The following is a 144,179-nucleotide window of genomic DNA, read 5'->3' as shown; positions in this document are numbered from 1 at the left end:
AAACTTACATAGTCCAGGTCTGGTCCAAAATTAATAGGCTTATGTTTGTCTCTAACCTTAAACGTAAGTCAGCTCAGTCATCATGTGGCTCTAATCATTCCATTGTCATGTCTGACTCTAGATCAAAGTTAGTTCGAGAACAAGTCTTGATCAGATGTGCGACATAATCTGGTACTACTTGTACTATTCGTATGTGTTAAAGAAGTATCTAGAATATTAGGATTACTGTATTATTGATTTGAAAATAATATGCAAATAGACTTACCAGTAACAAGGCCTTCTTTGAAGTACTTTGAAGTGAAGATCATGTATAGTTCATTATGAAACCATTATTTTGTTTCAAGCAGCATTGCTTCCTTTAGCACATGTTCAGCATGGAGATACAGGGTGTAATGGTTGCAAGGCATACCAGTTGGAATTGGGAGGATAATTCATTGTAGTTATGTATGTCTTGTGAGAATCCAGTTTTCTTAACGTGTGGTCTTCATGGAATGCAGTTGGGGGGGGGGGGGGGTAATGTGGAGGTTCTTGGGAAGGGGAATAACTCATGATAGATGCAGTGTCATATCATTATAGATGTCATGATTTGGTCAGTAGATGAAGGTCAGTGAGTAGAGGCAATGGCTTAGTCACTTTACTGACAGATATGTGTATGTTCAACAGGGTATCTCAACAAATAGATTTGTTTTGAGATGATAGGCTACATCAATTAGCTTTAATCAAAGTGCAGCTTATTTACATAAAAAAAATTGTTGTCAGAGTGTGTATATATATTAATTGCTTGTTATCGAAGTAGAAATCGCAAAAAGCCAAATTCTTGTACACTTTTTTATGAATCACCCTGTATAAATAATGTATGAATTGCTCTGCCATCTAAAATAACATTAATAATTATCAAAATATGTATCGAATATATCATATCTGGTGAAAAAAATCAGAAAAGTGTTCTTAATGCAGCAATAAAACATGACAAAGTATACAATTTCACATATCTTTAGAGCAGAAAACGTCATTTTGGCGGCCATTTTGTTTTTGCTTATATCTCAAATTGCTCAAGGCTGACAGAGCTCCAGTTTTTTGCTTGTTCATAGTGGATACCTAGACAATCAGAATCCATTAAAAAAAAAACTTATTTCATCAAAACAAGGTTAGGCCCCAAATCTGGGTTTGGCTGCCGGACTACGAGGGAGCATAGTTACTGAGAGAGAATAATTCGACTTTAGAGTGTTGACACTTAGTAATTTAAAACATCATTCGCATTATCATTCTGCAAAATTTATGATGTCAAAAGCCTTCGTCGGGCAAAGGAAACATGAAAAACGAACCCCACCTCTGTTTATAAAAGAATTTGGCCTTGTGAGGGGGAAGAAAGGATATTGCTCCCCCTCCATTGCAGGAAACATTTGCCCCCTTGCTTCCGTTGCATATTGTAGACAGTTATTTTTAAATACTGACATTTCATTAATTTCACTAATTTCAATAGTTTAAACATATTTGTGACTTACACCCAGTAAATAAGATCGATTGATCGATCTGTCTTTGAAAAACAAGTCAGAACAAATCTTGGAACCAGCGGGACTTGAACCTGCCATCTACTGCTTGCCGGGCAGCGACTCTACCACCAGGCCATCACTGGTCCACGGCACAGTCACGATGAACTAGAAACAAATACCCAAAGCTCTCCTAATTTCATTCTGACTTATTAATATTCATTAGTCCGCCATAGGACAATACCTTTTATAAATGTAATGCTTCCTGGGAGAAATTTCAATAGTTTAAACATAGATCGATTGATCGATCTGTAATTGAAAAACAAGTGAGAAAAAATCTTGGAACCAGCGGGATTTGAACCTGCCATCTACTGCTTGCCGGGTAGCGACTCTACCACCAGGCCATCACTGTTCCATGGCACAGTCACGATGAACTAGATACAAATACCCAAAGCTCTCCTGATTCATTCTGACTTATTAATATTCAGTAGTCCGCCATAGGATAATACCTTTTATAAATGTAATGCTTCCTTGGAGAAATTTCAATTGTTTAAACATATATATTTGTGGCTTACACCCAGTAAATAAGATCGATTGATCGATCTGTAATTGAAAAACAAGTCAGAACAAATCTTGGAACCAGCGGGATTTGAACCTGCCATCTACTGCTTGATGGCCTGGTGGTAGAGTCGCTGCCCGGCAAGCAGTAGATGGCAGGTTCAAATTCCGCTGGTTCCAAGATTTTTTCTGACTTGTTTTTTAATTACAGATCGATCAATCGATCTTATTTACTGGGTGTCAGCCACAAATATGTTTAAACATGAAAGCTCATTGAACATCATGGTAATAGACAATAAATCTTACACGTTGTAATTAAATGGACCTCTATTCTCTAGGGCGGGGCTGCGCCCATCCTTAGTTACTGGCCTGTCAGAAAAGAAAATACAAGATGCGGAAATAAGGCCTAAAAAAAAAGATGTTGTATTGCCTTTTCGGACCGACCCCAAAATCATGAAATCTACGGTCTGCTCTTCAAAAAAAAAATTGTTTTTACTATAGAAAAAGAAACATCAGCCCAAAGAGGGAGTAACAAAAAAAAAAAGAAAAAAAATTTCCGACCGACCAACCTATGTTATGGCACCTAAAGGGCAATACAACATCTTTTTGTATAGGCCTAATCATACTCATCCCCTCCTTCTCTAAAAGGAAGGAATGCAAACCACGTGTAGAACCCAAATCGACTCTTGTCAAATCGCTGAAATAATGTAGCTGCTCTCTCTTACATCCGATTGGTCTCGTCTTCCTGCCCGCTTCTTAGATGCGAAATGAACTGATGAAGAATCAGGTTCCCTCTTGTCCGAGCCGATGAAGTAGAATCCATTGATCATTGCCAAATCATATGGACCTAATGCTGATCGATCGCATACGTTTTTTGGACTCTGGTGAACAGAGACAAATTTCTCGGCTCGCCGAAGTGGAGTAGGACACTCCATTCCGCGCAATTTTCACCGGAAACTGCGTCTTCCGCACTAGATTATTTTTGAGCGAGATGGAAATAAGGGGGGGGGGGGGGAAGGGGCTTTTTGTTTATCATGTTGAATACCAGAGCCAAACATCCGCTCTATGACGTTATATAGGTCACAATGCAAGGTGTTTGTTTGGGAATCTAGTCAATTTTTGGACATCACTTGGAAAATGAGCGTTTAGTTTAAAAATATCTATTCCAAAATAGCCGGTCGCAGCTTGGAATCTGGGCGAAAATATCTTAAGCATCTTGTAAGGAGATATAAGTTGGACTATAGAGGTTCAATAAATTGTATAAGTTGACCCATGTTGAATTCCGGGTCACATTGGTGACGATCACGTCCTTTGCCCTTTGCACACGACGCGTCAATTCCTGACGCATGGCTGCGTCAGCGCCTGGGGCAGTCCGAGACGTATGTGTGACATTGCGCAGAGAGGGAATGCCAAATAAACACTGCAAACCTGGCATTAATTAATACACTGCTCAATCGAGCACGATTTCCAACGTAGGCTTTATAAGCGTAATTAATGGCGCAGTCAAATTAACTTCATTCAATGAGATAATGCGCAGGACGGGCCTAGACGCGGCAACATACTACATTTCTTGATGCAGGGGTGTGATTGCCGAGCGCAAGGTTTTTGAATTGTCCGAAAATTGGCGTCGAGAGAACAAATCATAGGCTGAACACAAACTAACAAGGGTAAATACATCTTAAGTTCGACTCCTCATGTGCAACCTTCATTGTTCGTTTTTGTCTTCTTATATGGCATATGTTATTTACACCGCATTATTCCATCAGGCCAATTGCAATACTTATTTGGCGTTATGGAATAGTTCCTCGCGTACAACGTGCATTATGCAAACAACACCACACATAGAGTGTTAAAATGTATTCAAACGTTTGTTGATAAACCTGATACAGGATCGGATCAAGACTTATCGTCTATTTTTAAAAGTTTAGAAAGATGTGTAAACTAGGAATGCTATATAAAAAGTAATGCCTTCGATAGGAGCTGATTTGACGTGAATGGTTACAAATGTAGGGCGTGTCATACCCCCCTCCCCTCTCCAATAAGAAGCGGCATCTCTGCCAGCCCTTCCATTCCAGGTTTTCACTTTGCTCAAATCAGTGTAACGTTATCGGCACATCTTGCAAAGGCCAAGTCGATTAGAAATGGAATGCTTTAATCAAGATGAAGCAGAACGGCTTGAACAAGTGTCATTGCAAAAGTCGAGAACCGATTACAATCTGCGGGCTTTGCAAAATGATGTTTGCGCTGCTTATATTGAAAAATATAATTAGTTCCCAAATCTTACGGGAGAAGCACTTTAATCAAATGTAAGTCTCTGGTTACACGCGCTCTTAAGAAAAAATCCCAAACACTTAGCCATCCACTTCGGTATCCGAAGCAATTTTGCGAGAAAATTGAGGATTATTTACGCACGAGATTGAGTTGGAGACAAGATAAAAGAAGGCAAAATGAACTTTTAACGGAGCTGAAAATAGAGATTGGGAAGGTTTGGTGCTCAGCCGCCGGTTATGTAAAGGAGAGCATTAACAAAGAGACATCGACATTTGAGATAGCAGAAGAAAAGGCTGCAATATAGTTTGGCCTCAAGACTTCCATTTCTATTTCGTTAGCGATAATCCCGTTGCCTAATCGGAGGGAAGGGTGCATACAAAGTTTATTAGTAAAGAGCTTTGAATTAAATACCTTTTCGATTATTCATGAACAGTTCACTTGAAGGTGGCATTTGGCAATGGGCCTACATTGCTTTTCATAATTGCTTGTTGAACTACCGCGATATAGAAGAACGCTCTCTCATCTCCATTCACCATTAGCAACAGAATCAAAAGTCCGACTACTCAACCACATAAAACAATATGCCCATGTTTTATGATTACATAAGCTATATGATAATATTTCTACAAGCAGTGACGAATTGAAGAGATTTTTGTTAATTTTGCTCGATTCCTTATGAGAATCCAGTCGTCTTTGTCTTTTATATTCAGAGTGAAGTGACTTTGGGGTATTGAGAATGAATTCACTTTGCGGTTATCATTTAATAGTAGAGTGGGCGTAAAGACAGGGTATAGCTAAAGGACAATGTCGCCAGTAGATAACCTCAAGTAAAGATCCACTTGCAAATTCTCACCACATGGTTTGACAACTTGAATTAATCTACATGAATCTTTTAGGCTACATAATGTCCTAAGCACAAACAGCGGACCGCATAACTTTTATAGTTGTAAAGGCTGTTATGTTGGAGACTCAGGAGGTTTTTATTAAAAAAGATTAACATTAAGTATGGCGGTTTCAGATTTCTTTCTAATTCATGTTTCCATAATTATGTTGCAATAAGCTATATTTCTCGTATTTATACTGATTTATTTTACAAATTCAATATAGCATGTTATGCTTTGTTATATATTACATTATGTGTTATTAAGTTTGTAAACTTTTGTAATTCGGCTAAACGCCGCGATGAAAGTTTTATTTGAAATAAATCATTTTGAATTGAATTGAATTGAATTGAAACTGCTTTTTCGCTTTATGCTTTAACGCACATATTTCATATTTGGATTGAAAACAAAACAAAAAATTATTGGGGGGGGGGGGGGGTAGGGGTAATACTTATTGACCTGGGCCCCGGCTTATAACGTATTTGGATTTTTTTTAAATATTTTTTTATTGGGGGGGGGGGGAGGAGAGGGGCAATAGTTATTTACCTGGGCCCCGGCTTATAATTATTTGAATAACAGGACTGAAAATTAGCGATATATTTTGATTAAGGCCCTGACCTGCAAAGGGTTTATCAATTAGTGGGCACGTAACTAGACTTCAGGCAGGCTAAGCGCTTTGTACTTCAATGACCATGCACCCAATCGGAAATATCTGTTAGATTTTTCCCTCCAGGAAAGTACTGCGGGGGCTGTCTAGTGATAATGGAAACCACTTAGATCAGGAAAACGATCATTGAGACTTTTAATCCTAAATCTATTTGATTGCCTAGCTTCAGAGTAGAGGCGTTTAGCTCAGAAACACTTATAGTAAGTGGTATGTGACACTTACTTTAAGCTTGGCGAAAACATTTGAATTCCTGAAAATATATTTGGGTATATATTGTGCAGTAGCGAACCATAGTCAATTCTGGGCCCCGTCTTATAAGGAGTTGATATCAATCGCAATTAATTTGCAATTGATATCAATCTCAACTATGTACATAAGAGATTGGAGACTGCAAAATTGCGATTGATTGGAGGATTGATTTGGATCATTCGTAACTCTTTATGAGATGGGGCCCAGGTATAAACGGATAATTGTTAGAAGCTGGCCACACTGCAGTCCATCTAAAGAGAGCCCAAAATGGGAAATTAAGTTGGTTCGCTGCTGGTCAGATGATGTTAAGTGTCACCCAATCTATTAAATAAACAAAAGTAACCATCATTTCTAGGACAATCCATACAAAATATTGATTCTGTATACGTGCGGGTGAATTCGTCCAGGTTAATGACCACACTACACATCAACTGTAGGATATTCCTCTGCCCAACATTGTAACAAAGGTATTTGTGAAAATAAATTTATTTTAAAGAGGTACAGGTTACTTCATAAACAATATTAATTGCGCAATCCGTTATCGAAGTGTAGCATCGAATTTTTAAAATACAATGTTACCTTCACGCAAAAAAAGAAACAACGTTCTACCTAAATCAAAATCTTAAAAGGTCTATTTTCAAACTGTATATCGATGAAATAGATATAGCAAAATCGATATGTAGAACGTGCAATAGATTTGTAAACAACCTATATATATAAATAGGCTATATTCGTTTGAAGACGTGCATATATAGCAAGTATTATTACCAAACACGATCGCTTCTATTTTCAAAAATGAACTCAAGGGCAACTTCAATATCCTATTGTACATCCCATAAATTTCCTCAGGTTGATTTTTCAAAAGTAGTTGCGATTGTTTTATCAAGAGCTGCAATCTTTTCCTGCCCTATGGCTATGAACAGTATATAAATTAATCATTTAATGGGTTATACAAATAGAATGCCCTTCAGGGAATGCCATCTAACTACCGAAATTGTTTTATATGATTGACTAAATGTAGAATCAAAGTGGCCTCTGCGTACAATTGCATTCGTAGAAGAAACAGGAATCTATATAAACAACAAAATAATGGGAAAATAAAATACGAGAAAGAGCAAGGCGTACAGCAATTTGCCCCTAAATTGTACCTCTTCCCTTTTTTCATTTCTGATAAAAGTTGACCAGAAAAACGATCTGCAATCGATTATCCGTGGGTCGTCACTGCACGTTTTCGATTTTCTCATCTCCTCATTGATTTCCGTGAAGAGCAGCTATTGGCGAGGTTGTCCCGCAGTTGTATCTCTCCGTCCCTCTCCCCACCGCTTTATATTTTCTCTCTCTTCCTATTTCTCATTCTTTCTCTCTCATAACCTCTCTTTTTCCAACTTCTCTCCCTACGATATTTCTCTGTTTCCTCTTCCATTCTCTCTCCCTCTCCCCCTCTTCTCCCCCTCTCCTCTCCTATCCGTCTTCTCTCTGTGTCATTTCGTTCTCTTTTCATCTACCCCATCTCGCTCCCTTTCCACTTTATCTTTATATCTGTTCTCTTTTTCAAACAGAATATCTCTCTTTTCTTTAAGAAAACAGTTCGAAATAATCCAAACCATTATGATACAATAAATTGTTTAGCAATCTCTTTGCCTTTTTCATAACCTCTTCCCATCTTTCTCATTTCCCAATGTTTCTCCATCTCTCTCTCCTCCTTTCCCTCTACCACCATCTTCCTCTTTAATTGATTTCTCTTTCTTATATTTCCCTATCCCATTCTCTCACTCCCGTCGCTATATATTTCCCCCTCTCTATCTCTCTTTGTCTTTTTCACTCTTGTCCTATGACCATTGAGGGAGGAACCGGAGGTGATAGAGTCAAAGTGTTTTTCTGCGTCTGTAATTGAGTCAAAAGCGATATTTGGAACTGCTACGGAGGATGTATAGCTCAGTGGATTGAGGGGTGGTTACAACCCATGAGGTCGACAGCCTAATAGACCGAACATGTCGGTCTCGAGAGCCTTCTGATAACTAGACGATGCCGTATGAGACTCATAGTAGTGATTGTCCTACATGTACATGTACATGTGTAGTTGTCCTAAAAAATTAGCTTTTAGGAGGAAGTTTCCCCCGGGTTATTGTCCCATTAAGCTGTCCTAGAGGACCTTCTTTTCATAATATTAATGCTGTAGACAGGGTGCAATAATTAATAATGGTATCATTTGTATTGAGCTTCTCCTCACGATTCTATGTGGGAGTGTGTGCGTGCGTGCGTGTGTGTGTGTGTTGGGGGGGGGGGGGGGTTTGTGGGTGGGTGAGTATGTGTGCGATAGATGATTACAACTTGATATCTACGGAAGACGAAACTTTATCTCGCTAACGGCCCAATTGAGAAAAACAAGAATAAAGGCATATTGCTTTTGGCTCCAAAGGGACTTATCGATTGTGATCTTGCTCACAGGAAGTAAGGAAGTCCTGGGTGTGCAAAAAATAAATTGTAACAATTCTGCAAAGTTAGTCAGAAGACAAAGAACTATGTTATCATCAACAAGTTCGTTCACCCTGAAGCTGCTACATTAATTCTTGTCTGGTTTAGACTCAAGTAAAAATAATATGATTATACTATATATATAGAAATTCTTTTTGAAACTTACAGGGGGTGGAGTCTGATGGTCAGTCGCTATCGAAAGTTTGATTTCTCCTAGATTGTGGCCGCTGGTTTGATGTTGTGTGTTTATGGAGATTATGTGGAAACTCAACATGGTGTTAGTCTCAAAGACCGACTAATTTATGTGTAACGTTTAATACAAATTCGTAGTATATTTATTTTATTAATTTTCTTCTGCAATATACAAATCAAATTACATTTCAGTGATATACAAAATTGTGTAACAAATCTGATTGTAGTTTGTGTGTCCAGATGCTGAATTAAAATAAAGCTGTTACTTATGCCCGTGAATAACGAAAAATATGCATCAAATAGCACTCACCATCATGAATATTTATATCTTGTAATTTCTTACTAACAAAATCATAAAATATTCATGAAATGTGGCGTGTTTGCTTCAATCTTCATATTACCGTTTGCAATCAAGCGTCCAGATAACCAAACAAGCTGAAACACATTCTCCATTTTGTTACTGAAAAGAAAACACATATTTCCATTTCTTAGTTCTTGATTACAGACTAGATATCATCGGGGTGTGTAAAAACAAGCCCAAAAATATATCTTGGTCAAAGGTAGGATAAATATGCGAAGATATATTTTCTTGAGAGAAAAAGAGAGGCTACTCTCGAGGTAAACTACAGGGTTTCAAATATGTGTTATTCAGGGCAAATGCATTATCCTTATTGGATTTCTAGAATTTAACTGAGTTTTTCTTTCTAACCGTTTTGTTTTGTTTCTGTCTAAGCCAACCTGATTTTAAGATTTAGACTCCATCTAGTATTGTCTGTATTTAATATATATAATATTAACAAACACGGGAAATTACAACAAAACAACATCAACAACAACAAACAAAATGCATTACGTTTTAAAGTTGAAAGGACTACAACTTCGGACGAAATGCTTGGAATTAAACCTTGAATGGATAAAGACAAGTATTGACCACACAAAGAAGGAACTGATCCACAAATGTAGAAAAGAGTTTGAAGCACCTGCATTTCTAGAAAGTGGCTTAAATTGTATTAGTTTGAGTAAGCCAGGTCAGGTCCGGGATCTCCGGTAAAAGCTAATTGGAGACTTTTACATGCAAACTGCAACTGTTATGTTTAAGCAAGAATCTTAAGATGATCTTTACTGTTATCCTTTTTTTTCAAGATATCAAATCAAGACACTTGTAGTTCCAAGGTCATGTAATTCTTTTGGTCTCATCAAGTGAAATATTAATCAATAGAATAATATAAATGACACAAATACTACTACTACTTCTACTACTACTACTACTACTACTACTACTACTGCCACTACTACTTATCTTTATTACAAATACTACCACTGCTAATGATAATAATAACAATAAGAATAATCATCATCGTAATTCGCCGCACACACACACACACATAAAATATTAGGTTCGTTATTATATGCTTATATTTAGCACATTTTCACATAAAATATTATTGTTTGTACATTTGTATTATATCTTATACGCTTAAATGTTCTTTGTTATTCAGTTTAATATTGTATTTGGAAAAAGGCAAACAAAAACAATGAATTAAATCATCATCATCATCATCATCATAACGACGAAAGAAGTGCGTATCGGAAGAAAAAAAAATCGCAAAATGTGACCAATATGCAGCTGTATGCCTGTTGTTTGTGCAAATTATGCGAGATTGTAGTCCGGTAGCTTTTGGTAATGACAGATTTTGGGGTTCTTGTCAGATATTTTTACCAATCTCGTCGGGAATCCTGGAGGAACTTTCAGAATAGTTGACAAAAGTATATTTTGATACAAATAGAACGCTAATACTCCCCTATATTTTCATTACGAGACCGAGTGCTTTTCAGTGTATCTCGGTCAGTTTTCGGAATGTTCTCATCCAGTATTGCAAAGGATTTTTATACTTAGGGTTGTCTCGTGTATAGTGACAGATACAATAATAGGAAAAACAGAACTAGCTTTTAGAAGCTATCCAATTTTAGCTCCTCTCTACATTGAGTGTAGATCAATATATGTGTTACCGAAAGACTAGGGACTTCGCTATCCAAATATTTTGCCACTTTTACTGACATCAAACCAAATAAGATATTTGCACGACAGTGTTGTCGCTAAACCACTACGCTGTTGTTCTTTGTGTATTTGCACATTTCTTTTCCTTGCACGATTTTCTATTCTCTCTGCCTTTTCTTTTCTGCATGCATTCCCGCTTTTTTGGAGAGAGGCGACATTTCTTATATTCCCTGTCTATTATTTGTCTGACCCACTCTTTGAATAAGATGTTTGTGATTTAGATATTTCTGTATTAAATAAAGTCGGACTGATATTCAAATCCCATGTGTTTATAGTAATAGTATAAACACCTAGGGGGTAAATTTGTTAGCCATAAACAAATATTGTCAAAGATGTTTAATGTTTGAGGTGCGAAAGAATTCGACTGACTGCAACAAACCAATAATAACAAAATAAGAAGTTGCTGTAGGTTATAGACCTGTTAAGTAAAATAATAAAATCCGGGGCCGAAATCACCTGTTACTGATTAATCTGCCTCAAGCTATATTACTTTGGATAACCCAGATCGATTAGGGATAAAGGGTTTTTATTTTTTACTTTTGTTATCTTGGCATCGGAATGTTTTTGTGAATGCATGATCTGTAAGTGTATCTGCTACTATAGAAGATTATTGCATTAGATTGCTCCTCACTACAAGGCCACATATTCACAAAGGTGATTTAAACGTAAATCGTGGTGTAAACCACCGACTTACTTTTGGCTGCCGCAAATTAGAATCAATGAAATAACCAAAAACTATGCTAACAAGTAAAAAACATCTTTATTGTTTGTAGAGAAAGATGAAAATGAAGTCATTTCCTCTGTTTTACCCGCAATCTTGACTGTCGTTTTTCTTTCTTCATTTTCCATCTTCTGTACCCATGGTACATTATGCGACGATATTTAGATTTTATTTATAAATTATAGATAAGAGATTTGTTTCTGATTCCTCAAGAGAAGGAAAACATAAACAAAATTTCAGGTAGGAAAATAAAAAGGACAGTGAAGCTTGAGGTTGTTGTTGCTTTTTAGTAAACGCTAGTTGTTGTCGTCATGGGAATTTAAAAAGGTTTCCCAATGAAATGTCCTTCCAGCGTGGAAAGATACACCTCTAACGCCCTTTAGAAAAACAAAGGATCATAATAAGAATTCCATGTTATTGATTCAATCGCAAGAACTTTCCAAAACTCAACCCAAGGGCAATATCAAAAACAAATATTTGTTAATCCTTTATAAGAAATTCTGATTTTATAATTTGTCATTGTCATGTTTTTACATTTTAAAAGACATACCACAAGGCTGTTGAAAGTGCCTTAGGTCGATTTTGTTTTGTGTATTTCCGATTGTGTTTATTTATACAGTGTGTCTTGTAGTGAAAATTGGTACACTGGGCAAAGATGTTGTCGTGGTCACCTAACGGAAATCCAATCGTCTATTGTGTGGCGGTGTTTACCAGTTAACCGAGAAAAACTTGGACAAGCTTGTAGGTTATATTTACATTTCGAATTCAATGCAATTAACAGGATCGATAACTTTTCCAATCGATTGACCTCTTCATCTTCGTTCTATTTCCTTTGCTTTACAGGCTCGTTTTGCTACAAACTGTGTCATGAAAATACAATATACAATAGAGTCCTTTTCTTTGATTTGAGAAAAGTATACTTCTGCTGTTCTGCATCAGAGTATCAATTTATGATGTTGGGTACGGAAAATAACAAAATGAGGTAGATTTCAATCGTTATGAAAGTGTGACCCATTTACCTACCGTTTGAATATTCATCGCTACATACACTATTAACAATGAGGGAATGAATAAAATATTAACATTAAACATCACTCATTATTTCACTTTTCTTGATTCCTAAAATTTAACTTTACTCCAGAAAGAGACGACTGAATATTAAATGAATAAAGAGCAGACAACAAGTAAAAGTCAGCGCTGATTTGTCGATGTTATGTCTGTTATTCTCATCCATTTGTATATAATAAAGCACGTATTGGTAAAAGTGGGGAAACACTAAGTAGGGCATATTGACTTTTATCTATAATGTGGGCGTTGGATATACGATACATTGAGAAAGAGAAAAGGAAAGGGAAAGCTAATGAGAACCAATGATCAAGTAGAATAACAATGATGAAAGCAGGAGGGAGAAAAAAAGGGTCGATAACGATTTAGTGAGAGAGAGAGAGAGAGAGAGAGAGAGAAAGAGAGAGAGAGAGAGAGACAGAGAGACAGAGAGAGGGAGACAAGGTGATGAGGGAGATAGAGGGATTGAAAGACAGAGATAGATAACAAGTGCCTGAATGAGTGATACTGGAAACCAAAAAAGAAAAAGGGAGGAAAATGTAAACGAAGAGAGTGGTTTAAAGATATTGAGAGGTAGAGAGAGACAGGGATAGAAAGAGAAGTAACGAGCTAGTTGGAGCATAGCCCACAACTCTTCGAAGTTACTTCCACCTCCAACATGTGTTATTTCAATAAACTTATGAATTTCACATCAAAATGGCGCTATGATTATGAAAGAGAGGACATTAAAAGCATGCATGACCATATGAAATTATATCGCAATATACCCTGAAATTTTTTTTGGGTCAAACCACGGCAGCCGCAAAGTATTTTACAGGCCACCTCATGAGTTTAAATCAGGAATGCGTTAATAATAAATTAATATGATACTGACGCCCAGTATATGGGGCTAAATCGGACTCGTCTAAGTAAGTAGGAGACACTTGAACATCATTAGATTTTTGAGGGGATATATGTGTATTATATAAGTCACAGTCATGGCCTGGCAGCCGGGGTCGGTAGGGGAGTTGCAGCACCCCCTGATTTATTCCAAGAGTACCGAGGTGTGCGTGCATGTGCGTGTACACGAACAGGTGTGTGTGTGTTTGTGTGTGTGGGAAGGGCTGGTCAGGGTGCTATCAATGGATTTGTATTGAAATGTACCCTCCAAAGTATGAGTCCCCGCGTCAGAAAATGTTGGAGGTACCGTCAGAGAATTATGGAATCGAAAAGTAAACAGTTTCCTTTCAGCATCCATAGTTTAAAAGTCGCTCCGAGGTGCTTGGTAACATACTCCGTGAAACGGGGAGGGATGGCATACATTTCACGCTTTAAAACTGCGAGAGTACACCTAATACAAACGGATCATGGATTTTGGACCAAGTAATCTTTTTCTGAATTAAACAAATTAATCTTATTATATACAAATTGTAACATTAATTGTTTTACTTGTAGAAATGAATATCGAGGAATCATATGCAATAAAATGTGTGCTGTTTCAGATGCATTCAGATGAGGAGGAAAAAAAAAGAGGACGACTGTTTCATCCCATGTGTTACTCGCAGAGCTGAATGGTGAATGAGGGCTTAATGAATTTAATGAGCCACATCAAATTGCGTTGAGTTCGATGGCATTTATCTGATTATGAATGATTGCTTTATTATACTAATGTTCCAAATTGAATTGGGAAGCGTTCGTTGACTTCAGTTATAACATATCTTGCTTCGGAAGCACGTAGGAAGTTCATTATCGGATGTGATATTCATGAATATTGAAAAAACCTATAAGATAAAAATCCAAATCACAAACGAGCGAGTGTTTCGTATTCAGCAGTAATGACATTGAATGCGAATCAATTACTTATTGTATTTTGCATATATAAAGGAATGATACCATGTCATTGAATGAATCATTGTAATGCTTCAAATCCATAGAATGTACTTTAAAAAAGATCTAATCTTTGATCACTGACCTTACAACCCAACCTGAAATGTGTTGAAAATATTTGTGAACTACAACAACCTTATAAACAGAGTCACATTAAGCTCGAGTTGCCAAATAAAGCCTTGTAAACTCGTACCAGTAGTATAGCTGTGGATTCACTTATTGGCGTTGTATGTTCAGAGTAGGTTGCATGCATGAATGATTCTATCTTCTGTAGTTCATTCACTAGTCCTTTGAATTGGTATTCCGTTAATACATGAGAGACATTTGCGTTTGGGAGAGATTTTACATTCTTGGTCTTGTCTTTAGTTTTCCTTTTGTTTTGTTAAACAAAATCCGGCTCATCAAAAGGTAAAGAAATGCTCATCTAAAATTCCATAACCCATTTGGTGGGTACCTCGGGAATGCAAACAATTAGTTCGGAAATTGCATTTTTCTTACACCTTTGTAAGCCTCTCATTATCTTTTTAATTTTGATGAAACCTGACATGAAAACATACGTCAATGATATTCTTTGAGTATGTTTGTGTGTCTTTATTCCCGGTATGTTCCTTCCACATAAGGTAATGCGCTTGTCTTCACGATATAATTATAATTATTAATGTGATTATGGATGAGGCTTGGCCCGAGGGGCTATGATGTTTAGTGATGACGATCATGATGCCCCATGGAGATGGTCGGATGCGATTCTTGGAGGATGCGATCCTAGTGGGGTCTAAACCAATTTTATATTCCTCCAAATCGTCTCCAAGCTGCCTTTTCCATTACCCCTAATAGGATATTCGAAGGGTGTCAACAAGGAGATTAATAATCCGGTGTCACTTATTTACGATATAATTAGGCTCGGCCAAAAAAGTACACCGGTTGAAGCAGTAACCGCTCTCTGGAAATTGGAAGGTCCGTTGTGTTAGTGCTGTCAGCTCTGGCGGCAGGGTTAGGATTGCTATTAATTTTCAGATTAGGTTTAGTTTTAGGGTAAGGGTTAGGTACAGAGCTGAATTTAGGAATCCGATTCGTGTAAGGAGTTAACCGCGTAGCAATTGACGCCCTATAATGTTTTTGGAAAACCCCTTATCAAACAATATCCAACTGATTGTCAATTTCTAAATAAATGTTTAAAACATGTTTAACACTGGAATCTTATGCTCACTATACAAATGTAACCTAATGACGCCCTAGAATGCTTTTGGAAAACCCCTTATCAAACAATACTCAACTGAGTGTTATTTTTTAAATAAACGTTTTAAACATGGAATCTTATGTTTCAATGTATATATATATTTCGCTCAATAAACACATGCGATTTGATGACTTTACAAAAATACATAGAATAATCGCCCTAAAAAATCCAATGCGTCTATGGTTGATTTAGCGTAACTCGAGACATCACGCTTTGACTTGGGGCATTTATGCAATCGCCCTTTTTAAAGTAATTGCAAATCTTATGCATTGTCCGTATGTGCCTGCTCCCTCCCACTCCATCTTAAAATGTGACATTCGCCAAAGTAGGCAATAATTCCTCTAACTCCAGAAGGCTGTGTTGCGTTCACGCAACAGCTTTTACGACCCATGTCATCTCCTTACCTTATCATATTTGAAACACTTGCAACACAATGTGATTTTATTTCCAAGACAAGAATTATGCAGGAAATATGAGCCTTTTCTGTCCATGTAATCTGCTTACCGATTGCAGCTTTATATTCTTTTGTCATGTTTATAAATGGATATCAAATTTTCACAAAACCTTGTTGACTATCTAAGGCCCCGTCTGATAAGGAGTTACGATTTATCTGAATGAATCACAAATCCTCTAATCAATCGAAAGTCTGCATTCCTTTATCTCTTTTGTCATTGTTACGATTGATATCAATCGCCACAAAAATTGCGATGAAATGCATCTTTTTTTTATTTTTTATATAAGATGGGGCCCAGGAATCAATTTTTCATTATTGTGGCTAGTTTCGGGTGCATCAAGATCTTGAGCAAAGAAAAGCAGCGAATTACAAAAAAAAAAAAAAAAAAAAAAAAAAAAAATAGATTAAGAACTGAATTGATATTCCTACTCTGTCTGCTCGAAAATAAGATTGTCTCTGTAGAGAATATGGTCACAAAAATAGCAGGATTTTTAAAAAATTATGTTCACATGAACACGTACCTTGTAAATATTTTTTGTTGTCAAAGCCATTCATTGTATCATGGTCTCAAACGACACAGGAAATTTGAAGTATTGATATTGTGCCAGGCGTTTTGTAAATCGCGTAATTATTGCTTTGTGCAACGCATTGGTTTGGTAAAATTACCCATTTAAGGTCTTGATGAGCTCCATGAAATTCTTTAAACACCGGTAAAAAAAATAATTTTGCACTTGGACCAGTTAACTAATCTTATGCGTTTGGCATCTATCCCGTGATAAATTAAATGGGGCACATGGAGACTGATTGTCTGGCATATATAGACTTATATTCCGACAAAAACACATACATTATTCAGTCTCATCCACTCGCGGACCACATTAAATGTGACGACAACTATTTCTTTATACGACCGGGCTTATTGGAGTCGATGAAGAACTACGATGAATATAGTAAAAACTTCACATACATCAGACAACATACCCACACTGTCAATAAATACTAGCACAAACGTATATAAAAGATCGTCAAAGATAATTGCATCGATATCCAGGATATTTGACGAGGAAAAATCCAATTACAAACCCAATTGATTACTTTCCTTCCTGAAATAAAACTGGAATAGCTTATAAATATTTGATAGCGTTCGCTTTGTATAAAGCGTATATGTTGCATTTTTTAAACGGCGACATTGCCCTGTTTTCGGGTTGTATGATGGTTATTCCTCGAAAGGAAATTGTAATTGGATTTTTAAATGCGATTAATATTGAGAGCCAGAAGGGCGTTTACCAGCATACCCTTATAAGGTGTTAACATCCTTCTTACTGTACACGGACGTCAAATGGCCATTCTCCAACTAGAAGTAATGACGTAACAATATACATTAAAACTGAATAAAACAGGGTTTATCACTTGGATAAACACAAGTTTATAGTTTCACAAAGTTCATGTATCAATAATCTGTGTTGAAATACCACCTCCCGACTAGATTGAAATATAAATAATAATGTGACTATTTCAAACCCAAGTAAACTATGGCATTGTGCCAGGCCTGGATTGAGGCATTATTTATTTAATATTTAGAGATTGTTTCAGCCTCACTTCAATTTCATCTAATTCTTGAGGATGAGTTTGTAATTAGAAATGATTTATGATGCAAAAGTCAATTTTAAGTTTAGACGAGAAAGAGTGTACCGTATAATAGAGAGGAAAAAAAGAGAAACAAAGATACACAACCAAGCGAGAGGTATGAGATATAAGAGAGTAAGAGAGTGAGGAAGGTAGGGAGTGAGAAAAGGAGAGGGAGAGAGAGAGAGAGAGAGAGAGAGAGCGAGGGAGAGAGAGAGAGAGAGAATTATAATAAGGCATAGACAGTGACAAAGAGGAAGGAGGATTATTATTTAATAGATTTTGATGAGTCTCGTTATGATATACAAGGCTTCACGTGCATTTATGGGTGCAGTAACCTCTTCATATGCCTTTATATTTGCACCGATCCTGAATTATTCTTTATTTAGGGCCAAATTTACATGATTATTTTAAAAGGGGGATAAAAATACAAACTTAGTTTTAATTTTTTATTTCATTAAAAAACAAACGATGATTAATCGGATCATGATAATAATATTGGTTTAATGAAAGGCAATCACATGCGCTTAAAATGCAATTAAATATAATTAAACGATATAGGAAGGGAGACGAATATGCTTTATTATATTGCGGGGATTAAGATATTTTATATCAAATAAAATCAAATGATTCATTTCTGATACAAGGAGAAGTTTATGAAAATTAGTTCACTGATCTGATGAAGAATACATTTCTTACCTCTTTTACGTGTTTAACTTTCAGAGTTTGGCATGAATCATCGTAAATGGGCCTTTATAGACCATATAAATTACCTGCAAACTTTACCAATCAGGATTGACATCTTAAGCAACTGATATCATGATCCTCATTTGGTAAAATAATGACCATTACGATTGAACGTAACTTTTTACATTTTGATTGGTTAATACTGAATCGTTATGATTAATGATGTAATACTAATTGATTGCATCTCTTTAGGCAAAGATCGACAACCTGTCAAGAATTTCTTTGCAATCCTTAAAGGAATCGTTTAACAATGTTAAATCTGAGATACACGGCCCTACTTGTTATCAGTGTCTGACATAAGGGTGTAATATTGAAGTCCTAAACAAAAATTGCGCTTCAAAATGATCAAAAAGTGCCTCAAAAAAGTAAAAATCTTTTTCAAAATTTGTAAATATAAATATAAATATCTTGATAATCAGACAGGCGATAGGCTTGTAAAAATCATGGGGTCCCTGACTGACCTAAATGTTTATAATTATCATTGTAGCATGAGCTAAATCCAGAATTTTGTTTCAGAATCTGAGACAAAGATACCGGATCTCTTTAATGCAATTATCTAATATCTCTCCGATGTGACTGCATAATCTCTACAACAAGCAGAGAACGACATTAATGAGATTGGAACATTATGCATACTCCACGAAAGAGATTGCCTGACGCCATTAGCAAGATTAAATAAAAGAAACATCTTTGGCATGTTTGGAAAGGAATGGAAACGAAAACAAAAAGCCATTTTGTCATGACAACTGCTAAATAAGAAGCGAAAGGAAAAATGCAAAGAAAATGTCAAAATACTACGGTTTGATTTTTGGAAGAAGACTCTTAACTAATTCTTATCTAAATATAATTTCTAACAGTGAGTGAATTCATCAAGAAACGCAATTAATTGGATAAGATTGGGTTTCACGGACCTTTGTGACGATCGTAAAAAGAATGTCAAAACTTTGAACTAAGAAAGTCTTTTTTTTCATTATTTTCCCCTATTGTTCGTCAAGTTTCTCCGTGGAAACTAGAGATTTTTGACGTTAAGCCCGACCTACTTCTGTTTTTGTCTTTCTCGGACGAAATTAGATACAGCCCTAATCATGTTAATGATTTCAAATTGCTTCAATAATGAAGCAATTTGAATTTAAGCCTCAGTCACTGAAAATGATTTACGGGAGTATTTGAGAAGACTTTTAAAGACATAAACAGAGAGGGATTTTCCCGGTTTAATATGATTTATGCCCCCGTTGCTACAACTTAGTGATGAATGAATCAGAACCCCACAGTGCCCCTATAAACTAGATTATGATAATCCACTCACTATAAATCAATACTCGGCATTTAAATTTTGATGCGAACTGAACAAAGATTCAGTTCAGTTTCAGTATCCGTTTCAGTTTCAGTTATGATAGTTAAGAGGTTTTGTGGTTTTCGTCACCGAACTGTAAATCACATGTTTCCAAAGTTTGAATTCAAGCCACCGCATCAACGTCCCCTGACAAGACATTAATCTAACTTTTGCCTTGCCACTCTCCACCTAGGAAAGAAATGGATACATCAACTTGGGAACAAGGACGAGCTCGATTACGTTGAATGATTACAGTTTGTTATCTTCTGTGACGCAATAAAAGCTTACCGTGAAATATGATCTCATAATTAATGTTGTCACATTTTCAAGCAGAGGTATTGGGGTGCTTTTTTGATGAGTTTAATCATAATAATTATATGTTCATTTATATAGCGCTCAAACATTAAGATGCAGCTACTGGTATAATCCCTTTTCCCGATTTATGATCGCCAGGTTTGACCTACCCTGATTTGGGTGTGGTAGTAGCGGTGGTTCAACTTGTCATTTCAACTCAAGATTGAATTTTGGTATTATCCCAGCTGGGCCTCTTTTACCTCCGGGATAACTGAGTTGAAATTAAACAAGCAATCGGAAAACGAGCTCTAGTGTAAGGGTAGTTCTTTCTTTTGCTATGACAGGCAACTCGTCTTGTAAAATCCATACTGAGATTAGACTGGAAATAATTTGTATAGGAAATGAACAGTAGAATAACCAAACAGTGGGTCATTCATTGCAGACGTTTTCCGCTCCGCTTCTATGGAATACACGTCCAGAATAAAAGGGGAAAAAAGAGAAAGACATTCAAATGTCAACTCTAAGAACTCTGTAATTGCTTATAGAAGCTTGAGCATCAGCCCAATTTAACTGATCAATCCTGTTACTAGATAAGACACTGAGTCATATTAGGGCATTACTATAAAGAAAGGTCATCATATTAACCATCCCTCTCCCTAGCACTTGAAATGTCTAGTGCAAAGAAAGTTCAGTGGAGACACGAAGAATTTGTGACCAACCTACTTCTAAGTATTTCTCATTTGTTTATATACCTGTGAAGGCACGTTGTCGTATCATGCATAATTATGTACCCTCTTTAAATTGTTTAACAAAGTCAGATATAACTAGAAGTAGTGAATATACTCGGGCCCAAATTATTGTTTATATCTTCCTCTCCTCTTCCTCCTCGTTTTCTTCTTCTTCTTCTTCTACTTCTTCTTCTTCTTCTTCTTCTTCTTCTTCTTCTTCTTCTTCTTCTACTTCTTCTTCTTCATCGTCTTCTTCTTCCTCGTATTCCTCTTCTCCTTCTTCTTCCTTTTCTTCTTCTTCTTCTTCTTCTTCTTCTTCTTCTTATTCTTCTTCTTCTTCTTATTATTATTATTATCCTCCTTCTTCTTCTTCTTTTTCTTCTTCTTCTTCTTCTTCCTCTCCCCCTTCGTCTTCTTCAAATTCATATGTGCAGAGCTCAACAGCGCATGTAATATTCAGTTAATACTTTATGAACTTTTTAATAAAAATGATAATTCAAATACCAATAGTCGCAAAATCATTACTATGTACTACACACATGTATGAACGAGATATCCTTCAAACAGCGTCACGGTGCTCAACATGTATCTATATATCTAAGCATACACTTCTTTCTCGAGATGTTATTGTATGCGCAAGGAGTCTCATGTGTTCAGGCTATTCAATTATTAATTGGATGGCATTTCATGCATATATCTTTGGTTGTTTTTCTCGGGTTTCTTGACGACAAGGCAAAGCAATGAAGTGATTCCCAGTAAGTCAATTTTAAGTAAGCTACACGGATGTACTGAATAAGAAAATATTGGTGGACTTAAAAAGAAGAAAAACATAAATAGTACGTAAAACTAAAGATCTAAAAGTGTACCAATCACTCGACGATTGCAATTTGTGAATAATAAAAAATAAAAAAATGCCACTCAAAAACAAAGAAGAAAACAAATTATTGCCGAGTACTCTATTGCTAAGCCGAGTATAGAGAAAACATATGCAGTGGCAGTAATCCATAAACAGTGGAATTTTCTGTTGGACGAAGGGAATACATCCATTATTCAAAATGACTCACTCTCTATAGCTTACTAAAATTAGAGTGGATAGCCGTTTCATGTTACCTGTATATGCAAATCCATCTGTCAATAAAGTTTCACACAGACGCGTACGCGGGGGGGGGGGGGGGGTAAACCCCCCTTGAGTTTTTGTTATGTGTATGTTTTTCTAAACCCCCCTTTTGAGTACCGTTGTTTTTTGTTTTTTTGTTTTTGTTTTGTTTTTTAATAAACAAAAAAAACGGAACGAAATGTCGATCGGTCAAATTTCCAAATTTCGGGACCCCCCCAAAAAAATATATGTCCTCTTACGCCCCCCTCCCGCTTTTTCAGCGGCTGGCTGAGTCGTTGCGAAATTTTTGGCCCGATTTCAAAATGTTAACCCCCCCCCCCTCCCTTTGAAAAAGTCCTGCGTACGCCACTGGTTTCACATACATGTTATATCTGAATTAGATGTAAACGTAATTTGTACCGTAGCCGTCTCATCCAAACATGTACTATGTTATATGTGAAACCTTGTTTATCGTTACATACAGGCGTGCCAATTTCCAAATTGAAATGATTGCTAGCCGTTACCTCGATGAAATACTCTCAGGGACGGAAATTGAAAACATATGAAATCGACAGTAGATGTAAAAGTAGTATAGTTTCCTTTTGAACATGGTGAATGGGTTACTGTACGCTAGAAGTTAAAGCGCATGTGATATGTAATGATACTAATTCGATAATTTGTCCTTTTACATACCGCAGCAACTTTACCAGGGCCCTGCATTAAAAACAGTTGCGACTAATCGCAACTTATTTGCGATTGATATTCATCGCAACTATGTATATAAGAGATAGGAGACTGCAAACTTGCGATTGATGGGAGGACTTGCGATTGATTCGGATCAATCGCAACACGTTATAAGACGGGCCTAGCTTTATGGATATAACCTACTGCGGTGTATACAAAATATATTCTTACCCCGGCTGTAGCTGGAATTTTTTCCTACCGTGTACTCATTTATGATCCATGTCTTGTCATAGGACATTAGTGTCACAGGGGTAATCGAACCGCAAACCCTGTGACTCACAAGCAGGAGACGTATCCACTGGACCAGGAAATCTCGATTCAAACTATTTTTAGCTTTAGTAGAATAGAATAGAATTTATTAACTCTTACGAGCCCCTTCTGGGAAAGAGAGAGAGAGTACAACGCATTACATGTCATGATAATGATACATAATAAAGAATACACACATAGCATAATAATACAAAGAATGCACAATACAATGTATAACGATGAATAGGAATGATCTAAACCTAGTTTCAATGTTTCCAATATCTATTGGATGCTTTTTGTCAATTTTAATTTCATTCAGTTAATGCTATCTAACTAAGATATGAATGTAGGGGTTTTAAAGGGCATCCTTTCATTCTCAGAGCGAAAAAAAAAAACGGACTTAAACATATGAAATGTGTCCCTTTAATGGTTATATCTGTATTAAATATTGCTTATGCTAAGATATTTCGATGTTCTGCTCATGACCTCCCGTAAATGTAAGTGCAAATATTTGAAACACTTTACTCATCGCTATTCAAGTAATACGTGAAGGTGAGTTTTTAAGTCCTTAAAATCTTTAGTCCTAAAGGAGAAATAAATGCTTCTCGTAGAGTGTCATTGTATTAAATGATGCATGAACCCAATGTTTTGTTGATCCGCTCACGATCTCAGATGAATTTTAGTACAAACATCGGAAAGCAAAATGATTTCCCTATAGAGTTACTGTGAATATGTTACGGAATTTCGAAGAGATACATACGCACAAAGCTATCTACACACCCCTATCAAACCAAGGAGTTACAAAGCGAGCTGGCTTAGAACTTCGTGTTTAAAAGTGAAAAAGTCTATAAACTAGACAATAGATTGTACCATCCAAACTCTTTTTGCTCTGCGATAATTTCCTAAACTAAATGAATTCATAACTTCAACCCTGGACTCAACATTATACGTTATCCTAACCGTAATCGTAACCCTAGCCTAAGACCAAACGCAACCATAATCCCAAACCCTCTAATTTGGACAAAATAATCACAGAGCACTACTAGAGCACTACAGTTGAATAACTTGCACATGAATAATTCGACACCACTGCTGTATTTGGAAATAAAATAATTTGAAAACACTTTTACGGATTATATTCCTTCTGCAAATAACATGGAGAGTTGCAAAAGTATTTTCCTCCATAAAGGAGCACACACCTAGCCATTTTCACACTAATTACTAAGATGAAATTACGTTCATTCAGACGTGTACCCCCACCAATAAAATTACCTGAATGGCTTTTGCCAATTGAGTAATTCCGGAGGCGTCTTTTCTTGCCGTTGCCCCGCTGTTACATTTTACGCTGTGTGACAGCGTATCAAACTCTTGAAAGGTTTGAAGTCTCAGAGGAAATATAGTGCGTTGTTTATAGCCGTCCGTTGGGGGTTCACACATAGCTCCGACACCTGCACCTTGCTGCAACGTCTGCGAGGCCGGTCACACCGGACCAATAATACGGGAGTATAGTCAGTAGTCACATTGTACTTATAAATGCGGGACCGGTCACATGGCACCAGTCTCTCTTTTAGGGAACCAGTCACATAGCATTAATCACTGTTTTACAGGACCGGTCACATAGCACCAATTTATGTCAAGGATAACTATAAATCAGTCTATGCAAAACAATACATTATTAAGCTGTTCTTGTAAAACTGATTTTACATTAAATAAAGATTTTTCCTTCCATTTTTGTATTTGCTGTAGACGAAAGACGGTGTTCAGTGCTAATTATTTGATTAAAACTATCTACTACCCTGTGAAACCAGAAGAGAGATAATTTCCATCTGAGTTTCATTTTCTCCACAATGTCCGTTCTGACATGATGATACTGGTACCGTACATGATGATACTGGTACCGTAGTTTACACAGGATTTAAGAATTTGACAGACGAAACATCTTTTGACCAAATACTACAGAAACATTAATGGTACCACGTATTGTCCTATTACGATGATAATGTCAATATTAACAGAGCGCACATCTCTAGAGAAACAGGTGTTTCAAATAAAATTTAAATTTAAAATATCCAATGGAAAACAACATAAATATAAGAAAACAATGAATTTTCTATGAGTTATCTTTCCTCCTCTACCCTTCCCCACCCCATCACCATACCGCACTCACCCGCCTCTCTGCCCCCACCACAATATGTCATAACAATTTTAGAAGGGGTCGACACCCCTATTACTACTTTCTAGCGACAGTGCATTTAGGTAAGAGCCCTTTATATAAACAGTACAATGATATATAAACCAGGCTAAGTTATACATTTTCGTACGTATTTGCTCATTAAAGTTGGCATGTTTGTGCTTTTGATGATACATAAAGGGGTAACTAAGTGGTGATTTGTATGAAGATCATGCAACATTTCAATATACTGTACCTATTAGGGGCTCTTTCAAGGGGGAGCAAAGTTTATTCGTCATTTTGAGTGACCTCACATCGATGTCAGTACCATTAACCGTGTCAATGTTTCTATCAAAATGTCGTTCACCTAGCCAAAGGAAGGAAATAATCGGTATTCCTTGTGGTCCTATAAACTATAATATCGAGAGCCTCCAGAATAATAATCAGGATTTGGGAAGCATTTGATAACATGTTGTGCATCTTAATAACATTACGAGTTAGCGAAAGTATAATGTTTGCGTCGTTAACAATTTTGGGAGCATAGGCAATATGCCCTACTGTAGAACAGGCCCCGTCTTATAAAGAGTGAAGAAGATGAAGAAGAAGGAGAAGAAGAAGAAGATGATGAAGAAGAAGAAGAAGAAGAAGAAGAAGAAGAAGAAGAAGAAGAAGAAGAAGAAGAAGAAGAAGAAGAGAAGAAGAAGAAGAAGAAGAAGAAGAAGAAGAAGAAGAAGAAGAAGAGGAGGAAAAAGAAGAAGAAGAAGAGGAAGAAGAAGAAGAAGAAGAGGAAGAAGAAGAAGAAGTGGAAGAAGGTGGAGAAGAAGAAGAAGAAGAAGAAGAAGAAGAAGAAGAAACAGCCGCAGAAAACAGGTGCCATCAAAAAGTCCAAGACAGTTAGTTATTTCCATTCATTTGTATTCTATTTCTTATATCATATTAAAATCATGATATCTTCCTTCATGGTAAAAAACAGAAAGAGAAAATTCACACATTTTCTTGACCTGAATTTAACCTTTCTTTTCAAGTTTGATGGGCCTCTTTTGTAAATAATTTGTCCGTTGTCAACAACCTTTAACACGCTCCAGCGAGTTAGCAAGCATCGGAGCGAAATTCCTATACTTAAACATGTAAATCTCCATGGTTTTCCCACTTCATGGTTATTCTCTCTATCTCTTTTTAAAAATATTATTTTGGTCTCTCTTTCCTCAATCACCTCTTATTCCTATCCACTTTTTCTCAGTACATCTATCTTTTCTGTATAACTTCAATAGACCTTTCTTAAAATGTTAATGCTGTATTCATATTTATTTGCTTTTCAGGAGATGTTTTTTTTTCCTTTCCCGTCCTCCCCTCCTCCTCTCTCTCTGTTCTCTTTCCCTCTTTCTCCTTATCCCTCTCTTCTCTCTATCTCTCTCTTTTCCTGTTTGTACATTACTCTGAACTATCTTTCTCCATCGTCCCTCTTTCAAGTCTGTCTACTGCTATATCCAGATCATTTATTTCTAAGGGAAGGGTTTAAGAAGAAAATGTCAGATGCATTTATTTCAGAAAGGCCCTCGGCTATTTCTGTTACATTTGTAATTGGCTGTCTCATTTCTAGGGATAAGAATCCAGAAAAAATACACATGTGGTATATCTGGAGGGCAAATATATAATTACCTACATTCGTATCATTGCATTATCTCTAAATATATACAGCATTACAGATGAATATACAATGAAATGGGGATCCCATTTAACACTACAAATTATTTGAAATCGTTTCCTTTCGTCGGTGAAAAGTCAAGATTCTTGACTCAATATAATTGAGAAGATTCTAGGCGAGCCTAGAATATCCTTGGTAAAATACAGCCTGAGGAAATATCCAGCCCAATAAATTTAAGACAGAAGGAAACTTGATCGCTCTTCATCCATTCAAAAACGTTCTTTACCATTATTTTATGTGATATGTGTGAAGACAACATTGTGCACTATAAAAAGGTTGTCGTATTGAATGAGGTGGCGTTTAACTGTATACAAATGACTGATGAAAAGCAGGAAGAAAAAATGAATCCAAAAATGATATGCGGAGGGAGATTATATTTTGGAGTGGTAATATTGGTAAGAAATTCCTCTGAAATTTTTGGTATGATATCATGACACCTTTGGATTTATGATTATTTGTATCGCAGATAAATCAATATCTTATTTCTCCTGCCCATATTTTATGCTAATAATGTTTTCATAAATAAGTATATTTAATTTCATTTCATTTGTTTATTGTGTCCATATAGGATAATTGTTTATATGCCCATGAACAATCTTGCTTCAACATATGAACATAGGAACAACATATAATTGACATTCATAGGGCCCTGTTTTAGTATACATTTGATATAATATACATGGTCATGATGAATATACAAACATATACATTTAAATACTCTTTCTTCTTCTTCTTCTTCTCTCTTTCTTCTTACATACCCTCCATTTTTTAAAAATTCTTATATGCTCTAATCTGAAGTAGGTATTTTGTGTTAATAATTATTTCTTGATATGGTATAACTCAATTTCTTTCTTTCTACGAACGGACGGATTGCCAACCCCTTCCTGTTTTTACAGGTTTGACGACACATGTTCTCGCAATAAATGATCCGCCATCAAACGCTATACAAATCAAAGATTTTTTTAAACTAACTAACCTACATGTTATATATTCTAACCCCTATCCCTATTTCTGTGATGAAATATCCTTATAGCAAAGGACAATTAAACACACAATTCGGTCTCTTATATGCAGATTTTTTGTTTTTAAATTAAAACATTGATTTTATGCTTTGTTTCATCCATTACAGATGAGTGTCTCGGCATCGTCACAAGATAATATCATTCGTCAGATAATGACAGCAAAACTGGAAGCAAAAAACAGCTGTACGTGGAAAATGGCAAGAGACCCGCCAACCGAAGGTAAGCTATAAAAAGATTTAAAAACAAAAGGGAATTAGGGGCAGAGAGAGAGAAAAGGGGAAGGTGGGGGGGGGGGGGTGGAGAGAGAGAGAGAGAGAGAGAGAGAGAGAGAGGGGGAGAGAGGGGCGGAGCGATTGCACAGGAAAATATTGCGTTGAACTATTGGTGTATTATTCATTAAAATTCACGTGTTTGCCCGCCTGGTGCGTCATAGACTGTGCCCGTCACTGACGCAGCCTTACGCCAATCAAATATTGTCTTCTAATGCTCTATTTGCGCTGCTGAAGACGCAATCGAAATGACGCCTCGTGTGCACCAGGCATCAGTCAGGTCACCCTAGACACAACACGAATACATTTCATTTGTTCAGGTTGTGAGTCGATGGCGCGCCAGAGATAGATGGGGAGGGGGGGGGGGGGGGAGAGAGAGAGAGAGTCAGGTCACTCTAGACACAACACGAATACATCCCTTTTGTTCAGGTTGTGAGTCGATGGTGCGCCAGAGATAGAGGGGGAGAGGGGGAGAGAGACAGAGAGAGAGAGAGAGACATATATATATAGAGAGAGAGAGAGCATCCAGACTCTCGATTCCAATGACCCTGCGTCAAAACCAGGCGATGGGGCTGATACATCGAACGTGTCGAATTCTGTCTGCCCTCGCAGACAATCATTGCATTCGACCCAATTTAATTTCGTTTCCAGACTCAGAATCTTACCCATCATCCCTCTCAATTGTCAAAGCAATTCAAACACTGTCGGAAAGACTTTGAAGACACCATCTCAAGAACACCTCCACTACACTATTGAACTGCCTATAAATACCACTATTGAATAATGTATAAGTCATTGTAATCATCCTGGTATTGTTCAGACCTTTCGAAAGCTTAAGCACAAGGCTACAGAAATTGCCAGTGGTTGATTTTGTAACGTCTTTGCGATCAGGATTTCCAGCTAAAGGTTTAGTAGTTTCATGGCACCACGACTATTATTATCGATTGGAATCCATTTGTAATTAGTAGAATAATACGAAACAAGGGCATTACCAAGGGAATGATATATTCTATTCGCCCAGGGAAGAGGAAATTGTCTTGCCCAGGGAGAAGGGGGTCTATTGCCTTGCCCATCAGCTGGTAATGGCTTTATCCTCATCCGATTCGTGTCCTGTTACAACTAATTTACAAAACCTTTGAAATGTCTTTTTCAAATTGGGTTCATGCCAACCATTATTGAGCAACGAGATCTTAGGCCAGGTAAAAACCGCTCTTAGTTTCTCTTTTGTGGACGAGAAACTACAATTCACTTTAAATACCTGGTTCTATCTAGCAAAAGGATAACTCCTGCTTGCTATATAAAACAGCTCGCCGTTTATTGACTTGATTCTTGCTTAAAATGTTCACTGTAAGTAAGTTTATATAAGGAAGTAATATTGATCCGCTTATCACATAATATCCCCATTAAAGGAGACGCGATGACTCTTATATTGGAATTTAATCAAATTTTCTTTCCTTTCTCTCATCCTTATTACTGCTTTGTTCAGGTAATCTTAAACCACCCACCTCAACAAAACATTCCGACAAGCAAAATAATGTCGATATTAAACAAGAAATCATTTCAGTCTTATCCCTGTCCCCCAAGTATTCGCAGATAATAATCGACAAGCAACCAGACTAAGAAAATGAAACAAAACGTCTTTTCAGCCCCAACTTTCCCTTTGTACAAACGGCATCAACAAAATAATCATGAAAAAAAATTACAATTATTTACAGACATGCAGGTAAATAAGTAGAACAAAATTTTACTCGAGAAAAAGAGCAAGAAAACTGTATTTAAAAGGGTAAATGTAAATATTTTGTGTTTTTGTTCCTTGTGTGCCTGGGCGAATCCCTTCAGATTGATATTGTTGATGAAAATATCTTTCTTCCATCTAAAAATCTCTACGCACTTTCTCTCTATTACTTCTAACCGTCTCTTCTAAATTCTGCCTTTGTCTGTTCTGATTGAGTTTCAAATTCCCAGGATTCAGGATCAACATAACTGTTCTACTATTGAAGAAGTAGGGTAAACGTTTAAATCATATTTTCGAAATTGATATATTTGTGTCCCCTTTTCTTAAAGCTATCGTATCGTGTTATCGAAAGTGCTGTAAACCGCAGCGTTTTGTTGTCAAATGATCAGCCACCTGAGCCTGATCGAGTGGGCAAACGGGTTTGTCTGTATACATAACTACACAGGTTTGACCTGTTTTTCCGTTACTTAAAATGTCAGGGCAATGTGTGACGAATCCATGCCACGTCCCCAGACGCAGCGGGCCCATGACATAGGGTTCATACTTTACCCTCCGAGTGCCAATCTTTTCCAAAACTCTGGTGCTTTCGAACCACAGTACCAGTTGCACACGCGGTGTCATTTTAATTGCGTTATTATTTACGCTAATCAAGTTTATGGTGAACATTTATTGTAAACTTGAAATTCAGAATTTCATGCAAGTCAGCTATTTTGTATTTACTTCTTTTGGAAATTGACGCCCTCACGTGGCGCGTCAAATACAGCGCCAATCGCTGACGCATTCATTCATCAGGCGCTGACGCATTCCTACGTCAGTGAAATTACACTTCGCGCTTGAAGGCATCAAGGCTCAGCAGGAAACACAACGAGTATTGTCGACGTTTAGAATTCCCGTGAATCAGTATTGGTTATTTCAAGTAGAACAGGTAAAAATTAACGTTCCGAGTTGTTTCTCGAATATTTAAGGATGTTTGCCAAGCTCGTTTAGTGTCACACAAAGCACCCAGCTCCTGAACGCTGGAACGTGTGAAGGGGCATTCGTCTTTTCTGAGCAAGACATCTGTTTGTACTTTATGTTCCTTTTCGCCTAATCAACTGTTTTAGGTTTGCAATTAAGATTTTAACCCACTGAAGATAAATTCTGTTTCTCAAATCACACGAGCTTTCCATTCGGTTTACTACGCCGCAATAAAGGGTGGAAACGCAGAGCTTACGTATTAGGAGGAAAATCGTCACAAACAGAATGACTCGGAGAACACTAATTTCTCGGAACGCTACTAATAACTATGATAATATTATACGCTTTGAAACTGAGTTTAAGCGGCAATTATACAACGTCGCGAAGCAAATTGTAAAGCGCTTTCCAACTGCAAAGAAGAGACGCTATGCCAAATGCTCTTTGAATAGGACTGGATTGAATTGAATCAAATTTGAACTAAAGGTTGCCAAGGGCTTTTAGTTTTCTGTTGCCAAACTCCTACCCTCTTTCCCTTTTCCTTCTAATTCTCGATGACCATACAGTCTGACTAGGTACAGTATAGATTTGACCTTCCATATAATAAATAACCCGCTGGCAATACTAGACTGCGAGATATTCCACTTGATCTCGATTCCGCTCTTGTAATTATTGGAGCATTTTACTCGGCTGTTTGGTGAACATCATTACCGGTTGACTGATGATAATTAAGACGACAGGGATGTCGCTATAGGGAAGATGGGGGATGTGGGGCTGTGACCCCCGCCCATAAAGCGAATCTGAAAATACAGAGCTTTGTCGGTAAATCGTATTTATTTCATTTATTTTTTCTCCAGGCACTGTGGTATTTGGTAAATGTTTCTAATACTTGAGGTCCCGGGTTTGATTTTCAATCGGCGCTTTGACTGTTCACCCATATGCCCCCTCGACCCGGATGTAGATTGGTAACTCACAATGCTAGGGTTATGATAATTGCTTGGCTTGCAAGTGGAACAGCATTATTCCTTTCGCGAAAATCTTCGATTCAGAACCATAATATATTTTCTAGGAGCATAAACAGAAATGGCATCCATATTTTTTCATGGCCTAATTGCGTTTGATGTTTTGAACTTTAAATAGGAAAATAAACTGTAAAATCCCCAATTTGGCAATAAGCTGATAGATTCATAATTACAGTTTACCGATCAAAATTGGCGAATTTCCATCTTTCGACTACATCTCGCCTATGTATATTTCGTTCAGATACATGACATCATATTGCAACAATATAAGCCTAGCAATAAAAGACAAATACCATGTTTGTCAATTTGAAGAACGATAGGCGATAAATTCAGCACAGAAATAAATTCTTTCCATAATGGGTTGATATTAATGTAGCTACTTTGGGTCAAGAATTCTAAAGATTGTTTAGGGACAAATTTGGCCCGACACTCGTCACCCTTTCATTCAAGATGGTCTGGAGACGCCCATGTAGACATTGAAGAGCGGCAATTTTGATTTTGATTGTCGACAAAATTGGCCTGACACTCGGCACCCCACCCCTCTATTCAAGATGGTCCTGGAGACGCCCATGTAGACATTGAAGAGTGGTAATTCGACATCATCGAGTACAGGGTAATCAATGAGAGACGCATTATATCTTTTGGGTCAAGGATTCTAATTCGCCCCGAACGCTCTCTGATTATTAGAGTTGGCAACGTTATGTCTGCATTTTAAGAGTATTCTTTTACACGTTTGTTTGACAAAGATCAATGGTGATAATGAAAACCAGTGTATTACAAGCTCATGAAAGGGAATAACACAATCAGCGTTCAATAAGTGTTTGGTTAATCTGTTGAAATTCCAGATCTGATTATTAGAGTTGGCAACGCAAGCGCGTAGCCAGGATTTCATTTTAGGGGGGGGGGGGGCGGAATTGAGCACGCAAAGCGTGCGAATCACTTAAAGAGCGCGCGTAGCGCGCTGCCTAGGGGGTGGGTGCAGGGAGGCCTCCCGCGCGAAGCGCTGAAGCTTTGAAAGAACACGATTTGTTGTACCTTTCTCGACTCATTATCCCTGTCTGAATTCAGTCCGCCCCTCCTGTGCATAGCACGGAAGCCTTGACGTATTATTAGACAAAGAAGACGATTCGTTGTATCTTTCCCGACCCTTAATCCTTATCTGCATGTATTTAGTCCGCCCCTCCTGCGCATAGCACGGAAGCCTTGACGTATTATTTGACAAAGAAGACGATTCGTTGTACCTTTCTCGACCCTTAATCCTTATCTGTATTCAGTCCCCCCCCCCCCCCCGCGCGAAGCGTGGAAGTTTTGACATCATCAATTTGTTAGAGAAAGAAGACGATTCGATGTACCGTTATCGACTCTTAATCCTTATCTGAATTCAGTTTCCTCCCCTCCCGTGTAAAGCGCGGAAACTTTGGAGTTTCATTAAATTATTAGAGAAAGAAGAAGACTCGAAGTACCGTTCTCGACTCTTAATCCTTTTCTGAATTCAGCCCCCACCCCCTCCTCCTGCGCGAAGCGCGGAAGCTTTGACGTATTATTAGACAAAGAAGACGATTCGTTGTACATTTCCCGACCCTTAATCCTTATCTGTATTCAGTCCCCCTCTTTCGGAGCGCGGAAGCTTTGACGTTTCATTAAATTCTTAGAGAAAGAAGACGATTCGTTGTTCCGTTCTCGACTCTTAATCCTTAATTTGAACTCAATTTCCCCCTTTCTTCCTACGTCCTCTTCCTTTTTTCGTTCTCTTTTTCTCTCCCTGGCTACGCGCCTGCAGGCAACGTTATGTCTGCATTAAGAATATTCTTTTACACGTTTGTTTGACAAAGATCAATGTGGTTAATTAAAACACATGCACTGCATGTACATGAAAGGGACTAACGCATTCAGCGTTCAATAAGTGTTTGGTTGATCTGTTGAAACAAGAACGGAAATAAGAGAATAATGATGCGTAGGCTTAGATCAAAGCTTTTCGGACAGTATTGGAATAGTCTATATTTAAACAGCTTGAGTTATAGGAAAGTCAAACTATATGTTTTCAACTCTATTCTCGTCATAATGTGGAAGAATAACATAAATACAAAATTCATGTAAAATTAATGGCTATTCAAATGCTCTCACACGTGAAATATGACAAAAAATACCTGCATTGTATGGACCAATCTGTCATGACCCATATACGCATTTTCCTGTTTAGTGCATGACCTTCAACAAATACTCGACTTCATATCATGTTAATGATTCAAAAAAATAAAAGCAATATGCATCAATTCTTACGTGCTTCATGATATTCAGTTTAGTTTATTTATACCATCGTTTGGCAGTCTCGGCTGAATTGCATAACAATTTACAATTTATATATTTCTTTAACAGTTGTTTCAAATAATACCAGTTAAAGTACAATATAATTAACAAAGACAATGAATCTTATAAATCAATACTTAGTTAAATTAATCGTTTTCTATCGCTTCCAGGCAGTTTCGTTCACAATTCCTTCGAAAGTCAAAAACTCCTCTTTCTATTTGTATAAGCTACGCACCATTATCCTGTCACTTGTATAGTACGCAATTAAGCCATGCTGTGTGACTGAAGACGAAGTGAATAATCAGACAGGCGGAATGAAATAAATGAATGTGTCTTTCCATGTCAAAGAAAGACTGAAGTTCGGTGAACATTACATGAAGAAAGAGGCATCGTACAAAAAACCCAACCTTTCTAGGATCAGATGGCGAAGTGTGAAGTCCAATGAACACCAAATGACCAAAGAGACATCATGAAGAAAAAAACAAAACATAGACGTTTTCAAGATCAGACTGCGACAAGTGGGCCAGGTGTGATTAAGTGCCAATGCCAATCTTAAGTAAAGTAGTCGAATCAATTCGAAGGGAATGTAGACTCAACAAGATCTCCTTTCAAATAAACCCTATTTAAACGGATAGAATTGCCCATTTAAAAATCTTACTCTGCTGTTTATTGTGCATTCAGGTACATTATTTTAAAGTAAGTACCGCTGATTAATTTGAAACATTCGCGAGCGATCACAAACGATGCATTCGACAAGCTTTACTCACATTCCGAATGTAGGTCGCGTGATGGCCTAATCGTGTGTGACGAATCGACTGGGAATCAGTCTAGAATTGCTGATGGTGTTGAGAGCCCGGTAGGAAGTGGCGTATACAGAATGTTGATGTTGAGGGTCGTAAGCAAACTTAGGGATCGCATCATTTTGATTGCGCTATTGCTTGCCCTAGTCAAGTCTGTGCCGAAAGCCCGTTGCACACATGACGCCATTCTGAAAGCGCAGGGCTGCGTCAGTAACTTGCGGTCTCTACGCGTGATGTGAGCGTAACATCGAACAAAATGTAGTTGCATAATGAACCGTGCAAGCAATTTGTTTAATAACATGTGCATTGGCTAATTGCAATCAACATAGCGCAAAGGAAGCCTATATGAAGGCGCCAGCATTTCAACGGAATGTTTGCACCGTTCATATTGCATCACTTTTTGTTTTGCACGGCGTCATACTTTCACATGAAGCGTCATATATCACACGAGCCGTCTGACGCAGACCTACGTCAGAGCGATGACGCCTTGTGTTGTGCAACGGGCATTACGCTAGCTTTATGGTAGAGTTGGCCAAAGTCGATAGGGGCGCAAAGATTTAAGTTCCCTCTCCCTACTTAAAGGGCGCATGCGCAACTTGACGCCGCCCCCAAACCCCCGGACTCGTGGATTCCCCGTGTACACACGTAGATGAACAATACTATGTCTTGAAAGATGGATAGATACGATTATGTTCTATAATAACTATATCTCGGTATTCTCGCCCATGTATCACACCTTTGTACAGCCCATCATTAACCAGAGGCAACAAAGCATGTCAAATTGGTTCAAACCACAAAATTCAAGGATCTAATGATCGAGGGGGGAAATGAAGGGCGGGGAATTAAGAACAGACAGATAATTTTAGAAATGACCTACTAAAATAAGATAAGCGAGACGGGATATAGACAGTGTAAGAGAGTGGAACATGGAAGATGATAGGTAAGATAAATAGAGAGCGGGAAAGAGAGAGAGAGAGAAAAGAAAAGAGAAAAACGAGAAAGTGTGTGTGTTTGTGTGTGTAGGTATGTGTGCGTGTATGTTTGTGTGCTCGAGTGAGAAAGAAATATATATATATATATATATATATATATAGAGAGAGAGATAGACAAAGAGAGAAAGATTGAGAGAGGGGTTATGAAGGTTAAAAAAGAGAATATCATATCTATATTCATTTCGCATTTTCCCATGAAATATCATTTTTGCTTTGAATCTAGATAGGTATGAAAGTATTTTGCTGGTTATGTATTACCAAGTTAACAATTTCTATAGTCAGTTTATAATGTATACCATTTCATGCATCTATTTTCCTGGTCAATCTTCTTTATTTTAGTAACTTTCAATTTGTACCGGATATTTAAGGAGTATATAGTTTTTCTCACATAACTACCCTATTTAGATCTAACATTTAATAGGTAAACAAAACAAAACAAATAAAAAACCCTGTTTTTAATATCATCAAACCCGTTATTACATGTCCAACATGTAGTACTTCATAAGAGGATATATTAAACCGCCCTCTCACTCCCTCCTTTGCTTCAAATATTGAAACATGTATCAATCGATTGAATGAAAAATTTCATCGAGCCTTGAATGCAAACTTTTCTATGCACATCAAATCAACAACATATCTGAATAAAGAGGAAATACACAAAAAAATCAAGTCAATGAATAAGAATTCAGAACGGAAGTTTCTTATGTCGACCTAATAAATGCCGTACATGCGAGAAACTTTCTCGAGGGCACGATAATATATCACAGAAAGTTACTCGCGTTCCCGAATTTCTGTCCGTCAAAACCAATCTAATACCACATGTAACATGCTTTTTGCACGCTTCTTACAGGATGTAGGGGGCTCGATTTCAACTTGTCTATTAAGCATAAAGGTCATTGAAAGATTTAGGCCAATAACCGAGGTCGCTGGTATATCATAACAAATGAAATTACAAATCTCCATTTTGGCGCAATCAGTGAGAAATTTGGCAACCACTTATGCCATAACGATACAAGCGCTTCCTTTCTTCTACCCCATCTCGTAAACTTAACGCATAATGTGAAAGATTGTGAACTTAAAGAAATGAAGCGGGTCTTATTCTGGCTTTACTCGTGATGGATAACGCAAGGGAAATCGAACCAATTGAAGTGCATTCCAACTATCATAAACATGCCTGGATACTTTTTAACAGAAAAGTCATTTTGTTTTAGATATGATATATGATTTGATGAAATTGGGTTATGAGAATCCTTTACGATCATAAAGTTAAACTCATATCTCGCTGAATATTATATCATCTGTAGTGGCTTGTCTGTATATTTTCCTGTGGAATAAAACCCTTACACCCCATTTGTTTGACAGTTAAGTATTCTTTTGGATATAATGTGAATGCCGGAGATTGTTTGCAATTTACGAACTGAACATTAAGCTCGTAAAAGATGACATTCAATTCAGTATTTCTTTTTGTTTTCTTATGTGTTCTGTTCTACGTATTTACAACCAGGACTAAATTCAAGATCCATTTAGTTTCCATGGAAAGAAGCTCATATCATGATTGATTGCAGCAATGTTGTATATTAGAAGCATTTACTAGCAAAGTTCCGATCTAACAAATGTGCCGAATGGAAGTCTCGATTACCTGATATCTTTTAACATGAGTTTGACATTATGATAAAATGATGCTGATTAACAGCATTAATTTGGCGCCATATTCCATAGGCGCGAACACAGGTATTAGAGTAATATGAAACCAAGTGATGTATGCCGCTTTCTTAAAAGTTCATGAGGATGTGGTCAATTGAGATATAAAGCATGGTACAACGAATAAGGACACACAGCCGTGGAAATGATATCGTATTTAATAACTGTAATCTTGTAAAAACGTATATCATACTTTTTGTAAATCCTACACGATTTTTGACAATTAACATAATAGTTTTGAAAAGTTATATTAATTTTTAAAGATTTTTAAGTACGCAATAATGTAGACATAAAGAGAAACACAGGCATAACAGGGGTTGCTATGGCATTGGACTTAATGCTTTTTGTTTACAAGAATTTCGAAAGGAAATTTAATATAAGACCTTTGAATTTTTAGACTAAAATCATTCGGATTAATGTTGAAATAAAGAGACAAATCTTGTATTTGCTGAAGAAAAGTCCACAGGAAATGTCGATCGCCTAAAAACACAAGCATGACAGGGGTCGCTACAGCGTTGAACCACATTTTAGTTTGATCATAAGATTTTATAAGGATATTTACTATTTAGCTTTTGAATTTTCAGACTACTAAGATTTCGGATTGCAGCACGATAAGAGCGGTTTCGTAAAATGTAAAGCCCTTTAAAGATGAAGATGAATTCCTTGAATGTTTATAGCGCCTTAGGGAAGCTGCATGGGCTTAAAGATGAAGTTGAATTCTGGTCATGCGATTGCATTGTGAAAGAAACGGTGTGGAACCGACCAGAAAAGGTTGATCATCTAGCATATAAGAATTTGTGTGTATTGCAAGGTTCTGGAATCATCAAAATGATAAGAAATTTGGCCAAGTCTTGGTAAAGTTACAAACACTGTACACAGAAAGATGTATATGGGACTACACGAACACGTGGCGTAAAAATGCGGCCCCCGATTTTTACGATGTTACATGCATATTTAGAATATGAAGGCATTTGAAGAGCCATGCTTTTCAGGGAACATGTCTTATCTGATGTTCTTCCACACTTGCATAATAAGAATGAGTAATGCTCACAAATTATTTTTCACCTCTTCCCAGAACTCAACCTTCTCTTTAAAACCACATCTCTAATTATGATCGTGAGTCTTACCACGGTATATAAAACATTCTTCTATCTATCTATCTATCAGGCTATAGTTCATCCAGACGTTGGACAAAGCCCTCCTTATGAAATTTCCATTCTCTTCTGTCTCTAGCTGTCCTAGTACAAGCGGCAGTTCCCATGTATGATGTTAGGTCATCTCTCTTTCTTTTCTGCCTTCCTCTTCTTCTCTTTCCCATCCTTGGTTGCCATTCTGTTAAACGATTTGTCCATCTATTGTCCCGAAGTCTTGCTACATGCCCAGCCCATCTTCACTTTGATTCTCTGACTGTCTCCATGATGTCTTTAACCTTTGTTTTTTGGCGTATGACTTCGTGGTTGATTTTGTCTCGCAGAGATAAATGCGACATCTTTCTCTCCATAGCTCGTTGAGTAGTCACAAGCTTCTGTTCTAGATCCTTTGTCAATGACCATGTTTCTGATCCATATTTCATAGTTGTTAGAATGCATTGGTTGAACATTCTTCTTCTTAGTGACATGGGTATGTTTTTATCGGTCAACATGTCTTTGTATCTTCCAACTTTTCATCCATCCTGCTTTTACTCTCATCATAACTTCTTCTTTTGTGGTGTCCTCCATTTTCAAAGTTTGTCCCAGATACTTGTGACTGCTCACTCTCTCTAACGTTCGACCTTCTATCTCGATGTTTTCATCTGTGTCATCGTTAGTCATATATTTAGTTTTCTCTTTGTGCATAGTTAGGCCAATACGTTTGCTCTTCCTGCTGAGACCTGTCAGCTGGTCTTCCAAGTCTTTGGTTGAAGTTGAGATCAAGGCCACAACATTAGACATTCTTATGACTCTTTAATTTTTTTTCTGTATTCTCATAATGAATACTGACAAAAAATGTGTTATAATTTTCAGAGATGCTTCATTTCATATGAGACAGATCTATCGATAGTTTTACTACTTGATAACATGTAAAAAATAACACGATTGTACCTTTAAACTGTAATACATCATATATTTTAACTTAATTTTGTACATAAAGTCATGCTTCGAGACTGACTTCAGGTTAATGGTGGTGTTAGGGGATATATTTGAACCATCTCCTCTATCAACCCGAGACCTCTCCTAAGATAGTGGGTGTTTATTTTACCATTCTGGTCACGCGGTGTCTTTGTGCAAGCAATTGGAAGTCGATAGCCTTCGTCCTTTTGTATAAAGCCATGGGAGCTATTTTCAACCAGGGAAGGATTTGTCATAGAGAGTGTGCTCGGAATCAAGTTGCTGCAGCGACAAATCGAAATTGCTAAAGCGTGTTCAATCCCCAGGCCCTGTGGATCGCATCTATCCAGATTACAGGCTGTACAAAAAAAATCTATACGCGAGGACCCAGACTCCCCCCCCCCCGCCCCCGCCCCCGCCCCTCTCATTCTCCTCACGATTGAATCTTTAAAATGCTACGTCGTTTGCAGGGAGTATCGCTGAGCAGCGAATGCTTGCGAACGTAGCGAATTAGGGGTTTCGCGAGGGTTCGTCCATGAACCTAATACAAATAGGTTCATGGTTCGTCAAAGGGTTGCATAAGGTTTGTAAAAGGTTGCAAGCGTTTGCAAAACAGTCGTAAGCCTTTTCAAACGGTTGTAAGAAGTTCCTTTTGATTCGTCAATACTAGTGACCACATGACAATATGGTGCCGATATAAAAATCGACCCATTGAGTGCCACGCGTTAGCAAAACGTCCCAAAAATTCGCAACGTTTGCAAGCATTCGCCGCTTTTAGTGAGATACCCCCTGTACAATACTACATCGTTTGTGTAAAAAGCATGTGAGTGCATCGCCTGGCAAGAGCGACACGGGCGTCAACTCTGTTTTAAAACATGTGCGGTAACGCCCTTATGGTACTCAACAAATGCTTCGATCTTCTTTCCATTTTATTTTTCTCGTACCGTTCGCTCTGTAAGTACGTGCTTAGCAAGACAATGGACTAAGAGGTAATATATATGTAGGTAATGTGATGGTCAAGGCCATTGACTTGGCGAACGCGTCCTTCTATTGATGCATTTAGTTGGCCTATTAGCTCGATAGTCGGTGTTCAATATCCTTAAAGGGTTATCCATCGGTAAAGCCTGCCAACTACATTTTCTCTCGAAATCAACAGTTGTTCTTCATTGGAAATAAAGATAAGCTGAGCTGTGACTGGTTTGATTTGAGAACAATTAAATCTGTCAGGTATTTATTTTGCTTCTTCGAATTTGCCATTACACAAGAAATTCATCGATGTCGGATAAATGATTCTCAACTACACAATGATATGGCTTCAATATGAACGGAGCTCAAGATACACTCCAGGATGGTTGTGATCTCTATTCTTGAAGGGGTATCTGCACACACAAAAAATGAAAAAATAAGGACATCTTATTTTTACCCCGTCGACTTTTACTATACAATGCACTATGTTTACATTCCTTCAACTTCAAGGGAAGGGTGGACGATGGATGGTTGTCTTATGATGCATCGTTCATTTTAAGGACTCCGGCGTTATTGAAGATGTGCATACAAATGTCTAGAAAACCACTAAAATAAATGATATGTACATTTACTTTGGGTAAATCTGGCAAGGCTGGAATCAATGCCTGCTTCAAGTTGTGATGTTTAAAGAGTAAACGGAGATCTTGAGAACAGGAGAAATTGATTTAAACAAAAAAAGCAGAGGGATACTTCGTCAGGAAATCAGAATAAGTCGATGTATGGCTGATGAACATAAACTGTACATGATTGAAGTGATTTAAGCCTGGATGTTACTTGCCAATATATGCATATAGGCAAAACATCATAAAGGGGTTCGATTGGAATCTGTGGCGTCGACGCCGTCTTTGCAAAACGAAGTGCTAATTGGCTTTCATGTTACGTAGTTCAAGGTGTGCGACCTTTAAAGGGTAATCCGACCATTGGGACAGGTACACTCACATGAAAGCAGAAAAATCAGAGTATAAACCAGATGGCAAAAGTTTGAATTAAAACGGACCTATAATATGGTTAAAGATGAAGTTGAGTTGTGGTCATGCGATTGCATTATGAAAGAAACGGTGTGGAACCGACCAGAAAAGGTTGATCATCTAGCATATAAGAATGTGTGTGTATTGCAAGGTTCTGGAATCATCAAAATGATAAGAAATGTGGCCAAGTCTTGGTAAAGTTACAAACACTTGCACAGAAAGATGTATATGGGACTTCACGAACACGTGGCGTAAAAAGCCGGCCCCCCAATTGTTACGATGTTACATGCATATTTAGAATATGAAGGCATTTGAAGAGCCATGCTTTTCAGGGAACATGTCTTAACTGATGTTCTTCCACACTTGCATAATAAGAATGAGTAATGCTCACAAATTATTTTTCACCTCTTCCCAGAACTCAACCTTCTCTTTAAGCATGAGATCACGTAGGCTAAGCGAATCTCAAATTGGCAAGTTAGTCAGTGGATTGGGATATATTCAGGGACAACTCTCCCGTTTGTCATTTACACAAATATCATTGATTACTGTTTTTATCCAAATGCCTTCTCCCCTACTTTAGGTCATTAGTGTCGTTCCACTTCTATTTCCTGGTTTTCTTCTGTTGTATATATGCTTTGCACCGAGACTCCGAGAGCCTGCATTATCTCGTTTATGAATGAACAAATTAACTGCAGTAACAGTGGACATGAGAAAAATAGACGCTGAGGATGCTTTCATCTTGAGCACGTTTAACATAACTTATCCGACCATGTTTTGAGGGGAGTGCATTTCATTAAAACATAATAAAAATCATGTTTAAGATTGAAGTTCAGTCAAAGGGAATAGAAGAAAGATAGACATAGGGATAATGAGAGAAGGGGGGGGGGGGGGAGTGAGAGATAGAAAGAGAGGGAGGGAGCGAGAGAGACGGAGAGAAGCGAAATGGTTGTAAAGATATATAACAGAAGAGAAATTAGAAATATATATATATATATATATATATATATATATAGACAGGGAAGATACATAGTAAACCGGATGAAAAAAGGGAGATGGAAGAGAGAGAGAAATATAATAGAGGGAGAAACAAAGAGAGAGAGAGAGAGAGAGAGAGAGAGAGAAGGAGGGAGAGAGAGAGAGAGAGAGAGAGAGTGAGTGAAAGAGAGATGGAGAAAGGGAGTGGGGGAATTCGTTAAAGGTAAAGACCAGTATTGGAAACGCCCCAATTTCAAAAAATGAACTGGAAGCTCTTATTACCAATCATGTGAAAGAATATGTTTTGAATATTACATGACGATAACAATTTTGACGGAAAACCGCCTACTAATTGATATATTTGGTAAATTAGTATATCTATATACTGTTGAGAGATACAAATGCACGTGTCCACCCGTGTGTGTAGTCCCATACATCTTTCTGTGTACAGTGCTTCTACCTTTATGAAGACTTGGCCAAATTTCTTATAATTTTGATGATTCCAGAACCTTGCAGTACATCTATGCTAGATGATCAACCTTTTCTGATCGATTTCACAACGTTTCTTTCACTATGCAATTGCATGACCATAACTGGTCTTTAGCTTTAACCACTAACCACTTGCACACCGTTTAGGTTGTTTAACATCTTTGCAACATAACTGTTTGTTTAGAGAAAAAATATCCATATACAGTGAAAGAAAAGTGTTACGTTTCTTTTATTCATTGAATGAAATACATGCGGAGATAATTGGACTGGAACTAGATCTCCTGAACGGATTCACAACAAAACAAACGTGTAATGATCATTACGGTTCCTCATTATCTAGGTTCAAGTAGGGTAATTGAGGTATCATCAGATATCTCATATTCACGCTGTAACCTAAAATACTCACATTATCGAGTAGCAACTTGTACGGTTTGCATGCATGTGTGCTTTTTTTTTTAAACATCTCGACCACAGAATGTTTAATGCTCTCGGTATTCTGTTACCACTTATCAGTGACATACGAGGAGGGTTCACATACCCTTCCTGCGAAACTTTCAAGACGCTCAATGTCTTACCTCACTGGTTCAGCACGTGTTAAGTTAGGGCTGGCGAAGGGGAGGAAAGACAAAGTCCAAGAGGATGAGAGACACAGAGGCAAGATAACGGTGCAGTTGATCCGGCCAGAATTAGGGTTTGATAGAGATACACATCGGTGAGACGACCAATCGATCTCACTCTGTTCTTCCCGAGAGTTCAATTCCCGAAGGTGGTGATAAAATGGAGTATCGGTGTTCTTCAGATTCGGAAGTGGATGCGTAAAAAGGGAGCATGGAAGGGCAAGGAGAAGCAGGCCACTTGCTGTGAGATGGAGTCCAACTAGGTTACAACTTTTGTATACCTTCTGTAGCGAAAGTTATATACATCCGGCATTCTTGTACTGATCATCGATTTGTGTGTGAAATCTCATTGTCATAGGAGCCGTATGATATAACAAAAGTAATATAGAGCAACCAATTCCGTCACTAGATTTGCCACGAACAAGTAAAAGCTCTTCATAATCTAAAGAATATGATTCGCGATAATCCCGTTCCTAATTCAAATTGGTTTTGAAATCTACTTTTTAATATAATTCCATGAAAAGCTAACTTCCATCTTTTGTATTTGAAGGGAAATTCTGAAACGGTAAATTACCCTCTAATTTTGTTTAAACCGTTTGTAAAAAAGACCACTAAAAATTCGTTAGAAAGTGGGTTTACTCCTTTTAAAAATTATTCCCAATTTGTGTGCCCCTTATTCTAATGTAACGCTCGCTCCATGGCTGCAGAATCATAAAAATATATAATAATATAATATAACAATACAAAAGGAATAAACAGACTTTTTAATGAAAATAATAAAAGCAAAGATAATGCCATGATAAGAGAGCTATAATCAATCGAACTTGAGTTTCGAAACTTTATAAGTGGTTTACTTTACACTTGGTATGGACCACCTGTATGTAGAACGAAACAAAATATTGAAGGGAGAAGGGTTGACCTTTAGTAGCATTAGCATGCATTTGTATGTTCATGAACTAGGAAGGATGGTGGGGATATAGCCCTAACCAATCCGCCGGGAGGAGGGGAGGCATACAGTCCCCGTTAATTCACCAATTACCAATTTTCGTACAATGAAGTGGCCTCCTGTGATTTCTTAAGTATATTAGTATGATTTAAAAACATTATCAGCCGCTGCAGTAAAATGACACATTGACAATGCTCGCACGTTTCGCTTGCTCGCAAAATATAGAAAAGGGAATCTTGACAATTAGGCATTTAATAGACGACAGCCCTGTAAAAAGCAGGTGTCCCCATACAGGCCGCAGGCTTAGGGAAGGGAAATTATGTTACATCTATTAATAGGACAGAGTGCATCGTTGACATTCGAAAGGCTAATGCAAAGTAATTCCTTTGAGCCATCCAACAAATTTAGCAAAATGGCGGAGTGCACTTTATATTAATACCTACAGGGTGAAAATGGTAATATTCTTCAAACGACACATACGCCCTGGACTGAATCGCACGTTTGTGTAATTGAGTTCCATGTAATTGCATACCATTTAAGTTATTGCATTTTGAATAATAAAGGCTAATTGCCGTAACCGATCAATTACATGTGTGTCGTTTAGTAAAGGATTGTGATACCCTTGGGGTCTCGCGTAGTCCCACTCATTTATGTAAATGTGAGCATTGCTCTAATTTCAATGCAAACTTCCTGTTCCAGTAAAGTTAATGCGATTATCATGCAATTTGCTGATAATGTTTAGCCTATTTTGGTAATCTTGAAGTATTCCTGATAAGATGAATGTTCCGATGTTTTCGAAAATGACTGCATTGATGTCATGAGTTTTACGTCGTAGAATGTATTGAAAATAGTGATAGCAACAATGAGATGGATTTTTACCGTGCCTGATACTATGTCTCTAGGCGCCATGGTGCTGTTGTCCTAGCAGGCATTATGCATATAAACATATTAAGCCTACTTCTACCCAACAGAGAGCTAGGACAACATCACCAACATTTTCCATATTACATACTACAGATCCCTCGGAGAGGACCTAACGCCGTCGGTCCTCTGGTTGCTTACTAACAGGCATTTATGCTTTCTTAGCAGTCAAATACAATAACCACCACTACTAATGCCGATGTAATTACGGACGCCGAAATAGAAATATGCATATATTTATATATTGAAAGAAAAAATGTGAATTGCTTTATAGAGGCATTTAAACAAGTAGGTTTTTAATATGGCTATGAAGGTGTGTTGAAATAGAGCATTCTTAGATGTAGGGAGGGAGGTTGTTCCAAAGTTTGGAAGCGGCGTCAGAGACAGAGAGCTCTGTCACCGTAACGTATCTTAACGCGGGACCAGACATAATTTAAGTTGTAGGTGTGAAGAAATAGAAGCCCGCAGCCGGGAAGAGGTTGCCTCGGATTTGATAGGTATTGAAAGATATGTCGGACAGTGACTATCACAGATTTTGAAGACAAGGAGGATAATTTGTAATTGTACACGCTGGGGTATTGGTAAACGGTGGAGACCGCGGAGGATCGGAGTGAAGTGTTCATGAGAATTTGAGCGTTGAAGGGAGTTCGGTTAACCAAAACAGGTTGAAATTAGATGAATAAATAATGAGTTTTTAATGAATGTTACAGGTGAAAAACCTTAAACCGAAAGACATTATGTAAACAAGTATGAGTGCACACTTTGTCGTTGTACATTTAACGTCAGAACAACGTTGGTGTGTCATTTTTTCATGTTTTATCCAAACTGAATACACAAAAGCAGCTAGGGTTACTTGAAAAATGGAAATTCATGTAATAGTGATACAGGAATAAGTGTCAAACCAGGGCTTGTAATAAAGTCTCACCTCCCTGGTCAAACACTTATTGTATTGCATTGTAGAAACTCTGAGGACCACTGTTATCTACTGTTGCCTACTTGAATATAACTATCGATAAAAGCTAACTACAACCTGTGGCCAATTCATTCCCCCAGCATAGGGGTACGCACCCCCGGGGACGATTATGTGTCCTTGGGTTTCGAAATACATCGGCACAGATGTATCAAGGATACACGGCGAACCTGATACGAAAAGCTACGCTTAGCGAGTCAAAGTACCCGAATACTCCCCTTGAGGCAGCGTCGGTGCGTTTTCATGAGAGAGGCTTGGGGGGAAGAAATATTATGAATAAAAAATGAATGTGAATATCCCCAGGCTTATGACTAAAATAGGAACTGATGTTCAGTGTATGTTTCCATTGTATGTATTATGTAAAATTGTGCGTTGAAGTAGGACGCAGGTTGAACCCCCATCTGTTTACTGACGGGAATACACGAATAAGTTTAACACTCTTATTCGGGGATGCTTTGAGGAAATGGAGAAAATCTCCTGAAATTCTCGTACAGCATCACTGATCTCTATATATCTCATAATTGTTTTTATCTGGTTAAGACGGGAGATTTTTTGCAAAGGGAAACTTTTTCAAATTTAATTAAAGATTTAATAACAGGGCTAATTTTCAATGATAAATGTACAATTTGTTGGGGTTAAGTAGTGAGTTAGCAGCATAACCAGGGTTGGGGCTGCATAGACACGCCCCCCCCCCCCGCCCCCCAACGAAAAGTACGAAAAAACGCCAGTGTCCAAGATATTAAAAAAAAAAAAAATTGGAAAGTGAAGAAAAAAAATATTCTTGCTCAGGGACTTTGCAAATAGTCTCTAACCCATGAAAAATGTCAGTTTCAATCCCTCAATTAAAATGCCTTTTTGCGCCCAGTCGCTAAGCTCACTCTAAAAAAGAAGTTTATACAATCGTATTATTACAAATGTTCTAATTAAAATGCCTTTTTGCGCCCAGTCGCTAAGCTCACTCTAAAACAAAAAAGTTTATACAATCGTATAATTACAAATGTTCTAAGCAATAATTTATTTGTCTGCCTTTTCATCTTCTGTCACAGGTGTCCACTGTAACCGTACCTGGGATGGTATCCTGTGTTGGCCAGACACTCTCGCTAACTCCGTACATAGGCTGCCTTGCCCGATCTACCTTACCGACACTACGACAAGAGTAGACAGTAAGTATATTAATCATAAAGATGAGTTTAAATAGTTCCAGTGTAAAAACGCAATCGTCCAGTCTTGAAAAACATCGAGGAACGCATTATGGGCAACATACACAATTACATCAGGTGGCGTGATATAAGGGAGCTAACAGATAGCACATGGTACAAATGACCCCAAATATCCACAGATCTTTTACACATGGAGAAGTTCCACTTTGAGCATCTTAGAATAATAACTGCCAAAGTCCTAGATGTGCTTCATGAATACCTTTTGTTTGACCTCTTGAAAAGAATACTTCCACCTGCGTATCATAGAATGTACCTTTGGTGCATAAATGAATAATGTTACATAACTTTCATGAGCGCATATCCAGTATTCATCTCTGTGAGTTTTATCATTTTGGTACAAATGACCTTTATCTGCCCATGCGCAGATTGTATCTGTAAACTCCCTTATTGGTGCTATCTTGAGTCGACAGCACGCATTAGGATTGTCAGCTTAAGATCAGGATTATTGAAGGTTAGGACCGGTTGGGAGTAAAGAACTTTTATCATATTCTCAATTTGAACGATTCATTTAAAACAAGTTTACATAACAAATACATTATGCTATATTTTCCTTCATCAACCCATTTTGGAGAATCCGTTTTTTAAAATTATTATCATTATTCTACTCGTTGCATTAATGCTCGACCTTTTTTAACGAGAACGTTGAGTTTTGGGAAGAGGTGAAAAATAATTATGAGCCTTACCATTGGTATTATGCAAGTGTGGAAGAACATCAGATAAAACATGTTCACTGAAAAGTATGGCTCTTCAAATGCTTTCATATTCTAAATATTGGATGGGACAATCGGGACGTATTTTTTATGCCACATGTTCATGTAGCCCCCATATACATCTTTCTTTGTACAGTGCTTGTAACTTTACCAAGACTGGGCCAAATGTCTTATCATTTTGATGATTCCAGAACCTTGCAGTACACACCAATACCTATATGCTAGATGATCAACCTTTTCTGATCGATTCCACACCGTTTCTTCCACAAGGCAATTGTATGACCAGAACTCAACTTTATCTTTAAAGTCGAGCATTTACTGAGTTACCCGATCACAGAGAGGCCTCAAACCTTTTTCATGAAAGATATTACTGGCAGTGCGGATTGATCATTACTAAGGCGTCTTGATACATCACTATCAAAGGTTTTTATTGGTTGTCTTTTCCTCGGGAGATTGAGGGGTATCATTGGGATTTAAACAAGCGTATGATTGAAATTAAGGGGGCACTGGGGTCCATTCATTACTCGGTGGATAAATAATAAAAAGTATCACAATAAACAAAATAAAAATCATTACCTTTCTTTCTAAAGATTGAGGAGGATCATTCGGCCCCAGGCAAGCATATTGCTTTAAATAGTGGCATAGAGTGGTTCCAGACAGTTGAGGGGCAGATGAAATACGAATGAACGCAGCTGTTGATTAATTAGGAGGAGGACTGAGGGGGGGGGGGGGGGGCGTAGCTTCTCCTTTCACATTTAATCTCCCTTCACCTTTTACAACTTACCAACCAAGAAATAAGGTGTTGCATGTTGAATTAGAAATGTAGGAAAGGTAACATCTTACTGACAAAGGAAATAATTTGTTTTCTTCGATTAAATATGGATGTGAAAGATCGACATGTCACCCACTGCATGCTTTTCAAATGCTTCAGACGGCAACATATCATAACAATTAAAGGAGGCGATCATGATGTGACAGACAAAGGTACTAAAATACGTGTCAAGAAATTAGACGTTATCTCTCTTTTTATCAGAATTGAACAATTTGTGTACACAAAAAGAAAGATTAAACAAGGGAAATTCAGTGATGAAACAAAATTACAGTGTTGTGTGCGTGTGCGTGTACGCGCGAGTGTGCGTGTGTGTGTATTGGTGTGGGGGTAAGCGGTACTGGAGCGCGACTGCAGATGTAAGGCCGAAGATCAACTGATGGTCAAAATCAATTATTGATAGCTGCTGCAATTTTTGCCTAGGCCCCGTCTCATAAACAATTGCGATTATTCGCAATTCATTTGCGAGCGATATGAATTGCAACTATGTGCATAAGAGATAGGAGACTGCGATTAATAAAAGGACTGGCGACTGATCCGAATAAATTGCAACTCCTTATAAGATGGGGGCCCAGATATGCATTCTGCTCCAATTCGCGAATTTTCCGAAATTGAACAGTGCTCTCTCAAGCGCAAAATATTGGCAACCGTGTTTAGTAGACCCTCATTGATAATTTCATAAGGAAAACAATCATGCAGATATCGTGAAATTATTATTTTGGAGGATATTTTCAAATTGTGTTTATTTTGTGTACGCATTGTATAGACAGTGTTTTTTTTTCTCGAAAGATGAAAGTTGAAGATGACTGCGGTCACATGAGTCTACGTATGCTTGCCGTCGTGACGTAGAAAAGAGAAGCGGGGAAATTCCCTTGGAAGGATATGAACGACAATTCTCTTGCTGAAACTTTCTGGTCTGCTGTAACGAGAGTCTTAAGAAAGAGTCAAGCGTAATTCAACTACATTCCTCTTCACTTAGGAATAAGTAATATTACCCATCAGTCATCCAAAATTGATGATTCTCCTTTGCGCATACTTGAGATTTATTAAAAGATACTCATGTTACTGTTCCTAATCTGCTTCTTTCTTGACTTCTAATCTGTCTTTATCTTTGTCCACCGTCTTATTATCTCATTCTTCTCTTCTTCTCTTTCCTCTTTTTCTATTTCTACTACTACTTCTTCTTCTTTTTCTTCTTCTTCTTCTTCTTCTTCTTCTTCCTCTTATTCACCATCTGCATCATCTTCATCATCATCAACATCAACTTCTTCTTCTTCTTCATCTTCATCATCATAATCATCATCATCATCGTCATCGTCATCATCATCATCATCATCATCAACCTCTTCTACTTCGTCATCATCATGATTATCATCGACATTAACTTCTTCTTCCCCTTTTCTTTTCAGTTCCTTTTGTCATTTTTCTTGTTTTTCCCGATTCCCCTCTTTTACGAACCATACTGTTATCATCCTTTTGTTTTTCTTCTGTCATAATTTTTCTATCTAACCCCAAAATGAAGCTTAGAATCATTGTAAAAACCTTGCTGAGTCCTGGAATACGGCACAATATCTTTGTATGTATACCCTAGGTAAATTTAAGGCATTTGTTATATAGAAACAAGAGCTAAAATTCCTTAACACGCACGTCATTTAAACCGCGAACTCCCTGATGGTTTGTACAGCTTCATAAGCACATTACGCCAGTTTATACATGTACAGTGCGTCCCAGAAAAAACGAAACCCCCAAACAAATTGTTATTGTGAACAAATTTTTTAGCTGTTTAAAAACAAATTCCTACTATTTTTAAAGTAGAATTGTTATACAGGTACTTTCAAATGATGCTTTGACTGCATTAATCCACACATGCTTCACCAGGCAAAATTAATTATTGCCATTTCCGTTAACACAGTGAAAACGTTTGTAGCACATGCGCAAATAACGTAAGGGAAATATTAGCGTTCAATAATACCTATGCAAGATTTTTATTGCGTTAAGATATGCCTTTTACATAAGCAGTTAATATGTCTAAAAAGAAGAGGGTAACCATTTCCGGGATGACAGGGGCGAACAACCTCAGATTTTAGAGAAATCAATAAATGTCCCTCGAGCAATGAAAATTCCCCCTCTACTGATTGAAAATGGAGCCCTTCCTGAACGGTAAATTATATATTTTGACTGTTTATTCTGTGCGTTATATGCCCTTTGGACAAAATCTTTCCCACACTATTACCAACATTTTAGACGGTTTCATCAAATTTTGGCACAAATGGATTTTTCACATGCCATTTTCAAAACAATGTTACTCAGTGAAGCGTGCATGGATTAATGTCGTTAGTGTATCTTTTAAAATCATATTACTTCTAAAGTAGTGAATTATATTTCATACAGCTCTGAGTTTGTTTACAATATCTAATTGTTGTCGGGTTTCGCGGTTTTTCTGAGATGCACTGTATAACATGTTGTCTCGGAGATACTTTCACAAAATATGACGATGTTATCCAAAATAGAAACGTAAGGGTAACCAAAGGAATGTATATGACGGTAAAGTTCCTCAACTAATAAAATTGTAATTTTTCATGAACTATCTCTTTGTTTATTCTATGGTAGACGTCAGTAGACATAACAGCCATAAATGTATGAAATATTACTCAATTTGTAATCCCACATCCCGTTATAAATTATAAAATATCCATTTTTCTTGGAATGTTCTGGATACCTTCGATTTCAGTCGATTCTATTCTCTCATGAAAGCAACAAATTTTATAGATGTAGAAATAGATTTTACCCCTTTTATAGCATACCAAATATTTTTAATGGCTTAAGCTTCGAGTTCAATGACAGAGACAATTTCCTTAGAAGTAATAAATACCAATGTTTAAGTGATGTAATATCTAAAATATAGTTATTAATTTTCTTGAAAGAAAATGGGGCTAATGACAACGGGATGGAAAGAAGAAGATGAAGAAAAAAGAAAAGGAAAAAAAAGGAATAAAGAGTTATGAGAAGAAGAGAAAAAACAATAATACAGAGTTAAACAAGCAAAACTAAACAAAAGAAGATAAAGATAAAGAAGAAGAAGAAAGGAGAGAAAGAGGATAAAGAGAAATAATACAAAATAAAGAGTAATTTAATGAAGAAAAAGAAAAAAGAAGAAAAATGAGAAGAACAGGAGATGAAAAGAAGAAGGAGAAGAATGATAAGAATAAGGAGAAAAGGAGAAGAAGAATAAGAAGGAGAATAAGATGGATCATACATGTACTTTGGGACACCTGGACATTAAACATCAATGTACCAAATTTCTTGCTCAATTACTTTTTAATCATCATGTGCTTATAATCACAAAAGAATAAAAATGATAGCAAACTATCAACAGCCGATCATAAAGTAATCAAAATATGTTTGTCAAAAATTTATTGGGCTGTTTATTTCCTAAGAAAATAGATATACAAAACGTGAAGAAACATTAACAAACAAGGAATAAATAATCAAGTAAATAAAACTACATTTATACACATCAAAGTAGATAAATTATAATGATTGAAACAAAAATACAATTACTCTTACATTTAACTGTAACATATCCGGGATTCTTTTAAAGAGGCGACGTCTGAAAACAAAACAAAAGCTATAACAAACGATCGATCAATAACAAGAACAAGAAAACAAATATCAAAAAAGTACACCACAATACATCAAAACCAAAGAAAACATGTTTTTCACCACGTAGGTGGAGGCAAGATCCTTCAAGCATCCAACCAACCAGGCGCGTACGCAGGGGGGGGGGGTTTGGGGGGTTAAACCCCCCCCTTTGGAAATTTTTTGTGTGTAAACCCCCCTAAAAAAAACCTAAAACCCCCCCTTTTGATTTTTTTTTTTTTTTTTTTTTTTTTTTAATTATTAAAAAAAAAAAAAAAAAAAAAAAAAATTATTCCCATGGCCGACCTAAAAAAGGTGACCTTACCCCCCCCCCAACGGAGCAAAATGTCAAATTTCCAAATTTCGAGACCAAAAAAAAAAAAAAAAGTGTCCTCTTACCCCCCCCCCCCCGCTTATTCAGCGGTCGGCTGAGTCGTTGCGATTTTTTTGGGACCAAAAAAAAAAAAAAAAAAATGTGTCCTCTTACCCCCCCCCCCCCCCCCCCCCCCCCCCCCCCCCCCCCCGCTTATTCAGCGGCTGGCTGAGTCGTTGCGAAATTTTCGGACCGATTTATAAATGTTAAAACCCCCCCCCTTGAAAAAATCCTGCGTACGCGCCTGCAACCAACCAACCATAGAAAGATCACTGAAACCAAAGGAAAGTGGCTTTTGGAAGATGGGTGATGGTGACCGAGGCACGGTATAAAGTCTAATGAGGTGTAATTTCAGACCAGGACAGTCTCGTAATTATCCCCCGCGTGACCAATTAGCCAGTACTGATCAAATTGTGCGCGCGCCCCAGACAAAGTTATCGCCCGCAGATGAGCGCTTAACGCTATCGTATTCGAACTGGTAGATCGATAAATGGGACAAAATTGTGACCGCTACGGTGTCATTTGTAAAAAAACACAACTGATGATTTCCAAGAATTAACAAAAGTTCCGGTAAATTTAAGAGCGTGTTTGTTAATGAGCTGTAAAATGGATTTAAAAAGAAAACGAAATTATTTAATAAAAAGGCAGGATACAAACTAAGATCTTGAAGTGCAGTTGTTAAGCAGATTTGTTGTTGTTGATGGGTTGGTGGGCTTTATGAAAAATAATATATTTAAATATCTGTTTTTGTTATTGTTTGTCATATCGGTATCTCGCTCCTGGAGTTTTTAGGGAGGAAGATTGGCAAATAGATATCTTTAGATCAATATCGCTGAAAGATATTTCGAAAGAAATTACCGCCTGCATGCCAAGGTGTCCCATTCACTCTCTGCTTTTTGTGGGACATAAGTCATGTAGGAAGTTTTTAGGACGTCACATATTCTGTCTTCTTTTCCTGTATTTTATTCATCTTTTAATAACAATAACATGTGTCGTATACAATTATGTTAGGGTCATTTTATGGCGTCCCACCTCAATCGTCGTACTTGATATATTCAAGGGAAAATAGAGTTTTGTTATGTAATTTTAAAATATATTATAGTGGTAGAATTGTCCACTAAAAGGACTAAGTTCTTCAAATGCGGTTATGATCGAAATATGACAAGATGACATGAGTTATGAAAACAAATACGTGATCCAAATGTTCATGCGACACGTGTGTATAATTCCAGGAAGCCATTTCTTATCTTTTTATGATTTCGAAACTTCAGAATGTACACTAATTCCGCTGTAATACATAATCAGCTTATAGTCAGTAATGTTTGTCTCACGAGATCGGCTCTCAAATCGATCTTAAGCATTGACTATATTATGCTCTTGAATTTTCCGATTTGTACCAAACAGATTTTTATTAAATGAAGAAATCGTAAATCTGTGATTGTCTTTATTTAACAGTGTATGCTTCCAAGAGCTGTGAGGCAGATGGAATATGGTATAGCGCTGAAAACAACGAAACATGGACCAACTACACGATGTGTAGAGCTGCAGATGAAGATAACAGCATCTATGAGGTAAGCCTTCGGATAGGACGTACAATAATAAGTTCATTGATCATTTATTCAACTCCCATCGGTGTCCATGAACGTCATTGGATATTTTGTCTCATTTCAGCATTTGCCGATCTAATGTTCAACAATTTGTTCAAGTACGAAAACGAGTAAAGAGGGAGGGGTTATCAATTTTTGCGATGTGTGACGACTTGAAATTTCTCCCTTTCTCTCTTTTTCTCATCCCCCTTCTCTCTCTTTCTCTCGGCGTATCGCAGTAACATTACTATTCCATAGGTAGCTTTGAAGTGGCTCTGTGAAAACATTACTTTGAAAGACTAATGGTCACGGACCAAATGCAAGTTGTCTGCTCATTATGCCTTTCTATTTTTGGCTTTCCCGCTAAAAAACCTCAACCTCATTCCAATATCATTCCGCGATCAATAGTTCATGTAATATCATCAGAATCTAACCACTTGTTGATATGGTATCTATCTTTACACATGCATCAGCTTTCTTTACCATATTTTTCTTCCATCCTTTTTTCCTTTGTCTGCCAACAGAAGATCTACCAGTCTCTTCAAATTGTATACAGTATTGGATACTCTCTCTCGTTAATTTCACTCGTCGTTGCCATGGGAATATTCCTTTACTTCAGGTAAGAGCACAGAAAACTCATTTCAGAGAACATATCGAAGGCTTGATTTTCTCTGAATTCTAAATTTGATCTTAAAAATTTGTTTGGGTATTGATCCTTTCTGGCTGTATGAAAATTCAAAATTGGTTTCAAGGCCAAGCGGACGCACAAACAATTCTACATATTTGATGCAATTTTCTTTTATGCCACGAGAAAATCCTCCTGTGTATATCAAAAACTGTTTCAACCACTTTGATTTAAATAGTTGATAAGGACATATCTACATTCGATGTATAATTGCATATTTATAAACTGTATATATGAGTCATATGTCATATTTTGTTTGAGCGTGAGAGAGATGTAATTTTTTCAGTTGGTTTTTAGAAGCTAACATTGAGACCCTAGGCACAGTAAGGGGCACATCAGGGGCTATTCTTCTTCAGTAGTAATTATTGATCAAGGTCAGCCAGATTTTGATTCGCTGGTCATTCAGGGCCCCCAGATTACATATCGAGCTGCCTCGGTGGGATAACTCCACGGCCAGTCCAACCTGCTGCTAGGGAGGGGCGTTATTCCCGTGCCCCCAAAAAACTAAAAGGATCTCAAAGTAGTTGGCTACGGTGCTTCATGAAATGATGATACAATTTTACGGAGTACATTTTAAGAGCATTTTCCATACGACCTATGCATATTAAATAAAAATGTTTCACTTGTTCTAATTTTGAATCATTGATGACAGTATCAGTGCCATGATCATTCAAACGAAAAAAATCAAACATTTTTTTATAGTTCAGTCACATTCGTCAGGGTCCGAAGTGTGAATTGGGGTCATCCCAGTAGACCAAGAACCCACGATACCGACAGCCCACGAATCAGAGATACATATAGTGCGTACAAAAGATTTTTTAAAAAAGATGGCGGCTTCGTGGGCCGCCTGTCTGGTGAATGGTCTTATACTGGACCTAGGCCCTTCTAGAGCCGGCATTGTCCAGGTTTTGTCGGTATTGTGGATGATCGGTCTAGTTATTTGCATCATAGGCTGTCGATCTTGTACATTTTTGTTTTCATGGACTCTCGGTCTCGAGGGCTGTAGTCGGTGATAATGTTGCGAGACTGATATATGTGTCGTAATGGTGAACCCTATAGCGGAAGGTGCGAGGGTCATGGGTTCGAACCCCTTCCCTCGTGTGTGAGTAAGGCACGGCATGTACATTGCCTCTTTATACCCAAGAGTAGGTAGGATGCAAACGTCAACGTATTTAAACTCGATACATGCGCCATTTTTAGTAAAGAGTGGGTACTACATTGGTGAGGGATGTACATCAACGTAATCGTGCTAATGATCAGGTTGAAATTACGCTGAATTAATAGTTTTTAATAAATGAAAACGTGCAGTTGAAAACAAAAATGCAATTCCTATTTATTTGGTTTTAAATTATGCTGGTCTCATTTTTTCTCCTTCAATATTTACGGAAATGCATCTTCATTGAGTAATAAATCAGTACTAAGTAATTTCGTGCCGTGGCAATGTTGTGAATCCGGACCATGTGATTCATAATCTTGTGACTTTTCCACTCTTAAGGAAATGGGGAAGAAGAAGTGAGAGCAACATAAGATTCTGTTTTAATCATTACCTTTGTAGTGTCTTTGTTAAGATCAAGACACTTGAATCCTAATATCAAGACGTTGGCCAACGCCATTAAATCAACACTTGTGTATTCTGCCCTCCCACACACACACACACCCACACGTACACACCCACATATACATATCCACATCCACAACCGTCATCTATAGAGAAGAGGAAAGGAAAAAAGAGGAAAAGGTGATCCTAGCGTGGAAAATATATAAAGAAAAAAAAACAAACATTACAAACATGTCTTAATAAGTAAGAAGAAATGTCAGAGGGAACTTTTCGTGCGGTAAATATAGAAGAAAATAATGGCCCCTCTAATGAGCGTCCCATATGTCTTGAAAAATAAGTTTTATTTCCCAGATGAGATTGTATTATGCTATGTAATTCATCCGTATAAAACGATAAGAACAATAAACCTAATGTCTAAATTGCTTCCTGTTATTGCATTGGAAAGACTTGTTTTCACAAGTCTTCGCATCTGCGTACACTTCATAATCATCTACAGTGAAAGAGCAAGTCATACTCGGTTACAATTATTAAAAAACTGTGCCGTTCATATCTCATCAGACAGTGACAGGCTCAAGATGATCACTCCAAAATTGAAAAGGTTACATTATACCAACAATTTCATGTTGCTTGGAACTCCAAACATCACCATAATAACGTGATCTATTTACAAAACGTCGAGGAATCTGAGACACGATGAACGGTCGCGTGATCGATTTCCAGGCACCGTCTATGTAACATTTCCCCACCGGTTAGATTAGTTAAATAATTATCGTGGGTTTGGTTTACAGCAGAATGTTGAGGCTCGCCTTATATATTGATGGGTTTAAACGTGGCTATCTAAATCTAATCAATGTCGCTTGAAATGGGATACAAAATACGCCTACAAACCAAACAAACAACGCTGCCAATCGATTTATTTGAGTCGATGAACCAGAAATAACATTTAATACCCCCGACGATTTTGCCTATTGGCGAAACTTTGAAAGACAAATGATTATTTACAGGAAATGGAAGTTTTACAATATTGTATCCTTTTAATAACAGATTTGAAACATCATAACATTTGGTAAGGATCTGTATCAAAAATTTCCGAACGAAGCTCCCAATGTTGTCACTTCATACTCGTAAAGCCCGCAGCACACGTCTGCGTTCTAAATTACCTTTCTAATTTATTGAAAAATATTCACTATATGTTTCTTATCTTATTTGTATGCTTTGTACTTTTCTATCGTAAGATATAATTGTACATGATTTTCTATTTAAATTACTTCTGTAAACATTCTATTCATCGATTTTTTATTGTTCGAATGTTTGTACTTTGAATTTGTATCTTTTTGAACACAGAAATACAATCAATCAAACAAACGAACAAACAAACACTATAATATCGGGCTGCGATCCTATTTTGAAGAATTTGCTCTAGCATCTAGTATGAACATTTAAACTGTTAAAAATAGTCTACAGATGATCTGTAAAGTCATATGATTAGTTAATTCTAAACTTAAAGGAATGTTAAGGTTCTTTGGAGAAGAAAAAGCTAAATCGGCTCAAAATCATAGTGACGTCACAACAATAGTGTGATTGTTTGCGATTTGAAGCCGATTCTACTTTTATCCTAACTTGGAAAGTTGAATGCATTAACATTCCGGCCGTTAGTATTCTTATCATAATTTACAACGTTAATCAAGAAGATAAAATTGTGTTTAGCCTGGATTTCCATATCTAATATAAGTGTCATTTCTTTAAAAATCGGACCGCGGGAAGACAATTTAGTGTGCAATAGGCTTTAACGCATGATGGAGAGCTGTGATGGAGAAAATTTCCCCGTATTACACTACATTTGTGTGTGTGACCTCTACATATAGGTCCTAATGATAATAACACCACATCGGTTGGTTTTATAGCGAGTACACATTAACGTTAAGTATCCTATATTTTCGCATAACATGTAAATATGCAATTAAGTGTTTGTTAACAATGTGCAAAATTGACCCTACTTCGTGATTTTATTATTTTTTCTTTGTCAAATCCACAAATTCTGAATATCTGCAAACATCCCCGAAAAATACCCCCCCCCCTTTATGCGTAATTATCACGATGTGTTCCATAAATCCCGTTTTATTTTTAGGAAAATGAAAATGAAAAGAAAAAGAGAGTGAAAAAAAGGTTCATAACGATAATTGGGGCACCGCGTATAAGGCTCGTGATTCTGTATCAGAATCAATAGTTTACTTTAGTAATCGATCTGACAAATTGCTTCGTCGACGAAATCGGTCGCAAGCCCAATTTCCAGGACAAAATCAATTGTTCAGATAGGTTTCGTTACAGAAACAATGATATTGTTACAGATCAGAAGTGTTACATTAAGCGCCTGAAACTTAATTTAAGAAATCTGGTGGTTATCGTTCCACGAGTAATCAGTTTACAGTTCCTATATTCGGAAGAAACTTCTTTAACGACATTTTCTTCTAAATATATGTATATATATTATATATATATATTCCAATTTTATTCAAGCATTTAGATTTCATGACGAGAAAATACATATGTTTTCAATTCGTCTGTCAAGAGCAAGAAGAGCATTATTCATTTACATTAAAACAGGATTAACACCTTTTTTGCTCTAAAAAGACGAATTGTTGAATCAGGGTTTTCAGAGATACGATAGATAGATAGATAGATAACTGGTTTATTAATGAAAAAACATCATTGCGGCATAGCCGAATTGCGATGATTTTACGAATATTCCTTTTTAAAAATGACATAAATACATTTGTACAAACGTTTAAAATACATTGGGAAATATAGATTAAAAAACATATTGCATATATTCAGACTGCATCAAAAATTGACATTATTGTTATTATGATAATACTGTGAAGTAGTAGGATATAAGTTTGAAGTTTAAATGTTAAATGTTGGTTAGTCATACGGTAAAGAAAGTTTAGTAAAAAAAAAAAAAAAAGGTGTAGGAAGAAGATGAAGAAGAAGGGGAAAAGGGAACAGGGGAAAAAGAAGGAGAAGAACAAGAATAAAAATAGGAGAATAAGAAAAGGGGAAGAAGAAAAAGAAAGGAAAGTAAAGAAAAAGAAACAAAAACAACATATTGCCTGAATATTGGTTAACCTCCCTCCACAGAAAGTAACAGTGTATCTATTACTCATCCCACCCCCCCCCCCCATGTGCACACACATGCATGCACAAATGCACAATCTGGCTGAGTGTCGACCGCAAAACATACTGATACAAAACATGCTAAAGGGAGCTTCGACAGTTACATCTCAGTTACATGAAAAAGAAGGGGAAAAATGATTCAACATTTTGTTTACGTTTACTTAGAGTTCATTTCACATGTTTACTTAGAGTTCACTTCACATGTTTACTAAGAGTTCATTTAACATGTTTACTGAGTATGGGATAGGGCTGTCCCTGAGCCTGTTTTTTCTGAATTTCATTTGCGGGACTTTCATTCTCTTTCTTAGTCTCATTTGAAAGGCAGTTTCTGGTGCCTGAGGCATCAGGTGATGGCAGGGTCCTGTTGGTTTGTTCAGTTCCTTAGCAAATTGAAGACAGATCTGTTTTCGTCGATCAACACGGGTACAAATATTCAGCAGGGTGAGAGCGTCATCATAATGTGTGAATTCACGTCCAAGGATGATTTTCAGTGCCCTTTTCTGGATGTTCTCAAGTTTTCGGACGTGTTCCTTGGTGAGCCCTGGATTCCAAACGGGGACGGCGTATTCAACCGTTGGTCTCATATAACTGTTGAAGACGGTCAGGAGATCACTTGTGGGGACGTTGTGATGCTTCAGTAGTCGAAGCATATGGAGTTTTCCATTTGCTTTCCTCAGCATCTCATTTACCTGTTGGTCCCACTTGAGGTTCTGCTGAATGAACGCTCCAAGGAGTTTTACACTCTGCTGTTGCGCTATCACTCCATCTCCAAGGACAACAGTTGAAGGGGGAGGCGCATATCTCATGAAGCACACTTCCATAGATATACATTTCTGGGGGTTAAGTCTCATTTGATTGCGTAGTGACCAATCTCTCAAAGATGTTACGGCTGCTTGGATGTTGGAGTCCTTCCTTTGATCACGACACTCCAGGAAAGTGAGGTCATCCACATATGTGTACCTCCTAATGGGATCGACAATGTCTAAGGAAGCATCATTGATGATGGCTAAAAACACATTTGGGCCGAGTTTTGTGCCTTGGGGAACACCGGCAGAGATTTCAGTCCATTCAGATATGGCTGTGTTGTACCTCACACACTGACGTCTACCCATCAGAAAGTCTGAAATCCACAAGACAATAGATAGGTTCACATTGAAAGACAAAAGCTTTTTTACAGCTATGTTTTGATCGATGCGATCGAACGCTTTGCTGAAGTCAGTTAGTATCAACGTGGATGTTGTTTTTGGTTTGTCCGAGTTCAGACATAGATACAAATAAGACATGCACATGAACGGCGTAGGGTGGGGATTGGCTCCAGTCTAACTAGGTGAAGTGATTGTGGGGACAGGGGCGTCACTAAGGGATGTGGAGGGGGGAGGAAAAAATGAAAGAGAAGAAACAAAGAAAAGGAAAAGAAAGGAAAAGAAAGGAAAAGAAAGGAAAAGAAAGGAAAAAAGGAAAGAGAAGAGAAGAAAGAAAGAGAAAAAAGAAAAAGGGGAAGGAGAGAAAAGAAAGGAAAAGAAAGTACCCCGAAGCAAACCAAGGAGGGGAAACGTGGAAGAAAAAATGAGAGAGAGAAAGAAGAAGAAGAAGAAGAAGAAGAAGAAGAAGAAATGGAATAGGAGAGTGAACAAAAAGTTGTAGAAACCCTTCCGCACCCTTCCCTTAATCGCCGGAGGACATGTAATTGCATTTGCCACTCACCGAGTAAGACCACTTTTTTTTTTACTGGGGGCACCTTCGTCTCCGCCTCCCAATTGGTTGACACCCCAGTGCAAACAGCCCATTATTAGGTAAATCTCTGATATCGAGAGGGGTAAGAAGGATAAGTGTTAAGACTGTATGGCAAGTCCAGGATATTGAACTCGGTTCCTCCAAAAAGTTCACCGGTTACATACATTCATCTCAATATAACGAATAAACTGTAATTACTGGCATTACTTCCACTGTGGCTGCGAGTCTTCAGTGGTGAGAGTACCACACTTAATACTCTATTTAACGATCTACAACTACAGACAGCTCTCAACTCCCCGCAGCAAACAAGCAGTGATATAACTTTCATCAGAAGTAAGATTTTCGCTCGTAATCATTTATGTTCTATGTTAGAGGGCATTGCTCGCTTTTACAAAACCGCGCACTCAACGACGAAAGTTTCGTCACACGAATGGTGATAGGACAAGGTAACATTTGTGTTTCATCAAATTGATTTATCTTTGTTTTCCTTCTTTCGTTTGCAGTAATATACTCATTTTCAGTAGCTCTAAAAGCAAGAACATTACACAAAGTAAATAAGCTTTGGAAAGCAGGCATTACAAATTGTTTTGTTAAACAAAATATCCAATTCACTTGTCCAATGCTTTAAACAGACCTTTCATTGTTAAGATAATGAAAGCATAATTTAGAAGAAGGGCAACTAGCCTATGGATAATACATAAGTTTGGTTTGTGACATGTTGGTAAAATCTTAACAGAAAGCTACATGGAACATATTCGTGGAAAATTAAATTTTAATGAGCTCGTTTACAATCCGGCTCCGATACCCCAGATACATTAAATCCTATGAATAAATTCAGCAAATCAAAGACCAGGGCCTTCGATAACAGCACACGAGACTTGTCAGTTGCGGTGAATATGGTAAAAGTGGTCAGGTAAGAATACGACCGAAGCATACCTGAGAATGATGAATGTTGCAAATTGTAGGTCGTGCGATGCATACAAATAGAAATGGACGTAATGTCAGAAGGCTATTGAGGAAGAAAGTGTTATTTTGTTCACCTTTTGGATAAAAGGCAGCTAGAAACGTTTTAACATTTCATATATATTTTCCCGCTAGGCTTTTTTCTCTCGTCCCTCCCCGTTCCTTATAGGACGGGTGTGAGTGTGGATGTGTGTGTGCGTGTGTGCGTGTGCATGCGTGTGTGGGGAGGGCATACTACACAACAGTGAATTAAATGGTGTGGTTAAACGTCTTGATATTTGGATTCAAGTGTCTTGAACTTAACAAAGTAAGACACCCTATTGTTAGGAATGAAAAATAGGTAAAGGTATATGACGGGGGTTACGTTAAAAAAGGAACACAGATTCAGAACATAGAATATAAAGTTCGTTAACACCTCAACATTGCGTATTGCTACACGAAACAACTCTTTCGTCAGATTAGATACGTCTTGCTATCTATTTTTTGAGCGGGGGAAATCGCTACAGATAGAAGGCTACAGAGGCAAATGGTAGACTTTTGCGCATTTTTCAAATATCTAGTCCCGCCCCTCCAATCCCCCCTGCATACAACCCACATTTCGCCAATAGGTTTTTAAGTGGTCAGCTAAAAATAATATGAATTGATTGGAATTGAGGCGAGGGGAGAAGTTACATACAGCCATGATGCATAAAGTTCAAGAGCATCGGCACGGTTATAGGAAGAAGATTGAAAGGTCGATGAATTGGGTACGCCTACAGCAACACTTTAGATCTCTAGCCTGTTGATACAGGGCGACCGGACGACAGCAGAGAGGTGATGTGTCACTTCTAAAAGACGGACAATATTCCATAGGTTGTATAAGAAGAAGAAGAAAGCATGTATTGGTACAAGGAGCTTGTATACCTCAGTCACGCTTAATAGGAGACCGATTCCAGACCGAAAGGAGACCAAACATAACATTGAATTACCCCACATGGTGAAGAGTTTGTCGGTTTGGGGTTGGTCTCGAGTCGGTTTGGTGGTGTGAAAGACTGTGCTAAACTTTCATTATAACTATCATGAGATATTTAATATGTCCATGCTAAAAAAAATGAGGCTTGTTTGGCTACCATTCTTTTTCACATCAATGAGTCGAGTCGAAACACGGGGATTTACTAAACCTTGTTTTTTTATTTAAAAAAATTGTTTGTTTTATTTTGTACCAAATTATGTGCCCCTGTCACAGATCAAATAAACGAAACAAATCCCGCCATTAATTTGTTACCGAAATGATATTATTTTTACCTGCTGATTTATTGATAGAAATATGATAATTTTTTAACGGAATGAAGAGTTTCACAATAAGCGTTTTGAGTTTTGAACATGTCATAGGTCAGTGGACACGATCTAACCGCTTGAACCTACACTAAAGTGTGTGTGTTTTATGAATACAATCCAACTGCCCTTTAGGAACGGTAATAAGGTTCCCCCAGAATATCTTGCGTTAAAAGTTTAACGTAATTAATAATAGCGTAGGGTAGGATTTACCGTTGTGCATAAAGCCGCTGTTGGTGAAGTTTAAAAAACTATAACATGTATAAGATGCAAATGTCACGCTCCATGGCCGCACTCTCTTCCAAAAACACTAGGTGTAATTTAAGCAGAAACATTGCTAGAATGCATCCATTATTTCTCTACTGTCAGCTACAAAACATTTTGTTAAATGGAAAGGGCGCCTTGATCATGCTGATGCTTTCACAGAAATCTTGCTCACTCGGTGGCACTGATGTATGTCGTGTTCCCGGTCATGACGAGAAAAACGCTAACCCTTATTTTAGGCCTTTTCGTTCGAGTAATTGGAATGGCATAGCCCATGTAGACCATTAGTCAATCTCTAAAACATGTCTTTGTTTACGGATATGTTCACCTCACTCGATACTAAGCAACTCTTTGCATAACGGTACGGGACAATGTTTTGATTCATTATTGCAGAAAGCCTTGCTGACGTCATAATGGGTGTTGATGACAAATCCGATCATATCATTTTAAAGGTTTTACATGACGTCTGAAATGTAATCTGAAAAAACAAAAAAAAATAAAAAATTGCTTGTCGAACTTACCGTTCGAGTTTTGTTACAGCTTTGCCTGGAGCTAAATTGCCTTAAATTCGCGAATAATTTATATTTACATCATGGTACTGGAAGTATATACCATGATTCACTGTACGTAAACACATAATACGGTATTATATATACAATTTGTCATTTCTAACAGATACACATTACATGACTTTATTTTGGTCTATTCATGTATTCATGTATTCATGTATCCATCACGAATTTCCATCGCTAAAAGCAAGAACAATACAGACGAAACTTATGAAAACTAAACTGTGATACTTTGACGGTAATCTACTAATAACCCATTTGACGATAAGTTCCATTAATTCCGCTAATTGCACTCAGACTACAGGCGTAGTCAGCATGGCGTCACTCTGTGGAAGACCTCCCCTCCTGTTTGAAGGTTAAAGCTTATCTACCATAGTTTACAGGAGGGATTAGACCGCCCTGCGAGGTCACTGGATAGGTGGTTATCTCATTAACTCAGCTCTGAGTTAACATAAGAAAAAGAGGATCATGGGGGACCAATGGTCACCGATTAGGCATTGTTTGTTATAAAGAGGGAGCAAGTCGCTACAAGTAGTGCAGTGGGCCTTTAAAACAGAAGTCACTATAGCTTTATAGCAGCTTGGGCTGGACAGATACGATCAACCCCCACCTCAATCTGGGGGGTGTTTCACAAAGATCCTATGATGAACTTATCTCTAAGTTGGACTTAACAGCTATGGAAAGCCGTTGGCATCTATGAGAATATTTTGCAAAGTTATTTTAAAAGGCATAAAATGTTGATTCAACTCTTTAATATTTTCTTTTACCAACAGGGGTTTCATGTTCTTGATGTGGAATTATTAAAAAATCAAAAATTCTTGAATTTTCGCTTTTAAAATAATCTTTAAGTCCAACTTAAAGTTAAGTTCGACTTGGGATCTTTGTGAAACACCCCCAGGGAAGGATTCTCTACCACTGTATGTTATCAATTTCTGGATACGTACCATTGCTACTTGAGCATTATTAAGCCCGTTCCAGGCTAAGATTCATTTGTCTGACGCAGTAATGCGTCAGTGACTGGTGCGATCTTTGACGCACCAAGTGAGATGGATATCGTACAAACCGTTAATGCAAAATGAACAGTGCAAATCATTTCCTTGAAATACTGACGAGTGGACAATTTAACTTGACAGGTTTGATTAGCGAACTAAGAACGCCATTAAAAGGACGCATTCAAGCCGATTCCAAAGGTATTTGATAAAACGCTTTTATCCCATTGCATTTGGGCTACGTCTGCGATACAATCCAGTGTTTGCTAACAAAATAAATGGGACTTCCGAATGTTCTTGAATATGTACAATAGCAGGAAACCAGTTCCACAACTTGTCTACGACCGATGGAAGACTTTTCTCCTTCATGTTTCTTAGACGCGTGCGACGGACATTACAGTATACTTACTTCCTTCTTTTTGTCTTTCTTTCAGGAAGCTAAGGTGTACACGTAACATGATCCACATGCATCTCTTCATGTCGTTCATTCTCCGTGCCATCTTTGTCTTCATCCGGGACATCATTCAGGCCCAGAACGAAGCCGGCTTGCTCAAATCCGAACTCCAGGCCGAGCTCCGAGCCGATTCCGGGAACGACTCGTTACCTGTAGATAGAGGGGTGAGATTCAAGTAGTAGTCTATCATAATACATAAAACCTGTCTATAGCGACCGCCCAAAGGAAACACGAAAATTGGTCTTTGTTGACAGGTTTCTTTAGTACATGTTTCAATGAGAAACCATTTTCAAGGGAAACCAAAGAGGTGGTCGTTGTAGACAGGTGGTCACTATAAAAGCAGGTTTGACTGTACTTTGTGCTCTTCGCTCAAATCTTGCCATTTCACGCTATGATCTTTATTGTTGCAGTTCATTTATAACCTCTTTACTATAAATTCTTTTCCCCTTTCATTCCCCTTCTTTCACTTCCTTCGTCTAATCCGAATCTCTTAAACGTTTGTAATTACATTGTCTTGTTTTATACATGCAGACCCGGCCTAATGGGAACTTACGCCTTCATTGTGTTTATATGCTCTTCAAATTACTAATGTCTTAGCGCATGAATTTATTACTTTGACATTTTGTCATTACAAAAATAAGTAATGGAAGAAAATATACGTTACTTTAATCGAATGGAATACTTTGAAACTCGATTCTCTGCTGATTGCCCTTTCCCTGATAAAAAGAAGATAAATTGTATACAGAAACTTAACTTTAGGCTCAATAATTATTAAAAGCAAATATATGTTTATAGAATACTTAGCTAAAGCCGCCAAAGGGGATGGTTTATCATATATATTGACTAGCCATCTATTGTAATCTATTCCTGACGAACGGTGATTTGTCTTTTTTTGGAACACGATTGCTAAGACTCTTGAAGAACCAACACAAGGCCAATTTCAATACCCTATTGTTAACCCAACATAAATCACGTTCGGATTACGCAATAGATCATAATTAAAGAGAAGGTTGAGTTCTGGAAAGAGGTGAAAAATAAATTGTGAGCGTTATCATTGTATTATGCAAGTGTGGAAGAACATCAGTTAAAAAAATATTCCATGAAAAGCATGGCTCTTCAAATGCCTTAATATTCTAAATATGGCATGTAAAACATCGGGACGGATTTTTATGCCACATGTTCGTCTAGTCCCATATACATCTTTTTGTGTACAGCGCTTGTAACTTTACCAAGACTGGGCCAAATTTCTCATCATTTTGATGATTCCAGAACCTAGCAGTACACACCAATACTTATATGCTAGATGATCAACCTTTTCTGATCGATCCCACACCGTTTCTTTCACAATGCAATCGCCTGACCAGAACTCAACTTTATCTTTAATGTTAAAAAATATTAACATGTGACGGAAAAGGCTAATGAAATTGCCCGCATGTCGATTTCTCGATATACGGTATCTGCGATCGCCTTAAAGGCTTCACATTGATTTACCCAAAAGGTCATAAAGTTTTCCGTTAATACTCAACTCCAAAAGGTTTCATTTACTGTAAATCTATCCTCCTTTCATTACATTGCCAAAACGTTGGCATTCTTCCTTCCCATAACAGTTCTTTTCAGAACTCTAGTTGTCGAAAGAATGACAACAGTCCAACACTTTCCTGTACATTTCTAGCTGTTCCATCATGCATACGAACAAGACTAACCCTGAACGATTTTCCCCCTTCAATTTCTAGAATCCGGGATGCAAGGTAGCCTTTACCCTGATCCAGTACTTTCTGGTGGCAAATTTTTACTGGCTGCTGGTAGAGGGCGTTTATCTCCACTCATTAATCACACTGGCAGTATTTTCAGAGAAGTCTATCTACAGATACATCGCGCTTGGATGGGGTGAGTTTTATGGCAAACATGTAATGCCAAAAATCATCGATGTCAAATGCATGGAAGTTTATGGCATTGAGTGCCGACCATATGAGTTGACTTCTTATTTCATACCTACGCTAAAAGACTGCTAAAACCTATCTGTAATAGCTCAACGATGTGCTATTATAATGGAATTATACATGATTCGACTTTTGAATCACAATTGATTACCATATTTTGCAAATAAAAATAAAATGTCTTCAATTTTGTTATTGATTGATCGTTTTATTCGTTAACTCACAGTAAAAATGCTCCGTATAGAGCCTTCATTGTCATTTTGATTGAGGGTTAGCATTTGTCTTGCTATGCCTCATGGTTGATATATTTTTGTTAGTAAAGAATTTTCAATTCAAGCAACATTATAAATCTTTACCTTCTTCACAATGCGTCATGTTAATGCAATGCGATTGGAGATGTGCCATGGGAAAGCCTTGTTATGACGCAATGTCACATATTCAGACGTATTTATTCACTGTTTTTCCGAACCGGGAGTGAAATGAAAACGTAGCTTCGTAAGAGAGTTTGGTAAATTAAGAGTCTTGCATGTATGTACGGGGCATTGACAATGACTATTCGTCAGACATTATGTCTGCATGTTTTTTATCAGTACATTGTCTGCATGGGATTAGTTATATTTGTGATGCGATTTTGAGTACTTCATTCCGAAATCATTCATTTTATTTGCTCATGGGACTTAGTCTTAGAAAATGTTCTGCGAGACATGGTTTAAGTCGGCCATGTGAGTGTTATAGATACATGAATGTCAATATTTAAGAAGCCCAGGAGACGTAGAAGAGAGATGCAGACTTAGAGAGACGGAGACAGGAAGGGAATGAGTAAAAACACATGACAGAGGAACTTGAAAATAGATCTAAGATATATTGACATATAGATAGAAACATTGATAGGAAAATACAAAGAAACAAAATAGATGCATAGACAGAGAGAGACAGGTGGGAGAAAAGGAAAAGGGAGGAGAGACGGGAAGAAAAATAGATGAAGAGAGAGAGAGAGAGAGAGAGAGAGAGAGATGCAGGGAGATTGGGAGTCCGAGGTAGACAAATATAAAGGCAGGGGTAGGGATTGGGAGAAAGAAGGAAAGATAAATAAATAGAGATGTGAGAGAAAATGAGAGAATAGGACAGTGGCAAACAGTGAGGGAGAGAGAGAGAGAGAGAGAGATAGATATAGATATATAGAGAAAGAGAGAAAGAGAGAGAGAGAGAGAGAGAGAGAGAGAGAGAGAAAGGGAGAGAAAGATGAAGGCGAAAGAGAGAGAGGGGGGGGGGGGTGGGGGTTAAAGAGACAGGACTTAGGACTTTGTCATTTAAAAACTTCAAATCCTTTCGATAGATTTATGTCACCGACTTCAGAATGACGATTGCACCGGATGTCTAGTTGATTTGATTTTTTAAACTCATGTCGATGTCGTTTAAAGGTACTATGTTCCATTTGGTAGCCAAATAAATGAAAAAGGTTAAATTTCAATGGCATTTGAAAGATACTACTAATTTAGAACTTCCCACAAAACGAAAGGGCTTGAAAATGTATTTTAGTGAGAAAATAACCAGCATTAGTTGTTAGATCGACTTCGGTGATTGCAATCAAATAAGTAATAGTCTGATTTTCAGACCCTAAGGCGTAAGGCGTCTTGTGCTGCGCAAAGATTCAATCAGTTTTTTTGGGGGCCATTACAAGAAGTGGGTTATTGATGAAGACACATGATCATGTACCTTTACAGCTCATTTTATGTATGTTATTACCAAAGAAAACAAAAGAAGTCAGTACGTCACTCAATAGTGTCTGACAGTGAAGTCTAGAAAGTATACGGGTTTCCTTGCATAATTTGAATAATAGGACACTGCTAACGTAAAAATTTTAACAGATAGGACATACGTGACATATTAACAATTCCTGAAAAGTTCTACATAATTTTATGTTGGTTACAAATGGCACATAGTACCTTTAAAGTTCGCCATTACGTTTTAAAATGTCCTCATTCTCTTCCTTCCCATGACGATCTACATTATTTACTGTTCTTGATTTAACGGCGTTTCCCTTTGCTATCGCATCCTGCCAGTTCTTATACATTAACTAGGAGGAGACGCGCTCATTAATCTGTATTGTCCCCTTTCTCCTCCTTATTTTCTCATCAATCTCCTCCTGCGAGAGTATCATGGGAATTTCCTTTATAAGTCATCGCTTTCAGTACACCGTACGTCTTCCCAAAACCAGGGGCGCCACTGCGGTGGCTAAAAAACGATAAACATCGCCCGGGAAGGGATCTGTAACCATCGCATTGTGCGATAAAGACCTCTTGGCGTTCAACTCCTAGCGTCGCAAACCATGTCCGTGCAATGTAAAAATACTTATCCATTAATAATGAGGATGAGTGAAGAAAAAGGGCTGCAGAATAACAGAGTTTTTACGGGAATGCAGAGAAATTCAATTCCAAAATGAAAATCAGGAATTCTAAATCGCTTGTAAATCCTGACTGACGTTGCATTGCCCGAGGATAGGTTTATCGACAGCATCCAATATCTTCCATTTTGAATTTATAAGAAAGCCCTTAAAATTGTCTTATTTCGAATATGATGCTACAATCTCTTATTGAATGCCTACAACGGACTATGCTGAAAGTGGAATTTTATCCATCAGGATAGAGAAGGCACCGGGTAAAGGCATCGCAAGTTCTTTTATTACCCTTTTGTTATCTTCATGTACGCCGCCGCGAGTCTCAGAAAGCGATCTGGAGCTGTGGTACAGACATAGGAACATAATCAACGTAATAATAGGCAAACAACTCTTAATAGAGAAGACATTTTTTAAAGCAGTTGGTTAAATGAAACTTTAAAACCTAATTAAATAGAGTATTTAGGTTTTTGGACGAAGGTTCACTTAATATTGAATTCAATTTGATTCTGTTTAATACCAAGATTCCAAGAATAACCATTAATAAATAGAAATCGACACTTGACACATTAGTTTCCCTTTTTGGTCTGATTAGCTCGGGCTAATCAGACAAAGAGGGCTATCAACTTGACAGAATCATTGGTTTTCGAACATTATTACGATGTCGGCAGCGTATGGTTCAAAATAAATAGTTCAAATGGTTCAAAAATTCAACATGTATGTAGACACATTGATTAAGTAGGCTGCGTCGTTCGCGTAGCCGCATCACTATGTTGAGTTGGGGGCATGCTAATTCTAGTTCATCCCACTATTTTTAACATCGCATCCATCATCATCAGTATTCAGAGCGGATGGTGAGTGAACTATTTAGGTGAGGCGGATTTTAGAATGCTCGTTCTTCTACAAAATGTCTACCACCATCCTGGTCACATTTTTTTGTCTCTTACAGGTTCATAGTAGGCCTTAAAGGAATCGTTTAACAATGTTAAATCTGAGATGCACGGCCCTACGTTTTATCGGTGTCTTTGATATGGTGTTATATTGAAGCCCTACAAAAATTGCGCTTCAAATTGATCAAGAAGTACCTCAACAAAGTAAAAACATTGAGTGACCGGTTTTACCATACTCATTTTCCCCAATAGACTGTAGTGTTATGAAAACCGTTTGGCAAACGCAAAATTTGATTTCGATTTTCAATCATAAATATCTTGATAATCAGACAGGCGAGGATCTAAGACAAAATTACCGGATCCCTTTCAGCCAAGCAGGCGTTCTCTTAAATGTTTGTAATGTCGGAAGATTGGGTTTCTTGTTGCGTCTTTTTGATCGCGTCTTATCCTGCGCTTGTCAATTCTGTACGCCAATAATTCGACGCAATTTTTGTACAGTTCAATCGCCATCATTTTGTGCGATGTTACCCTCATACGACTGGAGCGGTATTCGACGCAATCTTGCGTCAGGTAAATGATGTGCAACGGGCATTTAAACCCTTTTCCATATGCAATTATCATACTCGATGCAATTCCTGTACTTTTCAGACACAATCATTTTGTGCGATGTTACCCTCTGACGACTTGAGCGGTATTTGACGCAGTCTTGCGTCAGGTAAATAACGCGGCTTGACGCCTCGTGTGCAACGGGCATTCTTACCCCTTTTCATTTTTAATACTCACTATCAACGCAATTCTTGTACTTTTCAATCACTATCATTTTGTGCGATGTTTCCCTCATACGACTGGAGCGGAATTTGACGTAGTCTTTCGTCAGGTAAATGACGCGGCTTAACGCCTCGTGTGCAACAGGCATTTTAACCCTTTTTTTCCATATTGAATACTCATCATCAATAACCCGCTAACTTCATGACCTTGCAACCTTGAAGCGTTCTAATGCTTTTGGCAAGCAGTAAAAACACAACACCAAACGAGCAAAAACAACAATGATGGAAAAGCTGCTCATGTGATAACCTTCTAAAACATTCTATAAGTAGTTTGATAAACTGCATTTCTTGTATCTCTTTTCATAACATTGATTAATTTGGTGACTCTATTTCTGACGTTTTTTTTTTCAGGTTGCCCTGCATTTGTGGTGGTCCCATGGGCAATAGTGCGATCGTTCAAAGAGTCATCGGGGTAAGTTTATCCTTTTTGGCGCCATGTTGCTCAAACAATGCCTACGCACCGCGAGCCTCATGTGACATGTAGTTTTCTGGCACAAACCATTGGCAGTTGTAATGATTATCCGAGTGTCTGAGCTAGGAGACTAGATAGAGACCAAAGTCCATAGGCCCTGCACTGTAGATGATCCTGACCATCTGTCACGGACAGGGACTGATGGAGTTAGGCTATGTTCAAGATTTTATGTAAAACATGTCTATATTTCAAATTAGAGTCTGTGCATGTAGAATAAGTCTCATAATCGGATCAGCGTGCTGCTATTTTCAAGAACAATTTTTCTCTTGGTTGTGCTAACATTAGTTATGAACATTTCTATGGAAATGTTGCTTATTCTAATGCATACTTGCTCCAGAAAAATATTGATCCATCATTCATAACGCAAAGTGCAACATAATCTTCCTAGAAGCATTTTAAGGACATTGCAAATATATTCTTTCGCGGACGTTAATGATAATGAATAAGCGTATTACCAGCTTTAAAGAGAAGGTTGAGTTCTGGGAAGAGGTGAAACATAATTTGGGAGCGTTATCATTGTTATTATGCAAGTGTGGAAGAACATCAGAAAATGTTCCCTGTAAAGCGTGGCTCTTCAAATGCCTTAATATTCTAAATATGGCATGTAACATCATACAAATCGGGACGGAGTTTTATGCCACATGTTCGTGTAGTCCCGTATACATCTTTTCGGTACAGTGCTTGTAAATTTACCAATACAAGGCCAAATGTCTTATCATTTTGATGATTCCAGAACCTTGCAGTACACACCAATACTTATAAGCTAGATGATCAACTTTTTCTGATCGATTCCACACCGTTTCTTTCACAATGCAATCGCATGACCAGAACTCAACTTTATCTTTAAAGCCCCTCATAAGTGTTGGAAAAAAAGAAAAAAAAAATTATGGCAACACTTCACTTGAATTGTATCATAATGTGGAAGGGGTGTCATTGAATACACACGTCTGCAAAGATCCCCCCCCAAAAAAAAGACAAATATTGATCACGTAATAGATAATTTGAATTTTCTGTCGTACGCAGAAAACCTGAAATTCGTATTATTCGACTATAAACACATTTGTTTTGTAAATCCTTGCAGAAATGTGTCTTAAATGCCATTCTTTAAACAAATATTTTGATACAATTTAAGTTAATTTTGCCATCAAATGTGTGGGGCTCTCAACACGTTAGAGGGGTTTTAACGACAAATACTTAAAGGTATATTCCAGGTAGCAAATGAACCTGACGAATAGAAATCGATTAAAGCGAATCAAAGTAAGAAAATAAGAAACACCATGGAGCCCATGCATTTCTTTTAGCGTATAATATTATAGTTTGAAAGTAACTATCAACGAACATGTACTATCACAATCAATGACCTGATGTTTAAGACTCGTCCGATCGTTACGAAAATCGACTTTACACAACTCGACCCTCGTTACAGAGAAGGTCACATTTCTTCTCTGTGACCACCAATGACTTCATTTCTTTGGTGAAGGGTATCACAGTGAATACACCCTTTAAAGGATAATCCACTCATCACATATAGTGTTTGACGATCGGTAACACTGCCCCCAACCGGATTCTGCTTTATTATGTACCGCATATCACTTGAGAATTAGCAATGTCTGTGAATGAACTGCATTGGATCCTTCGGCTGATGGAGAGACTTGCTACCCGAACCCGTGTCCTCAGACCACCCTTACTCGATGTCTTGCCTTTACTAATAAAATCGAAGAAAACATGCATTTCAACCTCGACGGGCGTGGTATTTCTTGGGATTAGGAGGGAAGCAATAAGCGTAACGAAACACCGTCATCAATTATGTTATCTTAAACAGAGAATTCCCTCGATTCCGTAGTTGACATCAAATGAGGCTTCCCTGTGCATTCCCCATGGTGTAGCGAGGGTACAGTAAATGAGGCGCTGGAATTATAGAGGGTGGGGGAAGGGGCATCGATCTAACTTGGAGGACGTAATGTGAGTTAACAAGGCCACCGAAAAGGGGAGCGTCTGGGAGGGAATCTATTTCATGCCCCCCCCCCCCCTCCGCCCCTTCTCTCTGCGTCCCTTGTAATTACGCCACTGACTCTCATTATTGTACCCAAGCATTTTAGTGATACATTGCATTTTGCGGGGCAGTACGAGTCTGCCATGATAACGCATGGTGAGAACGAGGCTCAGAACAATTCCATGAAAACAATTATTTTTGACAAAGCACCCAAGAAAATCCCTTTTTGGGTAATACTGAAGAAATAAAAGTGAGAGGAAACACATATATCGTTTATCAAGCTCGCTACATATTCAGATAAACATTCTTCATTAAAATCTAAAAATAGGCAGCTGATATATCTGATTAAACCGAATAACGATATTGCTTAATCTGGCCACAAAGAAGAAACCCTATATACATGGAAAGCTGCACACAGAGAGCACAGTGCATTGTCACATAAGCTTTCCCGTTGTTTAACAAGTTTGGAAAATGCATTCGACTCTAATACATTTTGTTACAATGTATGAAGCACTGTGGTAAGTTAGTATATATATTGTGGCACATGTGGTCACAGTGAGGATTTAGTCCATATTTACAAAGTGCTAACGCATGTTACGCTGTTCACGCTCTTCCATATGTTTTCACACACTGTTTTTTGCACTAAGTTTTTTTTTTAAAGCTAAGGACACGTATATAGTTTCATGTTGTTTGAGACGCTCAGGATGTTAGTGTGGGCATGGAATTATGGGGAGGGTTTTTATGAAGGGTTTGAAATCTGACGCGAGATCCGATAAATACGCAAGCATGGTTCTTTTATAGTTAAGTCAATAACGTAGTATTCCACATTGTTTAAATTTTCGTGAGCAAGAGTGTTCAGAAATTGTCGTTGATCGACAATGTTCCAAAGTGTTTCGGTTGTCATACCGTGAAGAAGGAAGAAAAAAAAAAGGCGTTAACATTTGTTTCATCTCTCTCTTTGGCAACATTTTCTAACACTGTATCACGCATTGTGACAAACGCTGATTAGACTTTAAACATTGTACGTAGGAGGTTCAGGGAGCTCCTTGATTGTTCATGCCTGTTGCCCTCTCTGTGGCCATATTGTTTCGAATCGTATTCTACAGTTTGAATACTATATGAATACAATGTTTTATACATTCTCTTCAATATGAAATATGTCCAATCTCCTTTGTGGTCTAATTTTGGTTTGTACAAATTTTGGCGTTTGTTGTCGACAGAGTACTTTACACTTTACCACATACCATACAGTGCTCTCACATTAACTGTTGACACTGTTTTCAAATGTTGGTGTATGTGAGTGCCTGATTTCGACACAGTGTTTTCTCCATCATTAGTCCTATAGCTGAAAAAAACAACAACGTAATACCAACAACCACAACAACAACAACAAAATCAAAGAAAAATACACAGAATAACTAACATACACACATACACACACGCATACACTCACACGTATCCGAACACGCACCCACACCAACCCACATACATAGCCAACGAAATACGCCTGCGTCTCCAATCTTTCCAAACGTAGAGCAAGCGATACTTTCCAAGTTCCTCGGCTAACCAAGGTTATGAGAAGCTTTGATAAACAGGATACACGATTTCACTTGTCTTCTCTGAAGCTATTACCTTTACAATCAATCACCGTTATGTCCACTTATCCAGCAAGTAACATGAACCAATGCTATTAAACAATATGCCTTTCTTGCACATAAATGCATACATTTTGACCGAAATAGAGAGGTGTTATATATATATATAGGATTTTGAGAACCGGTTTGCCATACCTTTTCTTTGTCTACTTTAAGCCTGCGGATGACGGTCCTTTTTTTTCTTCTTCACCTTATCGTCTTTTATGACAAGATAGAAACACAACTACCACTATTAACAGCAGCAACCCCCAGCAACCCCCTCCCCCAAGACTACATTTATTGTTACTACTACTGCTACTGCTACTACACTACTACTACTACTACTACTACTACTACTTCTACTACTACTACTACTACTACTACTTCTACTACTACTACTACTACTTCTACTACTACTACAACTAGGTTTACTATTACTACCACTACTTCTACTACTACTGCTACTGCTACTGTACTACTACTACTACTACTACTACTTCTACTACTACTACTACTACTACTACTACTACAACTAGGTTTACTACTACTACTATTATTACTACTACTACTTCTACTACTACTACTACTACTACTACTACTACTAGTGCTTATACTACTTCTACTACTAATGAATTATTATCCTAGATTCAAATTAATGCCTATACCTTGAAAACCAAATGGAGATGGACATTGACCTTACTACACAGCGAACATTAACGGCACATTGATTTACGGGCAATCATGTGTCTACAATTTCTCAAATCATATAAGTAATTTTATTCCATCACATACTTCATCCATTGGTAAATTGCCTTGACAGATACGAACCCGAACACATCATGCTTTTTCCCCTATGTTCTTTTTATTAAGTTCTAGTCTAAGTTGATAACATTCATATCATTTTATCTATGTAGGTGTTGGTGGAACGATGTCACGCGAGATTCAAGTTACTGGATAATCAAGGCACCCGTCATGATATCTGTTATCGTAAGTACATTATCTAATACAAAAGCAATTTAGCTTTGAACCACGACATATGTCCCTCAGGGATGGTTTAACAATGTTAAATCTGAGATGCACGGCCCTACGTGTTATCAGTGTTTGTGAAATGATGTTATATTGAAGCCCTAAAAATCGCGCTTCAAGATGATCAAGAAGTGCCTCAAAAAATAAAAACCTTTGAGTGACCGGTTTTACCATACTCGTTTTCCCCAAAAGACTGTAGTTTTATGAAAACCGTTTGGTAAATGCTAAATTTGATTTTGATTTTCAATAATAAATATCTTGATAATCAGACAGGCGATCGGCTTGTAAAAGTCATGGGGTTCCTGACTGACCTAAAGGTTTATAATTATCATTGCAGCATGAGCTAAATCAAGGATTTCTTTAAAGGATCTAAGACAAAGTTACCGTACTCTTTAAGGTGTAATATTGAACCCCATAGGGTACAACTTCTAATGTTATTAGATTTTATCATATATTTTAGATGTGTACCCTAAAACTTGTGCTATCGAATCTGAAACATACTGTTTAACCTTTTGGCATGGTTATATATTAAGTAATTAGAGCGTTTTTCTTTGTCTTGTAATGTAAAAATAACCACTGCTGATGGTTTAGTATATAGGGGCTCAAAGGTATTTTGAACAATAATAATATTTATTCCCATCACCTTACAAAAGTTTTTTTCAAATTGTCACGTACACTGGTTTAAAAAAAAAAGGGGGGGGGGGAGTCTTACAATAATAATAATATTGGATATTTATATAGCGAACATATCCACCCTGCAAGGTGCTCAAAGCGCTTCAATATTACCCCGGCTCTGCTAGGCTACCGATTTCGGTGCTCACAGCATTCAAGGAATTCCTTCCTACCGGTTCCTTCACCTACTTCACCTAGGTGGAGTGTGGCGAATGTAGAGCAATGTCTTGATAAAGGACATTGTTGCCGCGGCTGGATTCGAGCCGCGGACATTGAGGTCGACAGTCCGACGATGTATCTACTTGTCCACGACACCAATGTGAATGAAATGTAAATCGTCAAGGTCACTGGTTAGGGATAGGGTGTAGGAAAGGGAGAGGGGGCTATCATATGCTTTTCTTGTCCCGTATCCTGATTTATGAATCCGACTTGTGGAAACTTCGGTCCAAAACTACGTTAAACATTTACGTTTGGATGTTTACAAACAGAAATACGTTCTCTTTTTCATTGAACTTTTCATCCTTTGTATAACGTCCTGCATAGGTAGTAATATGATAATGTCATGGCCTCATATTTCTATCTCCGGAGACCAAGTGACATATTGTTCCTTCTTTATATGAATCCAGAGCAAGGCGCAACAATAATCAATAACGATCTCATATAAACATCCGGGGGCCTTTGATATTTCAGTATTTTAGAGCCAGAAATCTTTTATTCTCGGAATTTTACTAATAACTTTATATTACAAAAGAGTAAACACGTTGATTTCCTCGCTTAAAACACATAACATATAGCGAAGTTATGACAGTTGCAATGTTTACACTGTTTAACATGACTACTGTAACATTATATTTTGTCAACATCTCGCGGCAAATGTTGAGAAAATGTAAAGCACACCTAAAGCCTTTGGCGATTTTGTGGACAAGGATTTGTGACGATCATGTTATCGTCTTTTTATTCATAGTATTCTGAAACAAATATAGTTGTTCTGTTTATCATATTGCCTTTTTCAGTGCACGATGCAAACAAATAGTGTGCTTTTTTCCCACCTTTATTCTATTTGAGTTTTTAGAGGAAGGAATAGCTAGAGGTAAGCTTTATTTGGAGTATACACGATTACTCCTGTCTGAGTGATATACATTACATTTCATTCTTTTACAGGATTTACCCTGCAATTTAGATTTTTTTTAAATTTTGTTATATGTTGTTGTTTTTCTTCGGTACGTTATTATACAGTGCGTCCCAGATAAAACGAAACCGAGAATTATCGATGTTTTATCATAACTTAATCACAATTATAATTAATAAATAAATGACACATATTTGGAAAGCTTAGATCCTCTTCCTTCATTTGATCTAACTGATATTAATGCGTATTTCACGCATGAGTGATTAAAATCAATTTGAAGAGAGAAAAACAAAAAGTCATTTGGTGGACGATATCTGAATTTTTAACAGAAAATCACATTTCTAGAAAGTTGAGTTTCTGCCCTTTCATATGACACCTCAATCTGGAAAAATGAGCTAGGAATAACAAAGTTCTGTTTGTTTAAAGTAGTGCTTGCATTTCCATAATTTGATTAAACGAATTCGTTTTCACTGGCTGCCTGCCGTATCAACAAACGATATTAAAAAAAGACTTATCTCTGTTTCGTTGACAATCAGCCGTAGACGAAAGACTTCATGCATGGCTGATTGCATGGGCGTTAATCCTTACGTAATACCTATTGTTCAGGGGGGGGGGGGTGAATGAATAGATCATCCCCCTGAACAATAGGTATCAATTACAGATCTACGCCTATGGCTGATTGTCAATGAAACGGAGTTAAGTCTTTGGTCAATTCTGCTTTTTGCTACGGCAGGCAGCCAGTGAAAACGAATTTGTTTGCTAAAATTATGAAAATGTAAGGGTTACTTTAAACAAACAGAACTTTGTAATTCCTTATTCATTTTTCCTGATTGAAGTATCATATGAAAGGGCAGAAACTCAACTTTCTAGAAATGTGATTTTCTCTTTGAAATTCACTTACCGCCCGCCAAACGACTTTTTGGTTTCCTCTCTTCAAATTGATTTTAATCACTCATGCGTGAAATATGCATCATAATGAGTTGCATCAAATGTAAGAGGAGGATCTAAGCTTTTCAAATATGTGTCATTTATCAATTATAAATGTCATTAAGTTATGATAAAACATCGATAATTCTCGGTTTCGTTTTTTCTGGGACGCACTGTACATGTAGGTCAACAGTTAACACGGTATCATTTGGTTTGAACTAAACATTTTTCGACCTTTAATAACAATCAAATATAGACATTGCAAAGTTAGTCCACGAGTCCATCTTTTTAATTCATTGTTGTTTATTTTCTTGCTTACATGCAAAAAGAAATCGTATAATTAAACCAAAATGACTAAGAGATACATTATAACGTATGAGAGTGTAGAGTTTAAAATTTAAGTTGAAAAATGATACTCAGATTTGATAGCAGTTATATTATAATCATTGTGTGAATACTTTTAAACTTGTTTTTATTATTATTATTGGTTTCAAATTGTTCTATTATTATCATTATTGATATTATTATTATAATTATTGTTATTATTATTATTATCATCATTATTATTATTGTTATTATAGTTATTATTATTATCATTATCATTATCAACATGATGTTTACTTTACATATATCTCTGATGCTATAAGATGACTGTTCTTCTCATTTAGTACAACATCTCTTTTCTTTCATTACTCTTCTTCATTTGTTAATAATGTAAACAAAATTTGGCTCTAGTTGTGCGCGCATGTATGATTCTATCGTGTATTACTTATGGTTTACCTCTATAAAAGCAGGATTACCATTAGGATTTTAACTTATCAGAAACATTTCGTTCACTAACTCTTGTTAATCTCTTCTTTGATTTAACCTTAAACCGCGCTATTTGAACGCTGTCCTCTCTCCGACAGGTTAAATTCCTCCTCATCTTCGATTTTAATCCCTTCCATGGGTGTCGATCTGTAATTGATACCTATTGTTCAGGGGGGGGGGATGATCTATTCATTCATCCCCCCTGAACAATAGGTATTACGTAAGGATCGACACCCATGATCCCTTCTTTCCGTAGCATAAAGGGAAATTGTGTTCCATGCCTCTCTGAAGTTACCTAAAATTTCCCTTTTTGTTTTCTTTCTATTGCAGGTGAATTTCGTCCTGTTTCTCCACATATTGTGTGTCTTGGCCACTAAGCTGAGAGCGAGTAACGCAGCTGAGGCAAGAACGTACAGGTAGCATTCTGTTGTTCGCATGGCCTGCAAACTCACTCGCATCATACACCTCTTAAACTCAATCACACTCTACAGGCACTTTACATATGAAACGCATCTTGTTATACGTAAACTATGATGTGATATCTGTCTCTTCATATCATGTCGTTTGTACGCGATACATCTTCCGTAGCGATGCAGGGACGCGGAGGCATTTAGTATTCGGATTCGCAGGAATCAATCCTGCACCCTAAAGGAGACAGCGTTTCTCCTTACCCCCCAAAGACAATAAAGCCATTTAGTCATGATTATTCACGTACAGTCGTCTTTTTATCTGGTTGGCATGCTGGTCAACCTTTCCGAATAGGAACTTTTAGATTCTGCACGACGAGAACGTGGACTGCCCTTTTAGGGCAATGTGACGTCACTGCCAGTGCCTTAAAAGGACGTCACATTGTCTTACAAGGGCCGTCCACGTTCTCGTCGTGCAGAATCTAAAAGTTCCTTATATTATTCTTGCCTGAACCCCTGCATGAAACAAGCACTGATATGCATTAAAATAGCAGTGCCATTGGGGCAAACCTAGTGAGTATTACTACATTTGCAGTTGAGAAATGTAGCAGTGATGTTGTTGTCAAAACAAGGGTTTTTCCCTCTATCAATCTAATATCCACTTTATTATTCATCGGTACCTAAGGAACGTCTTGTTCAGATGTCGAAATCTAGTGTAATTGCATACGATTTAAAAGTGATTTCCTGAAAGATGTTTAAGGCCAAATAAAAAAAGATCCCAAGTCGGTAACGTCATTTTCAGATGTCGAAAGCTAGTTTGATTACAAAAACGTTAAACATGATGTCCTGAAAGATTTTTAAAGTGACTCGGTAACAGTGTTCAAGGTTGATGAAAAAAATTGCTTAATTTTTGTATAAAATGTTACTTACTATATTCCTTCTACTATACTAACCCTCTGACATGCAACAAATTCTGAAATCACAAAGATATCTATGGTTTTCTTTGAAGGCGTCGATGTGAGGCACCCTCTAACAGTGATTAACAGTAAATTCTCCCAACCATTTTTGAATTTTCCCAACGGTTTTTCCATGAGAAAAATACATAAAAACAGGCTATAAAAATCTGTCAACACTTAATTGTCTGGAATGGAATGTAGAGCCATTTTATTACTTTGTGACGATTTACATTCACCTAAAATGTAATTAAATTGTCCTTGTCTTGATGCTGAACAGGCTTTGACAAGTAGCAGAATAGAAGTAGAATAATATAGTTGGGAGAATTAAGGAATCGATCAGATCAGTTTTTCCCAATTTGTACCATGAATAATGATCCGTTTTCACTCAAATTTTCAGATTATCTTTAATTGTACATCTAGCATTGAAGTCACTACCTCAGCACCACTATCTCTCATCTGAACAATGTTACACAGTCCCTTTAAGGCCAAATAAAAAAGGATTCCAAGTCGGTAACGTCTTTTTCAGATGTCGAAAGCTAGTTTGATTGCATAAACGTTAAAAATAGTGTGCTGAAAGATATCTATTAGGGCTAAAAATCCCAAGTTACTCGTCTGAACTTCCTGCAAATGAGGGGAGGGGATTCTATATAAATGTATTTGATATAACATTTTTGTCCACTACCTTGAATTGCAAGGGGGTCAATTTTTTACATAAATTTGTATAAATTGCGTTTAATTTGCATATGCAAAGGAATTAAAGCAAGGCGGAATTGATCTTTTAAAATATTTTTCATCTAGCAATTAAAAAGCCCCCAAATTCTTCTTTATTATTTCAGAATAAAAATGTCAAATAACAAAACTAAAAATCTCTTCTAATTTCGTAGATAAAGTGTAAACAAATTCAATTTTCTCGAGGTCAATATTTCATGTCATGCCTATGCTCGGGGTATTGTGAAGGTAATATCATGTTTGCATGTCCGACTGCAGCATGGGGTATACATGACTATACTATGTTCGAGTAAATGGAAGCTTGGTGTTTCTTAGTACCTTGTCCATGTTTTCCGATTTCTCCATCATTTCTTAGTCTATAATCCGACTTTATTTCAATACAAACATGGAATGAAGCAAATGGTAACTGTTGACTTAAAATGTATGCGTAGTTATGAGGGTTAATCCTGCGTTATATTTTAAATGTTGAAATCGGATATTCAGAAGAGAACGAAATTATATTGATACCTGAGACCCCTGAAGTAGAATGTGGCATGTTGCATCGTAAGAATCAGAAAAAGCTTTTTAAATAGCATTTTCCACCTCTTTGCATAAACATGATGAAGGTACATCAGTACGGAGAGAGTTTTCAGTCGTAAATCCGATTTTCAAAACTTGTTTTTGAAGGATTCAACGCGAAATAAAAAGATGTGACTGAAAGAGGTTTGTAAGTAGGGGTAACCGTCGATCCATCTTTGTATGGGGAGGAGGCCAACACAAAAATAATCGGATTTTCTCTCCCTCTCTCTCTCTCTGTCTCTCTCTGTGTGTCTCTCTCTCTCCCTCTCTCTACTCCTCCTTACATTCCCCCTTTTGAATTAATCACAAGGGATGTTTTTTTATTAAAATGGTCCTACTTTGGAATTTGTCTGATTTTTGAAGGCATGGTTTAAAGAAAATAACAACTTAAAAATTAAATTCTCAGATAATCAATGTATCCCCAAATCCTAAGGTCTCCTTGAATATAATACAAGTAAAAAAAGTAGAAAATAACATATAATAATAATAATAATAGCCTAATAGTCCACTCCAAATTTTATTAAACCGAAACCTATGACTAAAGCTGTTCGCAAAGAACAATCTACAGTTTACTCACGATTACTTCATCGTGACTCGGGCACAACAGTTTTAAACCTTTTCATGACTCATTTACAGCTACTCGCTCTCCAGGTTGTCTTGAGTAACACATCAAGGCTCCATGATTAGATTAAAGGTCAATTTTGATTCTTCAAATTGAACGAATTTCCACGGCCCATTACCAATAGCATATATTAGACACCTTGGTGATTCCTATCTGCAGTAACAGGGGGAACAAAAAGGTCGTTTCATTAATAATTGTTTTCACCCCAAGCATGATGATAAAAGTGTTTTAATAACCAGGTCATACCATCATCTTTGTTTTGAATATTAAGTCACGCTTAACAATGATACAGGGTAAGGCCAGATTATTCATTTTTTGCAAGCAAAAGGAAGGGAGGCTGAATGGCTTGTCCATGAGGACAGTTTTTGGGGGAGGGAGGGGGTGTCCTCCCGTATAGTGTATTTCTTTCCGATCGGTACATGTGCCACCCCCCCCCCCCCCCCACTATCATCAACATGAATCAACGCCGCCATCACTTTTCCCTTCCCCTTTCTGATTATGATCGGCAAGTTTGTCTTCAGTATCCTACTTTGTCTGGTTTGGGTAATTTGTGTCTTTTCATGTTTAAATACATGTCTTATTTATTCTCCCTCTTCTAATCGCTTAGACCTGTACATGCTTATTGATCGTACGTTTAATTTTTTTCCAAAATAATTATACGACAAAAACGGTATGAAAACAAGCATAATCAGCATGTTTATTGTTATCGTGATGATATTTTACAACCATATTACCTGCATGTCTGATGCACACTTATTATTATTATTCAACTCTTTCTTAAATGCTGAGATGAGTGAAAGAAGAAAACTTAGAGAGACGGCATGACGATAGTTTGAAATTTATTGGTCAAACCATGTGGATGCTAAGATCACCGAATCTTTATTAGTCTCAGATTTGTAAATTGGTCATTCGCTTTTCACATATTGGGGGATAACTCTCATATCGGTTGTACGGTAAAATATGGAGTTATTTCATTATTTCTCAGTAACTTTTTTCCTCTTGGCTGTTCAAAAATGATATCATGCGTGAGTGTGACCTCATACGTTCCTGATTTGGAGTGGACTATTAGGCTATTATTATTATTATTATTATTATTATCCTGTTTGGCTTTGAAATGTTTAGTAATTATATTAACATTTTTTTGAAGCAAGTTTATGTTGGAAATTTTACCGATATTGTCACCCATTCACATGTATATTACCCATTTGCTAAGATGAAAATTCTATGTGACTGGTTAGGGATCTCAATACAAAAAAAAAAAAAAAAAAAAAAATTGTAAATTTGTTTTTGTCCGATTTCGTGTTTGAAACTTTCACGAATGGATTTCTCTGAATTTTCTTTTTTTTTCTTACAAGGCAAGCATTTCCTTTCAAGATTTTGAAATTCTTTTCCATTTATTTTCTTACTACCAGTAAATTGGCCAAGTCGACGCTGATTTTGATTCCGCTGTTTGGAGTGTATTACATCATCACTGTTGGGATGCATTTTTCGAACGATACCACGATGGTCTATATCAGAATGTACTTCGAACTCATTCTTTCACCATTCCAGGTACGTAAAAAGACAATCATTTCAGAGGAACGGTTGTTTTCTTTCACTCGTTATTCTCCTTTATTTACGTATACTGCCATCTGCGGCTCACAATGCCCCGATGTATTGACAGCCATGTCCCACAATGCATCTTCAACTGCACGTAATGCGTGTGATGATGCTTGGGTACGGGAGCCGAAAATCGCTCTACCTACGCCTTCACCGAAAGATGGCGCAATTGAAAATATATTACAACAGTGGTAGCATTGTCGGTAAAATACCATGCCTTAAAAAAAATTAAAAAATATCAAAGTACATAATTATGTTATGAGTATACTGAACATGATCTAACAGACTTAAGTTCAGCGCCATTGCATTGACGTATTACCTGTTTTAAACAACGTCGGACTATGTAATACTGTTTGAAGTCAATGTTATGTTTGCATATTTCAGAAGGTGATGCAAAAGACCATTGAAATTGCCTCATCTAGATCTTTAAGGTCTTCGTGATGGCATTACTAAATACAATTAAACATCAGGATTTTGACATGTATTGCAATCGCAAACCCAGGAACTTGTGTAGGGTATGCATGACAAAATGTGCTTATTACGAACTCAATGTTGACGAGAGCAGTCCTGAACAGGGGGGGGGGGGCAAAATATAAAGGTAGAGAGGGAGTGAGAACGGGAGAGAATCGGAGGGAAATGGCATGGTCAATGATGACATACAAAACAAAAGATTATGAAAACATGTCATATAGGATTTAAAGCAATCATTTTGATAAAGATATAAATATAATTAATGGTATTACTTTTATTCAGACTCTTTTATTCAAACTTTGTTCACAGGTCACACATGATCAAAAGATTGCAAAAGTTATCTAAAATAAGCACAATGGCGAAAATGAATAAATACGGTTGTCATCATACTTTGGAAATACCTGTAGAAGTGTACGTATAAGGAAAGGAGTCAATTTTTAAAATTAGTCTATAAATGCTTTTAAATGCTCCGTATATTTTGTGAATTCGATTAGCAAGCTCTCATTTGGCGTTTTAATTCAATAGCCACGAGACACTGACCTCTGGCTTAGCTTTTCTATAGTGAATAAAATAGATTTAAAATAGTTCCTAGCGTTTATTTGCGGTCCGATTTCTTCATCTGTAACTAGATCATTTCGACAGGGGCAAACGAAAGGCTCAAAACCGGGTGGTGCCGGAAGGCCGCCCCTGTTCAATCGGCCCTTTAATTGAATCCCTTTGAGAGTAATTGTTTTAATGAGTTTCAATGAATTGACGTTGGGACGCTTGGAGGGGGCTGAATACAAATGAATGGGATGAAATTCCCGAAAAAGTAAACTCCTGGATACACATTGATTGGAAATGGTTAGAGGTCATTGCTTTTAAAATACACCCATACTGTATACTGACTTGGGGGGGGGGGGGGGGGGGGGGGGGGAGGGGTAAAGGCTTTTATGGATATCAAAATGAAAATTTACGGGCAACCAAGGACACATTCATATGTCCTCAGTCCAGATACATTTTTTATTGCATTTTCTTTCATTTTCTTATCTTCTGTTTTATAACAATTTTATTTACTTAACCTTACCATTATAAAAAAAAACATTACCACAAAATCGAATTATAAAACAATGAAGGCTCAGGTAGGAAAATTGCTTTCATTACATTGGAGTAATTATATTAGTTTCAACAACATTTTTAAAACAGACGCTTTCGAATCTGAATGGTATAGGAGTGTTAGTCTTTCCTAATGAGGCATTTCTTCTTGGTCTTTTAAAAAAATTTATATTGCAGGGTTTTCTCTTAGCGATCCTTTACTGTTTCATGAACGGAGAAGTGAAAAACGAGGTCAAGCGAAAATGGCGTCTCCATCTTTTGAACAGAACTCTGAGCACCCATAGAACATTGCGAAGCTGTCAGTCACGCTCATCGTGTTCGACACCGCCTCGGAAAGATTCGATGAAGAACCATTCCGTGTTTGAAACCAGCATCGGGCGCTCGACGATCGGCGAACGATTCTTCGCGCTGAAGAAACAATTCTCGCGAGGCGATTCGTCCAATGGTCACGTGGGAAATGGCTCCCTAGGCAACAGCATCGCGATACCTGACCCTACTGAGCCGAGACCGACGCCTGATGGCGCTGCAGATCGGAGCAACATGTATGATCACCATCCACCCGACTTCGATGACCTCGAGAACGACGTCGAGGTGAATGAGAAAACCAAGATTGATATCAAGATCGAGGAGGCTTCTGATGACACTCCAAACAGTGATCGCGATGAGAGGATCCTCTTAGAGGATGGAACTGAAGAGAAAAGCGATGTTTTTGAGGATGATGAGGAGGAATGCGATTGCGATATGGCTTGCAGTGAAGGCCACACCAAACACGATGTCAATGATAGTGATTCAAGACAAATATTCAGTAACATTGAGACCGAAGTCTGAACTCAGCGTCTCTGAGGCCCGGACTCAACATTGTACAAAAATGATTTGAACTTTCGTCAACGTTTCTCATGACAAAAAAAAGATCTTTCATTACATTTTACAAAAATTATGTACTATATTGACGTAATGTTTCTTGAATCGACGCTTAATACCACGATGCTTTTTTAACTTTTGCAAATATTTTGCTCCTTCTGAAGTAAATCTGACACAATTAATGATTGTTTCAGAACAGAGAGTTTTTCCGCTGTCCCATTTTCTCCTTGAAAACGAGCTCTAGGCTGATGTTAGGTGGAGTAGGGTGGAGCAGCATCGTCAGTCACCGGAAGTGAGATTTAATGGCCTGAATTCACGAAGGAGATTTAAATTCAACCCGTGGTTTGAATCTTCATTTACATAACCCATGGTCTAAAATTAGCGAATCTCATCGCGTACACATTCAGAGGTCCAATATTAGAAGTCTCAGACCATTAGTTATGTAAATGAAGATTGAAACCATGGGTTAAATTTAAACCTTCCTCGTGAATTCGGGCAATTCATGAGTCTGGAATACTTAAATAACACATAGAATAACAGAAATAGTGTACATGTATCCTCCAGCCCTAGACATATTAAAGCAGTTTCACCGAGAGCCGGTTAGTGTAAAACACTCTTTCAGAGCAGACTAGATCGAGTAGATAGAGTATAGACGTCAAGCTTCAGAGGGCGCCCTGTCACCATGTCACGCATGGGAACATAGTCAAGGAGGCGAGTGTCATTTACTCTGGCTATGAAAATACCAGGGTAAAATATATGAAATCAAACTGACCGTAATTTATATTCACAGTTTAGCATTTATTTTCCTTGGGATAAGGTGTGAACTTTGATTTGCGAGAAATGTTGGTTTGCTTGCCACCTGTTTCGAGAGGGTTTACTTTCAAAGTTTTACAATTGAAGTTGACTTCGTAGGTAGATTACAAATCCCATAGTGTTTTGTAGTAAAAGTGAGGACAGCTTTTCCAGGGTGGTGGTGGTGGTGCAGCTCCAAGGAAATACAATAGGACAATAAGGCTAACAATTCAAGAGTTTAGGAAAAAAATGTTGGTCATTGATGGTTGCTATTATATCCAATTTGAATTCCTGGCAAGAATAGGAAACAAAGTTCGATTTAAGTGACATAACTTAAAAACATTCGTCTTTGTAAAAAAATCTTGCTGTGTATTATTTTTTCAATTTCCTCGAAGATTTGTAGTATACATTTGAATGACAGTCGTGTCGTTTTAGTGGTACTCTGTTTTTGTAGCTTTAGTATAAAAATGTGTACTGAAGATAAAATGTCAATGTTTTAAGGGAATTCCACACCATTCAAGTGTCTTGAGCTTTTTTGTGATTTTCGTTTAATATACGAAAACAATGCATGACCATTTTCATGCGTGTCGTGGCGGAGGATGTGTCCATACCAGGTTTTATTCTTTTTGAAAAATCCATAAAAAGATTGAGAATTTTATGGTGTTTTTTCTTTTTTGTTAAATAAAAGCGAGATTATCCTTGAGAGCCAGTTTGTGACTCAACAAAACGAAAGATCGCTACAGCAAAAAGATTATATTACCTGATGGAAATATGAACTTTAAGTGGCACATTATTTTGATATAGGCCTAGATCACTGCAATCGATTTTGTATTTCGGTATAAATAATTCGTATTTGATTAAGGAATTATAGAATTGAAAGCGGATAATGCCATAAGGGAACAATCTCTTCCCGGAACGTTTCACTGTCCTTACCGTCATTATTCCGCCATACACAATCGCAGAGACTTTCGATAAAAAACAAGTCGAGGATAATTTCAATACCCGGTATAAATCATGTTCGGATTAACACATTTCAGCGGGTGGCAAACAAGGTTATTGAAAATGCCCTTGGTTGATTTTCTGTAGTTTTAGCCACAGTGTTCGAATCAAATCTGGACACATTATTATTATTATTATTGTCTCAGATAAAAGATCATATGGACAAACTCAAAGGAGATGTAAAATAGCTGAAGCAATGGAAATTGACAAACGTGCATAGAGGCTGAGACATTAGAAATAAATCATTAAATGCTTGTAAATAGAAAAAGAGTGCCGATAACCGTTTGCCGCTGGTGTCATTATCATGAAGTGCTTATGTGCGCTCAAAAAGTGATGGTCATCTTTTAACATTTCAATGTATTATGATTTTGTCAGGAATTCAGAGGTCGTGTATCAAATATAATGTATGTCCTATAGGTTCAGTTGTTTCAGATGTAGATTAACGTGTCGATCGTTATTAATATATTATTTCCTAAATTATTTTGTTCGAAGAACTAATAAACAATGGGCGGCATGATTAACAATATGAGTATACAGAAATATAATTGACTTCCAAGTTCAGAATCCCTGATTTTTAAAAAATATCTAGTTCCTCCCCAAAAGATTCTTGAAATGCTATAGATGAAGGTATATTACGAAGAGCCTGAAGCCTCGCAGAGTTAGGCCAACTGGTTATTATTATTATTATTATCAATATTATACCATTATCATTATTCATTGTTTTGCCCCACAACGCAACATCCCGCGTTATAATGTAAAAAACAACCGTCAACATTACTGGGCCAGAGGGGATTAGACCACACAGCGAGGTCACTGACAGGTGGCTATCTCATTAACTCAGCTCTCAACTAACATAAGAAAAAGAGGATCATGGGGGACCAAGAGGCACCGATTGGGGAAATTTTCTATATAGAGGGAGCAAGTAGCTACCAGTAGGACAGTGGGGCTTTAAGCGCGATATAAGCGGAATATTATTATGATTATATGATTGGCTATGAAAGAACCTCCTTGAAATTGATTAAATAGTGTTTAATTTAATCTAATTTAAAAATATACATATTTGTCTTCACAAAAACAGAATGAATAAATGAAATATTTAATGTTTAATGTAGGAAGAAGGCGAAAAGTTCAAAGGGGGTGCTTAAAAATATTCTCTCAAAAACAAACTTATGGAGCAATTTTGGGACCCTTTGGAAAAGTAATGTTTAAAAAAGACGGGGTGGAACATAACATTCTGAAAATTAAATGACATTATATGAGATTTTGAAGATAAACATTTTCAACTTGCTAATCATTATTAAATAGATTATGAAGAAGTTCCCATGAGAAATTAATTAATGTTACGCGGTGCAAAACATTTGTACATGGACTATTTCTCCTTTTTATTGTGTGCTAATAACTTAACTCAATTGTTTCCATCAATTTAACAGAACAAAAATAAAAATATTTTCTCAATATAATACGAGGGAAATAGTTAAAGGGCTTTCACATTAACGTGCATCTGTGACATAATCAAAAATGAAGAAAGATTGATATTATCAGTAGTGTTGAACGATGATCTTAAATATTTTATCTTTGATTTGTACTTTTCATTATAATGTGCATTGTTTTGTAATTTAAATCAATTAATATATGCTATATTTATGATTATCATGTTTTCTGTAGCTTTTATTTTGCATAGACTCAATATATTTCTCCGTTAGCATTGACTTGGCCAATGTGATAAATACCTTAAATACCCACGACCTCTGAATATAATTACATCTGCATTCTCGTCTAAAATGAAATGACCAAATTCGATTCATCATGCTCGTTTCTATTTCATGTCCTTTATAATGTCAATTGAATTCTTGTTATATTGTATTAATGATTGTTAATTGTTTTGAAGATTCTAAGTAAACTCTATTATTACATGGATAATCATCTGCTTGTGTGTTTTTTTATTGTAAAGTAATGACTTGTTTCTGATTGGAGGTTAATACATTTTTCTGAATAGGCAATATTTGATGGGAATGAACTCTCACAACGAGAACGAACATACTTATTGCGGTGGCGTATGCAGATAGGACTTTTACAAAGAGAGTGACTTACTTACTTGACTTAAGTGCTCAGGACGGAGTGTCCCCTTGCGCTCCTACGGGTGGTCTGCCTCCATTCATTTCTGTCCGGGGCTAGGTGTTGGGCAGCCTCCAGGCTTAATCCAGAGTCTTGGCGGATTTGGTCTTTCCACCTCAGGGGAGGTCGTCCTGGTGGCCGTGGCACAGTAAAGAGAGTGGGGGACCCCAATTTATATTCTTGAAATATAAAAGTCAATACAAAAAAATGAACAAACTATCAAATGAATAGATCATGAATAAAAAAATATTAAATAAATGAGTGAGTGAATAAATAAATAATAAGAAATGAACAAATATAAAGATAACAGATGAATAAATAAATGAATAAATGAATGAATAAATGAATAAATAAAGCTAATAAAAAATGATAAATTAACACAAAAATAAACATAAAACCCCGGCAATGGGGCAGTCCCATTGTTTTGCCCTTGGATTTAGTTTCAGGTAGTATGAACATTTAATGAAAGTATGAAGCATTTTTTTTATTTGGGGGCATTTGGTTTCCATTTTGTGTGTGTGGATGGAAATGAGGGCACCTATTTCTAGGTCATACCCCCTATGGCACAATATGTATTGCCCAATGATAAAATTAAGGTATTTTTTTCCATTTTAATATTGACAAACCGTGTAGTGTACCACTTGGCTTCAGAAAATCCACATTCAAGCAGAGAAAAGCTTATCTTCTATGATTAGTTGACGCTTTAAACTTCATGTTATGATTTTTTTTGTTATACTCCCAACCAAATGAAAAAAAAATTCTGTATGCAAAGTGTTTTGGATTTAAAATGGGTTCTTCTACTCGAGCCATTACGCCACAACGTTCTTGATTAGATTGTCCAATTCCATTGTTTGAAGCCTCGCACAGCGGGTCGGTGCTTACAGGGGAGTGTTTCACAAAAATCCTAAGTCAAACTTAACTCTAAGTTGGACTTAAACATTATGGAGAGCCGTTTGTAGCCTTAAACTAAAATATACCCAAAAGCAAAAATGGAAGTGTTTTAGACTTTTCATAGATTCCACATCAAGAACATGAAATCTCCTGGATAATAGAAAATATAGATGATTTAAATCAACATTTATGCCTTTTAAAATAACTTTTACAAAATATTTTCAAAGATGCTAGCGGCTTTCCATAATTGTTAAGTCCAACTTAGAGATAAGTTCAACTTAGGATCTTTGTGAAACACCCCCCCCCCCCCAGATCCTCTTAGGTGCAATCTTCCTAATGTAGGCAAATAAACCGCCAGTGATATAATTCTTCTTTGAAAAGTCGCTAGAAGTATAGTTTTTATATTTTCCCTTAAGCGCGGTCCCAAACTTCGAAACAAACTACAAAAGAAAGATGTGGCCAAAGTTCAACGCCCGGTTAATGCAAGTAACTGTACGAAAAAAAAAAAAAGATTGATTACACACAAATCGGTTTCACATGCCATTTTACAAATGAAAGAATTTCATGCGACAACAATGATGAAGCATTTCATTGATATGACCGGACAAATACTTAACTGATACAGACAATAAAGTAAATATTGATAGGCTCAAGGTTCAGTCTGAGATTTATTGGATTAATCGATGGACGAGAATGCCTATTATGTAATGATATCTGATAGAATCTAGACTTATACAGGGGATTGATCTCTTATTCCAGTCTAATAAATGGTAGTGCACTCGGTACCAAGTACAGGCGGACACACCTATTTACTTACTATCCGTGATATAAGTATTATGATATTCAGGCAATCTGCATGCTGTCAGATAAATCTTCTCTTACAACTTCCGACATCTGACGTTTACGTCTTCATTTGGCATCACATGGAAGCTATAAAATAAACTTTATATCGTTGTGTTTTTAAATTCATTCACATGTGACTCATGTAATGTGAGAAAGCTTTAATACAAGGAACTTAATTGATATTTTTGGAAGCCGGCATTTGTTTAGTGGGCTTTCACAGGACCTCGTCTCTCCCGGCTACGTTTTCGCCAAACCAGAGTGGATTCTCAGGTAAGACAATGATGCATTATTTGAGCTTTTCTCTGTTGTTGTACAATATTGTAAATACTAAAATAGAGAATGGCTGTTTGCAAATATCTTTGCCCGGTCGTTTCTCTACCATTTCCTTGTCGCAATAGTCAGAACAAGCATAATGTTTTCGCTTGTATTCATGAAGAATGTCCACAAAGGGAATATAAATTGACATAAGGACAGACCAAAAAGTTATAGAAATTCAAAAATTCGAAAAGAGTAAAATTCATAACTTTTAGAACATACAAAAAGGCTGTAATAATGAAGAAGAAAAACAAATTTGGTAAAGTGGGGAATAACTGAAGATAAGTCTCATTCTGACGATCAATCGCATAATTTTGCCGATTTTGCCCTCTTTTACGGGATTATTTGGTAGTCCTAACAAGTAAGGTTTATTTTATTAACATTCCTTTTCTTTCCTTTGCTCTCTCATTTTATCTTGCCCTTTTATGTCGCAATGTGATGGGGAAGGGGGAGGGGTGTAGTGTGAGGATCGCATGTGCCATCGTCATGCCTCTGTATCAGCAATATTCTTCCATATCATCCTCCTCTGTAGCTCTCCTGCACCCAGTGGCGGATCCAGGGAGGGAGGGGGGGGGGGGGGTCCGTCCCCTGTCCAAAAAATCAGATAAAAACACGTAAATTGTTACCGCTTTGTTAAAAAAGAAAAAGACGGGCCCCTTCCCTAGCCAAAAAATATCCGTCGGCTTGATTTTCAAATTTACGGGGGTAAAAAATGTAAACAAATGAGTGCTCACCCCCCCCCCCCCCATTAAGCGAAATATCGGCTGGCGAGTTTTTTCAAATTTTCTCACGAATTGGGCCCCTCTTTTGCCCCCTCCCATGCCGCCGGTTGGGTCCGCCCCTTCCTGCACCCTTCCATCCTCTTGAAATGATTTTCTTCTCCTAAAGAAACTTTTCTTCCTCATACATCTTCTATCGCCTTCTCCATGATCCCTCTCGCAAATTCCTTTTGAATTTCTGCTCAAGGAACTACATCTGTGCGTTTGTTTAAATTAATTTAATATCAGAAGACAATTGTGTGTACAATGTTGAAACATGGGCTACATGCTCATAATCTAATTGTACACACATTTAGTATGATCGACGACAGCATATTGGGGATGTCTCATTTATTTACTTCATTGTACAGTGCGCAGTACTAAGTAAGTGTACTGAAACATTAGTATTAAAGATAAACTTTAGTACTGGTAATGCGATTGCATTGTGAAAAAAGGTGTGGAAAGGATCAGAAACAGTTGATCATGTAGCATGTAAGTATTGGTGTGCACTGCAAGGTTCTGGAGTCATCAAAATCATAATAAATTTGACAGAGTCTTGGTAAAGTAACAAGCACTGTACACAGAAAGCTATATATGGGACAACACACATGGTGTCCGGGCTAGTACTACCTTGATTTCCTTGTCTTTCTATGCTCATTACTCAGCCAGTATACATTTTCTTCCAAAATTGTTTGGCACATGACATCCATTGTAATCTTGAACATTCAGTGTAAGTTTCGTTTGATTCTGTGATAATTAATTTTCATTTTTTTACCAGAACTGGAGTTTATCTTTAATGCTAAATAAAAAGTTTTAAGCAATGTGACCCTGAGATGTCTTGCATGGTTAGTGAAAACTTGTTTTCTGTCATCATGACTTCAAGGCATGCTCACTCATTCGTGGCAGCGCATCAGTTATGAATGGTTAATCATTCGACAGCATATAAGTTACTCATTACCATAACACATGCATTTGAAGGTCATTATAGGTTGTACCATTTGAATTAGGAGTTACTAAAGTCGAGCATACGGGCCTTCAAGTATTGATACGCACAATATGATCAGCATTAGACTGGTCAAAACTGATCGAAAGATGGCAGCATATATGAGCTGTCAGATTGGGGAATTTATTCCCAGGATAAGAGCTAGGGGACAAAACAAATCTTTCTCTTGTTTCGGGTTCATGATAAACAATGGCGCAGCGTGGGTCCACCCACTGAGGGGACACTGAGAGGATTTGGAGGCAGGGTTGGGGCACCGGTATTATATGGAAATGAAATGCGAATTTGCAAGGCGGAGGAGGGGGAGCACGGAGGCATGTGTACACCCGATAGATGAATAAACTAAATAGAAAAAACGAGCAAACAGAGAAGGGAACGGGAGAAGGGGGGAAATGTCATGAAAACTTTCGATACCCTCCCCCTAATCAGGAGCCTTGTTTTGAATGCCATTTCCGGGTATTAAGACTTGTGGCCCCTCACGTTGTTCCAATGCCCTTCCCTCTACGTGTTTACTCACACTGTATATCAGCAGTCGTGTGTTCCTGTTTACATAACCATACTCCACATTACATTTACTATCAGGGTACTTCAGTACTATCAGTTATTTATCAATACTTAAGTGTTCACCTTTGAAGGTGCATCAACCTACGCGATAAAGAGGTAAACGCATCATTTGAAGTTATTATGCTTTATACGATACACGGTTAAATCCACCTCCGCCTCTGCACATGTGTCTTTCACGTGAACAGATTGGTAAAAAGCACAAAGCTTTGGATTTATCATGTGCTTTGTGATGTACAAAATGTGAATGCAGATGTAGTGTATGTAGTTTTATAATGTTTCCATGATACACGATCAAACCGTGTAATGTTAAAATAGTGCTAGAAAGCTGGTGGAACCTTGATTACTTTTAGTAAACATAAATGGAAATGAGGTAGCGCGCCGCATATGCGTCCAATATAGATGTCATCTAGTCAACATTATATCTTTCTCGATCTCCCCTTCTTTGTCATCATAGCTCTCGTAAGGACTTTCATCGACATCATGGATCTACCAGCGCCGTCAATTATTAGGGACTTGAAGCGGCGTCTCTTTACACCCCTCGTCATCTTAGCCGAGATCTTAGGGATGCTATCGGTGGTCCTCATAGGGGTATGGGTGGCTTATTACCCGGTTAGATCTGGATTTCATTGGGACCTTCTGGGAAAAATTTATATTCATCCTTTCATTATGACGGTGGGCATGGTTTTCGTTTTCGGAAATAGTAAGTATTTGAATGTATTTCCTATTTTTTCTTCATCCAACCCCCAATAGCATAATCAACATTAGGCCTACATTATCAGTGATATAGTTTCAATATATTTATTGTGTATGTGAAGTATTTTGTATTAATAAGCTGAATACCATTCTGTTAAGGGGGAGGATTAGACTGACAAATTTTCATAAGCAAAGAATTAAAAAATAAGAAATGAAAAGAAAGTTTTTTCAAAACTTAAATTGGGTTTGAAAAGGGCCGGTTGTGTCATCCTCGCAAACACCTATGCTATTCATGTCATCATTATCATTATTGTCATGGCTATTGAATTTTTTTAACACAGTATGAATTAGGCCCCCCCCCCCCCAATCATGATAGACAACGCCCCTTAAAATGATATTGCATTTTAAATTTAAAATTTTGGAATACTGAAGATGACTATTAGTTCTTCGAGTCGTTGGTTGTTGAAAAATTACATGGCAAATGACAACAATCCAGAAATAGATAAAGGGGGAGGGGCCAATATTTGTTTAAAGGCATTAGGGTTTGGAAATGGGAGAGGGGAAGTGTGCCAGCTCAACACTGTGCAGAGTGTGCCTCCACACACGGCATACCCCTCAGATTATTATAAGGACTAATTTTCATTTCATATTTTCATGTATTTGATGATAATCCAAAACGGGATTTTGTGTCAATACATGGAGCTGAATATTTGGATTGGATTTGATCTATTCCTTTCACACATGCAGGCACACTCCTCTATCGCATCTCTGACCGGCTATCTATCCGTCCCAAGCTTGTAAAAACATGTCATGTAGTGATGATGATGATCGTGCTCGCATGTACAGCCATTGGCATCTACCTTGCCGTTACCTCCATCATAGGGAAGACATTGGACAACGTTCATGCCGTGCTGGGCATTGCGACCACCACCTTGTTCGTTTTACAGGTATTAAACATCCCGCTTAACACCCCCAGCCCCTCTCGAAATTCGTGTCCTTTTCGAGTCGTCAGAAAAATCATGATAATTAATTGACCTTGTTGACACATTGACAGAGAAGTTATATAACCAATTGAAAGTTTCAAAGTTATAGTACAGTTTTACCTAGGTGTGCCATGTGTCATTGTAATACCCATTATCAAATAAGACAGGAATTGTTTTCTAGATATATGATAACTACAATAAAAACTAGAGGCGCTAAAAACAAAAAGATACCGAAGTGCTCACAAAGATTTGAATGTGCTAAACGGTAGACTCATACAATAAGCTCATCCGGTGAAGGAGTGCGTTTAAAATAAAACATTTTGGAGGTGGCATACAAAAAATACAATATATTTCTCTGATCCAAAGTGGTATGTCGTTCCTTAATTTCGATGCTGCCATTTACATTCTAAGATTTAAATTTGTCTAATTTTGCATCCACACCATGACTTCCTCAAACAGAAATATTGATATATTACCAATATTAAACAAACACTTTTCTCCTTTCTCGTCGCAGTTTATATGTGCGTTGTTTATCTTCGTCACACCATGCGCACCTGAATGGTTAAAAGTGTCCTATTTGCACCTCCACGCTTTCATCGGGATCCTGACACTGGTGTCTGCTACGGCTACCTGTCTCACTGGAATTCAATTGTAAGTAGGATTGGGGATTGACTCCTTGGTTACAATGATGTAGCGTGAGTCCAGACATTAAAGATAAACTTTAGTACTGGTAATGCGATTGCATTGTGAAAGAAAAGGTGTGGAAAGGATCAGAAACAGTTGATCATGTAGTATTGGTGTGCACTGCAAGGTTCTGGAGTCATCAAAATCATAATAAATTTGACCGAGTCTTGGTAAAGTAACAAGCACTCACATAGAAAGCTATATATGGGACAACACACATGGTGTCGGGGCTAGTACTACCTTGATTTCCTTGTCTTTCTATGCTCATTACTCAGCCAGTATACATTTTCTTCCAAAATTGTTTGGCACATGTCATTTATTTGTAATCTTGAACATTCAGTGTAAGTTTCGTTTGATTCTGTGAGAATTATTATTTTTTTTTTACCAGTACTGGAGTTTATCTTTAAGGGGGCATCGGTAATAACGGGGGTGCACACCCCTTTTGGTAGATGAAATTCGAAATAAGGCCATCGATTGGGGAGGGTGGAAGGAACAGAGGTTCTATCACCTCTTGTCACGTTCCTCCACTTCCCCTGCTCTCTCTCGCCCCTTCTCTCCCTCTCTCTCTCTCTCTCTCTTACTCTCTCTCTCTCTCTCTCCATCTGTTTCTATCTGTACTTCTCTCTCTCTCCCTCTCTCTCTCTTTCATCTCTCACACCCACACACACACTCTCTCTCTTTTACTCTTCTCTTCTTTTTTATTCGCTTTCTCGCTCTTTATTTTTAAAAATGTTTTTTTTTCGGCATCCGATTATAGGGGGAACGTGTACCGTTCCATAGCTAATATATGCCACTGAAAGTCGTACTGATTTGCCCATGCACTCATTGAGAAGAAAATAATTACCTTAAATATAAGGACACTGGTGGTCCCTGTTAAACAGGTTGGGAGGCTTTCTATTTTACTAGGTACGAATTTACAGCCCGTCTTCACCAAATACCCCATGTTTAATCTCGTTTGATAATCTGATAATATTCTCTAATTCGGATTTTCTTGTTGTTTGCAGCGGTCAAGCTTTTTACGGTAGTCATCCAGCAATCTCCCTGTCTTTGACCATGTTCATCCCAGCCTTCACAGCAATCATCATATACATCCTGAGCAATGAAGTTTATCGTGCAAAGAGAAATCACCAAATTAATTAGTTCAATCGTCTGATCGTTAAACATAGTCATGTAGAGGTGTCGTGGTCAAGCGGATACGTCAATGGACTGTGGATCACATTGTTCGCGATTCGAGTCCCGTCGCGGTACCAATGTCCTTTTGCAAGACATACATTTGCCACTCTCCACCCAAGTGAAGTATGGGTACCCAGTATAGAAAGGAAATTCTACATGCTTTATACACCTTATTATGGCGACTAAGCTACTGCCGGGGTAATTATGATACTTCGTCTTAGGCGCAGTAAAGTATATTCATACAGTACATATAGCTTCGCTATATAAATGGACCTAATATTACACATTTATTATTATACTGTTAAAAAATATGAAAATAAAGCATTATGTGACGTAGCGTACGTAGATTCAGGCATTTACTCTCTAAAATAGCGAACAGGATTGGAAATCTATTCTTATACACTATAGGAGCAATTACTATGAACATGACGGACAAAGAAAGAGGACAAAGTATACAGTTCCTCATTCTACCCTCAACAATTGCTGTGGTAGACAAAAGATAAAAATGTGTAGAACAGGTGAATATGCATGTGACACCTGTTCTACACATTTTTACATAATAGCAGTGAAGGGATGTTCCTTTGTCTACCTGAGGAACTGTATATTTTGTCCTCTTTCTTTGTCCGTCATGTTCATAGTGAATAGTAGGGATCCTTTTGTTTCAGAGTGGAAATCAACGCTAACTACTGTTGGAATCCACACTCAAACGACTGAATCAGAGCAGTAAATTAGAGATGATTCCACTTTTACTTGGAGAAGAAGGAAAGTAAATTAGAGTTGATTTTTACTTGGCTGCACAAATTGAGGGGGGAGGGGGGGGGGGGGGGCTCCCGACATTCACCATACATGAAATTTGAATTGACAAAGCCAACGAAAATGAAGAATGTGTGGGAGTTTTTTTTTGTAAAATACCTGGAGGTCAAAATGTCAGAAATAAACATGTTAAAGGTAATAATAGCAGAGGTGAAAATTTCACATTTTTACCTCTGCTACTTTTACTTGGCCCCGCGTGGGAGGTGGTCGTATCGTCTTTCATTCGCGATACATCAGTCCCCTCCCTTTTGTTTCCCCATGTTTGTTTTCCTTTCCCCCCTTTTTGCATTCAATGGGGCCTGGAGCACCTACACCCCTAACCATATACGTCACTGAGTGTGGTAGTATAGTACAGTTCAGGTTGAAGCTCATTGAAGCTCATTCAGAGGCTTTGTTATTTCCAAGATCGTTATTTGGTGTACCCGAAGTAAAATATATACAAATATCCAAAATTATATTGAAGTTGATCTCTGCTCTACGGAGAGACCTAGAATTATGTTCCATCGTCGCTTTTGTATACCGTATATTAATAATAGTCCCTTCTCTCAAAAACATGGATATTGATATAAATCTCATCTATTATTTCATTATTATTATGTCCTTTTTAAAAAAGAGATTTTTGTTTATGTACGTATTTATCTGTTTATGTATACATTGATCGGCCAAAAGTAGACTTCCTAGGAAATGAAAAGAGGAAGTTACAAAATAATTTAAAAAAAACACTTACAAGCCCTTTAATTTTTTTCTCCATAATGTATCGATTGGAAAATAGGTATAATAGCTATAAATTGAAGAAGGTATGTCAAGAAAAAAAACTTTAAGTAAAATAGGGTCTGTTCATTTTGATAGTGACTGGAAATATGTTATATTTATAAATAAAAAGAAATCAGTACAAAATAAAATTGTATGTTATTATGTCCTTTATACATATCATCTTATAAGTTTGAATTTGAATTTTATTAGTAAGCTTCATTCATATACATGAACATTTTGTTTCACAATACATAAATAAAACAAACAAATATATAAATAAGAAATTAAACAAGTGGTATAGTTTCTCGAGTAATCACAAATTAACAATAAACAATGTAGCTTGTACAGTGAGAAATGATATTATTACAAAATAATTATATGACATAATTATATAAATCTGTGTGACATGGAACAGTCATACTAGTGTACTCTTACATGTACCTGTAAAAGAGAGGCTATGGGTTATAAATGAGTTATGCGGGTGAAATAATGTTGAGAGGTGAAATGTTATTGTTAAAAGGTGGTGACTGTTTCGAGAGAGGCTCTTAGCTTAACGTATTAACACTGGATTATTAACGTAAAATTCATGAAATTAAATTGGCCTATATCATTAATAACGGAGTTACTTATATAGTCGACCTGATCGAGTGTTACAACGTACAAGTCTAGTCAAGTAGAGTAGAGCGAAAAAGACAGCTCATAATATACTGTTGCTCAACATCATATCTTACCACTAAAGATCGTATTTACCCAGGGAAGTCACATCGGTAGGCCTGTTATTACCATTATTAGGCCAATCTACTATTCTTCCTTCATTCAATAATTTGGCAATTGTTGGAAATTAGCCTCATAGATAAAAAGATAGATAAATGGATTTGTTATTGATCCATATTTAAAACATAGAAAATGATATACTGCCCTCAGGCTTAATACATCCTCAACAGTATTGGTCTGCTGCCGCGGCTTGTTCGTTCAACGACATTGGTATAAAAGCCAGCTTGCGGTCCAGAACCTATCATTATATCTCCCGCAAAGCATGTGGTATATCTGTTGAAGTGAATAATAAACCTATATCATTGTGATCTGATCGTGCGAGCTCAAGACAGACTTTGGGTGAGTAAACATAGCTAAAATGAACAGCTCTAAGTTAATCTCGATATAATGTATATTCCCCGAATTTTATCGGGAGCTCTACTGAAATTCAGTCTTAAAGCGCGTCCAATATATTGAATACAATTTTGCTCCCTCATATCAAATCGGATGAGTAAAAAAAGAACGACTATTCGAAGATTAAAGTGCTGTTGTCATATCATTTTCTTCTATATCACTCTAGAAACTAAACTGTTAAGCCACCATTTAAAAGGGCCGAATAGTGACTATTTTTTCAGAATGGTAGAATGTCACTTTTAACAAACACTCCTCGGACATTTAAGAAAATGGTGATTTAACATTCTAATTCGTAGCTCATGTTTGAAAGAAAAAAAAGAAAAGAAACTCTTTGAAAAAAAATGATTGGGTGAAAAATGTTTTTCACTATAATTGTTTCTCATCACCCCCATTAACAAAAGTGCCATCATAAGCATACAGTACAGTACGATACGTCATGAGTGAAGGCACGTTTACTTTTAGGCTCAGGATCGGCTGACATTATATAAACGGCTGCTAGGCTACAGCCAGGGTAATAATAAATGTGCCTCGGAATAGAATTGTCTAGATAGATGGCGCTATAGAAATGCCTATTATTATTATTATTATTATTATTATTATTATTATTATTATTATTATTATTATTCCCCATTGATCTCAAGGAATCATTTATTCATCTTTTAACCATTAGGTGTTCCCTACACAAGCATATTTTTGTCTCCTTTGTTATATTTTGTTAATGTTTTCCCTGTACTGTTTTATTTGTTTATTGTTTAAGAATTATTTTAATCGATCAATTCAAGTATGTGTTACTCTAATGACCCTAAATCAATAGATAAATTTTGTTTGTAATTTGATCTAAAACTCATCTTTAAGATATAACAGAACATGTGTAACAGGGAAAAAATTACAGTGATTCTAAAGGGGAAAAAATTGCAGTAGCCAAATAGATTCAGATGCCTGCTGAGAGGTCTTGCATTATATATTTTCCAGCTATAGCATTCTATAAGACCTACAAATCTTGAAATGTACGATCGGCTTTATTTTTTTTCTTCTGTTTTTTAGAAAAAAATGCATTCAAAACTGAGAAATATCAGCCCAAGGAGGGAGTAAAAAAAGAAAGAAAAAAGAAGAAGAAATAAAAAAGATTTCCGACCGACCGACCCATGTATTGGCACCAAAAGGGCAATGTATCATCTTTTTTTAAAGGCCTTATGGAGCTCTCACACTCTGCCGTGTAGGCCTACCGTCCACCTGCCGGGCTATTAAAAAAACAACAGAGTTCAGAACGTTGGGTTTTGAGCGAACTTGTCCCCGGCCGCAAAAAAAAAAAAATCATAAAATTAATCTTTTCACCGTTTCGTTGCCATCTTCTGACCGTTCTCACCGGGCGCATACCGGGTGTTGAACGTGCTTTTACCGTCTTCACCGCCCAGATTGACTTTTGTTGAAAATTTTGGCCATTTCCATACCGGGCCCATACCGGGTCTCGAACGTGTGCACCGGGTTTGTAGCAGCCACCTACCAGTCACTTAGCGTCCTCTCACCGCTCGGAGCGTCCTGTGAGCGAGTCCCCGGACTGCTGACGTCATGACACGACTGCCATAAATATCCCGATTTGAACGGCAACGGTCAGTCCGCTCTCCATTTTTCATCACCGTTCTATAACGGGTTATGAGCGTGTTGTGAACGTGTTCATACAGTGTGACCGTTTTCATAACGTATTCATACCGTCCTCATACCGTTCAACCCCGTCCTCTTGCCGCTTACTTGCGGCCGGTGCCAGCCGGCCAAAGTTTTGAACATGCCCAAAACTTTCGCCGGGTCCCACCGGGTGTAAATAAGCGCCAACGCACAGTGGGCCAGGGAGGAACCAAAGTGCGCCAAAACTAAGTTTGGATGATCTTTCTTTTCCAATTTTTTTCTTGCCCAGTTGAAAGGTGATACATAGAAGAATACCTCAGTGAAATATTTAATTCCGGTATGCACAATAAGGGTATAAATTTACTACTTCAAACAGCAAAATCCTACATATTCACAGTTTTAGTGCAAAAGTGACTTATTTTATAAATCTTTGAATTCAACATGAAGTTTTTAAGTTATTGATATGAAATTGCTCTCACTTATTCCTGATAGTTCATTTCGTTGAATAAATGGGTTAAAATTAATAGAAACACAATCTTCATGATATATTATAAGGTAATTCACTGAAAAATGGACTAATTATCCATGTTTTTTATAAATCCAGAAGAAATGTTTAGATCTCCGCGGTGTACCGCTTAAATCTTAATACCACCATTTTCCCTGATGTCTAAGCTTCAATTTGATACCAAATTTGGCTGCCCGATCTTGCCCGTTGTTATGTGAGAGCCGATTTCCCTTGCCACATTGCCCCGAAAATGTGGGGTTTTGGGGTCCGCGGCTGAATCATGAAGGATTCGTGGTCATAAATCACGGCGCGAGGGGGCGCGTGACACTTGTTCTGACACCGCGGACCAAAATAAACACATTTTTCGGGGCAATGTTGCAAGGAAAACGGCTTTCACATAATAACGGGCAGAATCGGGCAGCCAAATCTGGTATCAACTTAAAGCTTAGACATCAGAGAAAATGTTGGTAATAAAATTTAAGCGAAATCCCTGGAAATCCAAACATTTCCTCTGGCTTTATACAAAAATAAATCTCCAAACATGAGTTTTGGCGCACTTTGGTTCCTCCCTGGCCCACTGTGCAACGCCCTATTAACGTGTTGCCCACTTTGATAACGAACCACCGTGTGCCCTCGCCGTTCTCCACCGTCCGCAGACATTTTCGCGCACGGTGGCACACGGTAGGCCTACACGGCAGAGTGTGAGAGTCACTTTAATGGACCTCACGAAGGCCCTACAACTTTTGCTAACATTTGAATTTCCACGTAAGTTGAGTGTATAAGCCTAGCATATATATTTCGCCTGTCATCATGCTAAATTTCATCTTTGATTGTATTGGACTCTCCCTTTTAACTTTATAGGCTATTGAAGGTCTTAACGCTTCGTTTGCATTCATGTTTTCTTACACCAGCTAACAAACAAATCGTGAAATTGATCATTTACAGAATGAGTCGACTGGACAGCTCTAAAATGGATATCCAACAAATGAGAGCCGTTTTGTATTTCATCGGACTGTTAATGCTGGTAAGTTGTCTGCAATATTGCGGTTTGAAAGCAATACAAGCTATTATATCCAGTCAACTCATGCAGATATAGTATAATACGGGTTCATAGCGCTTATGTCTTTCACATTGCCATTCTATATGGCGCTCCACTGTTATTACCGGTTTTTAACACGGCTGCCATTACAGCGCTCAACTTGCTTTCTAAGGAATTAATTCCTGTCATGTACCCATTTACCTCAGTCACCTGAGTGGAGTGTGGCAAATGTGGATTAATTTCGTACCAAAGGACATTAATGTTGAGGAGGGAGGAGCGGGGAGTGGTACATGTAGTTCTGAGGATATTATTTTGTTTTATACAACACCTACGTGGATCCTTGTCATTTGATTGGACAATTGTTGGTCACATGATATTCAATAGATGGTATATTGCACGGTCGTGCATTTTTGATTATATGCGCCGTGCATTTTTGGTTATATGCAGACTGCGTACCTCTCTGCTGCATGTGCGCGTATCCCTGCGTGTATCTGACGCGAAGGCAATCTGCATGTAATCGAGATCGAGAAGGCTTGACTCCAACTTAATTTATCTTTATAAGGAGTAAAGCAAAATTTGTTGATTAACGTTCTATTAGGGCTTCTTCGATGTTGCATAAAACAAATAATGAATGTTTTTCATTCGTTTAATAGTGCAAATATGTTCATTCGTTGAAAGATTAACGTTAATTCTATTCAACTCGGCTGACGCCTCGTTGAATAGAATGTTAATCTTTCAACTCATGAACATATTCGCACTATTGAACTCATAACCATTCATTATTTGTATAATAACCAATATTCGAGTAAAACATTTTGTACCTCGTTGCCCGAATGTCAATGATTCGGGCAGTCATGTTTTCAAAAATGTAATGGATTTTTGATATCTTATCTTGTGCATTTTGATTAGGGATAGAAGTATGGTTCATAATAAAGTAGGTGATACTACAATTATTTTTTTGCTCAAATTGGAACATTCGAGAAGGAGGCATTAATCCTCTCGGAAGGAAAAACTCTGTACAATACTGCCAGATATGTTTTTGCTGTTTGGAAGTCTCCCCGCATGTTTAATATTCAAAGCGTAGGAACAGAATAGTATGGACTCTTTTTTAACGAGAAAACGTCTTCTTTTTTTAATAGACATTCAAAGAGTTGTTCTTTGGAAACTAAATTGTATAATATATGACGTACACCGTTAAGAAAGAGCGTATAATATGAAGGGAAAATATTCATTTCAGTTCACATCAGCTCATTAAACATATAAATTAATAGTTTAAAAATTCAATTTTGTATAAACAATAAAATGAGAGACCATTCTGGTAACTTAATTCAATATTGTTGAGTTTGCTTCATTCTAACAAAATCACGATTTCAGACGGGGCAAAAGTTATTTAAAAATCTTTTTCACTATCCTATGTGAACCTGGATTCCTGTTTTGAGCGTTTTCTTTTTACGAATAATTAAGCAACCCATCTTTAATTTTTTAAGATCACAGGGTCCTCCAACGGCCAATCTGTGACGCTGACAGGTCCTTCTGTAGAGCAAGGACGTGATACAGTTTTCACCTGTACTGGAGGAGCAGCGCCCTATTACTTTCGCTGGAAAGACATTTCAGCAAATGTCTTTATATTCACAAATGAGTATAGGGATTACGGGCCTGGAGAAACCAAATATCTAAATTTTGGAGTAACAGTAAGTGGGAATACATCCACTATGACAATAAGTAATACCCAGATAGAAGATGAAGGACTGTATAGATGTTATACATTTTTTGGAAGTGAGGAAGCAGTACTTACAGTACAAGGTGAGTTATAGAAACTTTGAACATTCTATCGCACTAAATATTAACAAAGTTCCTGCCTATGTAACTCTTCATTCAAATTAGAAGTTTACTTGATCTTTAGGTTACATATACCGGTGCCTAAAGAGAATCAATGGGCTCATGGAATAAAAAATACATATGCATATCAACAAGCATGCCGTACATTTCCCCCTACAGTCGTCCTTCCCCAATTTGTTGAACCCTTCTACCAGCACCAAATTGTTTGTATTGAATAAGAATCTGAAATACACTGTATGTAAGTAAGGAACTCGGAAACTCTTAAGTGTATTTTCCAAGGTCGAAAGTATTCGTCTTGTGTCAAGGTTAAATGGTTATCAAATATATACCGACTCATGAACTTTGTATCGAGTGCGTCTGATTAATATTTTGTTGTATACTTGTAACTTGTAACTTATATCATCTGACGTCTAATGGTCTGTCTTTGTGTAAGCAAGTATCCCTTTGTCTCTTCTCTAATAGGGTTGCCCCCTTTCTTATTCTAAAGAATGATATGATTTTATCTGATCTATAACTAAAATAACCGAAGTATTACACCTCATTACCTTAGGAGGATCTACAAGCAGTACTCAAGAAAGTACCACATAATGCCCTCACTGCTGTGTATTATTTGTACTATTTATTTATCTTCTATCTACAGCGGCATCCCTCACCACTGAAGAAATGACTACAGCCACGACAGAAGGTGAACATGTTTTTCCTAACATTCGAAATCGATATATCCTCTACACTTTATATCTAATTATTGGAATTATTTTATGATCTCAGTTGATGATTTCCCTTTATATATTACAATTCTGGAAACAAGGAGGACAACATTGTCAAAAAACAACTATTATGCGTATTAACAAGCATGCCGTACATTTCCCCCTGAAGGCTTCCTTCCCGAATTTGTTGAATTGCTCTTCCAACACCAAATTCATTGTATGTATTGAATGAGAATCTTAAATATATGTACATAGTGACTCGCAGACTCTTTTGTGTATTTTCCAAAGTCTAAAGTCTAAATCTTGTGTCAAGGCTAAATTGTTATCAAATATATACTCATTCATGAACTTCATATCGAGCACATCTGATTCTTTTTTCACCAGTTGAATGTTTGGGTTTGGGATTCCCCTAAAGCCCCGTCTTAATAGAACTTTTTCGATCTCACACGAGCGAGAAACAGTGGGGGGTCTGATCGTAAAACACGGGGTGAGCTTTTGGACACCGTCTTAATCAGCCATCCGCAAAAACCTCACCCGCGCGATCAGTTGGCGCGCGCTGTATACATGTATACATTTTTTTTCACGGCGATGACATAATTTACCCGGGTAAATGTCACCCGGGTAAAAACAAAAGGAAATGCAATACATTTTCAGTAATTTATTGAATTTCCCCCGGGTCCCAAAAAGAAAAAATCTGTTGTGTGTCCATGCCTTGAGCCATAATGCATGGCCGTACAGAGGATTTTTTTTCTGTTGGGGACCGGGGATTCAATGAATAATTGAAAATGTATTGCATTTTCTTTGTTTTGTTTTATTTGTGGGAACTGCCCCCTACCTGAGCCCCCGCTGTGTACAGTCATGGTTCAGTGGCAAAGCAATGGCCTCGTAACTGTGAGGCCCCTGTATCAAAACCTTTTCGATGTGCTACATTAGTGCCATTTTGTGGGGCATTAATCCTCACTACTGTCATTTATGACTTGAGGACGTAGGTCCCATAGTTGATAAGCATATTAGCATACACATGCTTTAGCAGTCACGCAAAACAAACACTGGCAAATTATTATCCAATAAAATCTAAGAATGTATACTATTATCTAGATCTATTAGGAATAAATCATCGTCAAAATAATTCCATAAATTGGGGTAAAACAAATATTCCAACGTTATGAGCGACAGTGTATCATTAATTGCAAATTCATCGCAAACAAATGCAATGAAAAGTAATAGTCATAGTGGTAGTAGTGGTAGTATTATCATCATTAGTAGTAGTTGTGGTTGTAGTAGTGGTATTATTATTTTCATTATGGTAGTAGAAGTAGTAGTACTTGTACTAGCAGTAACAGCAATAATTAAAATTAATAATAACAACAATAATAATAATACTAACATTAATAATAATGTTATGATCAAAAGAATTTCAAGATAAAAACAAAACAATTATCATGCTCAGTGATCTTTGTAATTGATACCAGCTATTCTATATAAGATTTGAATGAATTTGATAGCCTATACTATTTATGCATCTTCTATCTACAGCGGGATCCTTCACTACTGAAGAAACGACTACAGAAACCCCAGAAGGTGAATATGTTTTCCTTACATTCGAAATCTATATATCCTCTATAGTTTTGTACATCCACAGTATTTATCTAGTTATCAGAATCATGTTATGATCTCAGTTGATAAATAACATAAATCCAACAATTCTAGCCTGCTTTTCTTACCTTACCTAGTTTCATGGAATAATAAGAAAATAAGATGTCAAAAGTAAATAAAATATCTCGTTTTGATCTAAAATTGTTTTCGTTTCTTGATGTCTTGTTCACACAATGCATTTCGAAAAAGCAATATGAGAGATGTTAAACGAATATTTTTTTGCTAATAACTTGACAAAGCGATCTAGCATTTTTGTCAAACAAGATCCCAAATATATCACAATTGACATAACAGCCATTATACATTTTAACAGGCAGCAATACATCTTCCCCTAAAGGATTGTTGAATTGCTCTACCACCAAATTGTATGTACATGTCTTTTACTAGAATATGAAATACATTGTATATAAATAGTGACTCGGAGACTCTTTTGTGTATTTCAAAAGTCTAAAGTATACATCTAATGTCAAGGCTAAATTGTTATCAAATATATACCGACTCATGAACGTCGTATCGAGTGAGTGATTTTGTTTCATCCGAAATTTATTTGTTTAGTTGGGTGTTTGTGTTGGGGATTTCCATTTTTTGTATAACTTGTAAATTGAAACTTATACCATCAGGCTCCTCATGGTCTGCCTTTGTTCTAGCAAGTAACCATTTGTCTCTTATGTGATACTAGGGGTGCCCCTAATCCTTTTTTATTCTGAATATTGATATGATTTTATCTAATTTATGACTAAAATAACCCATGACTTAGTACTCCAGAAAATACCGTAGAATCCAAAAAAAATAGCTAGGCGTTTTCTTTCAATCAAATAGGAATAGTAGGAGTAGCCGTATCAGCAGTAGGAAGTAGGAGTAGCAGTAGTAGGAATAGTAGTAGTAGAAGTAGTAGTAGTAGTAGTAGAAGTGGTGGTAGTAGTAGTAGTAGTAGCAGAAGTAGTAATAGTAGTATAGAATTGGTAGTCAAGGTAATATTATTATCCTTATGGTAGTAGAAGTAGCAGTACTTGTACTAGCAGTAACAGCAATAATTAAAATTAATAATAACAATAACAACAATAATAATAGTACTAACATTAATAATAATGTTATGATCAAAAGAATTTCAAGATAAGATCTAAATATAATGATGCTCATTGACCCTTGTCATTAATACCAGTGATGTCATATATATCATCTGCACCAATTTGATAACCTATACTATTTATTATTTATCTTCTGTTTACAGCGGGTTCTTTCTCTACTGTAGGGACGACTACAGAAACACTAGAAGGTGAATATGTTTTCCTTATATTCGAAATCTATATACCCTCTACAGTTTTGTTTACACCCAGAGTATTTATTATATTATTTTAATTCTCTTATGATCTCAGTTGATAAATAACATACAAAACAAAATTGTACCCTGATTCTTTTACCTTTCCACGTGTGATGGAATAATAAGGTAATAGGATGTAAGAAGTAATTCAAATTCATGGTTTTTATTTAAAAATTGTTTTGGTTTCGTGATGTCTTGTTGACACAATACATTGCAAGACTGCAATATGACAGATTTTAAACGATTACTTCTCTAATAACTTTGAAAACTGATTTAGCAATTTTGTAAAACAAAATGAGACAAGATCCCTAATGTATTCCAACTCTGGAAACAAGGAGGAGAAAGTTGTTCAAAAATCAACTATTTCGCATATTAACAGGATCCCCCCCAAAGGTTTCTCTCCCCAAATTGTTACTTGCTCTACCAACACAAAATTGAATGTATTGTCGGAGGATGTGAAATGCACTGTACGTGAATAGTGACTCGAAAACTCTTTTGTGTATTCCAAAATTCTAAATTATACACATATGTACCGACTCATGAGCTTCGTATCGAGTGTGTCTGATTCTTTTTTTCACCCGAAGTTCCTTGTTCAGTTAGGTGTTTGGGTTGGGGATTCCCCTGTTTCGTTCAACTTGTAACTTGTACTTTGTATCAACTGGCTTTTTCAAGGGTTGTCTTTGGGCAAGCAAGTAGAAATTTGTTTCTTGATAAAGGGGAGTGGGTGGTATCATGTTTATTTTAAATAATGACATGAATTTATCTGATTTATAACTGAAATGAACAAAGGATTACACCTCATTACCTCAGGACGATCTACACCTAGTACACGGAAAGTACCACATAATCCAAAATAACTAGGATTTTCTTTCTTTAATTATAATAGGAAAAGTAGTAGAAGTAATAGAAGTAGTAGGATTAGTAGTTGTATGAGTAGTAGTAGTAGTAGTAGTAGTAGTAGTAGTAATAGTAGAAATAGTCTAAATAGTAGTAACACACGTAGTAGTCTTATTGGGAGTAGAGGTAGTATTATTATAATTGGTAGTAGTAGAGGTGGTAATAGTGGTATTATCATTATCATTTGTAGTGTTAGTGATGGTAGTAAGGGTATTATCATTATCATCAATAGAAGTAGTAGTAGTAGTAGTAGTAGTAGTAGTAGTAATAGTAGTAGAAGTAATAGTATTTTTACTAGCGACCATAATAATAATAATGAATAAATGAATAATAATAATAACAACAATGTTGATAAGATTTATATCAATACTAATAATGATGATAAAAATGTTGATAATGATAATAATAACAATAGTTTGAAGATAAAAACTAAATACAATTATCATGCTCATTGACCCTTGCCATTTAATAATACCAGCTTTGTCATATCTATATAATATTTACACCAATCTGATTACCTATACTTTTTATTTATCTTCTATCTACAGCGGGATCTTTCACGACTGAAGAAATTACTTTAGAGACGCCAGAAGGTGAATAAATTATTTACATTCGAGATCTATATATCCTCTCCAGTTTTGTACACCAATAGTATTTATATAATTATTGGAATCTTTTTATGATCTCAGTTGATAAATATTAACATTAAACAAACAATTATATCCTGCTTCTTTCAATCCTTTCCTAGGTTAATGGAATAATAAGGAAATAAGATGCAAGAAATAATTTAAATGTATGATTTTGATCTAAAATTGTTCTGGTTCACGCAATGCATTTCAAGAAAACAAAATAAAAGATGTTAAACTAATACTTCTCTAATAAATTGGCAAATTATTTAGCATTGTTGTGAAACAATATCCTTAATACATTACAATTCTGGAAACAAGGAGGAGCAGGCAAAAAATGCATATTAACAGGCATGCCATACATTTACCTTCTCGGATTAGTTTAATTGCCCTAACAACTCTGAATTGTATGTACTGTACGAGAATCTGAAATACAATGCATTTAAATAGTGACTCGGAAACTCTTTTGTGTTTTTTCCTAAGTCTAAAGTATACATCTTGCGTCAAGGCTAAATAGTTATCAAATACAACCCGACGTATATGTATTGTCCGAGGGTGTAAAACGCATTGTACGTAAATAGTGACTTGAAAACTCTTTTGTGTATTCCGAAAGTCTAAATTATACATTTTGCATCAAGGCTGAATAGTAAACAAACATGTACCCACTCATGAGCTTCGCATCGAGTGTGTCTGATTCTTTTTTCACCCGAAGCTCATTTTTCAGTTAATGGGTGTTTTTGTTTAAATTGTAACCTATATCAACTGGTTTTCATGGTCTGTCTTTGTGCAAGAAATTAGCCATTTGTCTCATATGTAATATAGGGAACCCCTTTTTATTATAAATAATTATAAGATTGTATCGTATCATATGATTTATAACTACAAATAACCAAAGCATTACACCTCAATATCTTAGGAAAGTCTACACTTAGTACTCCAGAAAGTGCCACAGAATCCGCAATAGCTAGTCCTTTTCTTTCATTTAAATAGGAATAGCAGTAGTTGCAGTAGTAGCAGTAAGAGAAGCCGTAGCAGCAGGAGAAGTAGGAGTAGTAGGAAATTAGTAGTTGGGGTAGTAGAAGGAATAATAGTATTAGTAGTAGTAGTAGTAGTAGTTGTAGTAATAGTTCCAGTAGTAATTGTAAGATTAGTGGTATTAGTAGTAGAAGAAAGAGTCGAAAAAGTATTAAAAACAGTAGTAGTAGTCGTAGTAGAAAAAGAAACCTATGCTTGTTCTTGTATTTAATCAAGGGGCAGTTAGGATTCGTTTTATGTCTGTCCTGAATATTCTTGCATTATTTCAAACACATAGATAGTATTCTTATGAATGGTATTTACTTGATACTCCTGATTGTAACAGAGCCATCCCGTGTTCCATGTGACTGTAATGGTCTGAGTTCTGGATCTGCTGTAGGCATCGCAGTCTTAGCCATCCTGTTAGTCGTGTCTAGCATCATCAACGTCATTCAATTCATTGTGTGGAGAAGACAAGGAACAATATCAGGTTAACTGAACTACCCCCCCCCCCCCCCCCACCCCGAAAAGTCTAGTGTTTCAACCCAATCCCACCTCCCATATAACAATTACTATAACTAATAATCAAGTTGACATAATTTCCTTATGATATGAAAATATTTCTATTTAAAAGGTTGGTTCTGGGAAGGGTTTAAATGGTGTTTTTTTTTCTTTTCTTCTTTTGTCGATTTACAGCCCTCGAACTATGTGTAAAAGTAAAATCTACAAAACATACATATATTAATTGCAAAGTTACTTTCCGAGAAAAACTGGCGGAAAGTGATAACTATGATTTGGTATTACAGTAGTCCATTTAAACAGTTTATAAATGAAAGTATCCTTCAATTATATACCTTATATTGATTCTTTTTTTCTTAAAAAATAAAAATTGGCAAATATTAATAATTTTACTCATCAGATTTGCGTGTAAATGATTGGTATTCTTGTACTTGTATCACTGATCCACTTAGAATTCTATAAATGAATGAAGTAAGAATATTCATTCATACAAAATTCACAGGAATGATAGCTCTTTTATATAACCACAGACTATTATTTAGCTAAAATCAGTTTTGTAATATCCCTAGCGACTGCATTATGTCTTATGAAAATGAATGGAACTATTTAAATTTGATTGGACTATATATATGTCATTCTGTAAAGTAATTTCTTTTTTTGGTAACATGCATAAAATATTTAATTATCAAAGATAAAGTAATCCTTATCAGGATATCCTAATCAAGCTGACGAAACTAATATGTTAGAAGTTAATGGCCTATCATGAAAAACCGATTCGCGTTTAACATGTATGTATTTAATTGTCATTGACTTAATAATTGCCTTAGCAGATTAGGGAAACATATTACTGAAAATTGATAGCGAAGGTATTTTTTTTGCATATCATAATTCGTATCGCTTTCTCGAAAGTACTTACCAATACATGTACCATGTCAATACCTCAGGATAGTGCTCATTTACTACGGACTAAAGTTTATTTCCATGTTGATAAATGTGTCATATACCTTTTTTTCTGTGCACAGAAGATATATCAACATTTCTATATTGGATTCTTCTTTTTGTTTTTCTTTTTGCAGGTTTTGAAGCATCAAAGAAACCTGTTCCTAGGTTAGTATTAAGCAGTTTGGAATATTGAACAGAATTTATATATATATATATATATATATATATCGATTACACAAACATATGCGCCCATAATTTATCATGTGTTTACAATCATGTTAAATATGTTTAAAAGTAAAGTGAAACTCGAGCTTGTATTCATATGAAACTCTCGTCTTCAAGGGGATTAAAAAGAAGTTAATTTGAATGCAGAATGAAGACATGTTTCGTAATGCGGAAAACGAAAATGATTCGGTATTTATTATCACACCAAAAATGAGCATCCCTTTTCTAATACAAGTATTTGGAAATTAGCTCTGTGAGATGGCTATGAGATGGCGCTGTACAATAAACAGTACGCTACTAGGGCAGAAAGTTGAACATGTTAGTATTGATTTAAATGCCTTATAAAGAAATAACATTTGTTTTTTTGTCAGAGAAAACAGATGCGTATCCCATGAGGCGAATGAGAACATGGCATATGAGATGATTCAGACCGGAGATAGCGGTGAGAAAATGTGTGAAATCAGTCAAATGTTTGCGTTGGAAAATTTATTCAGAACAGTAGTGGAGATATTTATGACTTTGTACGTAGCCAAATAAATGTCTCATAGTTATACAAATACTAAATGATAATCATGTCGCCCCAAACTCCCTCCCCCCCCCCCCCAATTAGGGTACGCATATGCTTGCTCCCTCCATTTGAAAAGCCCCCCCCCCCCCCAAGTCCAGTGTGTAAAGTCAATACGGCCGGATTTCTGTGTACTACGTGCCGGACTTTGGTGCGCGAAAAGTACCCCTTTTTTGGACATTTTGGTAACACGCTTGATATCCCTTCGTTCCCGGAGTAGGGGGGGGGGGGGCGGGCCCAAACTGACAATATTTCGTAACTATCAAGTGCATACTTTGTATCAATTGATTAAATTAGTAGTATATTTTCCGAAGAAAACATAAGCTTAATCATTCTCCCCGATCATATTCATGCTTGGTCTACTACTCAACAGAGGTTTAAAATCTTACCTCTGATAATAGCCACTTTTTTTAAATTGCGAATTCACATCCCTTCCCGTACACACACGCATACACACACTCAATGATTAGTTTCTGGTGAATACTCTTTCACGTTCGTTTTATATTTCAAAAGAAATGTAGAATGATCGTCCGAGGGTAGCTTTAACCCTTTTTTAGAGTGTAAAAGATTGCTTGCATTTTATCTTTTAAATAATAGAATCCTTGTGATAATATTTTGTTTTTGTTTTTATTTTATAGCATACACAGCCCTCAAACTCGGTCCATCCTACTCCCCCATCATTGCTCCTGGAAACGTGACGTTTTTCACTAGACTCGGTTCAATCGGACGGGGTGATTTCGGCGAGGTATGGAAGGGAGAACTCCGCTCGAATCAAAGTCAAGTAGACGTTGCTATCAGGCAGATTCCAGGTGAGGTTTTGCCAACCACTCCTTAAAAAGACCGAAAGGGAAAATCGCTTTCATGAATATCAATGTAGCCTAAAATAACTTGAACTTCATGAAACGTTGTATTTATCATTAATAATCACTAATAACACATCGCTTGTAAAGTAAGCCATTTATTATGTTCTCTTAGATCAAGTGACCAAATCAAGCAACGTTCTTGAAGCTGTCAGTGTACTTTCTGAGCTAGCGGATCAGCCAAATGTTGTCACGTGCCTGGGATATTGTCAAGAACAAGGTAAAAACCTCCTCCGGTAAAAAAAAGCTGTCCATTGTCTGCCAAATATCATACTTATTAAAGGCATCATTTAACAATGCTAAATCTGAGATGCACTGCCCTACGTGTTATCAATGTCTGTGATATGTTGTAATATTGAAGCCCCCCCCCCCCCGAAAAAAAAGAAAGAAAATCGCCATTCAAAATGATCAAGAAGTGCCTCACAAAATTAAAAGTCTTTGAGTGACCGGTTTTACCATACTCGTTTTCCCCAATAGACTGTAGTGTTATGAAAACCGTTAGGAACAAGCGGAATTTGGTTTCGTTTTCCAATCATATATATCTTGATAATCAGACAGGCGATCGGCTTGTAAAAGTCATGGGGTTCCTGACTGACCTAAAGGTTTATACTTATTATTGCAGCATGAGCTTAATCCAGGATTTTGTTTCAGAATCTGAGACAAAGTTACCAGATTCCTTTAATGTGAATATGAGAATTTTATCTAATAAATTCGGTATAGGTAAGGGTATGAAACATTTTTGTGTATGCTCCGCGCCTGACGAACAAGGAACGATTTAATCAGTAAAACAAGAACTTCAAGGTCTTTGAAGACCATTCCACTCTATTGGATAGTTAATGTTTTTCTTTTAATAAAACGAGATTTTTGATGAAACACAATGTAACAGCTGAATTTCAACACTATCACAATAGCCTTTGTACATCCTGTTAAATCATGTTCGGATTTCGTAATAAGACATTGCCATGTTCCCACATAGGGGTCGCACATGGCGATTAAAAAGGCGATAGATTGATTTTTTTCCAGGAAGTAGGTGCTATCGTGTTTTTCATACATTTTTTTTTACTTCAATTGAACGAATTGCCCTTGATGCAGGTAGCATTCTGTATGAGTTCATATCTGGGGGTACCCTACTCACCCATCTACAGACAACGGGGGTGGAGTCCCAACCCACATACGGCAATCTCAAACCAAAGGGGGTTCGTCTCGATGAAGGTAGTCTACTCAACTTGGCTTGGCAAATTGCAAAAGGGATGCAATTTCTTGGATCTAAGAAGGTAAAATTATTTCAAGAGGAGAGGGGAGTATTCTTTTTTTAAAGGAGGAGATAATGAGGAATAATTGAGAAGCCGAAAAAAGGAGACAATGAGGAGGGGTGGTTGTGAGCATGTACGTTGAGGCCGAGGAAAAGGTGATAAAACATGAGGAACGATGCGAGAGTCGTAAATGAAATTCATAATGAGAATGGTGAAAATGAGCTGAAGCTTACTCCACAAATGAATTATTTTATAATGTTTTTTATTAATTTGTTTATTGTTACTGTTTAATATTTTTATTATCGTTTTTTTTAAACTCTTAAAGGTAATACAAAGTTTTGGGAAATTTTGAAAATTGGGTGGATAATGAATCTGTACAATTTTGATATAATTGGATGCCCCCATGGATGTATTATAAGCACTAAAACAATTAACCTCAGAAACACTCCTGTTTTCGAGAAAAATTGAATATAAAAATTTACCGGTGCTCCCGGTAAATTTTGGTAAATTTCAAATAGCGCTTACGGCCGTACAATGGTAGCTGCGACCATGAAAATCTCAGAATATGTAGTTGTGATATATAATTTTCAAACAGGAATAGCTAATCGGTCCAATATGCTTATTTGAACCGAATTCATGACCCTATACCAAAACTTTGTATTACCTTTAAGATCATCCATGGAACTCTCTGTGCTCACAATGTGTTACTAGCTGATGGAAGGCAATGCAAGTTATCAGATTATGGACTATCTTCATCATTGTTTAGCGACAAAGGTGTAAGTATTATCGCTTATATTCAATGATATATTGTCAGCATAGAAAAAAATATCGAAACATAATTGAAACTAGGAAAACGCGACCCATGGAATTATGTTTTATGATTTTTCACGTTTGTTATTGTTTTCCCTTAAATTATTTAAACACAATAGTATATATATATATATATATATAACCTGTACTGTACTTACTTTATCGACAGTGGTTTTTGTATAGTTTTGCCATTTGCTATATTGTATATTTTGTATACTTGTGAACAATTCAGCCTGCTAATCATGATTTGTGTTAAACCATGAATAAATGATATTAAATTATTTAAAGAAATGAAAAGAAAAACTGTAATTCTCAGAAACTTAACGTTAAGATGATTTTCAACCTTCTTTGTATTTTCCAACTTTTAAGAAACCAACAAGATGGAGTTCGCCTGAATCCATGGGTACTGGTGACCAATCAACATATGGAGATATCTGGTCTTTTGGTATCGTCTTGTGGGAAATTGTAACATTGGGTAAAAAAAGAAAAATAATATCACAACAAATTTTTCGTTTCATCCTAAAGACCCTGATATTATCATATAATACAGATTAAATTGATGATAAATGGAGATATCTGGTCGTTTGGTATCGACTTGTGGGAAATTGTGACATTGGGTAAAAAAAGAAAAATAATATCACAACAAATTTTTCGTTCCATCCTAAAGACCCTGATATTATCATATAATAAAGATTAAATTGATGATAAATAATAATAATAATAATAATGATAATAATAATAGTGATAATATTTGGTAACCATAGGAAGCCTTATCAGTTGTACAGCTGTTAATCCTCATGGCCTTTTCATTAATATTACCCTAGCAATATAATAGCCAGGTGGGTGGAATGGGTAGAGAGTGGCAACTATGGATTTACGTCTTACCGAAGGACGTTAGTGCCAGGCTGGAATTCGAAACCCTTGGAATGAAAGTCAAAAGAATGAACCACTATACAACGTTTCCTTCACTTTAAGTGGTTCATATGATGTTAGTAACTTAAGTAACATATATCATTGGAATTTAGTAATCAAATAGAAAATTATTGATATTTGTTTGGCGTACGTTAAGGACAGAGAATGCAAGTTACCTTTTCTACATTTTATAAGACCCACCGATAATAAGTGCGATTTTAGATTCATTGTATTGTTCCTATCACAATACATGTCACAGATGTTAATAACATTAGGTCTAACGTTTTCCCACTAGTTCTGCGTGTACTATCAAAGTTTGATAGAAAATTATATATGTGGTTAAATCTAATTCCTCCCAAGACCTCCAGATGCCCCATATTCATATATTGGATTAAATGTTTTACTTGTCATTTTTTTTTTATTATTTAAGGTGCGAGGCCGTACCCTAATATGACCTTTGACGCTGTTCAAACGGAGGTTGACAATGGTTACCAGATGCCACGCCCTCGTCATTGTGCACAAGAAGTGTAAAGTATCATGTTTTTAGGCTTTACTTTGTCTAGGCTTTTAGGCTTAAATGGATAACTGGAGACTATACTGATCATCACATACTGATCATCATATATATTTACATAAATTTACATTTTAAACACAAGATAAATAACAAAGGGAAATGAATGAATGAATGGTTATAACCTTACTATTTCTTGAATAATTTCATTGTATTTCGTCAATAAAACGCTTTGCTTATTTGCTATATGATATTGCATTTTTTTTAATGAATAAAGAAACAGAATTTTAATATTACTATTATACTCTTTACCATCATAGAGAATGTTGATATATATTATGTTTATTACGTAATGGCCTAAATTTAACATGAAGTTTATCATGTTTCCCTTTTCTTCAATATAACTTTTAATTTTGTTATAATATCTATTTTCTCATGAAAGTGATTATTAAACAACTTTCCATTTTTTTCCAAAAAACTCGAACCTTATTATATTTTAACAAAATAATAAAATTGGTTTATGTTTCTTTACATACATCAAACTGGTCATTGTCCATTATACGCCATATGCATAGATTATGATTTGATGGAAAGATATAAAGCACTACTTAAAAAAAACTTGATATATTATTTTTGTTGAAATTGACAATTTAAGACTTTCTGCCAAGTAAATGAAAAAGGTATATTCAAATAATTTACCCAGTGACGTGTTACAATAGGTTTTTTAAGTTTTTTTTCAGGAGGGATAAGTAATTCGCCTTCAAACTGAATACTGTAGTTTAACGAATCTCCTGTAGCTACTCATATCCAATTTCAGTATACATTTAACTTATGGCTTGGAAAACATTTCTTAAATTTCGCGTATTCGAACTAAAATAATAATTGATGAATACCAACTTTACTATTCAACAGAATCGAATCTTTCCAACTTACATTTATAATCACGTGCTTCACTTTACACATTCATGTTACGTACCACATTGAGAACAATAATGTCGAATTGTTGATGTGATATGACTATTTTTCCATAATATCTCCTCTTTTATTTCTGTTACCTCAACCAAACCTCGATATTAAAAATTGTACCATGCATTACGAAGATTTTGATAAAACTCTGGCAGTCTATTTTGTTTACTTAACATATTCATATTTTTCTAAATATTTAAATATCTAAAGATATCTGGAAAATTTCCTATCATTTCGATCAAATATTTAGTAATGATTTTCATCTGCAAAATTTGTTCATCCAATAATTTGCTCATCAAAGATAAGTACAAAGAATTTATTTTCGATTCAATGTCTACCATATCAAGACTTGACATACATGTACATGACGATGATTGTTATATATATATAATAATGGATAGATTTAATGATGATGTTGATCATCAGATGCGGATTATATTTCTCACCGATATATATCTAAGGTAAGTTACACGAAAAATCTCTCCTTTGACTCTATATGGGAACCTGAAAATAAAACGTTTAGCACTTCTTTTAGATAAGTATCAACTTCTTCTTATCTTTCAGGTATACGGTCATGTCTGGTTGTTGGGAGAAGGAACCTACGAATCGGAGTAACTTTGATCAGACCCTCACGAGTTTGGAGAGGATTCTAGAAAAAGAATCACGTAAGATGAACTCAACTGCATTCTTTTTATATGTCCAATGCAGAATTTATTTTCCCCATGTTATATTCATTTATATAATCCCGTCGGTATATTAACCTCAGTTGAACAGGTATCATGAAAAACCCTGACTTAATAATGATCTTGAAACTTCTTTTCCTTTTTTAATGGTTATCTATGTTTTTTAATTTATTTATCTCCCATATCCTTCCGATGCCTTTTCATATATATTTAAGTTTTTTTGTATTCATATATAATCATAATTTTTCTTATTTTCAATTTTTCCATAGAATTAAGAAGGAGGCAATAAACGTCTCATATTGACAATTCCTTTTTTATTTGTCAACATTAAAATTGCAATGTGAGCGTCAGAATGACGCCGGGAAGAAATGCTTTCAGATCTAAAGCCAGGGTCAAAATACTACTTTAGTTTGATAGGCATCGTTTAATGTTTAGTCTGAGATACATGGTCCTACGTGCTATCAGTGCCTGTGATATGGTGTAACATTGCAATTGTTATTATTATCATTTTCATATTAATAGTATTATCATTTTGAATTTCACAGATTTACCTGTCTCTCAATGACTTAGATGAAGGATTGTTTGTGTCTACACTGGACATGTGAGATTAAGCCTAGGTCGGATATACAGCGGTACTACAATGCATCTTCACCTTTTTCGCTGTATGATGACTGGAACCGAGCCAACTAATTGGACTATAGGGACGTTGTAGGGACATTAAAAGGACTAACTTGTGTTAGATTTAGCCAAGAGTGCGGAATTAGGCTATCGCAAATACTTTAAAAAAATATTTTGCGTTGAGTTTAAGTCATTTTGAAAGATTTTCCTTTTTTTTTAATATCAATAAGTAGAATTTGTAAAATAGTTAAAGAAGTTTAATTGACAATGTCTGGATGTACAGCTATTTTAGAAAACATGAAATTTGTGAATATCAAGAGGCCCTAGTATAACAACTGATCTCATACATTCAACAGCAATTTTTTTGTTTTTACTGTGTGAAATTTATTTCTAATTACCTTGCAACGTTTGCCAATTTTTGTGTTATTTCATAGTATTGTATATGTGGATAACCTCCTACCCCCTTTCTTCTTTCTTTTCATCACCCCTCTCTCTCTCTTCTCTCTCTCTCTCTCTCTCTCTATATATATATTTTTTCCTTTGTTTCCCTTCTCCCCTCCGTCTGTCAATCCATATTTACCTCTCTCCACTATTCTCCTCTTCTTTCCATCTTTTGCACTCTTAGTCCTCTTTCTCACCCTCTCCCCTTCACCTGCCTTTTCAAAACATGGAGCTTACTTTAATATGGCTCACTCTTCCCTTTTATGTATCATTTACATCACACAATACTATTTCGAAACCTTCATCTTTACATTAAAGGTAAAGACCAGTTATGGTCATGCGATTGCATTGTGAAAGAAACGTTGTGGAATCGATCAGAAAAGGTTGATCATCCAGCATCTAGCATCTGCAAGGTTCTGGAATCATCAAAATGATAAGAAATTTGGCCCAGTCTTCGTAAAGTTACAAGCACTATACACAGAAAGATGTATATGGGACTACCCTTTATATCTCACAGACCATGAGAGAAACAAATTTACCAAATATACGAATTAGTAGGCAGTTTCCCGGCAAATTTTTTATCATCATGTATTAGTCAAAACATATTCTTTCACATGATTGGTAATGAGAGCTTCCATTTCATTTTTTGAAATTGGGGCGTTTCCAATACTGGTCTTTACCTTTAAAAACATATACTTCTCTTTCAATAGTAGACACACAATTATCACAATTTTGAGTAATTTCCAGTCGCATGAAGATTGTTTACTCGTATTTGTATGTTCCTGCTTAAAGGTAATACAAAGTTTGGGGGAATTTTGAATTGGGTGGATGGTGATTCTTTACAATTTTGATATATTTGGATGCCCATGTGGATGTATTATAAGCACTATAAGATTTAGCCCCTAAAACATTTCTGTTTTCAAGAAAAATTGAATATAAAAATTTAACGGTGCTCCCGGTAAATTTTGATGAATTTCTAATAGCGCCTACGGCCATACAATGGTAACTGCGACCATGAAAATCTTAGAATATGTAGTTGTGATATATAATTTCCAAACCGGAATAGCTAATCGGTCGATTTTAGTCAATAAACATTGTTTTATAGCTTAATTAATATATTGACCTTGAGAGGTAGCTATACAACATAAAACTTTAATTATTTACAATTTCATAACTTTAGACTCGATTTCAACCGCGACAACGATCACTGAATATTGTAGGATAGTATATGCTTCCAATATGTTCATTTGAACCAAATTCATGACCCCATACCAAAACTTTGTAATACCTTTAATGTATTTCTTATTATGTAGATACTTTTGTAAAATTATTGTACAATTCAGCCCCTGGCTGCGATGCAGTATTATAATATAATAACTATTCCTTTTATAGTATACTTTAACCCTCCATTAAAACCAAATAGCCTCGCAATACTATGTCTGATCGATTGTTGAGCTGGCCTGACCCCATAGGCACGTGCTCTATTCCCCAAAAGTTGAAAAATATTTGTTTACCTATTTTCATGAAATAAATGTTACATTTTATTTATTTTTGAACGATTAAGTTGATGTCTCTTTGGAACTTTATTAATTAATCTAGAGGGTCATAGAGATTTATCAAAAAAGTTATGGGAATAAATAAGCTTTATCTGTCGAGAAGAACAAAAATGTCACAATTACAACTTCATCGGCATCAGGGTATATGTTGGCCTGTGTACACGTGTGTGCGCGCGCGCGTGTGTGGGCGTGCGGGCGTGTATGTTTGTGTTGATTATAAATATGGAGGATATATTCTAATATCTAGTTCACAGTATAACTGTGCTAAGGTTATCTCAATATTGTTTAGACAGTAAAATGTCACCGTATGGCTCTACTGTTTTGATATTCTCTATTCTTCTCTTTTTTGCACAATTTTCTTTGTACATAATGTATCTACTGTGAAAATATTCCACGTGTTATATAAATATATATACAGCTCAGCACTTAATGGATACAGACCACAACATTCGGGAGTGTACATAAAGATATTTTACAACGCAACAAAATTGGAAAAAGATACAAGGAGATTCTGTATTTGATAGAGAGATCAGGGAAAGCATAGAATAACAATCTAGCAGAAAGGAAAGTGTACAATAACACACGAAAAGATGAAAGTTCATTGAAAGTAATAATAATAAGTGTAACTTAAAATCTAAGCATTTATCTTGTTTCTGTTTTCTTCATGATTCGCCACTTTCTTATATTTTTGAAAAAAATCATTTAACGGGCTAAATAAACTTTAGTATCAAGTGCCACTGGAATTCAATGTATGTCATTTCATATCGTACGTATTTGCAAAGATATATTTAAAGGTAAAGACCGGTAATGGAAACGCCCCAATTTCAAAAAATGAAATGGAAGCTCTTATTACCAATCATGTGAAAGAATATATTTCGACTAGTACATGATGATAACAAAATTTGCCGGGAAACCGCTTACTAATCGATACAATTGGTAAATTAATTTATCTATGTGCCTGTGAGAGATAAACGCACGTGTCGCACACGTGTGCGTAGTACCATATAAATCTTTCTGTGTACAGTGCTTGTAACTTTACGAAGACTGGGCCAAATTTCTTATCCTTTTGATGATTCAAGAACCTTGCAGTTCACACCAATACTTGTATGCTAAATGATCAACCTTTTCTGATCGATTCCACAACGTTTCTTTCACAATGCAATCGCATGACCATAACTGGTCTTTATCTTTAATTAGTGTATATTCATATCACTATTATTGATATCTACTCATATCGTAATTATTAGCAACGATATATTGCAACGGTTGAAGACGGGCAAAATGTTGTTACTAGCAAAAATGCTAAAATACATGTAGTAGTAATGATAATACGAATGAGAATGATATTAATTTTGCGATCATCAAATTAAGGCAAAGTGTGTACCTTTTCAACTCCAATAGCACCTCGCCTTGTGGATGTGAGTACTTTGAATTATCCAATGTTTGTTTCACATAATCAGAAATTATGATTGAGGGAGGGGGGGGGCTCGCAGTCTTAAACGATGCATGGCATTTATATTGACAAATAGAAAGAAAATGAAGAATGTGTTGGAAGGTTCGATGTAAAAATGTCAGAGGTAAAAACACCAGAAGTAAAAGTTTTAGAGATAAACATGTCAGAAATTGAAATGTTAAAGGGAACTACTGCCAGAAGTAATAATGTTACAGGTAAAAATTCCACAAGTATAAATGTAAGAGGTAGAAATGCCAAAGGTAAAAAATTCCGCATTTTTACCTCTGCTACTTTTACCTGGCCCCGTGTGGGAGGTGTTAGTATCGTCTTCCATCCACGATCCATCAGTCCCCTCTCCTTCATTTCCCCATTTTTGTTTCCCTTTTCCCCCCTTTTGCCTACGATGGGGCCTGGAGTACATACGTCACCCCTAACCATATACGCCACTGAGTACATTTCAGGTTGAAGCTCATTGAAGCTCATTCAGAGGCTTCGTTATTCCCACAATTGTTATTAGGTGTACCCGAAGTGAAATATATAAAAATGTCCAAAATTATATTGAAGTTGATCTCTGCTCTACGGAAAGACCTACAATTTGTTCCGTCATCGCTTTTGTATATATGAATTGAATTGAATATTAAATTGAATATGAAGGAAGGAAGTCCCTTCGTTTATTGACCATTTAAAACAACAAAATATACAAAACAACAATACAATAGAAGAATGATATCAAATAACAACAACAAACAAAAGTAATAATGGTCAGGGTCCCTGAGAAGCAAGACTGCTTGTAGTCGGGACCCTATATACAAGTACATTATAACATTAATATAAATTTAAATGTACACGCACGCATAACAAGCAAGCAAGCACACACACACACACACACACACACACACACACACACACAAACACACGACAGAATGGAGCAAAGATATAAGAGGAAGGAAAAATACAAGATAAAGAGAGATCGAGATTATTTAAAGAACTGAATAAACGTAACTTACACAATACTTTAAATCTGGATAGTGTTGTGCTATTTGTAATGTTACTACTTAACAAATTCCATTCATACACCCCTGTGAATCTAATTGAATTGCGAACATAATGCAATCTAGAGAAGGGTTTATGTAAATCTTGATGTTGTCTAGTTAAATGAGTGTGGAATTTTGAGTTTGTTTGAAACATGTTAGAAAAAACTTCTGGAAGGGCGCCTTTATTATATTTATACATAAAAATCCAGGTATTAAATCTTATCAGTTCGAAAAGAGGCATAATTTTATATTTAACAAAAAGTGGCGCGCTTGGAGTCATATAATGAGAGTTGGTCAACAGACGAACTGCTTTCTTTTGTAAAATAAACAATTTTGATAAGTTTGATTTGAAAGTATTGCCCCAAATTATAGTACAATAGTTCAGATGAGGAAGTAATATTGCATAATAAATATTAAATAATATTCTGAGGGGTAAAAAAATCCTTAAGTCTATAAAATACACCAATACATATTAATAATAGTCCCTTGTATCAAAAACATTGATATGCCCTTTAAAAAAAGAGAAGAGATTTCTGTTTATGTACGTATTTATCTGTTTATGTATACATTGATTGGCCAAAATTAGGCTTCCTAGGAAATGAAAAGAGGAAGTTACAAAATAAAAAAAAACAATTATAAGCCCTTTTTTTCGAATAATTTATATAATGTATCGATTATAAAACAGGTATATTCAAACAATAAGTATACCCTAGAAGGTATTGATAAAAGTAAAGACTGGAAATGTTTTATATTCATAAAAGGAAATCAGTGCAAACTAAAGGTGTATTAGTGTGTTAGTGTCAGTAGACACAGGATGTAGTGAAGCGTCTAGTGCAGTAGTGTGTAGAGATAGATTAGCATAGTGTAGTTTTAGCATAGTGCTTCCAATTTCTGCTTTCAGCTGCTGCCGCTGGCTAACCGCAAGGTGAAAAAGGGAGCCGAGTGCGTAAGCCTCCCCTGCCAGTACATAGCCTCTCCTCCATCAAGACTCTTACAGTGCCTCCTCGCGGCAACACACGGTAACTGGGTACCTCACGGTCCCAGGCAAAATTGTAAGGGATCTCGGAGTAGCCTTGGGCCCCAGAGATGCGGCGTGCAGGCCCACCGGTGTGTGGACATGCCCTGGCGCCCATCAACCAAGCTCCATCTATGGGTTAAATAGCCCCACCTATGGGAAAATAGGCGGAGAGGTTGACTTCGTAGCCCAGTAAGGCCATCAACCTACGAGTCGGAGCTCTGATGTAAAATCCCCCATTCAACCCGCACTGGGCCAGCGTGGATGGGTAGGCCCACACAAACCAGCATGACAGACACAAATAAGCAAAGGCCCCCAGTCCCCAGCAGCTCATTTGTTCCGGACCAAGGTGGCGGCCCAATAAAGCAAGGAGCAGGGGGTGCTAAGAATCCCTGGGTTCGGACAGGCCACCAATGGAAACTGAACATTGCAACCTATAACGTAAGATCACTACTTCAAGAAGAGAGACTACTGGAACTCGAGGAAGAACTACAAGGAATAAAGTGGGATATTGTCGGACTGGGTGAAGTCCGCAGACGAGGAGAAGAACTCACAGTACTGAAAAGCGGGCACCATTTCTACCATATAGGAAAGAAGAATAATAGTGAAGCAGGAGTAGGATTCCTGGTACACAAAAGCATCGCCGGTAACATTTCTGAAATAAAAGGAATAAATGAATGTCTGGCACAAATAACAATAAAATCAATAAGAGATACAAAATCAAGATTATCCAAGTCTATGCTCCAACTTCAACACACGACGATGAAGAGGTAGAGAAACTCTACGATGAAATAACGGACGTGATGAAAGGCAGTAAAACACAGTTTACAATAGTCATGGGTGACTTTAATGCCAAGGTCGGGAAAAGAGAGGAAGGAGAAGAAAGCCCAATCGGCCCCTCCGGAAGTGGACAAAGAAACGACAGGGGTGACCGACTTCTTGAATTTGCCATTAGCAACAAAATGAAAAGAATGAACACTTTCTTTAAAAAAGGAGCATCCAGGAAATGGACATGGAAAAGCCCAGGCGGAAACACAAAGAATGAAATTGACTTCATATTAACTGATAATCCTCACATCATCCAAGACGTGAAAACAATAAATAAGGTGAACGTGGGAAGTGACCACAGGATGGTAATGGGCAAGATGAAGATCAACACCCGACTAGAGAGGCAAAAACTCCTAAAACCAAAACAAAGTAGCATCAACCTAGAGAAACTAAAAGAGAAGAGAACAGAATTTCAACTGGAGTTGAAAAACCAATTACAACTCCTGACGGACAAATGCACAGACGAAGAAGGAAACAGATCTCTTGAAACATGGACTGATCTGCTAGTGGAAAAAACCCCAAGAAACCGCCATAAAGATCGCAGGGAAAAAACCAAAAACCCGTGAAAACAAGATATCAGATTCTACCAGAAAATTCATGGAAAAAAGAAGGAACATGAAAGCAGAAGGCATAGGCACCCACAATGTTGAATACGTAGAAACCTGCAAAACAGTAAGGAAAAAGCTACGTGAAGACATCCGTAGTTACAACACAACAATGATCAAATCCACAATTGAGGAAAACAGAAGCCTGAAGAAAACTTACAAGAAACTAGCACATGGAAAACAGAAAATCACAAGCCTCCTCGACAACGATGGACAAGAAATCACAGATCAGGACCAGATACTTCAAAGAATTGAAGAGTTTTATGAACAACTATACAATAGCAATAAAGAGACAGAAGATCCAGGAGAACCACAAGAAGAGATCCCAGTTGTAACTGATTGGGAGGTTCAACATGCAATAAATCAAATGAAGAGAGGGAAGTCATCAGGCCCAGACAACATACTTATAGACACAATCAAAGAAGGAGGAGACACAATTACTAACGAACTAGCCAAACTTTACAATGCATGTATATGCAAACAAGGAGGATACCACATCAATGGAAAGAAGCCACAATGATAATTCTGCACAAAAAGGGGGACAAGCGAGACCTAAAGAACTACAGACCCATCAGCCTCCTCTCAAACCTGTATAAGCTGTACACAAAAATCATCACCAACCGGCTAGAGAAAATCCTTGATAACAACCAACCAAGGGAGCAGACAGGCTTCAGAAGGGGTTTTTCAACTATGGACCACATCCACACCATTAATCAACTGAAAGAAAAATGCCAAGAGTTCAACATCCCTCTATGCGTAGCATTCGTAGACTACGAAAAGGCATTTGATTCTCACAACTTAAACGACCTCGAAATAATGCTGCAAGAACTGGACGATGAAAGCCGACTAACAGGCCTCAAAATGAACATGAAGAAGACTAAAGTCATGGCAGGATCAGCCAAAGATCCAAAACAAATCCAAGTGAACGGTACCAAAATGGAGCAAGTAGAGGAGTATATTTACTTAGGACAACGTTTCTCCCTCCAAGACAAAAATCAAGATAACGAAATAAGAAGAAGAATCAAAGCTGGATGGCAAGCCTTCGGCAGATACGGCGACATCATGAAAGGAAAACTTCCATTATGCCTGAAAAAGAAAGTATATAACCAGTGCATCATCCCAGCAATCTCATACGCTGCAGAAACATGGACACTAACATCAAAAATGGAAAGAAGTATTCTAAGCATCACATACAAAGACAGAAAAACGAACAAATGGATCAGGGAACAGACAAAAGTCCAGGACATCCTTGAAACAGTGAAGAGAAGGAAATGGAATTGGGCGGGCCACATCAGCCGTAGAAATGACAATCGCTGGAGCTCAGCAATCACTCACTGGACACCATATGGGGGAAAGCGAAACAGAGGACGTCAAAGAAAAAGATGGCGAGACGAGCTGCAACAGTTCTGGGGAGAGACAAATTGGCACCAACAGGCACTGAACAGAGGCATTTGGAGGCCTTCATCCTGCAGTGGATTGACAACGGCTGATAAAGTAAAAAAAAAAGAAGTAAAGGTGTGTTATTGTGTCTTTTTTATTTATATCATCTTATAAGTAAGTTTGAAACAATCCTAAATCCGTGTTATACTGAACAATCCTACTAGTGTACTCTTACTTGTAAAATAGAGGCTATGGGATTATAAATTAGTTGTGTGGGTTAAGTAAGTTTGAGAGGTGAAATATTGTTGGTAAAAGATGGTGACTGTTTCAAGAGAGACTTTTGCCCTAATCCTTCTACAATGGCTTATTAACGTACAATTCATGAAATTAAATTGGCCTATATCCTTAATAACGGAGTTAATTATATACTCGACCCGATCGAGTGTTACAACTAATACAGGTATAGTAAAATAGAGTAAAGCGAAAAAGACTACTCATTAATACGGTTGCTCAACATCATTTCTACTAAAGATGGTATTTACCCAGGGAAGTCACATCGGTAGGCCTGTTATTTCCATGATTAGGCCAAGCTACTATTTTCCCTTTATTCAATAATTTTGCAGTTTTTTTAAAAAAAATAATATTTTATTTCCTTCCTCATAATTTCACATAACAAGAAATTCACATAATAAGAAATGATCACAATAAGTAATATAAAACAAGATTTTTGATACAAGACACTTTATGAATTACATCAATAAATGAACAACATAGAAAAAATCTCAGATTATACATGATTCTATTTTGTTTTCTTGCATGTAACAGTGTATAATCAAAATATTGGAAAAGAAGCCTTATATACTGCCCTCAGTGTTAATACGTCTTCAAACAGTATTGGTCTGCTTCCGCGGCTTGTTCAACGACATTGGTATAAAAGCCAGCTTTCGGTCCAGAACCTTTAACATTATATCTCCCGCAAAGCATGTGGTATATCCGTTGAATTGAATAATAAACCTACATCGTTGTGATCTGTTCGTGCAAGCCCAAGACAGACTTCGGGTGAGTAAAATAAAATAGCTAAAATGATCAGCTCTAAGTTAATCTCGATATATATAATTAATATTCTCCAAATTTTATCGATAGCTCTACTGAAATTCAGTCTTATAGCGCATTCAATAAATTGAATACAATTTTGCCCCCTCATATTTAACCGCATGATTGAGTGGAAAAATAACAATTATTCGAAGATTAAAGTGTTGTTGACATATTATTTTCTTCTCTATCACTCTAGAAACTAAACTCTTAACCCGTTGACTACTGAATTCTCTAGTTCCCATAGGCTTAATACAGGATACCACCCGGTTCCAGTCGACAATGGGTTAAGCCGCCATGTAAAAAGGGCCGAAGAGTTACTACTTTTTCAGAATGGTAGATTGTCACTTTGAACATGTTGGATCCAACACTAGAAAGGTTGAATTTAGCATTTTAAAACTTTTTAAACTTACATTTTAAAAATTTGGACATACACTCCTCGGACATTTAAAAATGGTGATTTAACATTCTAATTCGTAGCTCATTTTTGTAAGAAAGAAAACAAGAGAAATTCTTTGAAATAAATGATTTGGAAAAAATGTTTTTCACTATCATTGTTCCTCATCAGCCCATTGACGGTAACAAAAATGCCATCATAAGCATTCAGTACAGTACGGTATGTCCCGAGTGAAACCACGTTAACTTGTGGGCCTAAGGATCGGCTGACAATTTATAGAAATCTGCTTTTAAGATTTCACGTGATAAAACATGGTTTAATCGCAAGAAACATAATTGGATACGCATTCCCCTTTTAATTGATCTCAAAGAATCATTTATTCATATATTTTTTGCCTCCTTTGTTATAATTATGTTGCTAATGTTTTACCTGTACTATTTTATTTGTTTACTGTTTATCATAGTGCAATTGAGAAATAATTATTTTAATCGATCAGTTCAAGTATTTGTTACTCTAATGACCCTAAAATCAATAGATAACTTATGTTTGTAATTCAATCGTAAATTCTTCTTTAAGATATAACAGAACATGTGTAAAAGGGAAAAATTACAGTGATTCTAAAGGGGGGAAATTGCAGGAGCCATAAAGATTCAGATGCCTGCTTGTAGGTCTTGCATTATATATTTTTCCAGCTATAGCCTACATTACAATTATATAGGCCTGTTAAAGGCACTTGGTAATATTGTTCAGATGAGAGAAAATGGTGCTTAGGTAGTGACTTCAATGCTAAATGTACACTTAAAGATAATCTGAAAGTTAGAGTGAAAACGGACCATTCTTAATGATAAAAATCGGGAAAAGTTGATCTGATCGATTCCTTAATTCTCCCAACTATATTTTTACAATTCAATTAAATTTTAGGTCAATGTAAATCGTCACAAAGCAATGAATTAGTTCTAAATATACGATAAACAAGTGTTGAAAGATTTTTAAAAGCCTTTTTTTCAAGGAAAAACGGTTGGGACAATTCAAAATGGTTGGGAGAATTTACTGTAAATCACTGTTAGAGGGTGTTGCACAGTGACGCCTTCAAAGAAAACCATAAATATCTTTGTCATGTGAGAATTTTCTCAGGATTGTTTGCCTGTTGAATAGAGGGTATTAAGTACAGTAAAAGGAATATAATAAGTAACATTTCATACAAAAATCACACTTTTTTTTTAAAATCAACCTTCAAAAATGTCACCGAGTCACTTTAATGGACCTCAAGAAGGTCCTACAACATTTGGTTACATTTGGATTTTCACTAAAGTTGAGTGTAGGCCTATCATAAACATGTATATATCTCGCGTGTCATCATATAGTAGACTTCATCTTTGATACTTTCAGACTCCCATTTAGCCGTAAAGGCTATAATGAAGGTCTGAGCGTTTCGTTCACATTCATGTTTTCTTAAACCAGCTAACAAACAAATCGTGAAATTGATCATTAACAGAATGAGTCGACTGGACAGCTCTAAAATGGATATCCAACATATGAGAGCCGTTTTGTATTTCATCGGACTGTTAATGCTGGTAAGTTGTGTGCAATATTGCGGTTTGAAAGCAATACAAGCTATTATATCCAGTCAACTAGACGCATGCAGATATAGTATAGTATAATATGGTTCATATCGCTCATGTCTTGCACAATGCCATTCTATGGCGCTCTAGTAATATTACCGGTTTTAAACACGGCTGCAAATACAGCGCTCAAGCTTTGTAAGAAATTAATTCCTGCTAGATACCCATATATTTGTAGCGGAGTTATAAGCTGCCATGACGGAAAGGTCGGGGGCATGCTGATGTAAATTTATCTCACCTGAGTGGGGTGTGGCAAATGTGGATTGATGTATTGTCAAAGGACATTAGTGTTGAGGAGGGAGGAGCGGGGTGTGGTACATGCAGTCATGAAGATATTATTTTGTAAAATGCCAATATTCGGGTAAAACATGTTGTAACTCGTTAGCGATGTTTAAAACATGAAACGTATTTTTGATATCTTATCTAGTGTATTTTGATTAGGAAAAAATATACGGTTCATAATTAAGTAGGTGTTACTACAATTATTGTTTTGCTCAAATTGGAACATTCGAGCAGGAGGCATTAATCCTCTCGGAAAGAAAAACTTTGTACAATACTGGCCAGATATGTTTTTTGCTGTTTGGAAGTCCCTCCGCAGGTTAAGTAATATTCACAGCGTACGAGCACAATATTATGGACTCTTTTTAAACAAATAGAATTAACGGGAAAAGATCTTCTTTATTGAATAAACATTCAAATATATTGTTCTTTGGAAACTAAAGTGTATAATCTATGACGTACATCGATAAAAAAAGCGTAATATGTAGAGAAAATAGTCATTTCAGTTCACATCAGCTCGTTATTATATAAAACTTAATAGTTTTAAACAAAATACAAAATAAATCTTTTTTTTGTTTAAATATAAATAATAAAATGAGAGACCATTCCGGTAACTTGATTCAATATTATTGAGTTTGCTTCATTTTAACAAAAATCACGATTTCAGAAGGGGCAAAAGTTATTTATAAATCTTTTTCACTATCCTAAACAAACATGTGAACCTGGATTGCGTTTCGAGCGTTTTCTATTTACGCAACCCATCTATATTTCTTAAGATCACAGGGTTCTCCAACGGCCAATCTGTGACGGTGACAGGTCCTTCTGCAATAGAACGAGGGAGTAATGCGGTTTACACCTGTACTGGAGGAGCAGCGCCGTATATATTTACATGGATAGATCTTTCAGTCAATCTAAATATTATATTCTCAAATGGGGTTGCAACTTACGGGCCTGGAGAAACCAAATATCTCAATTTTGGAGTAACAGAAATTGAGGGTACATCCACTTTGACGATCATGAATACTCAGTTAGAAGATGAAGGACGGTATAGATGTTCTGAGGGAGCAGAAAGTGACGAAGCAGAACTTATAGTAGAAGGTGGGTTAAAGGGATAGTTGAATTTTGTTGCAGAGGGCGCTACACAATTTTTTGTGTGTGAAATAATGAAAACTGAGGGTGAAAATTGAAAGAACTTACAATTCAAATGACAAAATCATCATTGTTTGATCAAAATCTGTTTAGAGATGGCTGAAATATCCATAAATATAACAATTTCTTATATTTGTGTACCACCACAAATATTCCATAATTTGAAAAAGCCGTTGAAAAAACGAAATAGCGCCATTTACTTTGGATTTCAGCCAATGCTAATGTTGGCTTTTTTGTTAGCTTTTTCGTCTTGGTATTATTAAGCCTAACCAGCCGGTTCATGTATTGTTATTTTTAATTAAGCAATGAAATAACGGTCACCGTATTTTTCATTAAAATGGAGCTGAATCGGTATGATCGTAATGGCTAAATTTCACATAATTTGGGGTCTCAAATTACCTTCATAGCAATTTAAGGTCCTCAAAGGGCACTAGAAATGTCATAGATAAGAATGAGAACAATAACCATGCACTTTGAAGGCTAAAAGGTATGAAAACAGAACTCAACTATCCCTTTAAAGAAACTTTGAACTTTCTATTGCACCAAACGTTAATGTAGTTCCTGCCTATGTAACTCTTCATTTAAGTTAGATGTGTACTAGTCTTGATCTTTGGTGACATATACCGGCACCTTATAAAGAGGATCCACGGGCTCATGGTAAAATTTGTTTTAAAAAGTGTCCTCTTACCCCCCCCCCCCTCTCCCCGCCCAACCCCCCCCCCATAACAAAAATAAGAGCGATAATAATATTGATAACAATGAAAATGATTAGAAATAATAATGATGATGATAATTATAAAAATAATATCAAGATAACAATTGATAAAGTAATGATGCTCATTGACCCTTAATAACAAATATGTCATTCAATATTTACAATAATATGATAACCTATACTATCTATTTATCTTCTCTCTACAGTAGGACCTTCCATAACTTTAGAAACGTCTACAAAAAAACCAGAAGGTGAATATGTTTTCAGTAAATGCGACATCTATACATCCTCTACAGTTTTGTACACCCAGATGATTTATCTAATTATTTGAATTGTTTTGTGATCCCATTTGATAAATAACATATACCACACAATTCTAGCCTGCTTCTCTTACCTATCCACTTTTTATGGAATTCAAATATATGGTATTGATATAAAATTGTTTTGGTTTCTTGATGTATTATTCACGCAATTCATTTCAAGAAAGCCATTCTAGAAATGCTTAATAAACGCAAACTTCTTTATTACCACTTGCTGAGTTGATTTAGCATTGCTGTGAAAAAGGATGGAACAAGATCCCAAATATATATCATTTCTGGAAATAAGGAGGACGAAGTTTTCAAAAAACAACTTTAGTGCAACTTAACACCACATTTGATAACCTTTACTATTTATGTATCTTCTATTTACAGCGGGATATTTCACGCCTATAGAAACGTCTGCCGAAAATACCAAAGGTGAATATATTTTCCTTACATTCGAAATCTATATATCCCCTACAGTTTGGAACTCCTAGAATATTTATCTAAATATTGGAATTCTTTGTATAATCTCAGTTGATAAAAACATAAAATACACAATTCTATCCTGCATATCTAACCTTTCCAATAATAAAGAAATAAGATATTAGAAGGAATTTAAATATATGGTTTGGATCTTTAACTGTCTTGTTCACGCAATGCATTTCAAGAAAGCAATATGAGATATATTAAACGAACAATTCCCTAACAACTTGGTAAACTGATTTAGCATTTATGTAAAACAAGATGACACAAGATTCCAAATATACTACATCTCTGGAAACAAGGAGGAGAAAGTTGTCCAAAAACAACTATCATGCATATTAACAGGCATGCCATACATTTCCCTTCAAGGCTTCCTTCTCGTATCTGTTGAACTGCTCTTACAACACAAACTTGTTTGTATTGCACGAAATCTGATATACGTTATATGCAAATAGTGACTATGTTGTTAATTTCCAAAGTCTACAGTATACAGCTTATGTCAAGGCTTAATGATTATCAAATATATAACAACTCATGAATTTCGTATCGAGCGTGTCTGATCATGTTTGTCACCCGAGGTTTATTTTTCAGTTAGGTGTTCGAAAGTAGTCGAAGTATTATTTAAAAAAAGTAGTAGTCGTAGTGGTGGTAGTGATTGAATCATTATAATTAGTAGTTCTACACTGTCGCTCATAAAGGTGGATTTTTTTTTTTTTACCCCAATTTACGGAATTATTTTAAAAATAATTTAAAAATAATAGATCTAGATAATAGTATACATTCTCAGATTTTATTGAAAAATAATTTGCCAATGTGTGTTTTGCGTGACTGCTGAAGCATGTGTATGCTACAATGCTTATCAACTAGGGGACCTATGCTCTTAAGTCATAAATGACAGTAATGAGGATTAATGCCTCACAAAAGGGGAACTAATAAAGCACATCGACACGGTTTTGATCCTGGGGCCTCACAGTTACGAGGTCATTGCTTTGTCACTGAACCATGACTGTACGCAGCGGGGGCTAGGGTAGGGGGCAGTTGTCATAAATATAACAAAACACAGAAAATGCAATAAATTTTCAATAATTTATTGCATTTTACCCCGGTTCCCAACATAAACAAATCTTCTGTGTGCCCATGCCTTGAGCCATAATGCAAGGCCGTCCAGAGGATTTTTTTTATGTATCTTCTATCTACAGCGGGATATTTCACGACTGAAGAAACGACTGCAGAAAATACCAAAGATGAATAAATTTTCCTTACATTCGAAATATATATATCCCTACAGTTCGGAACTCCTAGAATATTTATCTAAATATTGGAATTCTTTGTATAATCTCAGTTGATAAAAACATAAAATACCCAATTCTATCCTGCATATCTAACCTTTCCAATAATAAAGAAATAAGATATTAGAAGGAATTTAAATATATGGTTTGGATCTTTAACTGTCTTGTTTACGCAATGCATTTCAAGAAAGCAATATGAGATATATTAAACGAACAATTCCCTAACAACTTGGTAAACTGATTTAGCATTTATGTAAAACAAGATGACACAAGATTCCAAATATACTACATCTCTGGAAGCAAGGAGGAGAAAGTTGTCCAAAAACAACTATCATCCATATTAACAGGCATGCCATACATTTCCCTTTAAGGCTTCCTTCTCGTATCTGTTGAACTGCTCTTACAACACAAACTTGTTTGTATTGTACGAAATCTGAAATACGTTATATGCAAATAGTGACTATGTTGTTAATTTCCAAAGTCTACAGTATACAGCTTATGTCAAGGCTTAATGATTATCAAATATATAACAACTCATGAATTTCGTCTCGAGCGTGTCTGATCATGTTTGTCACCCGAGGTTTATTTTTCAGTTAGGTGTTCGAAAGTAGTCGAAGTATTATTTAAAAAAAGTAGTAGTCGTAGTGGTAGTAGTGATTGAATCATTATAATTAGTAGTTCTACACTGTCGCTCATAAAGGTGGAATATTTTTTTTTTTTTACCCCAATTTACGGAATTATTTTAAAAATAATTTTAAAAAATAGATCTAGATAATAGTATACATTCTCAGATTTTATTGAATAATAATTTGCCAATGTGTGTTTTGCGTGACTGCTGAAGCATGTGTATGCTACCATGCTTATCAACTAGGGGACCAACGCTCTTAAGTCATAAATGACAGTAATGAGGATAAATGCCCAACAAAATGGCACTAATATGGCACATCGACACGGTTTTGATCCTGGGGCCTCACAGTTACGAAGCCATTGCTTTGTCACTGAACCATGACTGTACGCAGCGGGGGCTAGGGTAGGGGGGGGGGGGCAGTTTTCATAAATATAACAAAACACAGAAAATGCAATAAATTTTAAATAATTTATTGCATTTTACCCCGGTTCCCAACATAAACAAATCTTCTGTGTGCCCATGCCTTGAGCTATAATGCATGGCCGTCCAGAGGATTTTTTTTTATGTATCTTCTATCTACAGAAAGAGGATCCACGGGCTCATGGTAAATTTTTTTTTTTTTAAGTGTCCTCTTACCCCCCCCCCCCCCCGGCTGGCTGAGTCCTTGCGAATTGTTGGGACTCAAAAAAAAATAAGTGTCCGCTTACCCCCCCCCCCCCTCATAACAACAATAAGAACGATAATAATGATATTGATAACAATGATAATGATTAGAAATAATAATAATGATGATGATAATTATAAAAATAGTATCAAGATAAAAATTGATAAAGTAATCATGCTCATTGACCCTTGTTATTAATAACAAGTATGTAATTAAATATTTACAATAATATGATAACCTACCCTATCTATTTATCTTCTCTCTACAGTAGGACCTTCCATAACTTTAGAAACGTCTACAAAAAAACCAGAAGGTGAATATGTTTTCAGTAAATGCGACATCTATACATCCTCTACAGTTTTGTACACCCAGATGATTTATCTAATTATTTGAATTGTTTTGTGATCCCATTTGATACATAACATTAACCACACAATTCTAGCCTGCTTCTCTTACCTATCCACGTTTAATGGAATTCAAATATATGGTATTGATCTAAAATTGTTTTGGTTTCTTGATGTATTATTCACGCAATTCATTTCAAGAAAGCCATTCTAGAAATATTTAATGAACGAATACTTCTTTATTACAACTTGCTGAGTTGATTTAGCATTGCTGTGAAAAAGGATGGAACAAGATCCCAATTATATATCATTTCTGGAAATAAGGAGGACGAAGTTTTCAAAAAACAACTTTAGTGCAACTTAACATCACATTTGATAACCTTTACTATTTATGTATCTTCTATCTACAGCAGGATATTTCACGACTGAAGAAACGACTGCAGAAAATACCAAAGGTAAATAAATTGTCCTTACATTCGAAATCTATATATCCCCTACAGTTTGGAACTCCTAGAATATTTATCTAAATATTGGAATTCTTTGTATAATCTCAGTTGATAAAAACATAAAATACACAATTCTATCCTGCATATCTAACCTTTCCAATAATAAAGAAATAAGATATTAGAAGGAATTTAAATATATGGTTTGGATCTTTAACTGTCTTGTTTACGCAATGCATTTCAAGAAAGCAATATGAGATATATTAAACGAACAATTCCCTAACAACTTGGTAAACTGATTTAGCATTTATGTAAAACAAGATGACACAAGATTCCAAATATACTACATCTCTGGAAGCAAGGAGGAGAAAGTTGTCCAAAAACAACTATCATGCATATTAACAGGCATGCCATACATTTCCCTTCAAGGCTTCCTTCTCGTATCTGTTGAACTGCTCTAACAACACAAACTTGTTCGTATTGCACGAAATCTGATATACGTTATATGCAAATAGTGACTATGTTGTTAATTTCCAAAGTCTACAGTATACAGCTTATGTCAAGGCTTAATGATTATCAAATATATAACAACTCATCAATATCGTATCGAGCGTGTCTGATCATGTTTGTCACCCGAGGTTTATTTTTCAGTTAGGTGTTCGAAAGTAGTCGAAGTATTATTTTAAAAAAAGTAGTAGTCGTAGTGGTAGTAGTGATTGAATCATTATAATTAGTAGTTCTACACTGTCGCTCATAAAGGTGGAATATTTTTTTTTTTTTTACCCCAATTTACGGAATTATTTTAAAAATAATTTAAAAATAATAGATTTAGATAATAGTAAACATTCTCAGATTTTATTGAATAATAATTTGCCAATGTGTGTTTTGCATGACTGCTGAAGCATGTATATGCTACCATCCTTATCAACTAGGGGACCAACGCTCTTAAAGGGATCCGGTAACTTTGTCTCAGATTCTGAAACAAAATTCTGGATTTAGCTCATGATGCAATGATAATTATAAACCTTTAGGTCAGTCAGGAGCCCCATGACTTTTACAAGCCGATCGCCTGTCTGATTATCAAGATATTTATGATTGGAATTACAAATTTTGAAAACCGTTCGCCTGACGGTTTTCATAACACTACAGTCTATTGGGGAAAACGAGTATGGTAAAACCGGTCACTCAAAGATTTTTACTTTTTTGAGGCACTTCTTGATCATTTTGAAGCGAATTTTTTTAGGGCTTCAATATTACACCATATCACAGACACTGATGACACTTAGGGCCGTGTATCTGAGATTTAACATTGTTAAACGATCCCTTTAAGTCATAAATGACAGTAATGAGGATAAATGCCCAACAAAATGGCACTAATATAGCACATCGACACGGTTTTGATCCTGGGGCCTCACAGTTACGAAGCCATTGCTTTGTCACTGAACCATGACTGTACGCAGCGGGGGCTAGGGTAGGGGGGGGGGCAGTTTTCATAAATATAACAAAACACAGAAAATGCAATAAATTTTAAATAATTTATTGCATTTCACCCCGGTTCCCAACATAAACAAATCTTTTGTGTGCCCATGCCTTGAGCTATAATGCATGGCCGTCCAGAGGATTTATTTAATGTATCTTCTATCTACAGAAAGAGGATCCACGGGCTCATGGTAAAATTTTTTTTTTTAAAGTGTCCTCTTACCCCCCCCCCCCGGCTGGCTGAGTCCTTGCGAATTGTTGGGACTCAAAAAAAAAAAAAAGTGTCCGCTTACCCCCCCCCCCCCTCATAACAACAATAAGAACGATAATAATGATATTGATAACAATGATAATGATTAGAAATAATAATAATGATGATGATAATTATAAAAATAGTATCAAGATAAAAATTGATAAAGTAATCATGCTCATTGACCCTTGTTATTAATAACAAGTATGTAATTAAATATTTACAATAATATGATAACCTACCCTATCTATTTATCTTCTCTCTACAGTAGGACCTTCCATAACTTTAGAAACGTCTACAAAAAAACCAGAAGGTGAATATGTTTTCAGTAAATGCGACATCTATACATCCTCTACAGTTTTGTACACCCAGATGATTTATCTAATTATTTGAATTGTTTTGTGATCCCATTTGATAAATAACATTAACCACACAATTCTAGCCTGCTTCTCTTACCTTTCCACGTTTAATGGAATTCAAATATATGGTATTGATCTAAAAAAAATTGGGTTTCTTGATGTATTATTCACGCAATTCATTTCAAGAAAGCCATTCTAGAAATATTTAATGAACGAATACTTCTTTATTACAACTTGCTGAGTTGATTTAGCATTGCTGTGAAAAAGGATGGAACAAGATCGCAATTATATATCATTTCTGGAAATAAGGAGGACGAAGTTTTCAAAAAACAACTTTAGTGCAACTTAACATCACATTTGATAACCTATACTATTTATGTATCTTCTATCTACAGCGGGATATTTCACGACTGAAGAAACGACTGCAGAAAATACCAAAGGTGAATAAATTTTCCTTACATTCGAAATCTATATATCCCCTACAGTTTGGAACTCCTAAAATATTCATCTAAATATTGGAATTCTTTGTATAATCTCATTTGATAAAAACATAAAATACACAATTCTATCCTGCATATCTAACCTTTCCAATAATAAAGAAACAAGATATTCGAAGGAATTTAAATATATGGTTTGGATCTTTAACTGTCTTGTTCACGCAATGCATTTCAAGAAAGCAATATGAGATATATTAAACGAACAATTCCCTAACAACTTGGTAAACTGATTTAGCATTTATGTAAAACAAGATGACACAAGATTCCAAATATACTACATCTCTGGAAACAAGGAGGAGAAAGTTGTCCAAAAACAACTATCATGCATATTAACAGGCATGCCATACATTTCCCTTCAAGGCTTCCTTCTCGTATCTGTTGAACTGCTCTAACAACACAAACTTGTTCGTATTGCACGAAATCTGATATACGTTATATGCAAATAGTGACTATGTTGTTAATTTCCAAAGTCTACAGTATACAGCTTATGTC

The 144,179-nt window shown here is 36.6% G+C and overlaps 4 protein-coding genes and 1 long non-coding RNA gene across 5 annotated transcripts; all 5 read left to right on the top strand.

The window, feature by feature from the left end:
• Positions 1-28,006: 28,006 nt before the first annotated feature.
• Positions 28,007-90,157, top strand: LOC100890057 (vasoactive intestinal polypeptide receptor 1). Its single transcript, XM_030990413.1, has 11 exons — positions 28,007-28,118; positions 47,725-47,841; positions 54,905-55,020; positions 55,560-55,654; positions 66,720-66,903; positions 68,473-68,626; positions 73,140-73,200; positions 77,802-77,874; positions 81,782-81,867; positions 86,136-86,274; positions 88,066-90,157. The coding sequence occupies exons 1-11, from the start codon at positions 28,007-28,009 to the stop codon at positions 88,714-88,716; spliced, it is 1,788 nt and encodes a 595-aa protein (XP_030846273.1). The 3' UTR covers positions 88,717-90,157.
• A 4,433-nt stretch (positions 90,158-94,590) lies between these two features.
• Positions 94,591-100,840, top strand: LOC115925916 (cytochrome b561-like). The gene is made up of 5 exons (XM_030989958.1): positions 94,591-94,659; positions 97,481-97,726; positions 98,467-98,666; positions 99,217-99,353; positions 100,391-100,840. The coding sequence occupies exons 2-5, from the start codon at positions 97,507-97,509 to the stop codon at positions 100,524-100,526; spliced, it is 693 nt and encodes a 230-aa protein (XP_030845818.1). The 5' UTR covers positions 94,591-94,659; positions 97,481-97,506; the 3' UTR covers positions 100,527-100,840.
• A 9,682-nt stretch (positions 100,841-110,522) lies between these two features.
• LOC105437491 (tyrosine kinase receptor Cad96Ca-like) lies at positions 110,523-120,088 on the top strand. The gene is made up of 10 exons (XM_030989806.1): positions 110,523-110,586; positions 113,428-113,472; positions 114,866-115,009; positions 116,115-116,145; positions 116,586-116,647; positions 117,409-117,579; positions 117,746-117,850; positions 118,723-118,904; positions 119,555-119,657; positions 120,063-120,088. The coding sequence occupies exons 1-10, from the start codon at positions 110,523-110,525 to the stop codon at positions 120,086-120,088; spliced, it is 933 nt and encodes a 310-aa protein (XP_030845666.1).
• Positions 120,089-121,041: 953 nt separating this feature from the next.
• Positions 121,042-123,559, top strand: LOC115925915. The gene is made up of 3 exons (XR_004064854.1): positions 121,042-121,132; positions 122,647-122,747; positions 123,311-123,559. It is a non-coding gene; the product is annotated as an uncharacterized LOC115925915 (long non-coding RNA).
• A 5,611-nt stretch (positions 123,560-129,170) lies between these two features.
• On the top strand, positions 129,171-130,276 carry LOC115925828. Its single transcript, XM_030989805.1, has 2 exons — positions 129,171-129,528; positions 129,969-130,276. Exons 1-2 carry the CDS (start codon positions 129,171-129,173, stop codon positions 130,274-130,276), a joined length of 666 nt encoding a protein of 221 aa, XP_030845665.1.
• The last annotated feature ends 13,903 nt before the right edge of the window (positions 130,277-144,179 follow it).

Source organism: Strongylocentrotus purpuratus, unplaced genomic scaffold (assembly GCF_000002235.5).
Source record: "Strongylocentrotus purpuratus isolate Spur 01 unplaced genomic scaffold, Spur_5.0 spur5_scaffold_19, whole genome shotgun sequence".
In the NCBI taxonomy this organism is placed as follows: domain Eukaryota; kingdom Metazoa; phylum Echinodermata; class Echinoidea; order Camarodonta; family Strongylocentrotidae; genus Strongylocentrotus; species Strongylocentrotus purpuratus.
This window is presented reverse-complemented; position numbering and strand designations above follow the sequence as displayed.

Bases quoted from the DNA above. Each gene is read 5' to 3' on its own strand.
- LOC100890057 (XM_030990413.1), top strand. From the start codon at position 28,007: ATGAGTGTCTCGGCATCGTCACAAGATAATATCATTCGTCAGATAATG. The intron at 66,904-68,472 runs GTGAGATTCAAG...TTCAATTTCTAG, and splicing joins CGTTACCTGTAGATAGAGGG to AATCCGGGATGCAAGGTAGC. The intron at 68,627-73,139 runs GTGAGTTTTATG...TTTTTTTTTCAG, and splicing joins ATACATCGCGCTTGGATGGG to GTTGCCCTGCATTTGTGGTG.
- LOC115925916 (XM_030989958.1), top strand. From the start codon at position 97,507: ATGGATCTACCAGCGCCGTCAATTATTAGGGACTTGAAGCGGCGTCTC. The intron at 97,727-98,466 runs GTAAGTATTTGA...TCACACATGCAG, and splicing joins GGTTTTCGTTTTCGGAAATA to GCACACTCCTCTATCGCATC. The intron at 98,667-99,216 runs GTATTAAACATC...TTCTCGTCGCAG, and splicing joins CCACCTTGTTCGTTTTACAG to TTTATATGTGCGTTGTTTAT.
- LOC105437491 (XM_030989806.1), top strand. From the start codon at position 110,523: ATGCATCTTCTATCTACAGCGGGATCCTTCACTACTGAAGAAACGACT. The intron at 116,146-116,585 runs GTTAGTATTAAG...CAGAGAAAACAG, and splicing joins TCAAAGAAACCTGTTCCTAG to ATGCGTATCCCATGAGGCGA. The intron at 116,648-117,408 runs GTGAGAAAATGT...TTTATTTTATAG, and splicing joins GATTCAGACCGGAGATAGCG to CATACACAGCCCTCAAACTC.
- LOC115925828 (XM_030989805.1), top strand. From the start codon at position 129,171: ATGACAGACACAAATAAGCAAAGGCCCCCAGTCCCCAGCAGCTCATTT. The intron at 129,529-129,968 runs GTAACATTTCTG...ACATCATCCAAG, and splicing joins GGTACACAAAAGCATCGCCG to ACGTGAAAACAATAAATAAG.